Here is a 144,179-nt window from a genome sequence, read left to right on the forward strand (position 1 = left end):
TCTGTTCAAGGTCCATAGACTTCAAGCTGGAAGTAGGGCTAACAAGCTCATTTGAAAATTATAGAGCTCCTAGGATATGGACTTCTATAGGTCAACCCAACTCTTCACAGAAATTAGACAAGAAAGTCCCTAAGGATGAAGCTAAAATATTTACTTAAAAATGAATTCTGAATGCAATCTACTCACAGGCAGCTAGTGATTACAATAACAAAGTTTTATTCTATAGAAAAATTTAACCTAGAAAATTTGTCAGTGGATTGTAACAAATGTCAAGCAAGTCCTCAAAGATACCACTGTAAGTATCCTTAGGACACACAGTCTTGAAAAACATAAATTCCAAAGAAACTTTTGAGATAGTTATTTGTCAAAAATACAACTGTATAACTCAATGGGTTAAAATACTGCTTTAATAATAATACTTCTTATTTGGGAAGGTTCATTTTGTGTCAAGTATAGAGTCACACACTTAAGTGGATTAACTGTCTTAACCCTCATAGAAACCCCACATTTTTTTCATTTAAAAAAAAATATTTTGTTTCTTATATCTGAAACTCAGCTTTTTCTTAATTCCTTTTTATGTCAGACAGGGTCTCACTCTGTTTCCCAGGCTGTAGTGCAATCTCAGTTCATTGCAACCTCCACTCCCTGAGCTCAAGTGATCCTCTTCCCTCAGCCTCCTGAGTAGCTGGGACTGACTACAGGCAGGAACCAACACACCTAGCTAATTTTTTTTTTTTTTTTTTTTTTTTTGGTAGAGACAAAGTTTTGCTATGTTGTTCAGGCTAGTCTTGAACTCCTGACCTCATGCCTAGGCCTCCCAAAGTGATGGGATTCTAGGCATGAGCTACCATGTCCAGCTGCAACCCACATTTTATAGAAGGGTTCAGAACCTTAGGCTAAAAGACCTTAACTAATTTGCTCAAATTCAAAAGGTGAGTAGGTAATTAGACCAGAATTAACCACTCTATTCAATAGTCCAGTATAGGATTTTTATATATATATGGGTTTTATAAGGTGACAAACTTGTTTGGATGCAGCAACAAAGGTCAATACAACAGTCACCTAAATAAGAAGTTTATTGCTCTCTTAATTCGTATAAGTAGTCTAGGACCAGATCCAGCTCTTTCTATCTGTTTGGGACTGAATGTGTTCCCCGCAATTCAAAGTTGGAGTTCTTATCCCCAATGTTATGATATTAGGTATAGGGAGATGATTAGGCCATGAGAGTAGAGCCCTCATGAATGAGATTAGTGCCCCTATAAAAGAGACCCCAGAGAACTCTTAGGCCCTCTTTCTTCCATATGAGGACATAAGGTGAAATCAGCAGTCTACAGCCAGGAAGACACCCCTCACCAATACCGAACCATGCTGGCATCCTGATTCTAGACTTCCAGCCTCCAGAACTGTGAGACATAAATTTCTGTTGTTTAAGCTACCCAGTCTATGGTACTTTGTTTTAGCAGGCTGACAACATAGCCACCCAGCCAGCCTCTCAACCAGCCTAACATCCATGCTCTCAGCCAGCCTCCTAGTTAGCCTTTCACTCTGCCAGCCATCCAGGAAGACTCTCAGCCAGCCAGCCATCCTTTCGGACTGCCTCCAGGCCAACGTCTCGGCCTACCTGCCAGACAGCCTCTAAGCCAGCTAACTTGGTGGCTACTACCAAGCCAGCCTCTTTGCTGGCCTCGCATCCAGTCCCTCGGCCAGCCTCCCAGACAGCCTCTCAGCCAGCTTGCCACCCTTCTTCTCTGCCTGCCTCCCAGCCAAATGTTTGGCCTGCCAGCAATCCAGACAGACTCTCAGCCAGCCATGCAGCCTCTCAACCTACCTTCTTGCCAGCCTCTCATCCTACCTGCCTGACAGACTCTTAAGTTAGCCCACTTGCCAGCCGGCCACCAAGCCTAACAACGTGCAGCATACATCCCATGGCCAAATATGTCAACTCGAATTCTTACCATTACACCCACTTTTCAGTAGGTGGGAAGGAAATAAGAAAGGACATGGTATACACTTATATAGATCAGAACTAGAAGTTGTCCATAACTTTTACCCATGTTCTAAAGACTGCAAGTTAATCAAATGGCTACATCTAACTTCAAAGGAGTCAGAAAAGTGAAATCCTTATTTTGGGCATTCATGTGCTCTGTTAAATTCCAGGGTTCTATTGCTAACAGAATAAAAGGAGGATATCAATTTTGGAATTTTATTTTTTTTTATACAGAATCCCAACTAGTAGTTTTTGTCATAGACTCATCCATTTCTATGCTAAACATGAATATTCTATCAAATATTTTGATTTACCTTTAAAGAAGTTAATACTAGGCCATCCTTGCTGCTAAAAATTGAATAGTAAGGTCTTTTGCCTGGGATGGCTTGAAGCTTGAGCCAATAAAAAAAAAAATATTTTTTAACAAGAATAGGATAGTGTTTATTTTTCTGTAATCATGATGGAAAGAGCATCCAACTTCTTCAAAAGTATTATAAAGTCATTGGAAACTAGTGTCCATTCCATCTAGAGCTAATCAGTACCCACCATATCTCTCTGGTGCTATCACGATTTAGATTGTGGTTACTAGGGCCTGCAGGGGACCGGTGGAGGGATAGCATCAGGATAAATAGCTAATGCATATAGGGCTTAATACTTAGGTGATGGGTTGAAAGGGGCAGCAAACCACCATGGTCCATGTTTACCTATGTAACAAACCTGCACATCCTGCACATATATCCCATAACTTAAATTAAATTAAAAAGAAAAAAAAAACACATGTGTTGTGTTGGAAAGAGAAAAAATAAAATGTAGAAAACAAAAAAATAAAAATTACAATAATTTTTTAAAATGTAGATTGTGTTAAAGCCTAAAAGATCTACACTGAACCCATGCAGATGAGTTCAGGAATATGTCTGCAAGGGTCAAAGAGTAGTCATGATCGCTGTTGACAATCAATGAATTAATGAATTAAATGAATCATAAATAAGAAAACAATATAAATAATATGTTATTCACTAGTTAATTTAAAACAGTTACATTGTAGGCAATAAAGAATAGTTATTCTAACTGAATATATAAATGCACATGTGAAAACCATCAAACTATGATATTATCTATGAGATTAACGTGGATGACATGTGAGAGAAAAATCAACATGAGAACAACCCATTCCAAAATCCGTGAAGATAGAATACATCAAAAACATTCTATAGTAATTTCTATTAAAAGTCATTTTCTTTTGAAGATATACATGCAAAATTGTAATACTAAAAGCAAATGGCCCAGTGTTGGAAGTATGTCTTGAGGCCAGCATTGATCTTTAGGGCCAGTAGGCTGGAGGAAGACAGAGTAGCAGAGCAGAGAATGAAGACACACTGGACCCTACTGAGCAACACTAATCTGTTACCTCCTCAGACTGCAAAACAGCTTTCACAGACTAGTGTCTGCTGCATCACTTCCAGTTTTCAAATCTTTGGCAAGTTTTTCTGTTCACTAACTCTATATTGGTAAGGGATTGTATAGGTGAGGGGATTCTGAGAAACATAGTTCTTAGTTTTACCAAGTTAACGTAATAGTGTATCATAGCCTGTTCGTGTAAGAAAATGAACTAAGTAATCTGTAAAATGGGAATTAGAACAGGGTATTTGAGAAGATGAAATCACATAATGCAGAAAAAGCTTTTAACATTGTCTGTCACCTGGTGAATATTCAAAAAATGCTTTTAATTACTATATATTAAACCAATAGACAAAAGTGGGAAGTAATATGATTAACTTGCTCAAGGTGAATTAAAGCCATAATATGTGATTGCTGTGGTTGCCATGAGAATACGCATCTTGGACCCCTAACTGCTAAGAGTGTAACTAACAAATGGCTCTAACTGCTAAGCTCTAGAATTCATTTCCTCAGTTGCTTTAGGACCACACTTTCTCCTTGGCTGTCACCCAACGTCTGGGTGTGGCAGTGACGCTAACGGAGGTGTGTTGCTGGGGAAACCTAGAAGTCCTTTGAGAGCAGAGATTTTGGCTTGAGACCTCCCAGATGGCTGTGTTGATCTTTCCTTAAAACTGCAAGGCCCATATAAAATGATTCCACCCAAATTAACTTCCTTCCTCCTTTCCTTTATTCCTTTCTCTCTTCTTTTTCTTCTTCAACGAAGGTCAGACCAAGCCTTTCCTAGATCCTTCTCCTTTTCTCTCCCTGGCAGTTCCCTTAATAAATTTCTCACATGTTTAATATGAACAGCTATTTGCTTCTTGGATGACATGGGTGAACACAACTGTGAAAGAAAAATGTTAGCATACAAAGAAAATAAGGTCTAGCACCAAAGAGGAGAAAAAACGGAAAGTTAATAAACAAATAGTTAATTTAGAAAAATTGACCTCTATAATTTGATTAGACCATGACCAACAAAAATTGCCTGGGTGTTAATTCTAGACTTTTTTTCACTACCTAGAGTTTCAAGATAAGAGTTTCTTTATATAGAGTTTACACTCATAGTTCACATACCCTGCCTTCCCTAACAGAAGCCAGGCGATGTCTGTAAAGTTCTGTACTCAGAATGGAAGAATGCAGTTGTCCTGAGACCACACGGATGAACATCCATGGAAATTTTCCTGTTCCATGTCTACCTTCTTGCTCACTTCCACTAGTCTTTTGTTTAGAGTGAAGTTATCTCTGAAAGAGTAGCGGAGGAAAAATAGCAACCTCTCCCAAGTACCAGGAAATCCAAGTAGGTGAGTTACACTTCACCTCACTGTATATAATGCAACATTGATTGAACTGACACTTATTCTGGCCTAAAGCATAGTTGATCTAATATTTGAATAAGACTATAAAAAATAAGCCAATCTTCATTTCTTCCATTACTTTATCTTCTATTTCAGCTTCCATTGAGATAATCAAATATATGCTAAATTAGTACTCTATTGCCTAAAAGAAACTTATCTCCCAGGAAGACAGTTTAATGTTTAAATGCATTCACTGGATTCAACACAAGAATCATTAATAAATTTTGATATTTTTTAAAGTTTCTTTTGGACACCTTGTGTGTTGTATTAATTTCCTTTACATAAAGATCTAGATGCTAAAATCATCTATAATTCAGTACCTAAGACCTCCTGGGTGGCTATGTTGATCGTTCTTTAAAACAACAGGGCCTGTCTAAAATATTTTCATTCAAATTTCCTTCCTTCCTTCCTTCCTTCCTTCCTTCTTTCCCTTTCCTTCATTTCTTCCTTCCCTCTTTTTCTTCTTCAACCAAGGTCAGACCAAGCCTTTCTCAGCTACTTCCGCTTTTCTCTCCCTGGCAGAAATGTTTTATACCTCCTTTCATCTAAAATTGGGACTAAGACTTTATTCTGCCATTGCCCTGATGGCCAGGAAACTCAGTATGCAGTTCAGTGCTTAAGAATGATGTTTCCGGCCGGGCGCGGTGGCTCAAGCCTGTAATCCCAGCACTTTGGGAGGCCGAGGCGGGTGGATCACGAGGTCGAGAGATCGAGACCATCCTGGTCAACATGGTGAAACCCCGTCTCTACTAAAAATACAAAAAAATTAGCTGGGCATGGTGGCACGTGCCTGTAATCTCAGCTACTCAGGAGGCTGAGGCAGGAGAATTGCCTGAACCCAGGAGACGGAGGTTGCGGTGAGCTGAGATCGCGCCATTGCACTCCAGCCTGGGTAACAAGAGCGAAACTCCGTCTCAAAAAAAAAAAAAAAAAAAAAAATGATATTTCCTCTTTCCTAGTCATTCTTTTCCTCTTTTACCTGTATAATATCTGATTTTTAAAATTTTATTTGTAGTACTCATATTATTGCTGAGTTTATTTTAGGTAAGCTTAAATAGTTGGATTTTTAGAGGGGATGGAAATAAGTAGGCTCTAAAATTTTAAATATATTACACATGTACATATATATTTCAGTGTTTACTACGCATAAACCATGATTACAAATCACTGACAAAGTTTTAGAAATAAACGGGCCTGGTACATTGGCTCAAGAATGTAATCCCAGAATTTTAAAAGACAGAGGTGGATAGATCACTTAAGCCTAGGAATTTGAGGCAGCAGTGAGCTATGATTATGTCACTGCACTCCAGCCTGGGCAAGAAAGCAAGACCCTCATTTCTAAAAAAATAAAAAAGAAAAGAAAGAATACTGAAGGGAGCTGTGAAAAATTTAATAGTTTCATTTCAAGCAAGCATGTAAATTTACATCTCATAACTTTTTATTTAAAGGAATGAATCTTTTCATTTAACCTGTGTCAGGTATTAGAACTGGAACATAAAGCTGATTGGATACAGACCCAGCTTTGTAGTAAGATCGCATGAGAACCAGCTAGCTCTTCCCCTGGTATCTCCATTCATAAAATATGAGGGTTGAACTAGGAAGACCTAAGGGATCATTTTCAGCTCTGGAATTGTATGATTTCTTCTAAGTTTAAACTTACTCTAGTTCAACATTTAAACATTTAATTATCATAGGAGAACACATTCAAGAATGACACTAAGAGGTGACTGTGCGAGAGGAAGTTTCCTAACACTTTTCTCTGTACAAAGACATGCTCAGGGCATAGACTGCAGGGAAGCATTTCCTTTCAAATTCGATTTGAATGTTACATCAGATAGTGAAGCTTTTGAAGTTTTAAGAACTCAGATTCCATTCCGTGGTCTGACATTATGAAAATGGATCTTTAGTCAAAAGAGCTAATTCATTTGGGGGAAAAAAATGAAACAAAAGCATCCACAATTTCCTAGTCATTATGGTAGCTCTGTAAAACTATTATATAACCAGCTTAAAAACATACTGTTTTGGTGTCTATTGTGCAGACGAATTCTAAGCTTGACAACAACGAAGAATAGACTCGGAACTATTTAGAAATTCAGCACTTCGCTTTGTTTTAAGCATAACTGTTACCGATTACCTTATACTAGCAGTCATGACAAAACAATACTATCTGAAAGACCTTGGCATTAACTTTGTTGTGAAATGTCAGATAGTCTTTGCATGCTGCAACAGGTTGAGAACTTATTTACCTGTAGCATTAATTTGATCTCCAAACAAAATTATATGATATGAGCAGATAACATAGCATTAGAAATGTGTTTATTTAAGTCCAACTTACATAGTTAGCTACTTAGCTGCCCCACATAAGCTAACCTACGCAAACAGGATATAAGATGCACACTTTAATTTCAGCTACCCGAGAAATGAAACTTTTCTTCTCATTGTCTACAAAGTGAGGCACATAGAGGTAAAAGCACATAGCAGATGCTTAGTAAACATTTGTTAAATAAACATATTTTTATGTTATCTTGATGAGTTTAGTCTCTAAAGTAGGAGTTACTAGCATTCACCAGAATGGATGAATTTTATTTCTCCATAACACATGGGATTTATGATAGAATGTGTGTGTAACTCTATGTGTATATATAGATGCCCTGACATTAGTAATATTTCTGGTGTTTTTTTAGCCGTTTATGGTGGTTGGTGTTGTTTTCTTCAGAAATACTGAAATAGAACTTTCTACTTGTAAAAAGTCCTTTGAGTCTGACCTTATGAAGTACTATAAGCTATAATTTATCTTGTTATTGAGGCTCTCCAAAAGATGTATCCCTCAAAACCTCAAAGGAAACTGTATTTTGTGTAGATAATGCAATCAGTCACAGCAAAAAACACTTTTCTGAAGACTTGTAAGGAATCCAAACTTCAAATCTCAAGATTTGGCTGAAAGGGGCTAGAAGTAATTATCTGATAAAATATACTTCCATTGTTTTCTCCTTTTGTATCCCAGAAAATAATTTGAGAGTAAACACAGGGAAAAATTTGCATTAGCAAGTAACATACAGCAGAGGTAGAAATCCCAGGAACCCCTAGAGAAGGAGCAGGCATGAGTAAAACTGTTTCTTTTATGTCTTACACATTGTAGGCCAGAAAAAAAATACTTACATTTTCATTCAAACTCCATCCACAACGTCTTCTCTGGGTTAACCAAATTTAACTAAATCCACCAACATGAGAAATTCAAGGACTGAGCAGAAGAATGTCATTGTTAATAATAAGTTGGTATATAATTCAGAAGACTTCTTTCTTTCTTTTATGGCTTCTTCCCAGTTCTTGTCCCCATGGAAACAGGATGTGCTTGGTATAACCAGATGACAGAGGGAAACAGCTTGGTGGCTGTGGCTACCTTCCTGGGGTTGCTTTCGCTGTGAAGTTCTCCTGACTGCTGCACTCTTAGTTCATCTGTGATTCCCTTGTTCCTTCTGCAAAGTGAGGACTATGCAACAGTTTGAATTTGCATTTGAAGATGTCTCAAGTTTTTAATATTTGACATCTATTTGTTGTGTTTCTTTCCATTGCTTTCTAGTCTATTTTATGCATTCTTCAAAAAACTTGCAAATTTGCTATTTTGAATGTACATTTTTAGTTTTCTTTGATCTTTGTGAAATGCAAGTGTAGTTACTCCAGCTAGATTTTTTAAATCCACAGAGAAAAGATATAATTATTTAAGCCGGACCCACAAGATTAGAACAATGCTTAGTACACAATAAACACAATATATATTAGCTGATGGACAAATGACACACTTCAGGGCTCTTATTATCTGTAATATGTAGTTATACAGGTCAGTAGTCCTCATTTTTAGCCAGCAGAGATTTGGTAATACATTTGGTTTCCCTGTTGCAGATGACTGTTTATCTCGACTTAGTGTTTGCCCTATTCATGGCTCACAAGTGATAATTAAAGTCTCATCCCTAGATAGGCTGAAACATCAATTACTGGCCTAAATCTCACAACTAAACTGTGGTTGGGCATCACCACTATCACTTGGAAAGAGTTAACATTGTAAGGAGGCTGAAGCTCTGCACACATTAGCTACATGGCAATGTGCAAACTTTCTTAAGAATCCACTTTTCTATTCTATTTTGCGTCTTTGTTTGTGTATCTTAGAAAAGGGTATTGCCACAGCTGCTGGATTAGGTAATGGCTCAAAATAACAATCTTCAAGGTCATTCAAACACACGGCTATCTCTTTGGACCAGAACAAGAATTCCAACTTTCACTTAAAAAAATCATCATAACACCCTTATTTACTCATAAATAGTCCTCATATGAATGACCTCTTCTCAAAAAGCATACTGAAAATACTTTCATTTGTGGTTGGTTTACTTCTTTAATTTAAGGCATGTACCCTGCTATCTTTGAATTACTCTACTTTCTGGGTCCTTAAGAATGTTGAGATTATTCTCCAGGTATTAACTTTAGATCTTATTGTTGAAATGAGACCAAGTGAAGTAGAGTAAAATATTTGAAATCTGTTTTTTTTTAAATGTCTAGATTTTAAAAATAAGATTATGTTGAATGTGTTAACATTGCATATCTTAAGCTCTTACAGCTTATTTCATCCAATATAATCTGAGGGCTTCTTGTACTTCCAGATATTGAATTAGTAATCATAAATTCTTTAGAAACTACTCCTTTTTACTGTTCTAAGCTATCTTTAACATTTTGAAAATTTAATGAATGGAACTGTGTTTTTTAAAAGAACCCAAACAGGCACCAATTTCTCCCATGAGTGAATACATTATTACTCTTATATATTTGAAATAAGAGAAGTCCTCTAGTACTGAACATTCTGGCATATATTTCCTAGTACCATGGGTCCCTCTTAGGACATAAATGAGATGCTGAGAAATTAACTCCTTCAAGACACAAGGAACCCATTTTGTATACAGAGGTTCTGACTTTATTGTAGTATCCTGTATAATCACATGAATTCATATGACATCATTACTGAAGTACAATGAAATAATTAACTCCTATGCACCTAGTTTATTTTACTTTCAAAAAATACAGACTCATTTAAGATTTAGAAACGATTGCAGTGATGTATTTGTAGCAAAAGTAGTTATGAGAGGAAAGGTAGGTAAAACAAATTGTCCTATACTATTTAAGCTAGAATTTCCTTATTCTCACCCACACCTGGACAAATTGTCTCTTATAACTTCCACTATCTATTAGAGTTTTTGCTTTTAAAAACAAAATTTATATTCCTAAAAAATGCAAATATAAAAGTCGATAAGTTTTTTTTTTTCCATTTCAATATGGATCTGATTTTAAGACCTTATTTTCAAATGGCTCTCTCAGTGCTTTTGTAGGTAAAAGCCAAGAATTAAGAACAACCCTCATCTTGTGTGTTAGATAATACCACAGAGAGTTTCTCTATCCTCAGCTTTAACTCCCATCTACTGACTAGACCTATTTAAATTGCCTAACCTGTTTAATGAGCTCCAAAAATAAATGTATATTATAAAGAAAATCAAAGGACACCCACTATTTACAGAGAAATGACACAGAGAGGGCATTTCTTCAATATGTGACCTAAATAACCCAAATCAGATTTAATTCAATATGGGAATCTGGGATTACATCGGCGCTGTTATCTGGGTCTATCAGCAATTGCAATAACATCTTTAAACAATGGCACAATCTTGGATAGTCCCTGTCCTAACAAAAATGACTTCTCCACCAGGAAAGAAATTAATTGATCCTTGTTCTCATTTTTATGACAAGGAATTAAAAACAAATTTTTAAATATCAAATGCAGCTTCCATGGAACGTTGCAGCTATTTCTGAATTAAGAAATGAACCAGTTAGTAGTTATATATTTCTGACAGTGCTGAAAGCAACAACATGCTCCTAATGATATCATTTCACATACAGACCTAACACATAGGCTGAGATGCATCTGGAAAGGCATCCCAAAGAAACTTCGATTTTATCATTACAGATTCATTCTTTAAAAATTCAGATAGGGCCTGGCACGGTGGTTCTCATCTGTTATCCCAGCATTTTGGGATGCCGAGTCGGTCGGATAATTTGAGGCCAGGAGTTCAAGATCGGCCTGGCCAGCATGATGAACCCCCCCTTTTAACTAAAGATACAAAAATTAGCCACATGTGGTGGTACATGCCTGTAGTCCCAGCTACTGTGGTGGCTGAGGCATGAGAATTGCTTGAACCCAGGAGACGGAAGTTGCAGTGAGCTGAAAATTGTGCCACTGCACTTCAACCCAGGCAACTGAGTGAGACTGTGTCACACACACACACAAACACACACACACACACATACATCAAATAATTCTGGTGAGGTGACTCAACCTGCCAAGACTCTAGTGCAGGTGGGTTTGTTCAGGTGATTTTTGACAGATGATGCAAGGTAGCAAGAGATAACGAGTAACTTGGAAGGTATGTTGAAAGGGGTAGATAGATGGGAAACATGGCCAGAAAGGAGATGCCAGTGATAATTTCATAATGAACATGCTAGCTAAGGCCAGACATGGCTATTCCTCCCACCTGTTGCCACTCACTGAGGTCATAGAATGTCCCTGAACCTGGTGATAAGAACAATGATGAGGGAAAGTAAAGCCAAAAAGATTGTTCACATTTTCTCTTCTGATATTGGACATGGTTAATATCTATAGTGGATATAAATAATGTAAGATAGTTGATAGCATAAGATCAAGTGTGTCAAGATAGCAACACTCTAAGAGGGGAAAGAGTTATACTTCTAAAGAGCTTAATATTGTCCATGTATTTTATATATATATATATATATATGTTTATATATATTTATTTTTCTGATAAACAAAAACTCTTGAAACTCATGATGTACAATGTCATCCTCCTAGTAATGAACACTGTGGGGTCCTGAGGTATTCTCAGCTCACAAAAATTTAGTTGGGATAGCTAAAATATTTCTAAAAAGCAACATATTAGGCATTCCTTTGCATCATTTCCCTACTTGAAGATAGAGTTTTCTTAATGCTGAGGGTTGAGTTTATGCTGAAGAATTTGATTCTTGCAAACTTATTTTTACAGTGAGAGGACAATTGTCTGCTGACAATTCAACATTCAAAGGATGAGTGTATGACATCTCCAAGAGATATCATAAAGTACAGGTAGAAGGGACTTTTTATGGAGGTAGGATCTAGAATAGGACAGTCGTATTTAATTGGTGAATCTTGTTGTGATAGTCTAGAAGTAAAACAGAAAACCTGGAAATGATTTGGGAGGAATACGTTGATGTCAAAACATATGAGACCTTTTCTTTGTCTCCTTTAAAAAAAAAAAAAAAAACTCTTTTTCATTCATGTGTTTCTTTTTTTCTTTTTCAGAACTACTTCTCAAATCGCTAGTCACATTCTGGTAGAAGTCAAGCAATGAAGATGGTGTAGAAACACATTCCAAATACTATGATTCCATAAAGTATACTGTAGCAGTGCATCTGGCACACCCTCGTTTGAACATCTGTCTCAGAAGATTTTGACAAAAAGGAAAGCGGTCTCATTTTTATTTCACATGAAAATTTATTTCACTGGTTTCATGTCACAGGCCCATGACTGTACAAAGAGCCATAATCTTTACAAACACAACAATGACTCACAGAGACATGTTGCAAAGCTATAATCCAAAACACTGGCATTAATTTTGGAGGCCATTAATGGTGTTAAGAAGCTGTTTTTAACCAAATAATTGAACACTCATAGTTACTTTTCAGTTCTTTTTTTTTTTTTTTTTTTTTTGAGACGGAGTTTCACTCTCGTTACCCAGGCTGGAGTGCAATGGCGCGATCTCGGCTCACCACAACCTCCGCCTCCTGGGTTCAGGCAATTCTCCTGCCTCAGCCTCCTGAGTAGCTGGGATTACAGGCACACGCCACCATGCCCAGCTAATTTTTTGTATTTTTTAGTAGAGATGGGGTTTCACCATGTTGACCAGGATGGTCTCGATCTCTTGACCTTGTGATCCACCCGCCTCGGCCTCCGAAAGTGCTGGGATTACAGGCTTGAGCCACAGCACCTGGCCACTTTTCAGTTCTAATTCAGTTCTTGACACCAAAACGGACCATTTTCTTCACGTAGTGAATGCATAACTTGCCAATAAGAACTTCCAATACTAAACTTCTATGTAAAACAAAACGTCTCAAAATCAGTAACTACTTTAATGGAATGGTAAAGAATTTACTTAAACACAGAGGAAGGTAAGTATCTCTGCAAACGTGTCTATTAACTTTTCAAATTTGGTGACTTCTTTCTAATTAATTCCTTTACCTCTGTTCCTCATCCACATAAAAATGACAAAAATGAAAGAAAAGTTTCAAGCCTGTAATTAAATTGCTCCATTGTTGGTACATAATCTGTTTTTTTTAATTCATTTTTCAGTTGTCATAATTCATATGAAAATTATTAAAAGAGAGTTGGTTGCCTTTGAGGACCTTATTTAGAGCCCACTTTTTAAAAATTATCTAAAAATAATTGTGGTTTTTAAGAGACAATTGGAAATTTGAACCTGACTACATACTTTATGATATTATGGAATTTTATTAAGTATTTTCTAGATGGAGAATGGCATGATGATTTTCTTAAAAGAATGTGTGGATTGCTTAATACGTTTCAACACTGTCTTAATCACCAAATATCTGCTGGATCTAGTGCTTTGTGATCCAGGTTAAGTATTCAATATTAGGCCATTACCAGGTGGTATTTACACTACCTCTGTTTGAAGTTTACATCCGGCCCCTTTGATTGCTTTAAATTTGAGGTCATTCTTGGGCACGTGCCACCAAATCCCAAGCATTTGCAAATGATGAATTACTCCTTACAAACTCAGTGGAGTATATGTTAGCTGATCTGAAGTAACCCACTTGAAGTGATGCGTTGGGTCAACTCTAATACCATTATCAAAGTATCCCTAGGGAGTACAACATTGGCTTATTTCATTTTAACATGCATATTTAGTTTATATCAAAGCAATATAATACACATAGTTTAAAAAAATCATATAGTACAACAAAACTTGGAAGAAAAGCAATAGATCCTGGCACCTTGCCCTTCTTCCACCTCCAGTACCAGATCATCTGTCTTGGCCTTCCAGCATTAGGCCATCAGGAGCACACCTGTCATTGAATAAGCAGGACTCATTACCCATTTCAGTGAGGGAAAACACACCACAGAGAAAGCTGGGGTGTCTCACGTAAAGGATGTTAAAAGGGACTTATAAAAGGATTTGGGCTTTGGGTTGACTCAGGGGAAGTCTCCTGCTCTGAATTGGATGCAGTCTAAAAGATATGATCTGTGATTGGGTATCTCAATAAGTCTTATCTATAGCGAGGGCAGACTAGAGCAATGCTAAAGATGAAATTGTTAGGAAGCAGTCCTCATATTAGCTGAGAGAGGTGAATGTTTAGTATTTTGTGGCTTGAACAATGCTCATGTGTTTAGATAAGATTCTAGTGTGATCTTCAGTTTGTTTTGATCCATCATAGTGATGATGTCCTGTGATTTTTTTAAAAATGTTTAACAGAATGCCAATACCTAGGTATGAGTGTCAGGACAGCTGGTAGCAATCCCAAGGCTTTGCTGGTAGTGCCAGGCTAGCTCCTGCAAGTCAGAGGTTGCTTTGTTCTTACCCATGTCTTTCCCCAGAGGCAATCACATTAAACTTTTTAGCAGTTTCTTCTAGCACTTACTTCTAGACTCCTAATAGTTTTTTGTTGTTGTTGTTTTTAAATATTTGATTTATTTTTAAATATTTGACTTCCTGCATAGAAATAACACGTTTTTCTCTCTTGTATCCACCCTACTATAAACATTCTCTATAAACATGCCTCCTGTACCCATCTTAATAATACACTTATATCACAAATTTTATTTTAAAGTAATTATAGGCATATTTATTATTGTAGCTATGTAAACACAGGTATTGATCGACTTATGACCTATGCAACTTACGACCATTCGACTTTACGACCACAATCGCTAGCCACGACTGCTCCGTGTCTGGCAGCGCAAACGTTGCCCAGCTGAGCATACGACAGTGCGAACCAGCTTCCGGCAGCACTGCCATCTCCGCGTGCACCATTTCAACTGTTATCCCGGACTTGGTACAGCAAACTCAACTTACGACCAAATCGTGTTACGACTGGTCTGACGGAACCAATCGTGGTCGTAAGTCGAGCACTAGCTGTATTATTCATAACAGAACTATATAATACACTATAATTATATATTATTTTCTTTCAAATTTAGTTTTTCCAGGTTTTAATATTTCTTTTTTATTTCTGTTGCTAAATGATCGACAATTTTTTTCCTCCCATTCAGATGATGGCTGCAGTCTGGAATGGGAGCTTTCTAGGGCCACAGCACTGCTGTTGCCCTGGGACTTCACTTAAAGCACTTGATTTAGCGCTCTCTCTTTTGCTGGATTTTCCATTTCCTGACTCCAGAATCTTCTTTTTTCTTGTGTCATTCTGTTGCTTGTGATCGAATTCATCTGTGAGTAGCTTCCCAAAAATGGGTACACAGGAGATAAATAGTTTGTTATTTGCCTACCTGAACATGCCCTTTCTTTCTTTGCACACTTGAATGATACTTGGCAGAAACAGAATCCTGAATTGGAAAGAGGTTTCCCCTCAGAATAATGAAATCACAGCTTATTAAAATGCTAGGTCTTAGTGTTTCTGTTGAGAAGTTCAATGCCTTTTGATATAAATGTGACAGTTTTTCCCCTCTTTGGAGGCAACTGGAATGTTTGTCCTTGGTGTGAATTTGATATGACTGGTTATGATTATTTTTTGCATATATTGTTCTGGGATCTTTCTGTCTAGAATATCACATGCTTTAATTCTGAGAAATATTTCCATTTTTTTTGATAATTTCATTCATTCTGTACTCTCTTTCTGAAACTCATATTAGTGGGACCACCTGGATTTAACCTTTAATTTTCTTAACCTCCATTTTCTCCCTATTGCCCATCTCTTTGTCTTTTGTTTGATGTTTTAGGGAATTTATTCGACTGCTTTTTCTTTCCCATATTAAGAAAATTCTATTATCATAATTTAATTTCAGTGAGTCCTTTCTCATTGCTGCCCTTTGAAAGAAAATATTTTCTTGTCTTATGAGTGCATTATTTTTTCTTATCCTGAACTCTGAACATGCTAATTATAGATTCATCTGATATTTTCTCTTCCCTGTATTTGTTCTGTTTTGTTGTTTTTTGTTTTTTTTTTCCCAAGTTCTTTATTTGTGTTTGTTTACTTTATTCCCTGGCTTTATATTAGAGGCTTTTTAAAATCCCAACTTGCTTGGTTCTTATTCCACTTAAAGTGAGGCCTGAAGAGCTAGTTTGGAAGCTTTATATGATGCAAAGCTTCACTGTGGATGATCTGGCGGGGGCAGAGCAGGCTTTGAGGGTAGGAAATAGGGAGAGGGGCACTGAAAGTTTCATTATCAGTAGGTTTTCTGATGGAGTGTTCAGTTACTCCACAGAGGAAACTTCTCATTTTCTGCCTGGGAGGTTATGCTTCCCAACCCATGTTCTTGGAGTTGAGCAGAAGAATAGAGTAGCACCTCATAATTTAACCTTGTAGAAATTCACTTAATCCTCATGGTCAGCATGGCACCCCTCCAGTTCTCTGTTCTGCTCAGCTTTGCTGCCACCATTTATTCAGAGAAAGTATCTAGCTTCTGATGGGTGGGAGTGAGATTGTTGCCTGGCTCTTTGGCTATGTGGGGCAGAAGAGAGGAATCTAGGAATCTACCTGCGCTCCAAATAGAGTTTCAACAAAAACATTTGTTTACAACCCTATGTTTACTTTTACTTTAAGAGGTCCCAAGTGTCTCTAATTCTGGGAATTTCTGAGATTCTGTGGAAAGAACTCACCTATTTTCCACTGTCTGAGTGCTTAGGTTTCAGCTCTATTCGATTATTTACCACTTGTCCATCTGCTTTTAGCCTTCCAGAAGTTTGTTGACATCTTTTGCCTATCATTCTATCATGCATTCTCTTTGTTTTTTGGGATTTATATATTGTTTTACCCTTTTATCCTTTTTTTCTTTTTTTCAGACAAAGTCTCACTTTGTTGTCCAGGCTGGAGCACTGTGATGCCATCTTAGCTCACTGCAACCTCTGCCTCCCATGGTTTCACCATGTTAGCCAGGATGGTCTTGATCTCCTGATTTCATGATCTGCCCACCTCGGGCTCCCTATTTTATCCTTTTCAGTAGAAATCACAGATGGAATATATATCTAATCTACTTTGTTTAATCAGAAGTGCTAACTTTGATTTTGACCACTTGCTCTTTGAAACATTTTTAAATTGATAAGCACATTAGAATGTATAATTTATAGTTTTCTAGTGCAATAAGTTACCAAAGAAAACAATTCCTTTTCCTTCTCCTTCCACTCATCATCTAAATGTATGAGGTTATCTTAAACAGGCAAAAATGACTAGACCTTCAATATGAATTTTCAAAAGGGGAAAATTATTCTGGACTATATGTGCCAAAGTCTCTGACTTAGGCAACTACAGAAATTCAATGAAAATAAAATCACGACAGAACTAATAACATTGACTCATAATACTTCAGGCATACATAACTCTTTTGCTGACATCTGGCCTACCCACCACTACCCAGTATAAATGCCATGAAAAATAGCACTCTTTGTTACACTTCAAAACTTTATGGTCATGGTCTTCACATCCTGTTTGGCATTATAGCCTGTCCAATCTATTGCATGTTTTTATTTCTTTATGTAGTAAACCAGGAACTATCCTACTATTTGAATTTTATCTCCAATCCACTTAGATACTTTTAATGCCAAGAAAAACGGTTGCCTTCTTGACCACATAATGGTATGAATTCAAGACTGCTTAGTAACATCAGTGGAAGCACTGAATTCTCAGTAAGAAAGTAAAAGGGGTCATCATAACTTGTGGCAACAATGAAGATGTGAATCAAATGTTAAAACCATATAGATGAGTTTCTGCAGTTAACTTTTGTGGGTGTCTTGACTGCGATTGTCTGTTCTTTCTGTGGTTAGTGACATCAGTTAATGGAAAACAAGGTGCAGGAACATGCAGATGCGTGTTTTAACAAGTAAATGCGGCGTGGCCTGTGGTAGGTCTCACTTTGCAAATATTGCATGTTCTTAAGAAGCCAAACAGAGAACAAGTTTAAACCTGAGGAGAGCAAATGTGAATGGAATGGAGGAGAAGGTTTGGGTTTGTTTTTTCTCCCTGAGAAATAATTTTCCCACGTATCTAGAAATAAATGTAGACTAGTCAAGTGATCCAGTATTATTTCATTATCAGTTTTATTCAGTACTTAAAATGTGTTTGGTAAATTCTCCATTGGTCTCTTCTACTTCCAGGGATTCATTTACCACTTATTTACTGATGACACTCAAATATGCCAATATTATTCTAAATTTTTAACTTCAAACACATTCTAAGGAATTTCTCTGAGTTACCTCAAACTCAGCAAACCTAAAATTAAACAAATTATCTACCCATCAAGCCTAATGCCCCCCCTTAAATCCATCCTTCAATAGTCTTACTGTCTATGTAATCATCTAAGTTTAAAATTTTAGTCATATTCTAATACTAAGCATTGTTCTTATACCAGTGGTCAACAAATACTTCTCAATTAAATAAATGGATGCATTTTCAATGCTTTCTATTCCTTTCCCTATAATCTGATGGTTTGGTAAGTTTAGTGAGTTCTATCCACTATACTTCAAATCCCATCTCATGGCACCCCCTTCTCTCATCTGTTCTGTAGCTGTTTTAGTACAGACCTTCAAGCCTTCTAACTCTTATGTCTCTGCCATCTAAAGGATCTGCATCCCTGCAGCACAGATTTTATCACATTGCAACCTGATTCAAAAATATGCAATTTCTTCTCCTCACTCTCCACAATTACTGAACTCTTCATTTGCCACTTCTCCTGACTCATGAACTGAACCTTCCTCCAAAACTATACCTTTTCATTTTTGATCCTACCGTGTAATTTCATGCCTCCATGACTTTGATCATCTTATTTCCTATGCTGGAATGTCTTTTTTCTTTTACGCTCTAGCCTGCTTATCCTTTAGTTTCTAATTCAAACATCTGCCAGGCCTCTAAGCAGAATTACTTTTTTTACTCCTTAAAGCTATTATGAAACTTTTTCTTTATACTTCTGCTCTAGCTCTCAACACGGTCTAAGCTTTATGTTCATAATCTGTTCACGCATCTGTCTCTTGAAGTCCTAAAAAGGCCTGACCTCCAGCGCTTAGTCCCTGTCCCACAGTAAATGCTATAGGAAGTTTTCCAAACTGGCATGGAATTAAAGCCATGTGTACGTTATTATTGGGAATGATACATCTATTTAAGGCATAAGAGAAACAAAATAGAATTGAATGAGAAAGTCTTTAGCTTGAGAAGATTTAAATGATGCAATCCATGAAGTGATATGAAGTCATGTTGCAAAAAAGGTCCTTTTTTCAGCCAACAGAAGTTAACTGAAAAATAAGACACTTAGGAGAGAAGGAGCTCCTCTCCACTGCAGCCAGCAGTACTCAATACTGCTCTTTTCCTTTCCCTTCAAAGTCTTTGGAAGTCTTTAGGGCAGTGGCAGTCATTCTTCATTATTTATTCTCTGGGCTTGTTTTTCCCATCTTGTCTTCCAGGTGCCCTGAGTGTAGCTTTTAGAACTCCAGTGCTAAAGATGAGATAAAGTGCTGCCAGTGGCAGGGAAGCAGCCGGCTTCCCTTTGAAACACTTTCATTTCTTTCCAGTGCCCCTGAGGGAACGTGAGCCTCTCTGGAATGTCCTCACTGCCTTCTCCCCTTTGGTGTGGGTGTGTGTTCTCCCTTCCTTGAGTGGCGGGATTGGAGAAAGGGAAGCAGACTGTTCTGGTTTCCTCCAAATACCCCCAAGTGCTGTATGGCATAGCCCGTATACAGTGTGCTGGCTGGCAGATGGGCAGCCATGGGGAGAGCTTGTTGTATCTGAATTTTAATTACACATGGTAAAGACTCATTGCTAGTTTAGAGAGAGCTACTCTTCAGGTTTGCTTTCTTTCAGTGAAGGGCATTTTATCCAATTACGTAGAGGGAAATTATCACAGGCCAAGTTCCTATCTCAGTCTCTGCAGATTTGCCATATAAGATGCTAATTATACTTACCTAATGGCAATAGGCTCTGCTCCAGTAGAGGAATCTTTTTAAACTCTCGGTCATAAAACTATTCTACATATACATATTAATTAGAGTGAATTGTCAGGACCTCATATGTAACCATATATCCAGCTTCAACATTTATTAATTCTTACAGCAAATTTTATACCTCTACCCCAAACCTATGCTCCCAGATTATTTAGAAGCAAATCAGATATCACATTATTTCATCCATAAATATTTTTAAGTATACAGGACTGCTATGGGCAATATTTTTTAAACAGTTTACCTTTGATTAATAAACTTCTTATCCTACCTGGGATCCATATTTTGTTGCCTCAAAACTTGAAAAGTGTTTGGGACTTACACAGTATATGGAATTTGTAAAACTTACATGGAGAATTGGATCGTGTGAGTTAGCTCTACCCCAGTGATTAATCTATTCTGTACACAATAGCATCCACGGTACAGGAACGCCCTTCCTTGGTCACATAGTAACTTCTCACTAGTCAACACTAAACTGAATAAACTATTATGTTGTGAGAAAGTACTTGGCTAGCTGACTTGGATCATCTCCTAGAGTTTAGGAGAAATAACCATCGCCAAGTTTGAATTTGCAAAACGTTTAGGCTTTGCTGTCAGGAGAGAACGTACCACTTTTGGATCATAAAATGGATATGGAATACATGGGCTCAGGTAAACTGGGCCAAATATTGAAGCAGATTTGGAGACAAAACCAGATGCTAAAGCAGGCACTCCTGGGTGATGACCTTTGTGAGGGGGCTGGTGGGGCCACTTGGATGGCCACTGTGGTCTTTCTGGGTCAGGAGCTCAGCGGGGCCCTCCACCAGCTGCTGGAGCACACGGCAGGCACCCTGCGTTCCACCTGCCAGCAGCTGTGTGTGCTGCTTGACAAGGAGAATCAATCTGTCTGGAGACAAGGCAAGTATTTTTTTTTTTTTTGGTCTATTCTTTCTTTAAGAAATATTGATTAGGGCAAGACCTGAGAGGGGTTATGAGCATACCAACAGGCTCTGATAGAGTTTCTGTCCACAAAAGACTAACAGTGTCATAGGGGAAATAAGTCGAGACAAATGCACAATAATGCCAGGGACATTGGGGCCAGTCCCATTAGAAACACATGAATGAAGTGCTTTGGGACTTCAGAAGCAGTCCAAATCCCATCTGTAGGGTGGGGAATTGAGAAGTTTGCTAGAACAAACGTGGCATTTAAGCTGAAGCTTAAAGAATGAATTGGATTTGTGCAGCAGGAAATAAGGAGCCTAGATATTTTTAGTAGGACCCAAGATTAAGAGACAGGAAAATGCAGGCCTAGTTTGAGGCAGAGCTAGTAGTGTGTGTGTGTGTGTGTGTGTGTGTGTGTGTGAGTGAATATAATATTCTATCTCTAAGGTCATTTCAGCTTAGACCTATTAATTGTGTAATTACTGGGAAGACTGGAGGGGGCTGGGACAGGGAATTGGATCCCCACATACTGGGGCTGGAGAGGGATTCTTGGGAATAGGTCCAGTTATGGTTGCAGAAAAATACAGTAAGGCAGGAAGAATGAGGAATCTGATGAATATAATCCTATATAACAACCATTACTCCATATAAGCATATAGGTGGTATCATGAAATCCAACTCTAAATAATGCAGTATCAAGATAAGTGGGCAGGTTCCATCTATAAGGAAATCCCAGGGTAGATGATATTAAGAAATTCAGTCCTAAAGGGCAAATAGTGGACATCAGGGAAATCTGTCCAAAGGCAGCATGACTGAGAATCCATCAGCTGGAGTCCATAATCAGATCTTTAGTCTCTGGAGGGAGTGGAACATGGTCCTTGGCAACATAACAGGACGAAGATGTATTCAGGAAAAACAAGGATTTGGCTACCAGAACAGGAGTTAAAGACAAGTTCTCAGGTATAAGACAGAAAACAAGTTGTCAGAACTGGATTCCAAAGAAAAGCCCAAACTAGTAAAGGGATGATTTGTTTTAAAAACACTAAGCTATGGGACCTTAAATTACATATTCTTTAGTTCAGAACAGAATTCTAAAGACTAGAGAGGTACTAAGCCTTCGAGAAGTCACCAGGTGACCTCAGTAGTGAGGAGAAGCAGGATGAACACATAGGAGGGTGAGAAGAATGAAGATGGAGTGAGAGATTATATCAGATTATACTGTGCTGAGAGTTTACTCCACAGGTTGACTTGATTTAGTAGGCTTTGAGTGTCCACTGTAGGTTCCAATTAGAGAATTGGTATGGTCAGAACTATTCTTTGAAGGACAAATTTGAAAACTATCATGATCACAAATTCATTAGGAGGAATAGTATAAACATAATCCAATTCTCATAGCAGTAAACTAGGCTCCAAAACATAGCTCTACATTGGCCAAAATAACAGAGGTATGGTATTTCTGCTACCCAAGCCTCCTCTGGAGTGTTCACCTAATTTTTGGCCCAGCATTTTAAATGGATCATTGATAAACTGTTGTACATTCATTAGCAAAAGAACAGTTCTCAAAATCATACCAAATGAAAAACAATCGAGGGAGATGTTGACTTCAGTTTTTATTGGGGGTGTGAGAGGTTATGACATCTGTCTTTAAATATTCAAAGTATCTTCATAAGAGGGATTAGATTTCCTCTTTGCTACCATATTCAAAGTGTTTTGTTGTCAATCAGACAATGTTAAAGGAGTGACAGTTGTACAATGACTTCTCCTTCAGGAAGTTGGCTTAAATGCCTAGTAAAGGTCTTTGTTGGTTTCTCTAATTATCTTGCCATGTCTCATTAGATGGCAGTGCAGAAACATAATTTGGCTTAGTTTTGTATTTATTCTTTGTGTGTCTATGTATATGTGTGCAGAAATCATTGCTTTCGTAGACTGCCTCATAAAAATAACTGAACATTTGGGGAGCACTGCTGCACTTCTAAAGAAAGAAGAAAAGGAGATGTGTAATTTATGCGGCATGCATGATGACTGTACTCCACAGCAGACAATGTCCTCCATTCAAGACACGAAAGCAGCCTACATTGCTGCAAGAGGGGAACCAAATGCCATAGAAACAGCTACTGTTTCTCCCAAAAATGAAGAGGAAAGTCATTACACAAACCAGGTCCAGTTAAAAGAAAATAAAACACACATGAGTTCAGCATTAGGGGAAAAAGAAAACAATACGTCATTGAATGGACTTGTAACGGGGCAAGAAGAGTCACAGAACAAAATGTTCCCAGATAAGGCAGACAATGAAGATGAAAAAGAAATAGAACACATAACTGTTGAGAACATAAATGGCAACAGGGAAGAGATTCGTGGCATAATCCAGACAACAGAGAGAGAAATTCAAGAGACCTCAGAAAGCCAAAGAGAAGAGATGACCACATCCTCAATAATATGTGATATCTCCAAGAAATATATAAATAGTACTCTTCCCAATGATTCAGAGAATATAAAACACAAGCATAATATAATGGAAAAGGAGTAAGTAAATGCAATGTGAGAAGTGCGTATATGTGTGTTTCTATAGTTAGTACATGTCTTAGTTCATTCAGGCTCTTATAACAAAACATCACATAGTGGATAGCTTTGAAGCAGCAGATATTTATCTCTCACAGTTCTGGGGGCTTGGAAATCCAAAATCAAGGTGCTGGCAGATTTGGTGTCTGGAGAGGGCTTTCTGGTTCATAGAAGGTGCCTTCTTGCTGTGTTCTCACTTTGCGGAGAAAGTGAACGAGGTCACTTGGGCCTATTTTATAAAGGCATTAATCTCATTCATGAGGGCTCCATCTTCATGACCTAATCATGTCCCAAAAGGTCTCACCTTCTCATACCATCACCTTGGGGGCCAGGGTTTCAAAGCTGAATTTTGGGAGACATAAACATATAGACTATAGCAATATGCATACTATTTATACATGAATAAAATTTCCATTTCATACTTCCCAAAGATATTGTAAATCAGTAATTCAGCTTAAATCACTCCTATAAAAATTGATATGGCCACTATTATTAATATTGTTTATTTCTTACAGCTTTAAGAAACAAACACATTTCATTTTTTCTTTAAAGAGAAAGAAATTGAGTAGTTAGGAAAGTAGTTAAAATGAACAATTGTCCAGATCACGAACACTTTGCAAATTGCTACTATTTCAATTATAATAAGAAAGACTAGAAGACTACAGAGTGTTAGAAAATTTGGAGAGAATTTTTTAGCTTCAGATTTACTTTATTTATATTCTCAAGAAAATCATTATGAGTTTTAAACTTGTGTCTATAGAACTCTAGGGAGTTCCTGGATGAGCTTTGGGAAGTTCTTAAAATTAAACATGTGTGTTCAGAACGATTCCATTTCCTCAGATATGGTCATCAGATTCTCTAAGAGAGTCTGTGACTTCAAAAAAGTGAGAAAGACCAATCTATTTTATAAATCTTTTCTCCTGTGCAAAGAGATAATAAGGCCCTATTGACCATATAAAATAAGATATTCACAGACCATATTTTCCCAGACAAACATAACACCCAAATTGTTTTGGGAATCAGACAAACTTAAATGTCACCTTCTGTTTTATTATACACTAATTCCTTGACCCTAGGCAACTTGCTTCATTTTTTAGCCTCATTTTCTTGTTTGTAGAAATAATATATACATCCTGGGATCATCTGGTAAGATCAAATGAGAAAATCATTTAAAGGACTTAGCACTAGGCCACGTTTTTAGATATTCACACCCAGGTAAATGCTAGTCTATTGATTTATTTTAGCCCCAAAACCCCCCACTTTCTTCACCTGCCACTCACTATTATCCTTCAATTCCCCCACCTCTGCCGTGACGTGCTGATGCTCTTTCCGGTTTACGATACCATTTTGAGGACTATGATCTTAAGCAAGTCATTTTGCTCATCTTGACCTTAGTTATCTCGCCTATAAAATGAAGAGGTGGTTCTAATTTAGCTGTAAGGTTTGTACAGGTCAGAGTCTGATGAATTCTATGGATGAGGATATTCAGTGCATGATATACCTACAGGATTTGTAAGAATTACCGCTCCGAACAAACAACTGCTAAAGTAGTCAGTATGTGGTTACCTAGTCTCCCTTGAGAAAAGCATTGAGGCTGCATATTCGCACATTCAGAAATGACTCAAAGCATCTGTTAATGAGTCATTGCCTGAACCACTCCCTCTAACACCTCCTTTAGGTGTTTCCTGGTTAGCGATTTCCTCTTTGCAGCACCCAAACCAATTGTGCTTGGTTTGTGTATTTGAGAAGTTGAGTACTCATTGCAATCCCTCAGCCTAGGAAGCCATCAGACCACATAAAGGATGTGTGTGATAAATAGAGCCTCACTCAGAATCTGTTGTCAATTCCCCCAGATAGCTTTCTGAAAGAAACCTATCTCTTCTTAGGTGTCCTGGTGTATACACAAAGGGAAAACAAGGCTAGAATAAACCAGTGTGATTACAGTCATCTGTTACTTAATGATGGGGATATGTTCACAGCAATGTGTGGTTGAGTGATCTTGTCATTGTGCAAACAATGCAGAGTGTGCATACACAAATCTCGATGGTATAGCCTACTGCACACCTAGTCTATATGGTAGAGCATATTGTTCCTAGACCACAGACCTGTACAGTATGTTACTATACTGAATACTACAGGCAACTATAACACAATGATAAGTATTTGTGTATTTAAACATACCTAAACAAAGAAAAGGTACAGCAAAAATACAGTATTATAATTTTATCGGACTACTATTGTATGTGCAGTCCATTGTTGACTGATACGTCTTTATTTAATTTAAAAAATTCTTAGTTTTTAAAATTTCAATAGGTTTTTGGGGAACAGGTGGTATTTGTTTACACGAATAAGTTCTTTAGCAGTGATTTCTGAGATTTTGGTGACTCCATCACCTGAGCAGTGTACATTGTACTCAGTGTGTAGTCTTTTATCTCTCACCTCCCTCCCACCCTTTCTCGGGTCCCCAAAGTCTGTTGTATCATTTTTATGCCTTTGCATCCTCATAGCTCAGCTCCCACTTATAAGTGAAAACACACAATGTTTGTTTTTCCATTCCTGAGTAACTTCATTTACAGTAATGATCTCTAGTTTCATCCAACTTGCTGTGAATGCCATTATTTCATTCTTCTTTATGGCTGAATAGTTGAATAGTATTCCATGGTGCATATATATATATATATATATATATATATATATATGCGCCATGAAATACTGTTGTTTTATATATATGTTATATATAGTTTTATATATATATGTTATATATAAAACATATATATATAATACATATATATATATAACAATTTATTAACTTGATTGATGGGCATTTGGGCTTGTTCCATATTTTTGCAATTGTGAATTTTGCTGTTATAAACATGAGTATCCGTATATCTTTTTCATATAATGACTTATTTCCCTCTGAGTAGATACCCAGTAGAGGAATTGCTGGATCAAATGGTACTTCTCCTTTTAGTTCTTTAAGGGATCTCCACACTGCTTTCCGTAATGGTTGTACTAGTTTGCATTCCAACCAGCAGCGTAAAAGTGTTCCCTTTTCACCACATCCACACTGACATGCATTTTTTTTTTTTAAGTTTTTGATTATGGCCATTCTTGCGGGAGTAAGGTGGAATTGCATGGTGGTTTTGATTTGCATTTCCTTGATAATTAGCGATGTTGAGTATTTTTTCATATGCGTGTTAGCAATTTGTATATCTCCTTTTGATAATTGTTTATACATGTTCTTAGTTCACTTTTTTATGAGATTGTTTTTTTCTTGTGGATTTGTTTGAGCTCCTTGTAGATTCTGGTTATTAGTCTTTTGTCAGATATGTAGATTGAGAAGATTTTCTCCAGCTCTGGGGGTTGTCTCTTTATTCTGCTGGTTGTATCTTTTGCTGTATACAAGGTTTTTAGTTTAGTTAAGTCCAATCTATTTTTGTTTTTGTTGCATATGCTTTTGGGTTTTTGGTCTTGAAGTCTTTGCTTAAGCCAAGGTCTAGAAAGGGTTTTCTGATATTATCCTCCAGAATTTTTTTATGGTTTCAGGTCTGATGTAAGTCCTTGATACATCTTGAGTTGATTTTTGTATCAGGTGAGAGATGAGGATTCAGGCTTATTCTTCTAACTGTGGCTTGCCAATTACTCCACCATCATTTGTTGAATGGGGTGTCCTTTCCCCACTTTATGTTTTTGTTTACTTTGTTGAAGATCAGTTGACTGTAAGAATTTGGCTTTATTTCTGGATTCTCTATTCTTTTCCATTGGTCTATGTAGCTATTTGTATATCAGTGCCATGCTGTTTTGGTAACTACTGCATAACCGTATTTTAGTGTCTAGCCTAGATCTATTTGTCTAGGGCTAGAGAAAATGGAAGCATTTAAAAGTCTCCTTGCCTTCCTTCATCTGTCAGTTGGGAAACATACCTCCTGGAAGAAAAGTGTATTAAGGTGATTTCCGAAGCACAGAGGAGAGTCATTCCTAAAGTTATGCAATGCTAGGTCACTGTATCCTCTATTAAACGATGTTTCTCATTTTCTGAATTACTTTTATCACCATCACCAAATAATACTCAAGCAGAACAATGTGCTGGGTCATTTTCTATTCCTTCTAACTATGATTGGAAAACCTCTAAAATCTCATTATTCTAGAGGTAGACATTAATGCTATGTTATATATAGATCCTCTTATTTCTCTTTAACATTGCCTGTATCTCAGTCATTTCTCTAGTATACAGGAGAAGTAATAAAAAACAGGAGGAACTCAGGCAGGGGAGCATCACACACTGGGGTCTATTGGTGGGGGGCTGGGGAGGGACAGCGAGGGGTAGGGAGGGTAGGGAGGGATAACATGGGGAGAAATGCCAGATACAGGTGATGAGGGGATGGAGGTAGCAAACCACCTTGCCCTGTAAGTACCTATGCAACAACCACGCATGATCTGTACATTTGCACATGTACCCCAGAACCTAAAGTACAAAAAATAGGAGGAAGTCAAGCTGGTAATTTTAATGTAGAAATCCAGCATTTATTGAGTGCACATCTTAGTTCAACACATTATTATAAGTCTAAATGTTTTATCTCATTCAGTCTTCACACTATTGTGAATTAGATATTAGTTTCAATTTGCAATGAATAAAGTAACCAGCACTTTTAAATGATTTGCAGAATTAAGATATTATATTTAAGAGTCTGGACTTTCATATTAAAGATAGATGGAGCCTATTATCTGTTCCAAAACTTACCATCTGTGGGATCTTTAAAAAAGTTAAATTTTCTAAGCCTCCATTTTTTAATCTGTAAAATACTTATGTTAGTAGTACATGACTAACACAATAGTTGCAAGAATAATGCATAGCCTAAAAACTACTTAACAGAAAGGTTCAAAATATTAGCTATTTTAATAATAATTGTTAATGAGTAAGGTCAAGTTAATAGTGATTGATCTCAAATTTGAATTCAAATCTATGACTCTAAAAACCTTGGCAAAATTGATGGTTAAAAAAAGAGCAGAATGAATGATCAAAATAAGATTTTGGATTGATTTTTGGGGATTGTATGTAATCTTTTCCTAATTGCTATGACTAATGATAAATTCACAGTTCTTTTGTATCTTCCTCAGCTTTTCTAAAAGTATATAATCATCATCATCATTTGACCTAGTTTGTTTAGACAATTCCAATACTTCATATATGTTTACTCCCTCTCCTCACAATTGAAGAAACTATTCAGGTGTTAGCAGTTGTTTTGCCAAAAAACTTTAGCTATCTTCAGCTTCTTATTGTGGAATGAATCAATGGCTTAAATAACAATAGTAACAAAAGTAATTACAGCTAACATACAGAACACCTATAGTGTACCAGACACAGCTCTAATTACTTAACATGTAATGATTCATTTAATCCTACTCCCATGGGATAGGTATTATGTTATCACCATTTTACCATTGAGGAAACTGAGACATAGAGAGGCTGAGTATCTTGCCCAGGGTCACAGAGTTGATCAGTGGGAGAACTGGAATTCACACAAAGACAGTGTAGATTTAGTCTGTGCATTTCTGCATTTAGCTGTAGAGTACATAAATCAAATTGGAAAAATGACTTTCTTTTTCCCCTCCAGGTATCTTGATGTGCCAAGTGATGATGCTGACCCCCAAGTGTCTTGTTATATTACAGCACCATCATACGTTCTACAGCAACTAGAATGCCGGATAATAAATAACATGAGTTCTTTAATAGTAGGTGATAATGAAGAGTTGGTTAGTAATGTCATAACTGTTGAATGCTCAGATAAGGAAAAGAGAATTCCATTTCCAATAGGCATTGCAATTCCATTCACTGCACGGTACAGAGGAAATTACAGAGATATCATGGTGAAGGTATGTGACTTAAACCTTCAATCAAGTTACCTAAACCCAAATTCACTGGAAGGAATAAAGGGAGGTTATAAGGTTAGTGAATTCTTGGCTATATCTACATTTGCTGTTTGGCTCGTCTTCTAAATATTACTCAGACTAATAGATTGTTGTGTAGATATAATTGCTCCACTAGTAATAAATGGAAGGAGGTATGGATTTGTGCCAGGGCATTCACAATTTATTGCCATCCATAAAGATCAAAGGACAGAAATGATTGGCCAAAGTTAGGAATGGAGAGATTGAGTCTAGCACCTACCAAATGTTATTTCTTTTTCACCTGGGAAACAAAACCAACATCATGGCTTAATTACTTTTGTGCTGTAGACTAACTTCAGACCAACATTTCTAGTATGATGGAATCCCCAGATGATAATAGCTCTATTTTTTATCATTCTCGGGTTGAGAAAACATATAAAAAATTTAAAAATTCGTGTATTTGTGTGTATGCCTTGAGATTGTTAGTAAGTCCATAAATGAAATTTTGTCTATACATGGAAGAAAGTATATGTGGTAATAGCTAAGAAGTGGGCTGTAGGAGAATATTGGTCAGGATTGAAATATTGTTCTACACTTTCATGCTGTGTGAACTTGGGAAAATTATGTAACCTTGCTGTGACTCAATTACTTCATCTCAAAAATGAACATGATAATAGTGTCTACCTGGTATGGTTGTAAGGATTAAATAGATAATACACTTATGAAGATAGAAGGAAGCCTATAAACACAGGTTTGTTGTTAATACATTATCATTTTCATGTCAGATTTTAATTTTAACAACTCAGAGGCTCTGTATGATCACAAACTCATATGCTGTGAAGAGATAATATAACAACTATTAAATTTAGTATGGAGTTCATAGAGACTAATATTTTAAGTTTTTCTTTGAGCCACTGAAATTGTTTTTAAGCAATTAAAATGTTTATCTTTTTCAGCTTTATGTAAGTTGTCATTTGATGAGGAGGGCAGATAATAAATGTAAAAAAATCCATATATACATATAATTATTTATTACATATTTATTTTCTGATTTTTATGTTTTCTGGGTTTCAAGCAAGGTTATATATAGTTGAAAATGAAAGCTAAGCCTATTCCATTGACTTATTCCAATTCCTGCAACTAATACATTTTATATTTAGTCTCAGAAGTTTATAGGTATGATAGTCTAATCAGCATTGCCCTTGATTGGGGCTCTTATATTTGTAACTATCATAATAAAAGCAAAAACTATATACAGCCCATTTGTCACAAAATGAGTTTGGGGGATGTTTAGTAAATGGATAATTGAAGCAGAGAGAGAGAGAGAGAGAGAGAGAGAGAGAGAGAGAGGAATAGAAAGAGAGAGAGGGAATCATTATCATAACAAATATAGGCATAGACTTTTCACTTTATAGTAAGAAAAAAATTTACATTCTGGATTACTTCCAAATTTTTATGTGGATTGTATGACATTTTAAAATTCTAATTATTTAAAAACCCTTTTGGGTTTTCAGTATCTATAAAATGCGATCTAAGGGCACAGCAACCACCGTTGGTTTCTAGAAGATCTTTCTTTTTCACCTCTCACAATTTTCCCTCTGGCCAGTTAACAATGTTCAACATGCCCTGAATTTTCCCAGAGACAGATTCATTCAGTGATATTGTGAAATCTCTGCCTTAGTGAGCTTTCAAATGGTAGACTATTTTCCACTGTGATTGTCCCAAAATGTTTTTTTGTGTGTGAGCATGATTATCCATTCATGCTGGGGCAGAGCCTGGCTGTTGTTTGGGGAAGTATGAATAGACCAAATCACTTCTAAGTCTGCCTCCTCATTTTAAGCTTTGGTGATTATAGGAAAAGATCATTTTGTTTTCATTTATGTATGCAGTTCCCCTTTGTGCAATATAAAAACTTGAGTATGTGTCTGTATATATGCATTACAAATTTGAATGTCACTATATAAAGAAGAAACACAAATGCCTTCGTCATTTGCTCCCACTGCACAGAAGACAGACATAGAGAAGATGACTTTAATTGGGGAACCTAAGATATGCTACTAGAAGAAAGAATTTGCTGACAGTACAGGTGTTGTAGCATTTGAGCAAACTACCCAAATAATGAAATTCCAGTCCTTGGAATTCCCTAAAACAGTATGGAATGTTTTGGATAAAGGTCAGTATTTAAAATCCATTCTCACTAATGGAGGTTAGAATTCCAGAAATAATAATATTTGTGAAAACACTGAAAATAATTACCCATTATACACACAATGTTGAAGAAAGATTTAAAGAAATACGTTGATTTCTGTTTTTTATTGTGTAGTCTAAATTCAAGAAACTCTTACCTATTTCTATGTAATCTCATAAAATGACCTTCCATTTTAAGTTAGTGGAATCATTTCAAATTGTAGGTGATTACATCAAGAGTGTATAGATTTTTGTGACAATTCAGAGAGTCTAAACAGCAAGTATTTTTCAAATCAGTGCTATAGCTTGTTTTAATGTTCTTTATTCTATACAGGGGACCTGTGCTGCAGTTAAAGTTTACAAATTGGGTATCTTTTCCGTTGTGTCTTGTTTAAAGAAAGAGTCATTCACAGTAACAAAGAAAGGCCTCACACTTAAGGCAAGCATGGATTCCCGAATATCCTTAAATTACCCTCCAGGAGTTTTTAGCTCTCCAGTACTTGTGCAGTTAAAGGTAAACATATTAAACATTGGTGAGTTCTCGCTCATAGATTTTGTGGGTCACCAAGCATGGTTCTAAAGAACAAAGAAGGTACCAATATTTGATATAACAATACATAGGTTATTTTCTTGTAGTTGTAATGGCCTAATATATAGTGATATCAGCGATAATGTAATGATGTTGAGCATGTTAAATCTCATTTAAAAAAAGAATCTTCTTTTTATGAGGAAGTTTTTCCCAGTTAGTCTTTTGTGTTGTTTTGTTTACTATTGGAAAAATTTATGTTGCATAGCTATGAAAGAATTGATTATAGACTTTGGAAAATTCATATATAACTCAAAGATTTTGATCACAGAGGATGACAAAAAAGTGGATAATCAATTAAAGTTTTATTATTATAAATATTTGGTTGTATTTAATTATGAACAGCCCTTTTTGGGGAATAAGGATTTAATATATGCAAACACTATTTGCAAATGGCATGTCAATGCATATTTTATAAGACTTATTTCCTCAAATAATATTCCTTGTCCATCTAGCCTCTTTCCCCTCCCACACTCTCCTTTCTGGTTCCCGCAGTTGTTAATATAAGTGGTAACTAAAGAAGAATGATTAGGAAGAAAATACATAATAAATATCTTATTTGTAGATATTTTCCATGAACTTTGAAATTTTGGAATCATCTTAGCTATTTTTTATTTTTAATCATTCTTATGTGAAAGGAAACAAGTAAATATAGTCATGTTTTTCTAGTTTCTAAAGATCAGTTGATCTAACAAAAGTTCTAATTAGAAATTATAAAACATCTATTTTGTTTTCTAGGTCATTTTGTTGCCTGCAATTAAGTGTGTTTCTTAGCTATTTATAACATTAGACAGGGAACCCAGATTTCAGAAAGACTGTAAAAAGGGCCCAAATACTGTGTTCTTTTATACATTATGAATATTTTATAAAATGCAGTGTTGATTACTGCTAACAATGTATAGAGAAATGCATAAAACTGTGCTCTGTAGAATTTTTTAAAAACTGGTTTAGAAATGTACCAATAGTTTGCCTCTTTTCTATTACAATATAAGAAAAATATGTATTTTTTGTTTAGATCCAACCAGTTGACCCAGCTCTGGTGGCACATTTAAAAGCACAGCAAGACACTTCCTACTCAGTACTATCCACAAGCCCTCTGATTCACATTCAGCACCCATCAACTTATGCTTTTCAGAAGCCAGTCACTGTATTTTTACCTTGTTCTCCATATCTTGGTAAAAACAGTCTTGGGTCTGAGATAGATCATAAAAGAACAGTGAGTGCCACAACAAATAGGATTACACCTTCATATTTCAACAGGTGAGTAAGTTTCTAATATTGTGAACTGGCTTCATGTCAAACAAAGAAGCTTAGATGATTAAAACTTTCAAGTGTTGTGTATTCAAATTATGTATTAAAATATTGTGAAATATCTTTAAACTAGAAATAAAATATTGTGGGTCCACAAAAGATAATAATTATAGCTGTTATGGACCCAAAAATTCCCACAAGCATAAAGATAAAGATGGAGACTATAAAAACACTAACAGAAATGCATGCTGGGCATGGCGCATTTTCAAACCTTCAATCTATTCTAAGCACTGGAAATTCCGTCAGCACAGGTAGGAGAAGGGCATTCCTTAGTCCAGAGGAATTATTCTCAGTAAAAATGGCTAGATGCTGACAATTGAATCAGTTATTATACAAAAGGATATTGTCTCTAGATTCAAGAAAGAAATTTGAATAGCTATCAAACTAAAAATGGTAGACGAGCATTCATTCAAGGGTAAGAAAAAAAGCAGAGTGCTACACGGTGTTTTAGGAAAAGCATATCAATATCAAGATTTCTAAAGAATATCAAAAACAACAATAAAACACAAACATGTAGAAATACAAAGGAAGAGAGCATCGTTTTGATGTTTCACAGACATTTGAATAATGAGAATTAAAGTTTGCCTGGAGAATATTAAAGAAACCTATTTTATAAGTTTAGTTGTGGCCAATAAGCATAATTGCCAAGAAACACTAGCAGAAAGTCATCAGAATAGAAGAAGAAAGAATGAAAAGACAGAAGGATGTGATATAAATATAATAAGCTGAGATGAAAAGGGACCAAAATATGATAAGGAGTCATTTCAAAGTGCTACAACCTAATAATGATAGGTACCATTGAAAAAGAGGCCAAGCAATCACAGAAAAAGCAATAATGAAAGGTGTCAGTGAATTTGATGTTTTGATGTTCTTTAAAGCCTCAAGTTAAACGTGCTGATTCTTTATTAGGAAATATTTGTGAAAAACACCCATGACATAGCATGACAAACTGAAATGTAGGTTTAAATAAAACATAATTCCATAAGCATCTATTCACCAGAAACAGATTATGTAAAAAAGGAATGAAATCAGTCTGCTGTCAGTCATATTCTTTGCAGCACTAACATTAGGAAAAAAAAAATGAACCAAAAACTTCTAAGTTCTCAAGTTCTCAAAGATCAAGATTGAGAAATTAGGGTTTTCATCCTACAAACACGTCATTTTGTTTTTGTTTTGTTTTTAAATAGAAGGGCTCTCAGAATGAACTACTCACATATTTTTAACAAAATAAGTAGATAAAATTAATAGGCTGACTTAATAAGATTCAAGATATTGAGAACAAGCAAGTATTATTCTTATTTTTAAAAAATTGATATTAAGCATAAATAATATAAAAGCAAAAAAATTTCAAAAGTAAAAACTTACATGACAGAGAGAGAAAAGAAAGAAAATAAACAAAACCCTAGCAGGGTAGTATGTGTCTACTTTTAAGAGCAAGTTTAAGCAAGATAATATAAATAAAATAAAGAGGACAATAAATAGAGTTAAACATAATTTATACTATTGTTCATATTTCTTAGTCATCCTTTGATATTCTTAAATATTTTATATGATGTGCTTGGGAGATTTCCTTAGATTTATTATATACATTATTAATTCTTTATCATTTGTTTAAATTGTTCATTTTATTCACTGTAATTAACATTTCTAAAAGGTTAGTGCATTTTCCAATCTGCTTCATTGTTTATACTATGCTTTATATAGCTGATCCTTGAACAATGAAGGGGGATTAGGGATGCCAACCGCCAAGCAGTTGAAAATGTGTGTATAGCTTTTGACTCCTCAGAAACCGAACTATGTAAAGCCTACTGTTGACCAGGAGAAAAGCCTTATCAATGATACAGTCTATTAACACGTATTTTGTAAGGTATTTGTATTATATACTGCTTCCTATAATAAAATACACTAGAGAAAAGCAAATGTTGTTAAGAAAATCATAAGAAAGAGAAAATATGCTTACGATTCATTAAGTGGAAGTGGATCATCATAAAGGTTTTCATCCTCGTCATCTTCATGTTGAGTAGGCTGAGGAGGAGAAAAGAGAGCTTGGTCTTGCTGTCTCAGGAGTGGCAGAAGAGCAAGAAAATCTGCATACAAGTAGACCCACAGAATTCAAACCTGTGTTGTTCAAGGGTCCACTGTATTTCTTCCTTTATTCCTTTAATTATTTAAGTATACTTATTTTACGGTCTTTTTTTAGATTGCTCTATCATCTATCTATGAACATGATAACACTAAATCATCTATCTAGGAGCATAGAGTAATCTCGCAGACTTTCATACCAATTCTGTTCAATGGCTCTTACCCTTAGACATTCATTTCCAAGTATTAATTTTAATTTTTGATCAGATGTAAAGTCAGCTCTTCTCCCCACTTTCCCGTCAAGCTGAAGCAGTTAATTTTTTGTGTGTGCTTCTTGAATACTTTCTTGAGTCAACAAGCCAAAGGGTTTTGGTTATTGCTACCAATAACCAAATAGCCAGAGAGGATCATGCCCTTCTGAGATCCCAGCTTCGTGATAAAGCTGAGATCCCGGCTTGCTGTTCAAGCTCCCTTACTGCCCAGCTGGAGGCTGTATCCTATGCCCAGGAATACATTTTAAAAAGTACCTCCAACCCCTGGCACACGGGCATGGTTGGGGTTGCGAAGAAGAGGCTGATGGGGAAAGAAGCAACCACAGAATTAATTCCTTGAGTTCCCTAGTGAAGAAAGAGAATTCTTGCTTTTTAGATCCTTGAGTCCAAATCTAGGGGGGATTTCTTTTTCAACTTTTGAGTTCACATAATCGTGTGTATGCTTGTGTGTGTGTGTGTGTGTGTGTGTGTGTGTGTGTGTGTGTGTATGTGACATTTTGTCCAGAATTCCTGTGGAGTTGGAAAATGGCTATTTGTCATCAAATTGGCCAAGTTGCTAGAAACTGCCACTCTTTTTGCCTTTGCACATAATCTCTTTCCTAGGAAATCTTTCTTCTGCCATATTTAGCTGATAAACTCTTGTCCATTCTGTAAGTTACAGTTCAATTCTTTCTTTTTCTGTCAGATATCCTAAACTATCTAGGAGGAATCAAGTGCTCTTTTTTGTGCCAACCCCATCCTTTGTATACATCCTACATTCCACTGTAGTAATAATATATATTCTCTTTTACATGCCATCACTTAGCACAATTGAAACACAGTAGGTGCTAAAAACATTAGGTAAATTACATTAATGAGTACACTCATGAAAATGTAAATTGTATTGCAAATTCATCTGCATCTGCACTTTTTGACTATGTTAAATTGATACATGACAACGTGCTATGTTGTTATTAATCTCATAGTAGGTACATTTTTTTCCATCTAGTGGAGCATAAAACAAGCAAATGTGAGTTCATCTCAACTGTTTATTTAACATTCTTTCATCAAAGAATGAAAGGCAGTTGGACATTTTGTATGAAAACAGAAACACCAAAAGCAATCCATACCCCATGTAATGAAAAAGATAAAAGCTATTTGAGGCCAAAACATAGTCTGAATATTAAGAATAAAAGGTCTGTATTGTGTTATATGCCTTTATGTCTGAGTGGTTTTTAGGGAAAATATAGAGTCATTTAATGATAAGCCAGAAAAGATTCCTCATAGCAATAAAGGGGAAAAATACTTGATTAAATAGGACCTTATTCCATACTATACAATCAATATTTTAGAGAATTAGACAGGAAAATGGTTTTGCCTATGAAAAATGAGTTTTTCTGCATAATGCAATTGTTTTTAAGATTCACTTGTTCAAATTCAATATGCGATTTACACGCAAGAATATTTATAAAATATACATAAGTCATACCACATAATGAAATGGACAACTGGTAAAGCTACTGTCAAACAATAAATTGATCATTATGGATAAAATTATCAGTCTTCTTATTTGCCCCACCTCAGTCCATCCCCTTTGTCCTCACTGCAGTAACTCATCCCCACCAAATGTAACCACTGTTCTGAAATCTTCAATCACTCCTTTGCTTTTATTTATTTCTTTGTTTGATCACATATACTCAAATTCATCCTAACACATCTTCTCTTGCAGCACTCTGTAGGTTAAAGTTGACTCACTATGGTTTGCTGTGGGAGACGGCATAGTTCACTGGGGGTCATCTTTGGAGACCATCTACTGCATTTGCTACTAGTTGCTAGGGTGAAAACGATTTTTTTCCCATTTCTTTGGAGATATTATGTCACCCTTTATTGCTGTTCTGAATACCGCAGTGGATGTAATTATCATAACTTTATGGATGATCTGCTTTATTTCGTCTGCTGCTTTCAAGATCTTTGCACTCAGTGTTTTGCGGTTATCTATGATGTATCTAGATACAAGTTTTAAAATTTTTCTGAATGCAATATATTATGCTTCCTGAGTAGGTAGATGTATGCCTTTTCACATTTCTGAAAAGTTCTTATGTGCTTTCTAATCAAATGCTGGCACTTCTCCATTGTATGTACTCTGTCCTTCTGAGTTTCCAAATAGATGTATATATGACCACCTCTTTTTAAATTCCATATGGCTTTACTTCCCTTATGTTTTCCATCTCACTATCTCTATGTGCCATATTCTGTGCAATTTATTCACATTTCAGTTTCAAATGACAAAAATAATGCATACCTTAAAAATATACTTTTAATCTGTTATTTGTGTTATTGTTTTAGATAATTATATTTTTTATTTCTTAAAGTTCTATTTTCCCAGCTACTCAGGAGGCTGAGGTGGGAGCCCAGGGGATCAAGGCTGTAGTGAACCAAGATCATGCCACTGCACCCCAGCCTGGGTGACAGAGTAAGACCTTGTCTCAAAAAAAAAAAAAAAAAAAAGAAAGAAAGAAAGAAAGAAAGTAAAGGAAAAAAAAGTTCTACTTGGCTCTTATTTAAATCTCTCGAATTATCTTTATAGTTTATTTCTGCCTGCTTATTTTTTGGATATTATCCTTTATTAAACTTTTCATCTATAGTTGTTTTCATATTAAATCTGCTAATCCTAACATCTGAAGTCTTCGGTAGTATTTATATCTGTCATCCATGGTATTTGCCTCCTAATTTGTTTGAGAACTTTTGTTTGCAAGCATACAAAGATGGGGTTTCTTCAGGCATAATGGGGTTGCTTTCCTCAAGGTGGCATTTGTTCCCATCTCTGCTGAAAACCCTCTGCTACTTACCTGGGGCTACGTTAGCCTTGTTGAGAGCCTTAGTGAAGGTCTCAAGTTCACCTTTCCCATATGGCCATGACCCTAAGCACTGACAACTTCATGTTCTTCTCACTTGATTATTGCTTACGGTTTCATGCTCTTGAATCTACATTACCGGAAAGGTTTTTTGCCATCTGAGTAATCCCCTCATTCCTGTCTGTTTGCTCCCTTAGCTACAGTCCTGACTTCACACATTTTATTTGGAGAGGAGTTTGGAAAATTTCAAAGGAACTTTTATCAAAAAAATCCTTTTAAAAGAATACAAGCCAAAAAATTATGTATCAAAAAGCACATTTATCAAAATCTAGTTGTTTTACACTACAGATTATTCAAAATTTGTTATTTATTCAAAATTTGTTATTTATAATTCTGGATTTTCTGTATTAAATTTATAGAATTTTAGAGAGTCTACCTAAGAAGGAAATGATAATTTTATAGATAATGAAATAACGCATACTACAGTTTCCTTTGTGATAATCAACTAGTGTTATATTCTCAAACACAGGCAAATCTTATTTAATAGAGTAAAATTGTTTCAGTGAAATATTGAAGTAAATGCTTACTGAGAAAATAAGATTTGTTTCACGTATTAAGCTTGGAGATAGTATACTTAGAAATATTTTTAATTCATATATACTATTTTCCTTAAGAAAATAAAGTTCCCTGTTAATTGGAATGTCAAGTGAGAAATAATTTGTTTTTTAAATAAAAAAGAAACTATCCTTGAAAAATTCCCAATAGTGCCTATTTCTCAGTTACAAAAACAAAATATTAAGGTGCTTTGGAGCAGATTTTTTATCTTTCAAAAAAATCGTTTGAATGTCCTTTGTGTGACATTTAGGCATTTGACTGGGAAAATGTGATTGTGTACTGTTAGGCTTGAGAAAATGCAGCCAGAGGATATATCTATCAGTGCGCCTGCTAGACACCTTATATTTTGGGAATTGTACTACAATTTCTGCAAATTGTCCTTTCTATCCATGTAGATGCAATGAGAGTTTCTATATTCATCAATATCCCCATGTATACTTAAATTCCCTGATGCCTAATAAAAAGGATAAATTTGGGAGTAGCTCATATTTTAGGATATAAAAGTGAGGAGTTGTCAACAGCCATGTTTTCTGCTGCTGGAAAAAGATGGTCATTAATAGTAATAGAAACAAAAAGAAAAGAACAGAGAAGAAAAGTAATTAAAGACTATGCTCGAATTCCAGATAGTTTTTATCTGAGGCCCTTCACATTTGTCTGTTTGCCCCATTAACAAACAAGGATTACTATAATTGATTCACTTATAAGTAAGTAAAATGGATTTGGGCTTCGGTTACCTGTACCCCAAAAAGTCTTAGCCAATACATCTACTTATCTGTATACTCCTTGGTATATGAATCTTATTCTCCCTAGGGATATACAGGCAAATCTACAGAGTAAACAGAGCCTCCTGAGATTAAACAGAGTGAAGTCATCACTTCTTTTTTTTTTTTTTTTTTTTTTTTTCCTGAGGTGCAACATTATTGAAACATTTCTGTTGGGTTGAAGTGGATATTCTGATGTCAGTTAGCAAGAAAAGATAGCATAATAGAGAAGGAAATTTGAATGGATGACCAAATTTCAGCCTAGGATGACCTTGGATCTTTTTTTTTTTTTTTTTGTCTAGGAACTGGATAAAATATAAGACAATTATAGCACTGTGAAAATTTCTTTGAAAAAATTACTGTGAGGGCCTGTTGTTGCCAGGGTGAGTGGGTCCATCTTGGCACAGCGTCATTGGGAGCTCAAGCTCAGGGTGAAATAACTGAATCACATATAGCACAACGGTGGAGAGAGATTTCTTGTTATTCCTTACCTTAAAAACTATTACCAGAATAGTGGCACATGCTGGTAAATACAACAAATGAGGGCCTAGTATCAGATTGTGGAGGAGCTTATGTTTTCAACAGCAGTGAGGCAGCAACATCAGCAAAGCAAAAGAGAATGGGAAGCACACATGAAGACTGAGTACTACTTAGCTTATGTAGTTTTCTTCTCTGTACAATGCTTGTAACTGTGACACTCTGAACTGGGGAAAGCTCCAAGGGTAGATGGACCTACAGTCAGAATGTACAGTTATATTAGGAGAGAACATTTCTCTCAGTTGTGTGGTAGGCACTCAGGTCATTTGAATTGATATCCAACAATGATTACACTGATTACAAATGGTGAAATTCAGATGCACAATTTGTCATAAAATATGTCAAATATTGACATAAATATGACAATATTTATGACATAATATTAACAGAGATATGACATTTTAAAATATGTCAAATATGTTGCCACTTTATGGATCAAATAACAATCCATGTAGAAATAAAGACTACCATAAATTCATCAATGTATTATAGTACTGACTTCAGGCAATGTGGCTATGTGGACTTTCTTCTACCATTTACTTTTCCACTTTAAAATAATTTTATAATCAACATGAATAACTTAAAATGGGAAAACATTTAAAACTTTTTAAATACAGCATAACGTTTAAAATTAATACTTTAATAAACAGGGTTTTCTCAGAAAAAGTTAACCTCAAAGCTTTAGTGACACTCACCTTTAAATATCTATGCATGATGAATATCACAAAGAAAATATCCTGAAAGTAAAATATACTATAAAATGAGAATTTTGATGATGTCAATGCTTGTCAAATTCTGTGTCGTATTATTTTCTTCCACAAATAAACTAACATGACATTTTAACCAGTAGCCTCAGAGAGATTAGTGCTGTCTGGGTGAGTCCCAAGCAAAATATGATCATTTAAAAATAAACATATTTAAAAAATAAATGTTTACTATTTTTGAAACCATCACTATGTCAGCATGTTGTCTTTTATGGAATCTGATCAAGTACTATTCACTGTCAAACAATACTAGTTGTCAAACTTTGCTAATAGCATATATTATGGAAATAGTTTAGCTGTAGAGCTGTTAACAGCTGTCAGACACAAATATATCATCAGATTATTTAACTTGAATGTGGACTATGCCTATTAAAGTTTAAGTTTAATCTTTATAACATTAAGGACTCTTTTGATCTAAGTGACAGAAAAGCAAATCCAAAGTGTTTAAGCAAAAAATAATTTTTGATATATGTAAATTAAAAATCTGAGGATGTATCTATCTGTATGTTTTTTTCTTAAACCAGGAAGAACCTAGTCTCTCTTCTTCATATCTATCTACTTTCCTCTGTGCCAATTTCATTCTCTGACATCCTTGCTCCTCATTCTGGCAACATAGCTACATCTTTATAACTCCAAGTTCAGTGGGAAAGAGGAAGCTTTTTCCCTATGAATATGCATAAAAGCCCAGGGCCTGATTCGCACTCCAAATCTGTCACAAACCCATCACTGAGTGGATCACTGAAATCAGAAGATAGATATAGTGCAGATTCGCCTAGGTTTTGACATGATAGCAAAACTCTCAAATCCAAAGGGCTTAAACAACAATCTTTGCATCTGTCGTGACCCTCAAAGGTAGGCTGCTTCTTGGTCATTCTTATTCTAGGACTGATAGGGCAGCCACTACTTGGTTGCTATCACAGTGCCAGAAGAAAGACCTTTGGATAGACCCATATTAGCAATTAAATGCTTGGCCTCAAAGTGACACATTTTTTTTTTTTTTTCATTCACATCCATTTACTGGCACTAATCACTTGGCCCGACTCAACCACAGGGGCCAGAAAGTGTAATCCTATCATGTATTCATATCAGGGCAAAACTGGATATTCTGGTGAACAGCATTAATAAATAACAAATGCATTCTTTGGCTTAGGTTATGTGACCACTGGTCCTGGGGGTAGGGACAGCTCCACCACGCTTGGGAACCTGTGAGTCTCCACAGAAAGTTTAGGTTTCTGACAGAAAAAAAGTGCATGTTTGCTATCAGAAAAAAAAAATACATTTAAGTCATTTCTAGTAAATGATCAACATTCTGGATTCAGTAAGAGTGTAACTTCCTGTGTGAATAAATTATTAACTTCCCAGTGTTACAGAATTTACTGTATCTGTATTTATAACCCAACAGCCTAAAACTAAATGTTGTTTTGTCCCCTAAGCTCCTAAGTTTAATCTAGCTGATCCCCTGAAGTAACCAATGCAGAGTAAGAAGTTTTCAGGTAGCATAATTAGACTAGGTATGTTTTCCTCCAAGATGTTCAGTTATTAGGGACTTTTCTTCCTTTATTTGTAAGGAACAAATTTTCACTTAAACAAATTCAAGAAAAGTTTATTGTGAGGCTACAATAGTTAACCTCTGCTTTCTCCATCTCTAGGACTATGTGGACTCTCTCCTCTTGACTTTTCTCCTTTTCTCTGTTAACATCTATTTTTCCTTCCTGAATAATCTTTCTTCTTAATTTTCATTGACCAAGGTACTACAGAAATGGGATTATGACAAGTTCCAGTCCCTGGGCCATTTAGTCAAATTCCAAAGATAATCAAACTAACTGGCTGTTGGAAATTGGTATACTGTTAGTCACATAAGCTACGATTGGGAAAAAATATCACACGGCACATACAGCGAATTTTTTCAGGACCTTTGGGTAGGGCAGGCTACACAAGAAGGAAATTTGTTCAAGTAAGCAAATCGGCTTTGCCTGCAGTTGGAAGTAGGGTTAGAATATGAGTACTACTTGTGCTCACTGCAAGTGCTTTACAAATATTAACTCATTTAATCCTATGATGTTGGTACTTGTATTAGTCCATTTTCATGCTACTGATAAAGGCATACCCAAGACCTCTTTTTTGTAAAGAAAAAGAGGTTTAATGGACTCACAGTTCCACTTGGCTGGGATGGCCTCAAAATCATGGTAGAAGGTGAAAGCCACGTCTTACATGGCAACAGGCAAGAGAGAATGAGAGCCAAGAGAAATGGGAGACCCCTTTTAAAACCATCAGATCTTACGAGACATATTCAATACCATGAGAACAGTACTAGGGGAAACTGCCTCCTTGATTAAGTTATCTCCTACCAGGTCCCTCCCACATGGGAATTATGGAAGCTACAATTCAAAACGAGATTTGGATGGCGATACAGCCAAACCATATCAGTACTATTATTATTTTCATATGATAGGTAAGACAACAGATACAGAATCAAATAACTTGCCCATGATCATACAGTTCATAAGAGGCAGAGCCAACCAGGGCTTGAAACTGAGCAGCTTTGCTCCTGGATTTCTGCTCTAATCTTTTTTTGCTATACAACCACTCTTTGCTATCCTTGAGCATCCGGGTTTACATCAGTGAGTTTATTAATGTTTTTGGATACTCTCTTAAACCTATTTTGCTGGTTGCAAAAAGCTTATCGTTCTCCAAAGCTCATCTCAAATATTAGCATTTTCACTTGGCAAGCTTCCTGAGCCTCTTCCTTCTGCTTCTAAACCACCCTATACATTTCTTTAATTATCACACAGATTTCCTTGTGCTGTAATCAGATAATACTGTGTTACTGTGTGCTTCTGTAGGACAAGGGTTATATGGTTTGATCTCTGTATTCCTGATGCAAAGCATAATTACTGGCACATAATTGTTATATTATTCACAATGAAAGAATGAATGCATTAAATAAGATTCACACCATGTAAATTATATGTAAATTGTACCAATATCACTTTTGTTACCATTTTATAGGACAAAAGGTGCCTCCATAAGAAAATCTGGAAAAAATACCTCTGAATATTTGAAATTACTGGGATTCAGAAGCCAAGACAGTGGTTGGTTTGGGCTTGAGAATGTCGTTGTGAAAACCATACAGAGCGGCTTGGTATCAGTTGAATTGTATGAACATTTAGAGAGGTAACAGAATTGAAAACCATCAAAGGTGATGATACAGTTGTGACCTTATGGTCATAACTGGTGTTCATAGAAATGGAATAGTAAGATTACATTTTTATTCTTCAAATAGAAATATTAATTGTTCTTTAGAGGGTTCATAAAATGTAAAACAGAATTGACATGGCTATGCTATCTGTAATTTCATTCGTGATAGTTAAACAAGTGATTTTGGAAAACGCTCATAACTAAAGTTTATTTTAACAGGTTTCTGCTAACTCCAAAATAGTTTTAAAATGTTCATTTTGAAATTCCATGGAGATAGTAATTAACTGTTCGTATTACGCATATCTCATAACTATGTATAGATCAACGGAATTTGCTACTTCAGTGCCCTCATTTTGCTTTCTCATTTCCATGTTCTCTAGACAGCCCATTATGAGAAGAGTTTTGGACAGATTTAAGGTTCAAGAAGAGTAGCCACTCATAAAGAGAGGTGATGATATATCTCAAAATAGCCTTTATTTCATAATGGGAGGTTTTACATTTATGATTGTCTTGAATCCAGTTTCCTAGGAATAGAGCCTGATATGAAAGGCAAGCGATTTATTGAGAGAGAGAGCTCTTGAGTGAATCCCGCAGGGCAAAGGTGGAAGACGGAAAAAACAGTGGTTTCAGGTGAAGTATGTCTGTAGCCTGACACCTCCGGGGAGCTCTGCAGTGCCAGTACCAAGGCAGCTGGCTTTATATCCCCACATCGTTCAGTGCTTGTCTATGGGTATGGGACTGCTCTGGGTGAAGGTCACTTCTAGGCCAAATCATTGGAGAAGAATTTGAGAATGGGCAGCCGAGTCCAGGGAAAGTGTTCTTATTAGTTTGTTTAGGCTGCCGTAACAAAGTACCACACACTGGGTGGCTCAAACAACAGAAACTTATTGTTTCACAGTTCTGGATGCCAGAAGGACAAAATCAGGGTACTAGCAGGGTTTGTTCTTTCTGAGAGTTGTGAGGTAAGGATCTGCCCAGGCCTTTCTTCTTGTAGATCACCGTTTTCCTGGTCTCAAGGTGTTTTCTCCCTTCGCATTCCTATGTGTTGAAATTTCCCTCTTTTATGACAGTAGTCATACTGGATTAGGGATGACCCTAATGACCTCACCTTAACCTGATTACCTCTGTAAAGTCCCTATCTCCAAATAAGGTCAAATTTTGAGGTACTAGGGGATAGTACTTCAACATATGAATGTATCTGTGAGTGGGGAGGATGAAAAATAATGCAACCCCTACCAAGGTCCATCCTAACGATTCTGATCCTTACCACGTACAGACACAGATGCATATTTCAATCCCCATTTAATTATGGTATATCTTCTGCATCCTATGGAGAGTCAGTGAATTACTGTACTCATCTTTCTCTTCTATATTTTAAAGATGCTCTTTTGTAATTCTAATTAAAATATAACTTAAAATATGCTGCCATGTTTAGAGCTGAGCTGAGACTATATGATTTCTTTGTTTAAGAATACGTTTTAGAATTTAGTTTGATTTGAGCTGTTTTCTTTTTTGTTTATTTCTTGTTTTAATAGAGATTGAGTTTTGCCATGTTGCCCAGGCTGGTGCTGAAATTTTAGGCTCCAGCGATCCACCTTCCACAGCCTCCTACAGTGCTAGGATAGCATGAGCCATTGTGCCCAGCCAGAGCTGGTTTTTTGATGGCTAAGAGTTTCTTTACAATCATTAATGAATCTAACCTGTTGGCTTTGAGAATACTTGATTTTAAAAGACATTTATTTGAAAATGACTCTTTTCTTGGTTGTTATTGTATATCAGTGATGTTCTTGAAATTGCATTTTTCCCTTGGGTCTCACCTCTTTCTTCCATGCAGGTTTATTGTACTTCACCTCTCTTCCACCATGGACAATAGTCATTTGGTTACTTTTGTGAAATCTTTAGAGGAAGCCATGCTAAGCACCACTGCCTGCATAGTACTGTCTCACCAGAAGGACAATCCACATAGAATAGCTGTTTTAGTGGTACCTTCTAAAGATTTAAGCCAGGTGCTTAAGAATCTGCGCTTGGAAGGGTTTGGGGGACCTCCAGAGCCATCTCACCATTTCCAAGTTCGAGAGGGAGAACAACTTCTTTTAAGATTTACTGGAAACATATTTGCTTCAAGTAAGTATAAAGACATTTTTAAATATATTTTATGGGCTATAAACCACAAGTTCTTCAGAAGAGTTTGCTAAACTTGTGTTACTAAGGAACCTTCAGAGGATTGACAAGGGACTTCCTGAAGTAGGAAAAAAAATAGACTTATTTATTATACTTCTTCCATTCCCATTTCTTTATTCTCTACTTAGGGAATGCATGTTCCTTTATGGGAAGATTCTAAGTGACACTTTTTAGAAATAGCCTTCTCCATAGTTACTATATGAGTCCAAGCTAAAAACATCTCTTTCTTACAACAATAAAATTGTCTTCTAAGTGCTGCCATTATTGGCCACATGAAATTAATTACCATGTGTTAATAAGAATGATCATTTAAAAACATAAATCATACTATATATTACCAGTGATTACAGTCTTATTTTTACCTCCTATTCTTTCTAAAATAATACATCCAAACTCTTTAAGGTGTTCTACAAAGAATCTAACCTGGGGTCAGTGGACTCCCAAAGGATGGGTGAGTAGATCTGCATTTCAGTGTAATTGCCATATTTGTAATCCCATGTATTTTATTTTATATTTTTAAAAGACTATTCTGAGAATCAATGGACAGTTTTCACCAAATTTGAAAGGAGTCTATGGCAAATAAAATAAAATAAATTAAGAATAATTTGTCAAGGCCAGGCGCAGTGCTCACACCTGTAATCCTAGCACTTTGGGAGGTCAAGGTCAGGAGTTCGAGACCAGCCACCAACATGGTGAAACCCTGTCTCTACTAAATTTTTTTTTAAAAAATTAGCTGGGTGTGGTGGTGGGTGCCTGTAATCCCAGCTACTGGGAGGCTGAGGCAGGAGAATCACTTGAGCTCAAGAGGCAGAGGTTGCAGTGAGCTGAGATTGCACCACTGCATTCCAGCCTGGGTGACAGGGCGAGACTCCATCTCAAAAAAAAAAAAAAAAATTGATCTAAATATCTAAATGGCATACTTTGCTTACTTCTTTTCCCATATTTATCTACTGCTATTTTTGTTTTCACTCTAAATCTTATCACAATTAGGAAGTATTTAATTACTTTGTTTTTTGTTCATACAGTTATGCTGTGTCCTTTACCCATCACTGGAATGAAAACTCCATGAGGGCAAGGACCATGTCTTTCTTGTTAATATATCCTCCAAGCCTAACATAGAACCTGGTATATCCAAAGCTTTTTTTTTTTCTTTACAAAATGTTTCATTTTTTATATCAACCCACATAAACATTGATACGAGTAATGTATTGGCAGTTAATGTACACTTTAATCAAATACACTGAAGCAATATCATTGACTGATAAATAAACTATCATCTTCATTTTCTTTTTTACAATGTTTGACAGACTTATGTCTAGAGGATGAGTTCAACAATGAGTTTTTCAGCCCTTGCAGTCTCTAGTGTCTCTTGCTGCCATCTTTATGTCTATGTGCATCTAATCTTTAGCTCCCACTTATAAGAATGTGCAGTATGAGGTTTTCTGTTTCTCCATTAATTTGCTTAGAATAATGGCTTCCGCTTGCACAATGTTGTTGCAAAGGACATGATTCTGCTCTTTTTTTGGGTTGCATGGTATTCCATGGTATATATGTACCACATTTTCTTTATCCCCAGTCTACCCTTGATGGGCACCTAGGTTGATTCCATGACTGTACTATTGTAAATATTGCTGCAATGAACATGCAAATGCATTTGATAAATGTATAGTGAATGAATGCATATATGGCAGTGATGAAGAAAGCAAGCAGGATGATGAATACAAGAGGTGGCAGGAGACATTAGAGAAGTGAAGGAATCGATGAGACTAAAGAGATCAAAGGAACGAAGTGAAGAGAAGAGGAAGAAAAAGAACATGAAGAGAAAACCGCTGTGTGGGAATAGAGAGCAAAAGTTCTTTGAAAGGGTTGTCATCACAGCAATTTTTTTTTTCACTAAGTCAACACCTTACTCTTTCTAACTTCTTGCCCTGTGGTGGAATAGAATCTAACAGGTGTGTTTGTGAAAGTGAGGTGAGAAGGAAAATTAAGGACAGTTTTTTTGAAGATTTCTGGCCCAGGAGGTTTTCTTCACACTTGACTTGAGGGGATGTGCTCTGTTTATTTATAAATTAATATGGATTCCATTTAATTTTCTTATGTCGATTTTCTCTCTGAATCAGGAAATAGCTCCAAGCCTCATTGGTTCTTTTTTTGCTTCAAAAAAGGGACAAGGTGTGAAGCTGATGCTGCCCTCCTCACTTTTTTGAAATCTCAGGAATAAGTGAGACCTAAAGTATCCCGATTTTAAGTGCCTCACATACAGGATCTCTGTATCAGAGCCAGCTTAGTGAGAAAATGACAAGGATGGCAGAGAAGCGGGCAGGGAAGAGAGAGGAGGGAGAGGAAGGAAGGATGAAAGAGGCCCCTTCCTACTTGGCTTCCGGAGTAGAAACCACACTGTCCACCCTGGAGAAATCTCTCTAATGAGGCATAGTCAACAACCAGAAGTGTCCCACCCAAACCAATGATGCAACTGATTTTCCTGTAATACTGTGGACAGCAGCTGTATTTACCAACAACCCTAAACAGGAGTGCATTACTGTTCTACTCACAAGCAATGGTACTGAATATCCCATTGCCTGCAGCGGAGACTGGGGAGCACATGCTAAACCAAGAGCAGCCAAGGCAGCCGGCCCCTGTGCGATTCCTCCCTGTAAGGGATGGGGAAGTGTTCATCTTCATTTAAGGAAAATGAGTCAGGCAGGATGCCCAGATCTTTCTGCTTTGCTTTTCCTAAGGAGACAGGCTGAGATCTGGAGCCTGACTGGGTTTTTCTCTGTCTACAAGGAACAAGATCCTCAGTAAAAAATTGGTATCTCATCCTGATAAAAGAATTGATCCATCCTTTCATCAGAGCCTAGGGTTGTCTCTGTGAATACCAAAAAGATAAAGCTAGAGACTCTCTGACTAGAGAGTTCTCCTTGCCCTTCTGACCCCCACCCTCATGCCCACTTCTCTCCTGCTGTATCTTCAGATCTCACCTGTGATCACGTTCCAAGAAGCTATCCTTCCTGATTATGAGATCTGATTTTATTTTTTAATAGCTCTATTATACTTTTGCAGATCTTCCTTTTTCTATTTGGGGACTTTGTCACGTGCAGTTTTCTATTCATTCATCTAATTGTTTGACCAATGCCAGTTTCTCCTACCACAGTCCCATCCATGGACGCACTGTCCTGTTGGCAGGCAGCATTCAGTTAGAAGAAACTCAGCCCTTTGAAAAATGCCAAAATTTCTCTATTCACTTACATACTATATATATATATATATATATATATATATAGATATATAATATATATAATATTTATATATATAATATAATATACATACATAATATATATAATATATATTATATACATATATAATATATATAGTTATACAGAATATATAGTCATATATATATATGACTATATATTCACCTTTTCAGTGAAGGTCACGGGACATGTACTGTATTTCTATTTCTAACAGGAAGAAAGCTGGATAGGTGTGTCCTTTGGTTTTTATAATGGTTTTGGCAATCTTCTGGAAACAAGCTACAGCAAGCTTTTATTCTCTAGGTTAGAGTATTGTTGTCAGTTTAGCACTTAGATTTTTACATGATATCCAAGCCCCCACTGCACACAATTTCCAGAAAATGTTTTAATATGATTTTATATAATGACACCTTAGCATCGTCCATAACACCTAGTAATGCCCTGTGAGGTCTGTTTTTTAAAGTTGCCCTGAATACCCTTTGGCCTAGGGAAGTGATTTTTCTAGATATTCTATAGGATGTATCTCTACACCTATGTAATAACCATTCTTTAATTTGCTCAACAAAAATTTGTTGACCTTATGTATATTAAAGTCTAATGAAGAAAGACAGAGAATAAGCAAATAAGTAAATAAAATGCATAGCTTCATTTGGGCTGAAAAGTGAATTATAGAAAAATAAAGCAGGGAAAATATAGGGGGATCTTTGGGGTATAGCAGGCTTGTGGTTTTATTTCAGGGAAAATCTTTCTGGAAAGCTGACACTTAGAAGTCTCTAAGCAGGTGAGGAAGTAAGCCATAATCCTATCTGAGGGGAGTTTGTCCCAGGCAGAGGGATTGCCAGTGCCAATGAACTCAGATAAAATCTTACCTTGTGTGTGTGAGGAACAGCAGGAGCCTGAGATGGCTGGATCAGAGGGAGAGAGGAAAGGTTGTGGGAGAGGAGGTGAGAAGTGGTCGTGCCTTGCAGGCACTGGAAACACTGCCTTTTATGCTGAGTGACTTGGGGAAACATGAAGGGTTCTCAACAGAGAAGTGATCTGAGTTAGATTATAACTGTGTTGAGAATAGACTTTAGAGCAAGAGGAAAAGCAGGGAGACCCATTATTGTTTAATTGCAGTAAAGCAGGCAAAAAATGGCATGGCTTAGAGGTAGAGCTGGTGGGGAGTGGGTTAGAATATAGAAATACACTGAGTCAGTGGTTCTCATAGGGTTTTTCTGGTTTCCTGGACTGTAGCTCTTTCAATTTTTTTATCTGACTTTTCTTTTTTCTTTCTTTCTTTTTTTTTTTTTTTTGAGACAGAGTCTTATTCTGTCATCCAGGCTGGAGTGCAGTGGCACATTCTCAGCTTACTACAACCTCCACCTCCCAAGTTCAAGTGAGTCTCCTTCCTCAGGTTCCTGAGTAGCTGAGATTACAGGTGCCCACCACCATGCCTGGCTAATTTTTGTATTTTTTTTTTTTTAGTAGAGATGGGATTTCACCATGTTGGCCAGCTGGTCTTGAACTACTGATCTCAAGTGATCCACCTGCCTTGGCCTCCCAACGTGCTGGTATTACAGGTGTGAGCCACTACGCCTGGCCTATCTGATTTTTCTAAGCAAAAATATTTATTCTTACATTTGTTTTTCTATGTAATCAATGTAAAATATTAAATGTCCATTACTGAGAAGAAATATATTGCTGAAAGGGACATCTAATAATCCATATAAGTAAATTCTGAAATTTTTTTATATGACAAGTATTTACTAGGTAGCTACTATCTCAAGACAATTCTAGGGGCCTATATATGTAATATGTTTTCAAAAAGTCAACTAATGGTTGATTTTATACTTTGGGTATGGAATGAAGGAGTTTTGCTTTTTATTTCTCCTTTAAATATGCCAGTGAGGGAGAAAAAAAACATAGAGTAGTGAGATTTCTTCAGGTTGCTTCTTTTTTATGGATTTATTTTTTGTCCATAATAATATATTTTAAAATATATTATTATGCCTTAACAACAATGAAGCTCCAACTTTAAAAAATTATATAATGTTTTTTGTTTATAACATGAAGATTATGCTATTTATTACTAGTAAATTGTCAATAACTTCATCCCTAGTTCATATGTGATCTTTGGAGAGTTGCCCTAGAGATCTTTATTTTTAAAAATTGCTATACATTTTACGTCTGAATTGAACCACTGTGGCCATATGTCACCCTCAATCCTTATATCCTGTGTATAAATCACTTTTTATGAATAATTGTCCACGTGGCAGGAAGTATAAGATCCTTCAAGGGATAGAAGGAGAAATTTACTAATTGGTATTCCACAGGAACTGAAGTAGTAAAATTTTTCTTGATAGCTCTCTAGTAGTATGCAAACAGAAGTCAGCTGGGTGCTACTCCAGTGAGCTGGAAACTCCAATTTACCTAATTTACTATTTAGAGAACATTTAAATGACCCCAAATAATCTACTTTTTTTTTTTTTTAAACTAAAGTGAGATTCTCTTAAGAAGGGAAACTCTGGCAAATTCCTCTCCTAGGGATCTGTTCTTTTTGTTGTTGTTATTACTGTTTTTCAAGTAGCCAGGTTGCCTCTCAAATAAAAACTTTGCAAAGGGATCTACTCCTACACCTTCTGTAATCTGGAGCTATTCTATTTCTAGATTTAACTGAGCTTTAGAAAAATCACCGAAGTTACCTCAAGCAGTCAAGACAGGCAGAAGGGTGGTGGTGTCATCTATATCTCTCAATGAAGCCTTTGTTCACCAGGCAAAATGAAAAGTTTTCCATGAGGGAGAACTCTGGGCAGTCAACTGTATGCTGTCCTACAGTAGGAGAAGGAAGTTTCCATGTCGACATAAAAGCTTCATCTTGGCCATGCACATTGGCTCATGCCTGTAATCCCAGCACTTCAGGAGGCCAAGGAGACAGGATTGCTTGTCCTCTGGAGTTTGAGACCAGCCTGGGCAACATGATGAAACCCCATCTCTATTAAAAAAAAACAAAAAAACAAAAAAACAAAATTAGCTAGGCATGGTGTCACACATGTGTAGTCCCAGCTGCTTGGAAGGCGGAGGTGGGAGGATGGCTTAAGCTTGGGAGGTGGAGGTTTTACTGACTTGAGTTCATGCCACTTGTACTCACTCCAACCCAGGTGACAGAATGAGATTCAGTCTCAAAAAAAAAAAAAAAAAAAAAAAAAAAAAGCTTTATCTTGACATTTCTTTAAAAAGTTTGAGGGGTTTTTTTTTTTTTTGCATGCTAATTCAAAACAGTAGAAGAATCCTACCTCTTATCATTTGCTATTATTGCTGTCATTTATTGAGCACTTACTGTGTGCCAGGTCCTATGACAACCATTTTATCCATATTTTCCCATTTCCAAAACAATCCTAAGAGGTAAGTTTTATTTCTGCCTTTTTAAGGATAAAGAAGCTAAGGCTCCAAGAAGCTCAGAGATATGAAATTATAGACAAATATTAACAGACAAATATTACAGACTACACAAATGATAGAGACTGGACTTGAACTTAGATCTATACCTCCAAGACATATCAAGTGCTACATTATAGGTTTCTACAAATTTTACAAATGCTTATACAGACATTTATTTCCTTAGGAAACATGGTAGTGTTTATTCTACTGTTGAAATAACAAGGTAAAATATCCTAATTGTCATGGTAAAACCCCAATGAGTGAAAGGTTATGTTCACAAAAGCTCTAGAATTTTTAGTAACTAGTTGATAAAACTTTTATATATTATCATTTTAGAAGAACTTGTCAGGTTTTGATAGAAATTTGGATAACTATTCAATAACAATTCATGAACAAAATTAGTAACTATTACACCTGAACGTTCTAGAACAACATTGTCCATTTCCACAATTGTGGAATTGTTTTATATCTGTATTGTTCATTATGGTACCCATTATACCTACTCAGAAATTGAGACTTTTAAATGTGTTTAGACTGACTGAGGAGTTAGATTTAATTTTATTTACTGTTTATTAATTTTCATTTAAACCTAAGTAGCCACATGTTTTAGGAGAGTACAACTCTAGAATGTCTATTGTGAGGTCACAATATGAATAGTTAGGGGAAAGGAGAAAGATAATTTTCAAATGATGAAATGTTGCAAAAGCTGAATATTTCTAGTAGTTTCTGGTCATACAAAAAATGGAATAGAGAAAGAAAAGCTAAAGATACTTGATTTAGAAGCAGCCAGAGAGCACCTGGACCAACAACCTTTGAGAAATCTTTTGAGTAATCTACATGATCTCTGCCTATTGCTCCTTTGTCAGGTTATATTATGACAAAAGACAAGACAATGATACAAAAAAACTTCAAATGCATTTTTAAAATAAAATAATTATTTTGATGTTTAAAAATTAAGTAAGACAAAATGACACATCTTAATGATAACAAATGCATTTTACTCCTATCTAGGCAATGGGAAGGATTATGGAAAAGACTACACACTTATTTTTCACTTGCAAAGAAAACCTAGGCTGGAACTGCAAATCAAAGAAGTGGATGAATTTGGAAACTACAGCTGCCCTCATTATAAAGGCACCATTGTCGTTTATAAAGTACCTAAAGGAAAGATAGTCCCCAACTTGAATCAATCTCTCATAATTAATGAAAACCATTCTCAGTTGCCAATTTGCAAATTACCATTGAGATTGCCAAAGGTGAGTTATTTTACTTTTCTAATTACTATATTTTGTTAATTATTTATAATGCTGTAACACAATCAGTTTTGCAGGCATAGAGAAACATACAGTTGAAAGAAAAGGTAAGAGTAGGGTTAATAAAGAAGGAGTAGGCAGGTCTGATTTTAGATTTTTAGGCCCAATTCTAGAGTATTAGAATACATGTTAGGATTTCTTCTTTTCTCATATCAGCCTGTCTATCAAGAATACTTCAGATTGTTCTGGTCCTCACAGCATGTTGTTGCTAACTATGAAAATAGTGTCATTCATTTTCTGTAACAGCATCTGAGTCACTGGGAAATTATTTATGAAAAGAATACATTCCAGAGCACATCGTTTCAAGGCAAAGTCATGGTGAGGAAAAAAAGTGACCTCAGAATATTTACAATGAAACTTAAGAGATTCTGCATGTTTGCCTCATCAGTTATGCGTGCCTGAAATTCTTACTCATGTCAGAAAGTAGTAGTATTTCTTTGAACATGTCAAACATAAATAAATATATTTTATTGCTGTATATTACAATTTCAATGACATAGTGCTTCTCTAAATGAATTTATAATCCAGTGGATAAGTACACAAAACATATACACAAAATTACGTTGCAAGATAGTAACAGATTGGAGTTACATTTAGATTATATGAACAGTGGTACTAATAGTTGATACTAGATGATAGTAACAGTTGTTCAGAGAAGAGAAATGGCTTTTCTACAAAATGTTTGTGGCATTTTATCTGCACTTTGTAAGTTGCTGGATTCCGTTGGTGGAAAAGCAGAAAAAAGGCAAGTTAGAGGGAGAAAATAGAATGCATTTGACTGGGGTGGTCGGCATAGCTTAGCAGGAATTCACAGTTTGTGTAATAACCATTGTAATAATGACTAACGTGCCAAAGGCCTTTCAAATACTTTACATGCATTGTATCATTAAATCCTCAAAAAATCCTACGATACATAGTTGTTCTTATTTTTATGATAAACTGAGGCACAGAAATTTTAGGCCACCTGCCCAGGTTCTCATAGCTAAGTGAATGGCAGAGCTAAAATTGAGACCCAGGAAACCTGCTTCCTGCGTGTTGAACAGCTATTATGCCGTCACTTGGTTAGCACATGATGCTAGAATTGTTAGTCAAAGATACGAGGTGGATTTTAGGGCATCTAGGTTCACCTTTGACAGTGTGTGACAGCTATACTATGCTTTTGTATAAAGATAATATTAGAAATATTTAACAAATGATGTGACCTGACACCAACCGGTCAAATTGAAAGCAGCCCACAGTGGAGAGGAACACGTTCTAGATGACACTGACTTTATTTGCTGGTTTTGGGGGAGATCCCATGGTCCCTGGGTGGCATGCGTAAGTAGAGGAATTTATTAAGCCACTGATACTAAAAATTACACTTAGATGACAGTATAGCCAAACTGGTATACATCTGCTGTCAGTTTTACTTCTGGGCATTTTCATTTCTACCACAAGACTCTGCACCACACGGCTGTTACCTATGCATGGGGCGCTTTTCCCTGATATAGTCTCATAGCTGCTGCTTCCTCATTCAAGCCTCAGCTCAGATGTCACTTGTTATTCTTATTCCCTTATCTCCTAGTCTGAAGTCACTTTTTAACTTGTTACCCTTTTTCTATGTACTTCCTAACACTCATCACTGATATGTTTAGATTCATTTAATTGTTCATGTATTTTCTATTTTCCTTTGCTTCTTTAAAAAGCAAACTCCATGAATGAAGGATTCTGTCTGTTCTGTCCAGGTTCCTACTTCTGTGATAGAATAGTGCCTGGCACATAGAAAGCACCCTCATTATCTGTGACTTGGTGAATAAGGGGGGGGGGGGTCTATAGCTTTCTTTAAAAGTTTAAGAACTATTGACTTGAAGGAATACTCAAATTCTCTCTGTTTTGTAGTTTAGAGCCTGATCCTGCAAACTCTTAACTGGCAGGCTGAGGCATTGATGCGGATGGAGTGGAGAGGTGTAAGGGCCGCTCTCCAGGAAGCTCAGTTGACACGTTACTTCCAAAAAGCCCCATGTTGCTCTGCTGCTATAAGAGGCTGAAAGGGAGACAAGCCAGGGATGGTGGAATTCTCTGGCAAGAGATAGTAAGTGCCTTACTGGGATGATGACAGACCATGGAAAGAAAGATCCTTATGTAAGAGAGGACAGATGTGAAGTCCAAAACTGTGATAGGAATTCATCTTTCGTTTATTAGTGTTTTCTCTGTTGACCTGACTTTATAAAATTAGCCAAATTAGTCAAGCCAAATTAGCCAATTAGCTAAGGTAGATAATTTAGGGTTTTCCATAGATTTTCCTCAATAAAAGCCTGTGTTTACAATTGTCCAGTACGTTTGCATCAGCTTCTTCTCTGCTTTGATTCTGGCACACCACTCCCTACCTACCAGCCTGAGCAATTGTTCCTGAACCTTTCATATCGGTGCTTAAGTGCAAGCTCTCCAAGGAAGCCTTCCCTCACTTTTCCTTTGTACCGGGTTAAGTGTCCCTGCTATATGCAGCTAAAGCACTTTGTACTTTCCTTTTCACTGTAGTTACCATATTTCATGACAATCACTTGCTGGTTTCCTTCCCTTGCTGTTGTAATGGCTTCTTGGGAAGTCTATTTTTAAAAATATTTTTTTCTAATCACCCCTCCCTGTGAAATTTTATTATCATAGATATACTGTGTGTCTGTTTATGTACTATATATTGATCTGTGTGTTATACATCTAAAGGAGTAAGTCTTTTTGTGTCTCACCCAAGGACGAATTTTCTCTCCCCGGGGTGACATTATCAAAACTGAGAATGCAGGCAATGAACTGCACAGGCACGGACACTGTCCTGCTCAGCTCTGTATGGCCAGGGCAGACAGACCGTACATGCTTGATAAATATTTGTGACTAATGAGATGAGCAAGATAATTTCTGCACACCTTACACTTACTCAACCTTGAAATCGATAATCCTGAAATGATATTGGCATATTTTAAAATAGTACATTTAAACGTCTGCTGCCTTTCATAGACGAATCTACTGCCAATATACCATCTGTGCTTTCTTCTTATCCCAGACGGGTTTGTACAGGGCTTTCCAGATTCACTCTCTGAACCCTTTCTTGTGCCTAAAGTCTTCAGAAATAAGTTTGTCAGGTTGAAACAGAATCTGTGGCTGTGGGAACTTTTTGCTTTTCAAACTAGTATAACAAAATGGGAATTGAAACCATGACCTTTATTTTGCAAGATGAGACTTATTTCATAACGTTCAGAATTTAAAAAATTCACCTCAACTAAGCAGTATTAGAATGTGCTATTTTTCAGAAATGGAAGTAGCCCAATATAGCAGTAGCTTGGCATTAATGAACATGACACTATATGGATATTTATACATATAGCATAAAATAGGTGAAGGTATTTGTGAAAATTAAAAGTGCTTTACACACAGAGAACAAGCAGCAAATATTTACATTTGTGTGTATAGGCACAGAACCACACACATAATTAAAAAGTGTCATGTTAATATACTGTGTCTGATTCATAAAGATGAGAAGACATATTACTTTTTAGTTCATACTTGGGAGGATCTCTCTTCTCTTATTCTTCAGAGTCTATAGTTCATTCATTCATATATTAATTAATTCATCAAACAGTGTATCCCAAAGGCTCAGTATATAGTGGTATTCCGGTATGTAGGGTCTTATTATTCCCTTTCCTTTTTATAGCATGTTTTCAACCCAGAGGCAGAGTTCTCTCTTAAAGCAGGAGTCCCCAGTCCCTGGGCCATGAAATGGTAGCAGTTTGTGGCCTGTTAGGAACGAGGCTGCACAGCAGGAAGTGAATAGTGGGCAAGTGAGCAATGCTTCATCTGTATTTACAGCCACTCAGCATTGCTTGCATAACTGCCTGAGCTCTGCTCCCTATCAGATCAGTAGTGGCATTTGATTCTTGTAGGAGAGCAAACCCTATTGTGAACTGCACCTGCAAGCGATCTAGGTTGCATGCTTCTTATGAGAATCGAATGCCTGTTCTTCACTGTCTCCCATCACCTCCAGATGGGACCATCTAGTTGCAGGAAAGCAATCTCAGGGCTCCCATTAATTCCACATTACAGCATGTAATTACTTGATTATATATTATAATATAATAATTATATAAATAAACTGCACAATAAATGTAACTTGCTTGAATCATCCCCAAACCATTCCTCCAACACAGAAAAATGTTCTTCTATGAAATTGTTTCCAGGTGCCAAAATAGTTGGGGACTACTGCCTTAAAGTATCAGTCAAATTGTCTCATGCTTCTGCTCCTTCAGTGGCTCCCAGCTTCTGTGTCAACTTGGCCCTCACTGACTCCAGGGCCTTCTCTACTTTACTGTCCTCCTCACTTAGTCAACCACAATGGTCTTGAGTTTTTGGAATATGCCACACCTGCTTCCACTTTTGGTCTTTGTTAGTGATTCCTCTTGCCTGGAGTATTCTTCCGTCAGATACCTGCATGTCTATTACCCTTGCCCCTTTCACTTCTTCACTGAAACTTCACCCTCTCTCTGTGGTTTACCCTGATTCTATTTAATGTTGCAATCTACTCTTACCCCTACAACCTGACACTCCTAATCCTCTTTAATCTGCCCTATTTTTTTTTCCTCTAAACCATTTCTCCATTTTTACATGTACTTCTTCATTTGTAGATTTCTTGTTGCAAAACCCTCTATTCCATAACTAGAATGTAAACTCCGTGAAGACAGGGAACATTTTTTTTGTTCACTGCCAAATCACAAGTACCTAGAATGGTGTCAGGCATGTTAGATGCTCAATAAACATGAGTAATGGGTATTTATAAATAGAACTTGCATTTTATGGACCAAAAATGTGAGAAGGGACATGAAAAGTACCAAGGAAGAAAATAAATTAGCATTAGAGGATGGACAGAATTGGTGGTGTGAGCTGGTAGGTGGGATGGCCAGGGAAGACCTCACTGCGGAGGGAACTACTGAGCAGAGGAGTAACCAGTGGCCAGAACCTTTCTGTATGGCCAGGAGAGGATCCAAGTGGGAGATGCAGAAGACTCTGAGATGGGGATATGCTTCAAGTCAAGGACTTGAAGGAAGGCTGTGATGGTCAGCGCACATGTGAGGGCTACAGAAAGATTATGAGGTTTATAAGATCGGAAGGGTCCGGGTGATATTTCATATTTCATGCAATCTTCAGAAAATGATCCCACAAACATTTCACTGGGAAATGTTTTAGGTGGAAGGAAGTGGAGAGAATATTGCGTGTGTGTGTGCGTCTGAAGTCACACCAGATAGGTGTCTATAGGACATTTGCTTATTTGTGCTAGCTTGGGTTGTGACTGCCTTTGGCTCCTTCTGCTGACTTAGAAGTTTTGCTTTGAAGAAAAGAAGGACTCCAGATAGAGGCTGGAGTTTCCCAGTGAAAATACGTGCTTGACAAGAATATTGATTCACCACTAAATCTCCCTCAAGTTATGCCTCAGCCTTTCTCCTTTCACAGAATGTTTAAGTAAATGCAGTTCACACTGTACATAATTGTACTTTGGCAGAAACAAGGCCAGTTTCAAAAAAATTCTCAAAGGATTTTTAGGTGGAAGGAAGTGGAGAGAATATTGCGTGTGTGTGTGCGTCTGAAGTCACAGCAGATAGGTGACTATAGGCCATTTGCTTATTTGTGCTAGCTTGGGTTGTGACTGCCTTTGGCTCCTTCTGTCGACTTGGAGGTTTTGCTTTGAAGAAAAGAAGGACTCCAGATAGAGGCGGGAGTTTCCCAGTGAAACCTAACCCACATATTTACGTAAGCCATCTGTTGACCCGAGTTTTGCTTAGCCTGAACTTCCTGATTCTTTTTTTTTTTTTTTTTTTTTTTTAACTGAACTCCTGACATGTGATTTCTAGTAAATAATGATAAGGCTTCAACACTTTCTTTCTCACTGCATTAAATGACTTGGTGTGTCAAAGGGAGGAAGCAGGCAGATGGTAGTGCAGGAATCAGGTCGTTGGAATCGCCACTTTCACCAATTTGGATTTCGTTACCATCTCACTGCTCTGATAGAGATTATTTTTTTCCTATATCATTTTTTCTAATATGAACTACCAAAGCAATTTTGACTAGATGAATGAGACGATCCTGAACCATTCAAAATAGTTACTTCCACAGCATGTTAATTCTACTCAGACTTCCCAGTTGCAGTAATTTTACAAAATTATATTAGGGTTCAAGGATAAAATGGAACTTATTATGTTATTGCTAGGTATTTTAAAAAGCAGATTGAAAGAGCACATTAGAAAAAAGTCCTATAAGAAAAATCAGGATTTTGTTTTGTTGTGTTGTGTTATTGCTGTGGTTTTTGAGGGAATAGTGGACACATTGTGATTAAGTTTTCTGTAACTTAGTGTCATGCTTTCTGTACTAGAGTTAATTCCAGGAACACATTTGGTGCTTCATGTCCCTTCCCCTATCAATTATAGAAGACAGCCACTAGGGTTTTAGTAAGTAAAAATATTATGTTAGGTCAGGGGCAGTGGCTCACGCCTGTAATCTCAGCACTTTGGGAGGCAGGGGCCAGCAGATCAGAAGGTCAAGAGATTGAGACCATCCTGGCCAACATGGTGAAACTCTGTCTTTACTAAAAACACAAAAATTAGCTGGGAGTGGTGGTACAGGCCTGTAGTCCCAGCTACTCTGGAGGCTGAGGCAGGAGGCAGAGGTTGCAGTGAGCCGAGATGGCGCCACTGCACTCCAGACTGGTGACTGATCGAGACTCCCTATCAAAAAAAAAAAAAAAAAAAAGAAAAAAGAAAGAAAGAAAGAAAGAAAAAAGAAATATTATGTTAATTTTTGTAACCTCTGAAAGTTTCCAAAATCTTCTCTCTCTTTCCAGTGAGAAGGATGGCTGGAGAGGAGAGAACTCTGGGTCTCCATGAGTCTCCCTTACACATTATCCTTGTGTCTGCAGTCCAACCTTCCTCTAGGCAATCAGAATGACCTTCAAAGCCACAGTTTTGACCATGTCACTAAGAGAAACATGAGGGGAAAATGAGCAAAGCTGGTTCAGTCAGAAACAAGATCCTGTGTTCTTTTTTTGGAAAGTACTTTGACCACCAGTTTAATGAAAAGAGATTCCTTCCCTTCTCCTCCCCCATCCTTTCTCCTGCTCCCTTCCCTTTTCTTTTTCCTCCCCCCTCCCCCTTCTCCCCTTATCTCTTCCTCTGCACCTTCTTTTTTTCCTCCCTTCTCCCCTTTCTCCTTCTCTAGCCCCTTCCTCCTTCTTCCTCCTTTAACCCTTGGCTTTAAAAGATAAGGTTTTCTCTGCTTAGAGAGCAGTATAACTGAACAGGAATTGGGCACTGTATTGTCACAGACCTTTCAGTATTTCTTTTACAAAGGAAGCACACACATATTCTTGCCTATCTAAACATATTTACTAATTAAAAAGTCAATGATGTGTATGCATTTGTTCTCCTAAAATTATAACATTTACTAAGTAAAAAAGTATGCTCATTAGCTCAAACAGATTTTGGTTCATGAGCTTCAACTGTTTTGTTTTTATTTTTCTTTCTGTAGATGTATTATATCATTCAACATGTTAATTAGCAAAGACAAAATACCTAATATATACAAGATATTGTGTAAGGCCTTAAAAAAAAGAATAATAAGGAGGCTGAGACAGGAGAATTGCCTGAGCCCAGGACGTGGAGGTTGCGGTGAGCCGAGATCCCGCCATTGCACTCCAGCCTGGGTAACAAGAGTGAAACTCCGTCTCAAAAAAAAAAAAAAAAAGAATAATAATAGAAGCCAAAGTTCTATTATTATTATAATAGATAATAATATAAGCCAAAGTTCTAGCTTTCAAGGAAATTACAGTCCAGTTTAGGAAATAATGTATAAACACTTTCAAAGTTAAAAAACAAAGCAAGAGATAAATAATAACTGAATACAACAATAGCAAAAGACAGGAACTGATTGCAAATGAATAGTAAGATATTAAGTGCTAGGGTATTTCAGAGAAAGGGGTAATCCCTGTGGACTGAGGTGACCTGCGGGTTCTTCATAGAGCAAAATAATTGCAGAGAATGTTTAGGATCTGGAGAGGAAGAGAGAAGGAGACAATGAGTTTTACACAAGAGAGATGGCATGAGTAGAAATTTGGAAGTGGCCAAACGCAAGATGTGTTCTCAGAAAAGATGACGAATACACCTGCGTTTCTTCAGGGGATGATTTGGAAAAGTCGTGTTGGAAATAAGTTGGGGAAAGATTATGGAGGGCTTTCAATTCCTTATTTAGGTTAACCGAAGGTCTCTGCAATTGTCATAAGCAAGCTGTCTGTCAAAATTCATCAAAAAAAAAATGTGATTGATTTCATGACGTAGAGAGCACATGCAAACCAGAGACCCTTAGTGTTTAAGTAAACAAATTAGTCTGTCATCTACTGGCATTCTTGAAACTGGTATGGCCATAATTGAGGATGGAGAAATAGGTATCTGGTTTGTTTATAATTAAGTTTATCTTTTATTTTTTGAGTGATGTGATGGTCCAAGCCATTGGAAAGCCACTGGAAAATTTAACCAAGAGAATGATATGAACAAGTTTTGTTGGCAGCATTACCATGACAGCCTGTAAGGATAAATTAGAAAGGGATGAGCTTAGCAAGCAATAGTAATAAAAGAGCTAATAAAATAGTCCACAGAAGAGAGGGTGGTAGCCTATGTAAGATCATGACAGGAAGGATAGCAAGAAGATAACAGAGTTGGAGAGAGATTCAGGATTTGAGATCAACAGGTCTTGGTGATAGAGTGAATGTGTGTGGGACTGGGAGGTAGCAGAATATTGTCAGATAGAGGAAGTTGTGAAGGGGCTTTCCAAGGTGGCTCTCAGGACACTGGTTTGAGCTACTGTCCTGTGATGTAATACAGTGTTTGTTGACTTGACTTTGGAAGTGTTGTTTAAACTTGCATTTTATCTTCAGTCCCCCTAATACTGCCCTAACAAATAGATGATAGCAACTTTTTCCTCAGAGGCCTATCACCAGTTCCCTTATCTGCTTTAGGCTGCCTTCCTCACAATTGACACGTTGATTTTTCTCAAAAACAAACATGATTTTATCACTCTTCCAAAACTTCTCACTGGATGTCTATTGGTCAAAAGTCCAAGGCAGTTACCGTGGCATATAGGGCCTGTTATGAACTCCCACAACTCATTGTCACAACATTTTTATATTACATTTCCCCTACTAACATATTTTGCTTCAGTTCTACTGAAAGTCTCACTTCTCTCCAAGATTCTTCCCACAGGCTGCTATTGTGACAGCCATGACTCTACACTTAAACCTATTTAGAAGAAGTCTTTAAATTTCCAGGCAGGATTAGACACTGCACTGTATCTGTAACTAAAGTGCTTTGAATATATATGTCTATATATTTAAATATATATGTAAACATGTGTTCTATTATAATTTTTATTTATATAAAAATCATGGTAATGATAATAATAACTAATACCTACTAAATTATTTCCTGCTAGTAACTTGATAATGCATTTACACACATTAACTTATTCATTGGTAAAAAAATCCTTAAAGGTTTCTTCATTTAAGAAACTGAAGCATAGAGAGGTTTTTCCCAAGGGGAAATGGCTAAGCTACTGTTTGTAACCAAGTTTGTCTGATTTCAATGGCAACACTCCTAACATTACACTCTACTGTCTTCTTTTGAGACAGAGTTCCTCAGGGCTGAGAGCACTGCTTATTCAATTTTGTAATCCCTTCCCAAGAAGGCATTCAGTAATGTTTTGCTGAACTCTTTAATGAATAAATGAAAGCATGCTGGGGAAATTGATAAAGCAATTGAAGGTGGAGTTTTAATAGCTGACAGAAGCTTTACCTGTTTTCTTCCCAGCTAGCAGTTCCATTTAGCAGAAGCCTTTAATGACTTTAAAGGAATGACTAATAGGATTTCACACACTGTTGCAAGACCTGGGAGAGAGGCAGTTGGTGTGTGGCTGTCCAGGCCTTTCCCAGAAACATTCGATTACTCTTTCTGTTGGAAAAACTATTTCTAGCTATGATCCAAAAAACCAAACCAAAACAAAACATCAGGAATTTTTTTAACCTGCTAGAATAACCTAGAAAGAGTTATGCTAAGAGTTAAATAGGCACTTTAACAGGATTAATGTGGATTGACAAAACCTGTTGGGATTATAATCTAAAAATGGAGAAATAAAGAGAGGAGGCTAATATTAATGCTGTGTATCTTTCTTTGATTTGTTGAGCTGCTTTATGAAGTAATAATGTCTTCCCCATAGCCACATTTATGGGTCAAGGACAGCCTCTTTTGCCAAAATTACTTGGAATACAGAGCAAAATCTGAAGCATTTTTAGCAGTCATTGAGATTTATGGAGCGCATGCATGTTTGAAGTACTTCATGTACATTACGTCATTTAATCCTCACGGCAGCCTCACGTGGTGCACCTACTTTGCCCATTTAGTAGGTAAAAAATGAAAATAGAGACATGCATTTAAAAATCAGATCTATCTATTCCAGACTACCTTTGATAACTTTTCTTGACTGCTTCCACATATATTCCATTTATATTTTCTGAATTATCCAGATCTTTATATCTGTATATCTCACTTTACATTTGTAGCCATTTCTGGATGCCCTTTCTTCTGTCTGTCCCCACTCCTTAGATTCTTTGGAGTTTTTTCAATTGATCTATCTGGTTACCAGGGGCCTAAAGCTGTCTTCTTTTGTCCAGTCAAGGACTGAGAAATTTATTAATCCCCCTCCCCTTGAAAAAACTACAATAAGATTGATGTTATAAGATAGTGATTTTCCAAGAAGCAAGCAATTGAAAAAACAATGAAGAAACAAAAAAAATGTGCATGAGTTTGAAGCAAAGGTCTGAGTACTGCTTCTATGAATGATCAGTAGGAAACTGATTTTGTTTCCAAATCTAATTTCTTTATTTACCTTCCAGTGAGACTACTATTGGTCAGCACTTCTTGCTCTAAACTCTGTTCTTATTTTGTTTCACGGCAATTTTACTTCTCTGTGGATTTATGCTGATTTCCTGACCTCTCTATGTGGAGGTACTTCCTTTTCTTTTGAGGGCCAAACATTTTTGCCTAGGTTTTCAGGAAGTTTTACACTGACTGTGCAATTATAAGAAAGTTCACGAAGACAACAACAGATTATTGGCAGATGCTGGTTCTGGGGTCTTTTAATTTATTTAATTCAAAAAACCTTGTGTGTATGTGTGTGTGCATGTGTGCATACATACTTGTGCATGGGTGTGCAGGTGTGCACATAAGCATGCACAAATACTTAAATACACACAAAAATAGAGAAAATATACAACAAACTTACAAGGACTTACCTCCCATCACTTTCTGCCATACTTATTTTATCTAGCACCCTGGTTTGTTTGTTTTGTTAGAGTATTTTAAAGCAAATCACAGTTACAATATCATTTTATGTGTAAATACCTCAGAATGCTTCTCTAAGAGGTAAAAACTTCAAAAAAAGATACATGACTGGGCTGAGCACCCAGGTGGCTCAAGCCTGTAATCCCAGCAACTTGGGAGGCTGAGGCGCGTGAATCACCTGAGATCAGGAGTTCAAGACCAGCCTGGCCAACACGGTGAAACCCCATCTCTACTAAAAGTATAAAAAATTATCTTGGCACGGTGGTGGGCACCCGTAATCCTAGCTACTCAGGAGGCTGAGGCAGGAGAATGACTTGAATCAGGGAGGCAGAGGTTACGGTGAGCCAAGATCATGCCACTGCACAGCAGCCTGATCAACAAGAGCAAAACTCAGTCTGAAAAAAAAAAAAAAAGACACATGACCACAATATTATTGCTACACCCCCAAAAATTAGTAATTGCTACTCAATATCAGCTACCACCCAGCCCCGTTATCTATTCACCTACTGACTCAATACTTTTTCTTTTTGCAGTTGATTTGTTCAAAAACAGGATCCTAACAGGGCCTACACATTGCATGTGGGTTCATTTGTTGAATTACTGATGTAGGCCCTGTCATTTGTAGCCCTTATCTCAGTCAGTTAAGACTTCAGTAAGAGAGTTTAGTTTATTGGATCAGTTTGCAGGACTTCACAGGAGCAGAGACCATATGAGGACCCAGACTACAAGGTCATTCCTCTTTTATGCTTTACCACCATCCTTCTGCTACTTGAGCAAGCCAGACCTTTGCCTTCCCTATGTGTCCCCTTTTCTCACTATGTCACATCACTTGTCATTTCCTTTGTACCTTTAGAGTGTTTGTCTAATCTAGAGCTTTCAAAGAGCCAGTTAGGAGGGAAGGTGGAACCTTTTGCCGAAACTAAGCTTTGGAATAGAATTTCTATAGCCTTGGATAGTGGTTTATCTCTTTACCTAAAATTTTTCAGCTCCTGAGTCAGAAGCAGGCTTCCTCAGCTGTCTTGATTTTGAATGCTTTGCCACTTCTGAGCAGTTCAGTGTTGTTCTGTTCTGTTCACATGGTGACATCAACTCTTAGCTCCTTTTCAGAGCAGAGATGACAGCCATTCCTTGAGCAGGACAGCTCCAGTTTTTTCTGGCTTAAGTTGTGATTTCATGCTCTTTGCATTTGGTTTATGACTTGTCACTCATATCCCTTAAAATGTTATCTGTAGACATTTTGAAAGACAAAAATACTTCTAAGTTTACACCAAATGATATGACTTACAGCAAATAAAAGGGGTGCTTGGTTATCCTGGTGTTTCCCAAATTTTGGAATTGCAGGTGCTTTTTAAAGACAATATACACACCAGGTTTAAATAAAGGAATCAAAACAGTGAAATAATGCTCTTCTTTTAAACTTTTCTCTAATCTGAGTAGATTTCAGGTTGTTGTTAACACGTTTTCACATCTCTTGCAAAGCTTTCTTTCTAACAGAATAGCTCTTGGTTCAGAGATCTTGGCTGGCAAGAGAATTTAATAATATTGTTATGTTTTAATTGCATTTTTTCAGGTTTTCTTGTGTTTAGACAAAAGAAATTATTTTCCCATTTATAGTTTAAATAGAAGTGTTTCTTTTGAAACATATTTATGTAGGCAACCAATGGTTTTAAAAAATATATTAGATAATAACTGGGACTATTTTGAGCTCTTATTGCATATGACACCCTGCTTTCAGATACATGATATAACTCAGCGCCTCCTTCTAACGGCATTGTATATCCTCACTTTTAAAAGCAAGACACTGAGGCACAAAGGGACTACTTTGCTAAGGTTACAAATTTAATGAATAATATGTTAGGAGTTGAGCTCTTTACCTCCATCTAATACTACTGCCAAGACAGTAAGATTAATACAAATAAATAGTAAGCATAGTGCCAGAGGTACTGAAGTGACTGAGTGGAAAGTTTCACATTACAGCCTTCATGTCACATACAAACTTTAACTTACAGTTACAAAGACAGGATCTAGACTCTTACAGATGTCAGTTTAAATGTTGTATTTGTCATATAGCATGTATATTTTGGTCAAATAATTTTCTCTCTCCAAACTTGTTCTCTCATTTGTAAAATAGACATAATAAAATCACAAGACTCGTGTGTGTGTGTGCGTGTGTGTGTGTGTGTGTCTGTGTGTGTGTGTGTGCTGCTTATGCTGGACTACATATCATATTACACTGTGAAGGGTATATACTTTAAATTTTTAGAGTAATTCATAGTGCATGGCAATTAATTACAAATAGCAGCTGGTATTATTAACTAGAGGCAGTATTATTTATTGTTAGGACTTCATAAAGACTGAGTTTCATGACTAGTTTTGCAATATCCTAGTCTTATTACCTTGGAGAAGTTACATCTGTGAAATGGGATAATAACACTTCAAACTACTGTTATGGGTTTGCAATTATATAATTACAAGTACATCCTCCCTCAATACTTATATGAGCTTTTATTTGATTTGTGATTATGTTGAACACATAACCACAGCACAAAGTTTTTATGCTAACATTAATTTTTGTACCAGATTACTTTCTTGATCAATATAATGTCTAGCTTGTTTAAAATGTAAAATCATTAAGAATTGTATGACTCGTATCTCATAAAATTCAGCATACCCTTTACTATTATGCAATAAATGAGCTCAAGTTAAGCAAATGGAAATGCCTACTTACTTTAAGAGGACTGTATGCAAAATAAATACAAAGTACAGAAAGCAGGAAAAGTCAGGATTTATACTACCCTACATGCTTCTGGTAAAAATCCATGCTAAAGATACACAGAAAAAGCGGGCACAGTGGCTCACACATGTAATCCCAGCTCTTTGGGAGGCTGAGGCAGGAGGATCACCAGAGGTTGGGGGTTTGAGACCAGTCGGACCAACATGGAGAAACTGTGTTTCTACTGAAAATACAAAATTAGCCAGTCGTGGTGGCGCATGCCTGTAATCCCAGCTATTCTGGAGGCGGAGGCAGGAGAACTGCTTGAACCCAGGAGGTAGAGGTTGCGGTGAGCCAAGATCATGCCATTGCACTCCAGCCTGGGCACAAGAGCAAAACTCCATCTCAATTAAAAAAAAAAAAAGATACACAGAAAAATGCTAATCACATATACTTAGTCTGTTGTTAATCCTATTATTTTACCTATATGTCGTCTTTTGTTAACAAAATAAAAGACTTATTTACCAGAAACATCCTACAGTAAGTATGTGGGAATGGGAGGAGTGTGGGGTTAGGCGGCTGGATGAAGGAGTTGTTGCCACAGATACTACAATAACCGCCTCTTAGAATGTCTTCATGCATAAGTGCTCTAGGGTAAATAATAAAAATTAGCAACAACAGTATGTCATTTTCTTTGACTGATTGTATAAAATTGATGCTCAGCTGTAAGGCTATGTGTCATTCATGCTAAATAGTACTAAAAGTATCAGAAAATTCTTAGTGTGTTACTTTACACGAAAATTTGCTCTGCACTAGAGTCCCCAAGAACTGGGAAGCAGTAGAAATTAGAGAGGACAAACTCAATGACTTCTTATTTCTGCATCTGCCAAATGGCAATAGTATTGTTTTGGTTGCCCTTGAAATTAGTGACCATACAAGGTAGAATTAAAAATAGGACATTCTGGCTGGGTACGGTGGCTCATGTTTGTAACCTCAGCACTTTGGGTGGCTGAGACAGGCAGATCACCTAAGGTCAAGAGTTCAAGGCTGAGGCAGGAGAATCACTTGAACCCAGGAGGCAGAAGTTGCAGTGAGCAGAGATCACATCATTGCACTCCAGCCTGGGTGACAAGAGTGAGACTCCCTCTAAATAATAATAATAATAATAATAATAATAATAATAATAATAATATTGCTCTAGTATTCTAAGGTAGCATTTTGTTTTTCTGCTTAGCTCTTCAAAATATGTGTAAAATGGTGGGAAGGATTTATGATTTTCCTGACATTCCCCTTTTCTAACTGTCCCCTTAGGTTTGACTGGGTATCATGAGGATCCTCATTATCTTTGCTGTGCTCCGTGTGATAACCCATGTTCATTCTTCGTGACTGGGGAGGCACAGTGATGATGTGGTATCACCAAACAAATCAGCCCTAAAGCCAGCCCACAATGGCAATTGTCTTTCAGCTGCATTGTGTTTTGCTCTTGTTTTCATGCACGTGTTTCTACAGTGACATCAGCGTAGTCAGTGCCAGTACCACTCCCTGAAAGCACATTACAATGAGGGAGAGTCCCAGCCAAGGCTGAAGTATTGAGCGTCTTTCCAGACCCAAGCAATGTCAGATACTAGCATGCTTAGCTCTCAACCAGGAGGCCTGATTACTCCTGATTCTTGATATTGCATCTATCACAGAGGAAAACAGTAAAAGCTGTCCATCTTCCACTGTTTTTTTTTTGTTTGTTTGTTTGTTTTGTTTTGTTTTGTTTTGTTTTTGAGGCAATTTTGCTCTTGTTGCCCAGGCTGGAGTGCAGTGGCACAATTTTGGCTCACCGCAAACTCTGCCTCCTGAATGCAAGCGATGTTCCTGTCTCAGCCTCCCTAGTAGCCGGAATTACAGGCATGTGCCACCATGCCCGGTTAGTTAGTGTTTTTAGTAGAGATGGGGTTTCTCCATGTTGGTCAGGCTGGTCTCAAACTCCTGACCTCAGGTGATCTGCCCACCTCGACCTCCCAAAATGCTGGGATTACAGGCATTTAATGCACCCGACCCCCAATTTACTGTTTAATTTTCATTTTTTTAATGAAAGGTAGATGAGATAACCAAGGAGAAATAATTTTTATATAACTCAGATTTGAGCTCAGGCTCAATTCTGAGAGTTCCAGACATGCCTCATAAATGTGCAGAGAAATAACGAGCCTAGAAAGTTATTTGCATGAAAGCTGAGGTATTCCTCTGGTAAGAAATTAACTTGAGTTTCAGAAATAACTGGGTATATGAGACATGACTTGACAGAATTCATTATGCAGGAGAGTCAAGATGGTTTTACCTAAAAATGCATGCACATATTTTATAAACTTAGTATATAAATTTATAAAATGTGAAAACTCTAGCAACAGAAGCCAGCAGGTGTTTAGAGTTGAGCACTGCAGCTACTGGTAAAATCTATCTCCCTGTTCCACTCCATGGATGCATGATTATGTTCAAAGAAAAAAAAGTTTTAATTAAAAAAACACAAGGCTTATTTTACTGAGTTCTGTGGCATATCAGGGCACAGCCAATATTACTTTAATGTCATGTGACATGAGGGGCACAGTCAATATTACTTTAATGTCATGTGACATGTGGGGTAGGAAGCCACTTCCTTCATTCTATCATGTTTTACCACACAGCTCATACAGGGAGAGCTTAGGGTGGCCACTAACGGAGACTTGCTTTGCTTGGGAGAGAAGCAGGAGAGACCAAATACTCCATATAGAGCAGGTGTAGTTGTATCAATGCTGGTGGGACCCAGCAGAGCAGCAGTGGGGCAGCAGCTGTGCAAATCTGTGGAAGCCACATATGTCAGCTGATGGTTTCTACCTGCCCTTCAGTTTTGCTATGTGGCACCATGACAGCAAAACTGAAGGACAGGTAGAAACCATCATGGCACACTACATGGTGATGAATGCATGGGGAGAAACTGTTGTGCCCACAGAAGGAGTGTGGAGGGTTTCATGGTCCAATTGAGCATTGAGGGGCACCTAGTGGAATGCTGTGGATACCAAGAGAGTAAACCTCATGGAACTGCTGGAAATACTTGAGAAGACTTTGCCAGAACTGGGATTTCTGCATGAAGAAGTGGGCCCCAGAGTTAAGTCATCTGTGTGATACCTGTGAGGTAATTTATGAAGCTACTTAAGAGCAATTAATATGTTTATTACCATATCCCTGTAGATTTTGGTAAGTTGAAGCAATCCGAAATTTACTTTTGTCCTGATGTGATATTAGAAATCTTCATAACTTTTTGGATAAAGATATTTCTTTCATTCTTTCATGCATTCATTGGGATACATTTGTAGGGGTGTTAGTTGATAATTCATGTAGAGTTTGAAACTTGGTTAAATTTTCCTATGTGCAGTCACCCAGCCTCAGCATCAGAATCACTCAATTCCTTATTCCAAATGTGGCCTTATCTGAGACCAGTTGAATCAAAGTGTGAGCTTCCCTTTTTTGCCTTTTTCTCAAAATTTATTGTCAGGAAGACTTTGAGAACCACTGCATTCCCTTCCTTCCTTCCTTCCTTCCTTCCTTCCTTCCTTCCTTCCTTCATTCCTTCCTTCCTTCCTTCCTTCCTTCCTTCCCTCCTTCCTTTCCTTTCCTCCCTTCCCTCCCTCCCTTCCTTCCTTCTTTCTTTCTTGACAGAGTCTCACTCTGTCAAGTGCAGTGGCATGATCTTGGCTCACTGCAGCCTTGGCCTCCTGGGATCAACCAATTCTCTGGCCTCAGCCTCCTGAATAGTTGGGACTACAGGCATATACCACCACACCTTGCTAATGTTTGCATTTTTAATAGAGACGGGGTTTTATCCACATGGGTCAGGCTGATCTCGAACTCCTGACCTCAAGCGATCCACCTTCCTCAGCCTCTCAAAGTGCTGGGATAACAGGCATGAGCCACCATGCCTGGCCCAACTGCTTAATTTTATCAGAAAATAGAAGACTAAACCCCTTGTGTAAGAACGGTAGGCAGGGTGTAAGGTGTGTGTTTTTAAAAAAGTGGCAAAGATCTGAAATGTTTTCTATAGGAAATGGTGGAAGAAATCTTTGTGTATACACAAAAACCTTACTGTGCAGATTTTGTGCACAGCTGAAACTGCTGACCTTAAATGTATGATGACAACAATCCTTGTGACTTTCTATGGAGGGCCCCTCTGGCTATTAAGTATTAATTAAAGGTGTGATGTGCTTAACATGTGGCAAAGGTAAGTACTGATATAAAAGAAGATGCAGACGAGGACACAGTAAATTACTGAAGGCCTAATTGGGGAGAGAAACAGCACATATGACTGGCATTAACAACAACATAATGTTAAGTTATTAGATCAACTGTGTGATAGTATAGTGCATAAATTCCCAAATAAGAAACTAATTGGTAAAAGAGGTAGAATTTGACCAGTTCCTTGAAAATATGGTGTTGGGGTCCAACAGGCAGACCCATATCCAATGATGGATGAATAAATTCACTCAGACACAAATTCTCAGTGAAAGAGTGGCTTGGGGTGTCTGCGCCATTCACCAGAAGGAGTTAATGGCCACTGGCCAGCTGGTACTCTAGGCATTTATTTAATATAGGTTTAATAACAGAGGCTCTGAGCCAACACACTTAATGATAATGATTAAAGGCCAGGTTCCGAGGCCTAAAGCCAACACCATTTGCAGTAATAAATCTGGTAGCCCTTTCCCTGAGAGAACCATCTGGTCTACAAAAGATTAAAGGTTAGTTTTAGGACGCATGACCAAACAAGTTATTCAGATAAACTCCCCCACATTCCCTAGTTATTTGCTTTTCTTTATCAACTAAAGATAAAGTGGATTAGGCTGCCTTCAGCTGAAACTTCCACTGAAACTAGGCAAACTTCTTGGCCTGTCAAAGTTTGTGACTATATTCTATAATTTTACAATCTCTCCTACCATCCTGAGTGAACCCCCACATCATGGAAGGATTCGAAGGGATGTATCATTTAAATCAAGAGAAGATATCATAATGTGAATACAATTTTTTAAAATCTTTTTTTGAAAGGGAGTGTCTCACTCTGTCATGAAGGCTGGAATGCAGTGATGCAATTTCACTTCTGCCTCCTAGGCTCAGGTGATTCTCCTACTTCAGCCTCCTGAGTAGCTAAGACCAGAAGAGTAAGCCAGTAAGCCACTATGCTTGGCTTTTTTTTTTTTTTTTTTTTTTTTGTATTTTTTGTAGAGGTGAGTTCTTGCTATGTTACCCAGGCTGGTCTCAAACTCCTGAGCTAAAGCTATCCTCCTGCCTCTGCTTCTGCCTCCCAAAGTGCTAAGATTATAAGCATGAGCCACTGCACCCAGACAATAAAATATTTTTTACTGCTTTGTGTATACAACACCTTATCTACTATAGTGACAAACATACAGGAATGAGATATACTTTCTTGGCCCTCAAAAATGTTAAGTCTCTTGAGTAAAGGCAAGACTGGTAATGGCTGGATCTTGGAGCACTGAAAAGCCCCAAGGAGAGTAAACTTTTTGTGATTCCTTGGGAAATAACCCTGGGTAATTGAGTAGATGTAACAAAGTCCAATTTGTTGGGTTCCATACAAAAAAATCAAACTTTTACACATACAAGTTCAAGTTAAAAAAATGGCTTAATTAGCTTTAAGAATTCAATAACAGGGCTATAATTTGGGAGCAGTAACTAAAGGAATCCTAATATCATGTTTATAAAACTCAAGACACTTATACCTCTTTCTGGTGTAGGTGCCTGTATTTGGTTTCAATTTTTTAAATGACTTCTAAAGAGTTAAGGCTTGCATTGTGCTTAGCAGCATAAATATGACACATCTGTACATATCTGAATTGTTTAGATTTTTATACTGATGTCCTCAGGAGGCTTATAGTTTGGGGAAAACTACCACATAAGCCCCACTATACCCATTTAAATGTTAATTGTGTAGCAAGGAATCAGTGTATAGAGAGCCGAAGAATCACATTTAAATTTGTCCAACATTTATCCTGAGCTCACATGTTGCAAGTGGCATTTAAGATATTGTAGGTGGCAAATTAAAGTATGCAGTATCAACATAAAAACCGATTACTTGAGAGGAATAAGAAACATTACTTTAACAAATAGAACCTGAGAAAATGGCACCTTTTGTTGTTGTTGTTTTGAAGGGAAAGCAGTTTTGCTCAGTAAATGCTAGCACTTGGGGTAATGGCCAAGCTAATGCCTTCAATAGACCACTGCAGCATTTTAGGCTGAATGAAGGCGTTTAAGAAGGAAAAGTGTGGAATACATGTGGGAATTGTGCAGGAGGATGCAGGCCTGTGTGTCTTGTTCTAATAGCTGTCTTGAGTAATCACCCATCTGGAGGTCCAGTTTGTGTTATCCTGACTTCAGCCTGGTAGTGATAGGCTGTTTGTAACTCCGCCTAAGTGGGAGGATTTTAGAGTGAGGTCTCTCTGCCTGGTTTGTTTGAAAATTGGCCCCTGGACTTTCTAAGCAAGTGCATAATTAGATAAGCAAGCATGGTTCACAGAAGCGCCTAGTGGCAAAAGGAGAAACAAACAGTTTCAAAGTATATTTCAAGGCTAAAAGCAACAAAGGAAAAAAAAGTTTTAAAATGCATATTGAGAATGAGATACTCAGTTACGGAGTTAGACTTGGAAAACTGTGGAATAGAACCTTCAAATAAAAACCAAGTAAGAGCCAGAGAAGTGCCTTTAAAAGCATCTTTTTATTGGAAAGAGGCAAGAGAGGAAAGTGGGGGGAAATTAGAGCTGTTTCTGCTAAGGAAGGCATCCAGCAAGCCACACAGAGATGCTGGGAACCTGAGAGGGAAGACTGTACGAGGCCAAATGTTGGCTGACTTCTGCTTGTAGCTGACCCTGAGCACCGAGGAGGTACAAAAGACAGTGTGCAAAGCGAAAAGAGTGCACAAACCAATATCAAGCAAAAAAGGCTGGAGGCATGGAGAGGAGAAAAATGGAAAGAAAAAAAAGGTGACATTGAAAATCCTTTATGAAGGGGCCACATAGGAGACCAACACAGTGCCTGGAAGTCTAAAAAGAGCCTGAGCTACACCAGTTCACTGCTTCTATGGTTGTTTATCAGATGAAATACTTGAATTGCATCTTCATGTACGTGAAAAATAATTTTAAACACTGAAACCACTCTCTGTGCATCAAAATGCTATGAGACATCCGTGAACACAAAGAGTCAGGGAGGGGGAAGAAGTACTGACATAAAAGTCTCAGTATGTATCTCTTGTCCAAGACCATGTGCCCTTTGATGGGAAGGATACAATCTGCTGCACTATTTAAACTGGTATTTCTCTCTCAATGTTTTGAGGAGTTCAAACACATACGCCTTGAAAATTATATGCACTTATTTTTCAGTGCTATAGTATAATAATATACTTCAACTTATGCTGTTTTTAAATTTTTTCCCATTTAAACTTCTTAACGAAAATTTTATATGCTTCCATGTTTATGTAATATTTTTGATAAGAATGCCTATGAAATATGATATTCAGATTCAACTAACTTGCACTAGCATGCTCAGTGGGAACCAGTGTGCTACTCATTAACATGTAACACTTACGTCATCCTTATATCGTTGCTATGAAATAAGCTTTAAAAAACGTTTTGACATATAGTAATTATAGATTCACAAGAAGTTGCAAAATATAGTACAGAGAAGTTCAATATATTCTTTACCCAGATTTCCTCAGTGATTGCATTTTAGATAACTACAGCAAGATATCAAAACCAGGAAGTTGACACTGATACAATGTGTATGTCTAGTTCAACGGCGTTTTCTCAGGTGTAGATTTATGTAACCACCACATTCAAGATACAGAACTATTCCATTACCACAAAGATCTCTTCTGTGCTACCTTACCCCCTTCCCCCTCCATCAGTAACCCTTGGCAATCACTAATATGTCCTCCATCTTTATAATCTTGTAATTTAAATAATATGATATAATATAATCAGAATACATAAGGTTTTGAGACTAGAATATTTTTCTCGACATCATGCCCTGAGGCCCTTGCAAATTGTCCCAAGTATCAGTGTTTTGTTTTGTTTTATTACTGAGTAGTATTCTGTGATGTGGATACTCTATAGTTGTTCAACTGTTTATCTACTGAAGAACATTTTAGTTGTTTCCAGGTTTTGACTAATTCAAATAAAGAGGCTATGAACATTTGTGTACAATGCTTTGTGATGTAGGCATTCATAAAGACATTTCTGGGCTGAGGCTGAACATTTAAATAAATTCTCCAAAATGCAATGTTACTCAGCCACTGGCTAGGCATCAGAACCCAGATAATTTTATTTTATCTTATGTGCTATCTCCACAATGTCATATTACCTGAGAAGAAACAGTGATGCAGACACGGTAGAAAGGTAGTGAACTATATATATTTACTTCTTGATAAAATGTTGATTTTCGAATAAGATTTACTCACTGGTTTGATTGTTTTTAACCTATTAGATGCCAAGTTCTGTGCTTAGTGTTGAAGCAAAGTGTCTGCCCCACAAAAGATTTTACAAAATACAAAATACCATCTTTATAGCATGTTGGTAGCTTACTCTGTGCTAGTTGGTTTAACAGTTTTAAATTTTAGTTGGAAAAATGTTCATTTACAGTTAATCTGAATGCTACAATAATATTTAAATGTGTAGTCTGAAATTTAAATGTGCTGATATATTTGGGTTAATAGACTTTGCTTTATCTTAGAAAAACAATTGCTGAGCATGTATGCACAAATACAGTATTTAATTTTGCAAGGTATGCAATTCAGTACTTCTTCCAAACAGAGATGAGGTTCAGATGAATTTTTGTTGTAGCTTATTCACAAATTAATTACTTCTTTGTTTATTTTGTGTTCCTTTCCCCCAATAGCATAAGAAATTAATCAACCATCCACAGAGTACCAAAAGAATTTCTAAGGATCCTCTAGGTGAGGAATATTTACTTTGTCATTATTATAGTGCTTCCCCTCCTCACTTATATGGTATATATGTGTGAATCATTTTATAGAAAAGAATGGAGAAAGTGACTTTCCAATTAAATAATCATTGACTTTATTGGCCTAATAAATAGTTATTTCCTGGGAAATTATACACAAATTAACTAAACTAGCATTTTTTAATCTACATGTAATTAAAGTTGAGTTGAAATCTAAAGGAAATGTGAATGTTACTGAGTTTTATTTTATTTATGTGACTAGCAATTGCTTAGTTTATTAAATAGATGACTATACTTTGAGCTGAAATGTTGACTCTTAAGCTGTAAATCTTAAAGTGTAGTCAACTCAAATCAACATGTGAAGTCAATCAATTTGAAATTGAGGTATATATTGGCATGAAACCACAAGACACATTTAATATTTGATTGTCAGGACACATAATTGAATAACATAATGCTACAGGTTTCAGGGTATAATTGGAAACTTTTATACTATTTTCGCCTTTGAAAAATTTTATGTTGTGATGTTAGCAGCTGCTAATGTGATAATTTACTGGTCTTCAAAAGACATCAACAAGGATGTTCTCACTACTGCATCAGACCCACTATGGATGATACAGAATTCCAATCAGGGGTTGCCCTTACAGATTAATACAGAAAATGTTCTGGTCTTACTAAACTCCATTAGGCATAGCATAGAATAAACTCCACATTATAAATAATCAGGGATAAATAAACTGTATTTTAAAAAAAGAGCAGATGATACAGAATACAACAACAGCAATAGATGAAAGCTTTGCAAGTTTAATAATGCTTTTAACCTTTGAAGAATTTGATGTCCGAATAGAAGCATAATCACTGCTATCATCAATAGTCACTGGAGAAAACAAAGGGTAGAAAAATCCTTCTTGTGGGTACTAGGAAGTTCTCATTTATTACACAGGTTGGGAGATATTTGCTCTCATACGAATCCTCCCACATGACCAATACCACGAATCCTCCCACGTGACCAATACCATGAATCCTCCCACGTGACCAATCAGAACTGCTGTAGAAGGAATGCTGGTAGATAAGGTTAGACATTTTGAGTGGGAGAAAACTCTGAAAAGTTTGAAATGCCAAGTAAAGAAGTTTAGACAATAGGAAGACCCTACAATAAATTTGTTAACAGTTGATTGACAAGATCAGATTAGACTTTTAAGTGATCCAAAACTGACAGCAGGGATACAAGTTAGAACCCTGGTTCCTGCAATAGTCAAGGAAGAAGCTAGGTAGGGCATGGTTAAGACTGAGTCAGTGGGCAGGTGGGGTGACTCACACCAGTAATCCCAGCACTTTGGGAGGCTGAAGTGGGAGGATCATGAGGTCAAGAGACCATCCTGGCCAACATGGTGAATCCCCATCTCTACTAAAAATACAAAAAAATTATCTGGGCTTGGTGGCACCTGCCTATAGTCCCAGCTACTCAGGAGCCTGAGGCAGGAGAATCGCTTGAACCTGGGAGGCAGAGGTTGCCGTGAGACGAGATGGCACCACTGCCTAAAGTTAGGAAGATCAGGACTTGAGTGCAGGGGATAAGAAATAGGCTTTGAAGATGTGAACAACATCACATGTCTCGGCTTGCTCAGCTGAGTGGTCTCATTAACTAAGAAAGTGAATAGAGTGAAGGAAGATTGAGTTGTGAGAAGGAAAGGCTATCACTGGTTATTTTGATTTTAGAAATATGACATTTGTATTGTCTGTAGTGTATATTGATAGAGATAATTAGAAGATGAATATTGTGAGTGCTATTCCAGGATTTAAGAGAGCAATGCCAAAAGATAAAGATTGGGTAGATCTGGAATATTTCACATAGTTAATGGTGACGGTAATGTCAGTAAGAGCTGATGCATTCATTGAAGGGAGAGGACAGAAACAGAAGAGGCCTGAGATAGGATGTGGTAATGTGGCAGTATTCGGAGGAAGAGAGTTAGCAGAGGGAAATGAATATGAGAAGGAAGACAGCTGGCAAAGGGCAAGAGAGGAAGGAGAAGAGCCAGGGCAGGCCAAGAGAGGAGTAAAATGCTCCATGAAAGTCAAAGACACTGGCCAGGACCCAGTACAGTGAGTAATAATTAGGAAGCCTCTCAGAAATTTGGAAAGAAAGTCTTCAATAGAATTTTGAAGAAGGGCACAGAATCCTAAAGCAAAGGTTTAAGTAGTGAGTCCATAGTGAGGAACTTAAGAACTCAAGTTTACATTAGACATTAAAAGAATATGTGGTAAAAAGAAGGAAAGAAATAGCACAATAGCTTGACAGCAGTAGCAAGGGAAGAGGAGGCCTGAGAGTGTTTGTAAAAAAGCAAGGAAAGAGCCTTGGTGAGGAGGAGATTAAGGGACAGGTGTGAAGGGAAAATACTTGATGAAAAACGGTGGGAGGGATGGAATCCAGCAAACACAGAGGAGTGAGATTTTGTAAGAAAGTCATTTTGAAATGAAAACAAATGAGAACGCAGGTCAAATGGCTTTGGGTAAGGTAGGAGAAGCAGACATTGGCTGAGTGAAACAGAATGAGAGTGAGATTGGGGCTAAAGAATGGGAGAAAAGATTTATGTCATTGTTACGAAAAAATTTATATTGAGTTTAGAAAATTTATTTTTAACAGATTTTCAAGCGACTAAGGGCTCAAATGGTATAAACTAGCTTACAGTTTGTTGCTCACATTCAACATATTTCATAACCTGAGGCAGCCCAGGTAATTGAATGCAATCTGAATAAAGCAAGATTCAGACTGACAAATTGAGAACAATGAAAACTGAAAAAGACAATAGGATTTTAAGGTGGACAAAAGACCATCGTTGATGTGCATAGCTGATCACTGGGAGCAGTGCAGGTACACAGATATGGGAGACCCTGCAGAGGTGATTGAATGACTGGAGGGGCACCAAGGAATCATTATCTTCATGATGGTGGCAAAGAGCATACTGAGCAGACGCAAAGGAATAGAGACCACGGAATAAGTTTAGGAGGTTGAGGTCAGCAGTAATATCAAGGGGCTGAAGCCCTGGAGGTAGAATAACTCTGACTGAGTATGAAACATGAAGATTGACCATGAAAGTCAGTTTCTAGTTTAGAGTCATGAGACATGTCATTGGAGTTGACAAGATTAAAAGAGCCATATGATCTGGGATAGAGGTGTGAATGATTATCAGCAGTGCTGCTGAGGAAGTTGCCTACAGAGGGTTGCTGATGATGTGGATGTGAAAAGAAAAACCTGCCCAGATGGCGTGGACTTCAAAATGAACGCATTGCATGGAGGTAGTAGAACACTGGGTTGAAAGTGACAATGGAGAAAAGGAAGTGCTGGCCTCATTTCCTCGTTTTCACAGAAAGGTGACTTTATATTGTAAAATCAGGGTGCAATTTACAGGAATGAGTAGGAGGAAGAAATAGATGAGTAACGGAAGGCGGATAGAATGCTTGGTTAACAGCAGACCAGGGAAAGTGGTGCAGAGGGGAGCATGAGAGTGGGAGAAAGTGATGCAGGAGAGGGCTAGAAGGTGAAAGGAGGGAGAGTAGGGCACAGAGGTTTTATTCAGTGTTACAGATCGAAATTATGTATCAGTAACAACTATAACAACAGGTCAACAGGAGTCAACAGAGAATGGCCCAGTGGAAAGTACTGGTGTAAAAGATCTTCCACAGAATTGTTTTTGGGCGGCGGATTGTGGTGTGTGTGTGTTTGTGTCAGTGTGTGTATAGTTAGGGATGTATGTGAGGATTAACCAGCTACTGGTATTATTTATGCATCAGATTAGTACTAAGAAGGAGAAATAGATTTTTGAACCTAATAAGACCCTTTAAAATCAGTGCTACTCTGCTGGGCATGGTGACTCACGCCTGTAATCCCAGCACTTTGAGAGGCCAAAGCAGGTGGATCATGGGATCAAGAAATCAAGACCATCCTGGTTAACATGGTGACATCCCATCTCTACTAAAAATACAAAAATAATTAGCTGTGCATGGTGGTACACACCTGTAATCCCAGCTACTCAGGAGGCTGAGGCACGAGAATCACTTTAACTCAGGAGGCAGAGGTTGCAGTGAGCTGAGATTGCGCCATTGCACTCCAGCCTGGGCAACAGAGCAAGACTCGGTCTCAAAACACACACACACACACACACCAGTGTTGATTGGGGACCTCAGCACCAGTATCTTCTGGGAGTTTGTTTAAAATGCCAAGTTTGGGGCCGGGTGTGGTGGCTCAAGCCTGTAATCCTAGCACTTTGGGAGGCCGAGGCGGGTGGAACACAAGGTCAAGAGATCAAGACCATCCTGGTCAACATGGTGAAACCTCGTCTCTACTAAAAATACAAAAAAATTAGCTGGGCATGGTGGCACGTGCCTGTAATCCCAGCTACTCAGGAGGCTAAGGCAAGAGAATTGCCCAAACCCAGGAGGTGGAGGTTGCGGTGAACCGAGATTGTGCCATTGCACTCCAGCCTGGGTAACAAGAGCAAAACTCCATCTCGAAAAAAAAAAAAAAAGCCAAGTTTGTTCTGCCCACCCCACCCTTCCCAGTTTTGCTCAATTAGATTATGTAGAGCAGAACATGAAAACCATTTTAATATGCCCTCTTGGTTCTCAAGTATATTAAAATTTCAGAAGCATTTTAAACTCTCTGCAATAGCTAGTACACTCAGAAGATGATCCTAGAATGCCAGGGATTCAGAGACTTTTGACTAGGCTTTTGCTCTAGGTAGCCCCATATCTCTGCACTGCTCCAAGGCCAAACCAAAGAGCAGGAAGACTTCCTTCCTATAAACAGGTGTGGAGGGTTAGATCCATGCATCTCCGAAGAAAGAGTCTTAACCCTGCGTCCTCCTCATGTGCCTAGCAGAAGCCCTCTGGGATAACTTGCTCCATTGGCTGGCTGAGGAGCTCTCAGAGGAAAACGCTGAATCGCTATCCTCAACTCTCCCTCTGCGCCGTAGCACCATTCAGCTCATCAAACTCAAGAACCCTGATGATATCACAGAACAAATCCACGAATTTCTTTACTTCTGGAAAAAATCGCTTCCAACTTTCACTGACAAACTTCGCCTCCTGACTCGACATCTCTGCAAGATTGGCAGGAGTGATCTTGCAGAAGAGCTCAAATTCAAGTGGGAAAATAAAGTGTTCACTGCACCACAGGAGTGCTTTGATGTAGCAGCTGAGTAAAAGTCTGATTACTCTTCCTTCATCCCTAGGAGAAGGCACATGGTAGGTTTTTAAGATTGTTTGTGTTAACATTTTCCTAGAAGTTTCCAAATGATATTATTTGAAGTCAGTCTATTTAATGATGTGCTATTGAGAAATCAGATGAGACAAATGGAGAAGCACTGATTGGACAACAGAAGGCATTCCTGGGTGTGAGCACTCCTCTGTGGTTGAGTGATTATGTTTTGCAACCATGACTGTCTTGAGTATGGCTTCACTTGAGTATGGCATTTGCAATTGAGTTTGACTTTTTTATACTTTAAAAGCTGAGTATGAAGATCTGATATATGTAATTACTTATTAATCACTACCTGCATAAAATTAAATGAGTTTTCTATTGAAATGTGAACCCAAAAATATCTGGGATAGTTCTCCATCAATTTAGGAAGATTATTTTGCTAAGGGTAAGGACAGGCCCATAACACAGCCTCAGAAGATCCTGATGACATGTGCCAAAAGTGGTTGAGGTACAGTTTGCTTTTATGCATTTTAGGGAGGCATAATACATCAATCAATACATGTAAGATGTACATTGGTTCAATCTGGAAAGGTAGAACAACTCAAAGATGGGGCTTCCAGATCATAGGTAGATTAAAAGATTCCTGATTGGCAATTGATTGAAATAGTTATTATCTAAAGACCTGGAATCCATAGAAGGGAAATGTCAGGGTTATGATAAGGAGTTATGGAAACCAAAGTTTTATCATGCAACTGAAGCCTCCAGGTAGCAGGCTTCAGAGAGAATAGACTGTAAATATTTCTTATTAGACTTAAGGTCTGTTGATGTTTATGCTGGTCAGCTTCTCCTGAATTCCAAAAAGAGGAGTTTTTCAGGATAACTTTGGACTGCCCTTAGCTGAGAGAGGAGGGGCTTGTTCAGATAGTTGGGGGGCTTAGAATTTTGTTATTGGTCTACTCAGACAACCAATTCAAGTTACATAGATACGATGGAGCCTACAGTAAAGAATACAAAATAAATTGGGCTGAGAAACTTGATGTCAGTGATAATAAGACACATAAAAAAACTTTTCTAAGCCCAAAATAAATTAAAAATAGAATAACACTTCAGCCATTTACTGGCACAAACTTTTCCTTTATAAAAATGTAACTTGGAAGAGGGAAAATTCCGTATTTTGTTATTAGTGAAATGAGGCAATACAGAGAAAATAAGTTATCAGTGAAAGAATTCAAGGCCTATTTCTCCCACTTAGGAAGAAAACCTGGTTTAAAATTAATTAACAGAAGCCGTATTACATAAGCTCTACATACACACCATTAAAAACAAACAAACATCTGCAAATAGAACCCTAAACTGAAAGAAAAAATAAAACTTATCTAACCCTCTCTTTCTATTGATAATCCCTATTAATGTTTAGTATAAGCTTTGAGGTTTTCGAAAATCTAAAGCACTTTAGCTCTCTGAAGCAGTTTGATATAAATGGGACATTGAACTAGTTTTACTGACTCAATGCAAAACCATTAGGTCCTTGGCTTGAAAACATCAGCAGCAACTAGTTTCAGTTATTGAATACCTAGGAATTAATTAAGTTATACTAAAAAATTAAATATTTTGATGGTTCTCAAATTTAAACACAAGATTTTTTTCTACAAACTAACCAGGGATTTAGGTATCTATTTGGTTATGTATTGAAAAAGGCGATCCCAATTTTCAAACATATTCCCATAAAGGAACATTTTATTAATCAAGATTTTTTTTTACATGTTGTTAAAAAGGTACAATATATATTTTCATGTATTCTTGGAGCAAAGAAAACAGACTAAAATATTCATTGTTGTCCTGATTACAATCAAATAAAAAATAAAGAGAATGAAATTTGCCTCTTATCCTGTCACTAGAGATTACTCTAAACATTTCGGCATACTTTCTCCAGTTTTTCTGTTTTCTGGAAGAAAATATTTCTATTGCAATTTCTATGTGTATAGATGTATCTAAGCACATTCACATAAGTGTTCACCTGCACACACACATGCAAATATGCATATCTCCTCACACACATTCCGGACACACACCTCTCACAAATGCACCCTCAAACACACAGGCCTACCCTTTATCAACAGTTTCATGTTCACCTGTGCACTTCATATACGCTGTCACAAACACACTCCTGCTGCACACCCCATTCCAACTTCCCATAGAAATACACCTATTCACATATGTAAATACATGTGCACACACACACACCCCTCACACACATATACAGTTTCAGATCCACTCATACACTCTCACAAATGTCTTCGTTCACATATACACCACCTTCACATTTCATGTACACATACACTCATTAATATGCCTCCCCCACAGACACAGGCACACACAGACCCAACATCTCACTTTACCTATACAACCTCACCTACACACATACAATCTCATTAAAGCACTCCCTCTCACACCTCTCTCACCTTTCTTTCTCTCTCACACACATACACTCACATACATTCACTCACAGGTACATATACATATCTCTTCACACACATAGATACATTGTTCCCCAGAATTAAAAAACATGCTGTATATATTATTGTTATAGTCAAGCAATATAAAGGTATATAAAGAAAACAATTGATCATCCCTTCAGCATCTCCTTCTCTTAAGATAATCCAGGAAATCAATCCCATGTGTAATCTGTGCCACTTGGATTAAGACCTGCTTCTGAATACCTTATCAATATGGGTATTATAGCCACACCCACACCCTTGTGTACCCATTTCTCTGTCTGGTGGTCTGACCTGTATGGATCACATCAGAGATGCCTTGCTGGCTTTTGATAATGGGAAGCCCCTGCAGAAGATAGGGAGGAGGAAGGAGAGTGAATTATACTATTTCCTCCCTGCGCTCATCTTTCTCTCTCCCGAAACCACTGCTCCTCTCTAGAAGGCCACCTCTAGGCAACTCTCTTCTTGTCTCTTCAAGTCTAGGGGTAGTAACAGCTCTCTTGCTGTTTGGAGTAACTGTGCTATCCCTTGTAGTTCCCTTATATCTTGCTCTCCCTTTTTAAAATAAAGTCTCCTTTTATTATCCTAATGTGAGTGTATCACTATATTTCTTATTGAGACCCTGATCGATACCTCTCTGCACACCTTTCTTAAGCTCCTAGTAACTTACACATATATTTTTTTTCTCAGAATGGAAGTCATATATGTACCGTTTTAAAATTACTGTCTTACTAAATTATGAGTTTTTAATGTCTTTGAATGTTATAATAACTGTATCATATCCTATTTCATAACCAAAGCAGAATTAATTTTAGTATGATAAAATTTCTGAAAATGTTTAAAATGAAATTATGTAGTATATATTATTTTATATTTGACTTTGTATTCAACTTTATGTCACTGAACTTCATCCATGTTACTGTGTGTGGCAACAGTTCATTCTCATTAATGCATAATGTTCTATTATGTGCATATATTAAAAATTTCATATCTATTAGACTGTAGTTCCAGTATATTCCTAAGAGCAAAATGATAGTTTACATTAGTTCATTTAACCTTGCTCTGTATTCAGGACCATTTAGCAATTAAGCTTTGAACATGATTATTTATGTGTTTATTTTATATCATGGAGGCACTAGAAAGCTCTGCCATTTAGAATCTATACATTTTTAAAAACACCAATTTTACTATTGAAAAAAACATTATAGTCATCATTTTCCTAATTATTAAACATCCAGTTTTATAAATAAAATCTTCTAACATTTATCATTTGAATTACCAAAACCTATATCCTTAGTAATGTTAATTAGATACTTGCTGTATCTGGAGTATAAATTACAGCAATTGGCTATCCCTAAAATGTAGCTTAAATTAACACATACATATTGCCTAGTATATCTTGAAATATTTTATTTATTTATTTATTTTCAAATGGGGTTTCACTCTGTTGCCCAGGCTGGAGCTCAATGACATGATGTCACAGCTCACTACAGCCCTGACTTCCCAGGCTCAGTTGATCCTCCAACCTCAGCCCTTCTGAGTAGCTGGGACTACAGGTGCAGACCATCACACCTGGCTGATTTCTGTATTTTTTGTAGAAATGGAGTTTCACCATGTTGCCCAGGCTAATCTCGAACTCGTTGGCTCAAGCAATCCACCTGCCTTGGCCTCCCAGAATGCTGAGATTATAGGCATTACCACACCTCACCCTTCTGAAGTATTTTAGACTAAAATAGAAATACCTTAATAAATACGGTAGGTAGGCTTTGAGCACATTATAATCTAATTTTCAAAATAGCTAAATCTTTGGGGCAAAGTTTTATTTTTCTAACCAAGTGTTTCTTAATGAGTTGTTATTGACATTCTGATGAAATCCACTTTCAAAAAAATTAACGTGCACTGGGTCACAAATTGCAGACCATTCAGGATCCCTGACCTTGTCCACCAAATGAACAAAGCACCTCTTCACACTAGTGAATGTCACCAGCCAAATTTCTTACACATGGTTCTGGTTATGAAGGCAGAGGTGAAAGGGTGAGTGTTGAGAACCATGTGATTAATCAGCTTTTGGTTGAAGTAGGGCATGAAAGAAAGGGGAAGAACATCTAGGGAAATTTAGAACATCATAAGCAAACCAGGGCTCTGCCTTAAACTCTTCAACTGCTACCAGTGTTTGAAAGCAATGTCAATTGCTGTCTAATGGCTTTTTCCGATATGTTCTCAATAAGAAGTCCAGAACTGTGCTGTAGAATCAGAGTTTATCTAAGGTACAAAGTCAGGCTCTCTGAAGTCAGAAGAAGAAGGAAATACTGAGTGAGGTCAAAATTGTGGCTGACACAGGCCAGGGGATTCCCCCTTAGCTCAGCTAAGCATGACTTCTGTGAACGAACCTCACCAGAATGCCCCGTGCTGCCTACACATTTTGACAGACGTCACAACAAATCTTCAGTTCCTCCCACCTCTCCCAGGACTCCTCCATCGGCAATTCTCTTCCTACCACCTCTCGGCATTGGTAACCTAACATAGCAAATAATTTACTTTATTAGTTATGGTTTTTATTTACTGTCCGCAAATAAACACCTGCTTTAGTTTATGTTACACGAGGGCCAGGTGCTTGTCTCTTCTTTTCACTGATGTATTCTTATTACTTAGAACTCTGTCTGGTACTCATTTTTGTTTTCCTTACTTTACAAGTGAGAAAACTCTGAGTTACAGCCCTAGAGCCTGGGTTAGAAGCCAGACGATTCTATTTTCAAAGTCCTCTTTCTTTTACTTCCACCTTCCTGCCCTTTCCTATGCTCAACCTCCACCACTCCTCTCTCTTCCATAACATCTGGTAATATTTCTTCCAGTTTCTGAATACCCCAGACTGGATTAATTGTCCATGGAACCTTATTGTAAATCTAGCTATAACACTTCTATACACTGTTGTAATTGCCTATTTATTTGTGCTTTTCTCCAACCAGTTTGTAAGTTTCTTGAGACCTGAGGCTTGAGTAGGGTTCTTCAGTGAATTTTCAGTTTCCTGCACAGAGTCCAGCACATAGTAGGTACTCAAAAAGTCTTTGCTGAATTAATTCATGAATAACATCTACACAATGACATGTTTACCAGGATCCTCTTTTTATGCCCTGTGTTTCTTTTGGAAACAACTTTGTGGGGGCAGATGCCACGTCTAAGAAAGTAAAAAGCTTAGACTGTAAAAATCTACCCCATCATTTATCAAGCTGGAATAACAGACACCGGTGAAGCTACCTACAAAGTTAACAGGAGTCAATATTTCCTCCAAGACACATTGCTGCTGTCATATGTCCCCTTCTTTGCGCGATTGGTGCTTTCTCATACACTGAGAAATTTTTGTTCTCCCAAATCATGGATTATCAGAAACCTTGCTGCCTGAAATCATATCAGTGAGAAAGACATATTCCTTTCTTGCCTGGAAGATCTAAGTCATTTTGGCACAGAAAAGCATTCTTGATTTCTACCCAGGTGCTGAGCTTCAGATAAAGCGTTTCTGGATACAGCACTGCCTATCTATCTCAACATTCCTGCTGGCAAGGAAGAAAAACTCTGGGTCCACTTTGCAGTGCAGGCCTGATGTTGACCCCTTTATACACGGCTCTGCTTTGCTTTCAGCTTATCAAAACACGAGCTTCTACCGTCCTGCCGAGAACTGAAATAACTCCATCTTTGCTTTTGTGTATGAGACACCCACAGTTCCTCTGTGTGCAAGTCCCTCATTGCAGTGAATCAAGAAATCCAACTTTGTGGAATTTTACTTGTGTCCCTGGTGGTCTTAGCCTGACAGGGACACTTCTGTGAACTTTCTATTTTCCAGTCCAATGTTTCTCAAATCAACAGCATATTAGAATTAGTAGGAAATTCTTGGATCCTTTCTGAGAAATTCTGATTGAATTAGTCTGAGGTGTGTTCTGGGAATCAGAATTATAAAGTTCCATAGTTGATTCTAATTTGTAGCCACGGTTAAATACACACACACACACACACACACACACACACACACACACACACACCTATGCATGCCATTCGGATACCCTGGAGTGGATGTTCAAATTCAGTTTCAAGGTTAATGTAGAGCTCAGGTCACACTTACACCATGGAAACTTAAAGACATTGCCTATCATATTCCACTTCCTGTCCAAAACACTTTCTCAATTTTTATTTTTACTTTTTATGATTAGCACTGAACCAAGGGTAATGCAGGAGAGAAAAAAGGAAATGGAGCAAGCTCTGTGCTATGCTGAATACCCGTTTTTTCCTCATAGTTTAGAGTCATCATTTGAGATGACTTGTCTGTTCACAGGAATAAGCAGGGTGAGGGGTGGAGTGGAGGAGCCGAGGCAGGAAATTGGACTGTTTGGGAAGGAGGAACACTTGGCTTAATCCTCCCATAAGCAGAGGAACTCAAATTTAAAGTTGTAGTTAATGAGAAGAGCCCACCACTCTCAGGAAGATTAACTGACTTCCCTGGAAGGGGCTCGCTGGGCACTTTTAAACCTGGCTCAATGAAGACATGTCCCACTCATCTATAAACTTTGATTTAATATTTTTTATCTTTTCTCTCTATTAAAAAGATAAAATTATATTTCATTGCATTTGTGTATGCTAAACAATTTAAAATATACCACTATATATTCTATCTTTATTAGACTAGTTTTTGGTAATTTTTACATATGCCAAGAGCCCCCAAAATTTCAATTGATCTAAGCCTCACTCCACCTGAAGGAGCCTGTTTATGCCAGACAACCTGAAACTCTACTTTAGAAATAGTCACTGCAAATGCCTAGATACCACCACGAGGGGGCCTCTGTGTCACAGATAAAATTAAGGAAACGTTCAAGACCTTACAAATTCCTTCATGTAGTGAAAGATCTGTTTGGCAGAATACTTTTTAAAAATTTTAATTATGAAGTTATTGTAGAATTAGAATATTTTGACCTATGGTCAATATGCTGTTAATGTAACAGTACATTATTTTGTGGCTAATGTAGTGTTATCATATTCTGAAATGTCTAATTTCCATCATGAACAAACAAAGTATTAACTGTAAGAACTGCTGCATTATAGAGGTCTTTGTATTACAGTATATCTTCTGTTTCCTTAATCAAAGCAACTGTAGTAATACAATATATTATTGATCATTGGAACTGATGAATGTAATTTCTCTGAATTACCTGGAAATGGAAACTGAAAATATAAACTATGGACAGTACTTTGAAAAAAAATGTACCTTTGATTCAATTCACTCTCCAATAAATGCTGCTGGCTGACATGATTTCTGAAGAATTGCTTTCTTGATTTTGAAATGTTCTGAACAAGGGTGTTTCCGTGGTTTGTTAGTTTACAAAAAGTGGCAAACATACATTAAAAATGAATATCTAAATTAGGATGATTTTTAAACAAATAATTAGGTGATATCGTCCAGAATATTTTTAGTTATAATTTTAAAATAATGGATTTTGTGAGATAAATTCTCAACAAAGCTGAATATGATGACTCATTTCAAAATACATCTCAAAGCACATAAATCAACAATGTGGTGGCAATAAAACAGCCTCTGAACATAAAGCAGAAATGAGAAGCACAATTGAAAACAATTAAATATATAAGGATGACCACTAAAATGAGACTGATTGTATTAAAATATTTGCTGCTCCTCTGTGGGGGAATTATTCATTCTGCCCCATGGTGTTATGCTTGGTCATATGATCTAGTGTACCCAATGAAATATGAGTGCCATATTAAATCAGAAGCATTAAGAGCCATTGAGTGGCTCCACCATGTTCCTTTCCTGTCTGCTGTGAGACTAGCCATGGTTAGGGAGGGGTCTGGGTCCTGTAGCTTGGGAGAGATCCATAGCCTACTTGTGATAAGTAGTATGAAAATACGTAAAAACATTTGTCGTTGTTGTAAACCCCTACTATCCTGACTGTTACAACTAATTTACCAAGCATAAGGAAGAAAACACTATATGGCTATTAAAAGTATCTGATTGTATTGCTGATCAAAGAAGCAGGAGAACCAGGGTCTCTATAAGCAAGGGAAAAAGAAGAAAAATGCAAAGATTGGAATTATTACTGGTGTTAGCAGCAGACTGCTGCAGCAAACCAGAGACATAAGAAGTCCTTATAAAAGTGGTAAGCCCAGATATTATGTAGAAAGATTAATACGAGGTACCAATGTATTGAATATTAACAATGTGCCAAGATCTTTTCGTGTATAATTTCACTTCATTCTAGTAAGCATCCTTCAATTCAATGCTATTATTTTTCTTTCTCAATGATGAAACAGTTTTTGTAATGTTAATTTCATTCATTTACATATTCTCTTGTTCATTTGTTCACTTTTTCACTCATAATTCAATCAACAAGTAATTATTAAGCACTTATTATAAATAAATCAGGTGGCAAAGTTATGTTTTTAACACCTCCCTTTCTGATTTCAAAGTCCGTATCTTCTACATTCCATGAGATTCTATAGTAGACAGAATTGTAAGGTGACCCCACCCCAGATTTCCCATCCTCTTGCTTTGTACACCCAATAATTCCCCAAATTATGAATATAAATGGATTTAGTTCACGGGATTAGGTAATGTTAAATGGAATTAGGAAAGTATTCAAGTAGGCCTCACCTAGTCACCAGAACGCTTTCTTTGGCTCATCTCAGCAGGGGAAGTCAGAAGGAGCATAAATAAAATTCCAGTTGAAGAAGTTTCTCCAGTCCTGAAGTAGAAGGGGCCACCTGGTAAAGCTCCAAATGTAGCCCCTATTCTTTTCTTAATTAAAAAAATATATATATTTGTGATAAAGGACTCATGCTATGTTGCTCAGTCTGGTCTTGAACTCCTGGCCTCAAGTAACTCTCCCACCTCAGCCTCCCAAAGTGCTGGGATTACAGATGTCAGGAATTGCACCCAACCCAAGTATAGCCTCTAGAAGAAGAGAGAAATTCTCACCGACAGCTAGCAATATAATAGGGACATCAGTTCTGTAATTATAGGGAAATGAATTTTGACAACAACCAGATGGAGCTTGGATGTGTATCTTTCCTGAGCCTCAGCTCCAGATGGGGACATAGCCAGTTGCACCTTGAGTTCAGCCCTCTGAGTTGGACCCTGATCAAAGGACTAGCTAGAATGTACTAGACTCCAACCATAGAAACAATGAGCATATAAATATGTGTTTGAAGTCACCAAGTGTGTGATAAGTAGTTCTAAAACAATAGAAAATGAATGCCCTCTTAGACTGATAACTTTAAGTCATCAATATAAATATTAATTATATTTAGAACTATCTGCTTAGAAGGTAGGAAAGTAGAGTTCAGAAATATACTTGATCAATAAAGAGTAAGGCAAAAAGTGATGAGAAATAATTATAAGACTGCTAAGTTTCCTTCTAAATTGTGGAGCTTGTGATTTTATTTTCTGTGACTTTATGACGTCTCAAGTCCCCTTTTAAAGGAATCCTATGAATTTCATTAATTTTACCATACACACTAGTTGAAATTTTCATTGAATCTGGGTGAAGTTTTCTGAATTGTTGTGATACACCCATAATATACAAGTTTGAACAAGAAATACTTTCTAGAGCCATGAGTCATTTAATTTAAGTATTTCCCTATTTGAAACTTTGGCATGACTGCACAATTCCCTGCAGCAGTTAGACTAGCCTTCTTTTTTTTTTCTTTTTTCTTTTTTTTTTATTGCATTTCAGGTTTTGGGGTACATGTGAAGAACATGCAAGATTGTTGCATAGGTACACAAGTGGCAGTGTGATTTGCTGCCTTCCTTCCCCTCACCTATATCTGTCATTTCTCCCCGTGCTATCTCTCCCCAACTCCCCACCCCCCGTCCCTCCCACATTTCCCCCCAACGGACCCCAGTGTGTAGTGTTCCCCTCCCTGTGTCCATGTGTTCTCATTGTTCAACACCTGCCTATGAGTGAGAACATGCAGTGTTTGGTTTTCTGCTCTTGTGTCAGTTTGCTAAGAATGATGGTTTCCAGGTTCATCCATGTCCCTACAAAGGACACAAACTCATCGTTTTTGATGGCTGCATAATATTCCATGGTGTATATGTACCACATTTTCCCTATCCAGTCTATCATCGATGGGCATTTGGGTTGGTTCCAGGTCTTTGCTATTGTAAACAGTGCTGCAGTGAACATTTGTGTGCATGTGTCCTTATAGTAGAATGATTTATAATCCTTTGGATATATACCCAGTAATGGAATTGCTGGGTCAAATGGGATTTCTATTTTTAGGTCCTTGAGGAATCGCCACACTGTCTTCCACAATGGTTGAACTAATTTACACTCCCACCAACAGTGTAAAAGTGTTCCTATTTCTCCACATCCTCTCCAGCATCTGTTGTCTCCAGATTTTTTAATGCTCACCATTCTAACTGGTGTGAGATGGTTATTCTTTATTTTTATGTGGACTCAGACGCCTATTCAAAAGTTTCCTCCATGGAGACAGCATGAACAAGTATAAGAGCACTTTCATTACTATAGTCTTTTATTTATATGCACATGTTTCCTACAATAACCTTGAACTCTCCCCAGTTATTTTTTCTCTGTTGTTATTTATGTAACAGAGGTTAAATATTCATTGACCATTGAATTTTGGGGATCAAGTTCCATCATTTTTGTGTAAGATTCTTTTTTATTTAACCTTGGTATTGTTCTGTAGCAAAAACTTCACGAACAGTTTTAATTTTTCCTATGCTTAAAATGTATCTACAATAAAATGTCACTTAGCTAAAATACATGGAAAACCAATGACTTTGGTTTTTAGGGAATTCCTTTCCAATTTCAAGGTCTATAGTAAATATTACTGGGTATTAATAGAAAGATTTGGACAACATTCTATAAGACAGCTTAAACAACATGGTCTTGAAAGTTTACTGAATCTACTGTTATACCCGACCGAGCATAGGAAGTCAACACCAAGACAAAAGTATGCCGAATTGCAGGGTTTTTTTGTTGCCAGCGGCCACAGAGGACTCGTGTCTCTCCAACCCGTGGCCCCGAAAGGAGGGTGACAAGACCTTTTTATGCCCACCTTTGGGGGTGAGAGTGTGGGGCGGGGGTGAAGGTGAAGGGATTCAGACATTCTGAGGGTCAGGGGATTCCGTAAGTCACTTCCCGGGCAGGGAGGAGGGTGTGTGTCTTCGGACATCCCGAGGGCTAGAGGACTTGTCACTTCAATTGTTACCTAAGTGGCTTACAGAAGTCAAGATAAGTGTTAGATTGCACATTGTCTAAGTTAAAGTAGAAATAACAGATCTTAGTCACTTATTACAAGCTGCAGGAGCCAGGATGGAATTAGATGGGGATGCTTATTCTGGTTATTACTGGTAAGCAAAGGCTAGCAACCCTGGCAGTTACTGATAAGCGGCTTTACCTTTTTGCATTTTGCCAAGAAAACTAGCAGTTGTATTTACAGAGGCTAAGGCCCACAGTTATTTGTGAGGAGAATGGGGCAGCCTTTACAACTTATTTTTTGAAAATCAGCTTTTTCTTTTATACAATGGTGTTGTTTAGGCTCTAATTCTAGGCCAGCACACTACAAATAGAAAAATAAGGCAAAATAGAAGCAAATTGTTCAGCATGACTACGAGAAGGGATCACAGAAAAAAAAACCCATGACCAAGAACCTCCACCTCACAGTATTTATCATTCTGAATATATCCTGATGACCAGGAGATTGCCAGGTGCTGACTGGCTTAGGCCTGGGTTACTTGGTACGCTGATAGTAACAAGGAACAAAGCAATCAACATATCCATCCATGCTAATGCCAAGGAGTCTCATCTTCTTTAAAGCTCTGGTAACATCATGGTTCACCTCCCTTCTGTATCAATGCATTAGTTAAATTATAACCCTCCATAAAATTACTGTTATCTTACAAAAAAAAAAAAAAATAGGTTAAAGAAACTGTTCTTCACTATGTTAAACTCAATAGAGGTGGCTGCCAAACCTGGATGGTTATCAGAATCACTCTTGAGTTTTCTAAATTTTCAAATCTTAGGCCCAAAGCTGGGGATTCTAATTCAGTAGGTTCCTCAGATAATCCTGACAATCAGATTTCACAATCATTGCTATAAAGCACTGCACAAATGTATGGCACCATGTTTGAAACTATAGAGATTGTTGGTTAATTATCAGAGTTGATCCTCCTCCTCACGATGTTGGATATTTGCTTATCTACGTTTTTCCTAAAAACTGTAAGCATATTGAAAACAGAACTTGCCTCACTTATATTTGTATATGCCTTACTACACCATCTCACATGACATGTGTACACAATGTGCAGTGGACAGATTTAGTCATAATAAGTAAATTCAAGGACAAAAGGATGAATTACTTGAGAAATTTCTTGAGTTTGACCCAGCACTGCAGAGGAGAAGAGTAGAGATTTGAGCACAATGTATCTGAAAGGTCACCTGGAGTCCAATACTGGTTTTGGGAACCAAAGGCTCTGAACACCGCATTTCACCTAGAATAACCCTGTTGATCAATCAGAAGCCCTGCTCTTGCACAATAATCAGGGGATGGCTAGTAAGATAGGGCAATGTTATAGCCAGTGTAAATATTTTAACAACACAAATGCAATATTTCTAACATAATATTTGACATTTGCACAAATTCTATGTAAAATATTTCAAATAAAATTAGAGAACAAGAATAAAGAAATATGTTTAAAAAATCAATATCTCACCCCAGTGTGGTAGCTCCCACCCATAATCCAAGCACTTTGAAAGGCCAAGGCAGGTGGATCACCTGAGGTCAGAATATTATTACATATAATATTTTATATTATATATAATATATTATATGTTTATTTTAAAATCTCCCAAAGTCTGATATGTATAATATGGTAGTAAACTAGATAATTCCAGGTAGATGAGGACAAACGTTAAAAAGTCATTATATGTTTATTTAAAAATGTACCAGAGACATAGAGGGAGAGATCCAAGATGGCTGATCACTAGCAGCTCGGGATTGTAGCTCCCACTGAAAACACAAAGAACGAGAGGACGCCACACCTTCATATGAATTCTTGTTGCTCACGCACCAGGAGATTCCCAGCGGAGGAGCCCCACGGGTCACCAGCACGACTCTTATGACCGGCGAGGCGGTTTTGCCGGTGCCTCAGAGCGTCGGTTCTTGGTGCAGAGTCAGAAAAGCACCATCAATCTTAACGCCGCTGATTTGGTCGGCGCAGTGGGTTGCTCAGATTTCAGTGCTGATAATCAATAAGTTGGATGTCCACTCAGAAACCCAATTACCAAGACGGTAATTATAAAGACTACAGATGGATAAATTTATAACGAAGGGAAGAAAACAGTCAAAAAAGGCTGAGAATACGCAACATCAAAACACCTCTTCCTCAGCAGGGGATCCCAGTTCCTCATCAGCAACGGAACAAGGCTTGATGGAGAACGAGTGTGTTCCAATTACAGAAGCAGGCTTCAAAACGTGGATAATAAGAAACTTCTGTGAATTAAAAGAACTTGTTCTAACACAATCTAAAGAAACTAAGAACTTTGAAAAAAGGTTTGACGAAATGTCAACAAGAATACAAAATTTAGAGAGGAAAATAAGTGAATTGATGGAGCTGAGAAACACAATACGAGAACTTCGTGAAGTATGCACAAGTTTTAAAAGCCGAATTGATCAAGCAGAAGAAAGGATATCAGAGGTCGAAGACCAACTCAATGAAATAAAACAAGAAGACAAGATTAAAGAAAAAAGGATAAAAAGGAACGAGCAACGTCTCCAAGAAATATGGGACTATGTGAAAAGACCTAATCTACGCTTGATAGGTGTACCTGAATGTGACGAAGAGAATGAATCCAAGCTGGAAAATATGCTTCAGGATATTATTCAGGAAAATTTTCCCAACTTAGTAAGGCAGGATAATATTCAACTCCAGGTACTACAGAGAACACCACAAAGATATTCCTCAAGAAGAGCAACTCCAAGGCACATAATCATCAGATTCACCAGGGTTGAAATGAAGGAGAAAATACTAAGGGCAGCCAGAGAGAAAGGTCAGGTTACCCACAAAGGGAAGCCTATCAGACTTACAGCAGATCTCTCAGCAGAAACCCTACAAGCCAGAAGAGAGTGGGGACCAATATTCAACATCCTTAAAGAAAAGAACTTTCAACCAAGAATTTCACATCCAGCCAAACTAAGCTTCATAAGTGAAGGAAAAATAAAGTTTTTTGTGAACAAGCAAGCACTCAGAGAATTCATCACCTTCAGGCCTGCTTTACAAGAGCTTCTGAAAGAACCACTACACATAGAAAGGAACAAACAGTATCAGCCTTTCTAAAAAATACCAAAAAGTGAAGAATATCAATATAATGAAGAATTTACATCAACTAATGGGCAAAATAGCCAGCTAATATTAAGTGACAGTATTAAACTCACATGTATCATTATTAATTCTAAATTTAAATTGACTAAATTCCTCAATTCAAAGACAGGCAATTTGGACAAAAAACTAAAACTCTATGCTGCATCCAGACCCATCTCACATTCAAGGATACACAAAGACTCAAAACAAGGGATGGAGAGAGACTTACCAACCAACCAGAGAGCAAAAATAAATAAATAAAAAGCAGAAGTTACAATTTTTGCCTCTGATAAAATAGTATTTAAAGCAACAAAGATCAAAAGAAGCAAAGAAGGACATTATATAATGATAAAAGAATCAATGCAACAACAAGAAGAGTTAAAGGTCCTAAATATACACGCACCCAATACAGGAATACGCAGACATACAAGACTTATAAAGAGACTCAGACTCCCACACAATAATAGTGGGAGACTTCAACATTAATATTAGACAGATCAATGAGACAGAAAATTAACAACGATATCCAGGACTTGAACTCAGATCTGGAACAAGTAAACATAATTAACATTTATAGAACTCTCCACTTTACACAAAATATACACTCTTATCAGTACCACATCATATCAACTTAGAAGTTTAAACGAAATGTTGGTTGGCTCCTTGTTTGTTACTCTCTTCCCTCATTTTCTTTCATGTCTCCATTATTAAGGACAATTATAGGCATACCCATATTTAGACTGCATTCTAGCCCGGGCAACAAAGCAATACCCCCATTCTCTCTCCCTCTTCCTCTTTCTCTTTCTTCCTCTTCTTTATTCTTTTTCTTATTATTCTTTTTCTAAAAAAAAAAAAAAAAAAAAGACCTCATAGAGCCCCTCAGGTCTGTCATCTGCACTTGGACAGAGCTGATGACAGGTGGGTCTGCCCATGGAGCTGAAGAGTCAGGTGGGAGCTGGGTTGCTGGGAGATGGGTGAAGGCAAGCCCTCAGTCAAGATAGGGGAAAGACAAGACAGTGTCCAGCCCCTTCATCCAGTGAAGTGGAATGGGTGGAAAATCCTGCAAGGAGGGAGGAAAAATCACTGCAGAACTTGAGTCCTTCTCCTGCAGGAACAAAGTGAGGGGTGAGATTTAAAGGAACCCCTTTCTCTGCCTACTGTGAGCAGAAGCATCTTCTTCACACTTTGAGAACCACCCGTTGTCTTCTGGGTACTTGTTCCAGGTCCATCTCTAGACACATAATACCATTGTCTGAAATGCCTGACAGCCCTCTTCCCTGCATCCATATGTCTGTTTCCTGCTGGTTTTTCAAGGCCCGACTCACATAGTTGAGTTCCATGAGGCCTTTCCTCATTTCCCATACCCCAATCTTAATAAAGACCTGCACCTCTTTGTGAAAAAAAAAAATGTACCAGAGACTTCTGGCTGTTGCATAGGATGTAAAAAAAACTGAGAGAAGCATTGCTTACACTCTAACAGCCAGAAATAGCAAGGTATTCTACAAGATGATACAGTTTCCTGAATCCAGTAGAGAGCTGAGGTCACAGGTCTACCAACTAGCCCAAAGTTGAAGGAAAATAGGTACTTTTAAGGAGGGAAATATAAGCCACATACTCTGAGTCACCTGAACGATCACTGATGAAAGATGGGGCATCCAACCGAGTTGTAGGAAGAGTTCAGCTAGATGTAAAGAAAAGTTGCTAAACACGGAGTGTGGAAAAATGTGAGTATATAGAAGCCCTGGGAACTGATAACAGAAGGGGAATTTGTATCTGCATGCAAGCTGTTTGCAGCCCTCCACTGGGTGTTCACAAGAAAGACTGGGGGCAGATGGGAGAAGAGAGCAAGTTTCCTTTGTGGTTCAGGCCTGGAGAAAGAGAGACATCACAACCTGGGAGAAAAACAGAACATTCCACATGGATGCTTCTCCCTCTGGGAGAAAATGTCTATGTCACTGTAGGGAAGGACAGCAAGCCCTACCATACCCAGGTCACAGGTCAGGACCCACTGTAGCTCAAGAAAGGAAAAAGCTCTACATCTTGGTAGGAGCACAAAACCTACTGGGCCAGACCACAAGAGATTTTCTACCACTGAGTGAGAAGGATCATTGCAAGAGCCCTGAGATGCAGTGATACCAGGCGGAATCAGGGCAACAGAAAACCCTGCTGCCCACCATCAGCAGGCTTGCAAGCTCCACCTAACAAGCAATGGCTGTCTTTGACTGGGGAGGAGCAAAACCTTGCAGACAAAGCCTCTCTGAAGGGCAAGAGCATGGGGAAAACTAGAGCTGAGAGTAGAGCAGGAACATGGTGAGAAGCCTTCCAGAAAAAAGCCCCTAAGCACAAGGTGACAGTAGAGGAAAGGGAAGCCAGTAAGGCACCGAAGGTATCACAGCAACAGCTAAACTTACTTCCAGCTCAACTCTTAACTATATGGATTCCACTCTTTTCATGCATTCCCATACACTAAAAGCCTAGCTGAAGAGATATACTCATTTCCGGGTAGAAGTGCTATTTAGTTCAATCTCTGCTGTCTCACACACAATGTTAAACTTCCAGTACAATTATTAAACATACACAGAAGTAAGCAAAATACGTTACACTGTCAATGGACAAAGCAACACATAAAGGTATATTCAGATATGACCCAGCTATTGGAGCTATCTGACCACAATTTCACATGAGCACGATTGATATGTTAAAAGCTCTAGTGGAAAAGTCAAACAATAGGGATGAACAGATGGATAATTCAGTGGAGAGTTGAAAACTATAGGAAGACATCAAGAGAAAATACTGGAAATAAAAGTAGAGAATAGAGATGATGCCTTCTCTGAGCTCGTCAGTGGACTTGACATAGCTGAGAAAAGAATCAATGAACTTGAAGATAGGTTGACAGAATTGCCTAAACTGAAACACAAAGATAAAAAAACAGTGAAAAATGTATTAGAAAATACAAACAGCACATCAAAACTGTGATCTGAACTTGACTACTGAAGTGAGGCTGAAATGAAAAATAAATAAGCTAACATCAACAGAGAGAACTCATCTGGACAGTGTGCAATTCTGATAGGATGTGATGAGAAGATAACTTTAGCTTGGTGGTATTCTTCACAAAACCTATAACCCTGTCTAATCATGAGAAGAAACATTAGACAAACTCCAGTAAAGAAATACTCTAAAAAATGCCTGACCCATACACTCCCAAACTGTCAGGGTCGTCAAAAACAAAGAAAGTCTTAGTCACAGCTAAGAGGAGCCTAGGGAGGCATGATGACTAAATGTAACGTGCATTCTGGATGGGATCCTAGAAAATAAAAAGAATATAAAATACTAGGCTGGTGCAAAAGTAATTGTGGTTTTTGCCATTAAAAGTAATGGCAAAAGTAATGTTTTTTATTAGTTTAATAAAAACTAAGGAATTATAAATAAACTATGGCCTTTAGTTAATAATAATGTATCAGTCCTGAGTCACTAATTATGATAAAGGCACTCTACTGACACCAGATGTTAATAACAGGAAAAACTGAGCATGAGGTATGTGGGACCTCTCTGTAATCGCCTCACAATTTTTCTTTAAGACTAAAACTACTCTAAAATAAAAAGATTATTTAAAAGTCAACAATTTAACTAATTATACCAGTAATATGTGGAAATGGCTAAAAAATTATAAAGATGGTTTGAGAATAAGTGAGATTTGGGAAACACTGAATTAAAACAGTTAAGTGACTACACTATAGCATGCTATTTGCCAGCTTATCTGACAGACAAAATTGTGATCTCTCTGTTCTGGGTCTATTCTCTCACTCAATTCCTTAATGATTCTCTATGCTTCCTTAGCTCAACAGTGTAACTCTCCCTCAGATTGAACACTTCCTGAGGGCAGACCAAATGCCTTTCTTTATTTCTCTTGGGGTCCTGCATGACAATATTAAGAAAGGATATGGAGTGATTTATACACAAATTCAATTAGGATTGAATGGAGATGGAATCTCCCTTGTACATTAAAGAAATAAAACAAACTTACGTCACTTATTTCCTTCAAGTGTTGAGTCATTCCAATTATTATCTTTTCCTTTAGAGTTATTCTAACATGTTGATTACTGATAATTACAAAATTGTCACAGGGATTTTTTCCATGATCACTTCCATCAACTTATATTGAGATCAAGATAAATGAATTCTTGATATCTGCCAACTGTCGGTAAGTCTCCTTAGAGCTGGGAGAGCAAACAGGTGTCATTTTGCTTGCCAGTTTCAATTCCTTGGTAACAACTGCCTGGAAATCTGTCCTGAGGAATCTGAGGCTCTGAGTGCCATGTCCAACCTGTAGGAGAAGGAGGGAGAATGATGAGGGCATGACAGACCATGTGCTACATATCTGGCAAACTCAATTTGAAGACTACTTGACACTGGTATTATCATTCCCACAAAGAACCTCCACGAGCTTGAAAAATGTAATATGGAAATGTATATATACTTCCATATGCAAATTTAAACATTTTCACATGTGGTAGGTGGGGAGGTGGGCAAGGGACCTTCCTGGCCTCTGTCAGTTCCAACCATAAAGAAGGTTAGTCAATTTTCCTATTTGTGAGGTTGCTCTGTTGGGTAGTTTTTCATATATTTTCAGAAAAAGCCTTTTTGAGACTATGTGAATCTCAGTTTTTAGATAAAAATGATGATAAAAAATCATTATTATCATTTAACAGGGAAAAAGAAAATAAATTCAGATGAACATGGGGAAGTAAAAGGTTTCATTTTATAGCTTAGAATTTTATTTATTGGAAGCAGAGAGGCCAAAAGGCAATCTCTCAAATTTTAAAAAAGGCTTCCTAGTTATCCCGATTTCTGGGAAATCTCTGAATCACTTTTGACTTACCATATCTGCCAGTATAAGTCTCCCCAACTGAGTTTATTCCAACTCAGACTGAGTGGGAAGGAATCAATCAATTACCTCCCCATCTCCCCTTATCTGCCATCCTGATTATTCCTGGCTGAGAAAGATGGTACTGTGATTATCAACCAGTTACAACTACTCAAAAGGTTTTCAGAAATTCTACTCATAAGGAGTGTTTCTAGAAGACTAGTAGACAATGCCTTCACTGCATCACTAATCAGCCACATTGAGAAGTAGATAAATATTTCATTAATCTTTGTATCTCAGGGCCTGGGGCAAATAAATTGGATTTCTCCTCCTCCATCTTCATGTTGAGAGCAATTTGACTCTGATATATGCCGTTTTCTTCCTTCATCACATTTGTCTGTTTATCCATTCATCACACTAATCAACAAACATTTTTATTGAACATCTACTATTATCAGGCATACAGAGACAAATAAGTCAGCTTTCGTTCTCAAGAAGATCATACTCTTCTTGAGAATGGGAAAATTCTACGGGAGAGTTGGAGAATTATATGCTCCAAGTGTGAAGGGCTAGAATAGAGATAGGTACAAGTTGGGTTGTGGGTAAAAATGAAGGTAGTGTTGTTTTTTGCATCAAGTAGATCTTGTATATAGAATGAATGTGCATCAATCGCCATAAATCTACCAGGAAGAAAAGGTAGAGAAGGGCCTGCTACAAAGCATGGGCATCAAAGAAGAAAACAGCTCTCTCTCTACTTCAGTTTTCTGAAAATAGATCAGAAGTGCAATTAGTGTCTGCCAAGGTTTCAAGAAAAAAAAAATTGAAGAGCAGAAAAACTAAATGTCAATGCTTTTATGAGAAATGTCATCTCTGGATAAGCTTTTCATACAAATTGGGAGTTAAAGTACAGGGAACTTAAGGCTGACTCCAAAGGGCATTACGATGGAATGATTTCTATCCAATAGAAAGCACCTGGATCGATTCTGAGGCCAAGTAAATAAGAACAGGAGGAAGCCTCTCCCTGAGCCCTGGCAGAAGCATTACTGATGGATTGTGATCCTTGCTTTAGAGAAGGACACCCACTCTATCTTTTGTTAGTTGAAATATCTGTTTTGTTCATTAATCTGACAATTGAACAGACTTGCTTCAAAATGCATCCATCCCTCCCTGGACTCTGCAAGGATACTTTCCTTGGCAGGTTAAAAGTCAGAAGCCTACCTGCAGTGCTATTTGCATCATAAGTGACAGTAACAGATGAAAATGTAAACCTTCCATGCGCCATTTGCAAGCATCAATGGGAAAGCTTCCTTCCATTCATTAGTTTGAAGTCTGGGGCTTCCACAGTGCTCTGTTTGTCAGCCAAACTGGGAAGGTATTTATTTTGCTACATTAGGGCTGTCAATCCAAATAACAGAGTGAGGATTTCTAAGAGAAAAGATGTTCATTTGGGAATACAGTATTCGAATAGGAATATGGATCTCATATTATACTATGTGCATATCCAAGGAGGTAAAGGAAGACAAAAGTTTTTAAAAGAAAATAAAGAGGAAGATTAGATAATTGTTTTTAAATAATTATCTTTGACTAAAAAAATCAGTAACAAGAGTGACTGATGCCAGTTCAAGGTCAAACACACAGTTACTGAACAGATGTACTTGCAGAAGTATTTTCTTTGTGTAAGGTTGAGATGGCCTTTGTGCAAGGTTGTGGGTTTCGTAGAGTTTTTTTCATTACCAGTCACACGTATGTGAGAACCCTCTCTCCATGGCCTCCCTTGACTCTATTTTTCAGGGTTTTCTTAATATTAGTGATGTCATCTTGATTTCACCGACTTTCACATTTCCTCCTTTTGATCAAGATCTTTCTCCAAAAGCATCACTGATCAGTAATCCTGTAGATAGAGTTTGATGTGTCCCCATGCTAGGCTGGATCTATCTTAGTTGCTGGTCTTGTCCCATATCACAGGGAGTGATTGATGATAAGGAATTAGTGTTAAGATTCTTTCAGTCACATTTGAGCAACAAGGGAAGCTTGAAGAAAATGACTAGAGTCCATAATTAAGTTCAATTTTTGTTGTTCCAGTTTCTTTAGCTATCATTTTAACATGCTGGGCCAGCATTATTTTTTTTTAGGACCCTTGCAGCTGCAAAAACTTAACGAGTGATAGACACAAAGTTTCAAAAGCAAAAATAGGAAGTAAAATTAATAGTAATATGACAATTGTAGTTTACATAATGGTATTGAGCCATGAACCTAGGCTTAAAGACAAACAACTCATTCAAATGACCAAAAGGAATTAGGTAACCATGTGGTCTGTTGACTTATTTTGTGTTTCTGGGTCTCCACTTTCCCAGAGGAAATTATTCAAGTATAGCTTGTAGTATTGCAATAGCATGACCATTTTCTTATTTAACGAATGGATATTAAAGGACTTTTTTTAAGATTACATTACCAGAAGAAGCTATTGACTATGAAATTTCAGTTACACCATTATTCTGCAAGTGAAAAGGTAGCATTAAGGGAGGTAAAATCTCATTATAATATGAATTCTTGTTCCATCATCTTGGGAAAGCTGTCTACAGCATGAAAACATTAATTATTGGTTTGTAATTTCAATGTATGGGATTATGACATCAGGCAGTTTTATAAATTTTTATGTGGTCCATATATCAGGCATGAGGTTTGTTCTTTACATTCTATTAGTTTCAGCTCATGGGGCTTTAGAAACAGGACAGATTTTGAATATTGAAGGAAATAAGGAGAATTTAAGATCTAGTTCAATAGTCAAGTTCTGGGACCTGCTAGGAAGTGACAATTTTTATTCATTCATTGTATGGCTGGGATCTTTTGAAGCCAGGGATTTTATGCACATTCTTACATATGACTTTTAGTCAAAGCCTTGGTCATATAAACAATATTTCCAGTTGTATCCTGCTTATAAAGCAGATTTTTACTGAGTTTTATAAATAAAATTAAGAAAACTCATAAGTAATTTCTGAATTTTTAAGAAATCAGGTAGAGATAAAAAAATGCCTCTCCTTTTGTTCATAAAAGTATACTTTTATGTGTGTACCTATGCAACAATCTTGCATGTTCTTCACATGTACCCCAAAACCTAAAATGCAATTTTTAGAAAAAGTATACTTTAAAAACTTGTCTTTTTAATGAATCTTTTGACCTCCTATGCTGTTTTCTGAATGGGGGTGTAAAGCACAGTCATGTCATATTAAAGCTTACTTCAAACTCAGTAGTCTCTGGGTTATTGGTCTTTGATCTACCAAAGATAATCCTCGCAGGAAAGTTTCTGCCAGAGGAAACCTCTCCATGAATCAAAATCTGGTGGTTTTAACTCGTATCTGTGTTGTTAACATCACACCACATATGCTCTCTCATTCTTGCTCTTCTTAAAAGGTACAGAGATCACTGGCACAAACACCTATGCGGCAGATAATATACACGAGGAAAGCAGATCCAGGTCAGGATGGGCCCTAGCACTTCAGAAATCTACTCCCCATCTACAGTAGGCAGTCACTCCTTGGCTTCAGCCAATTGCTGCCACAAGAAGCGTGAACAGTGTTTATAGGTAAGGCAGAGATACAGATTTCTGTTCACATAGAGATCTCTCAATTTAAAAAAAAAATGTTGGCAAGTAAGTCAAACTGTTTGTATTGGAGATGGCATATTGGGAGGATAAGGAGTCATCCAACTGAATTAGGGTGTTTATGATGGGGGAGAAATAACAGGTAATGGCTGAAGGATCAGGGCAGCTTCCGGAGAACCTTAATTGTTACACTTCAGGAGCTTACTATAGAGTCTTTTAGGTCTGAGTGAGCAGCAAACGATTTAAGCAAGAACAGTCCACAGTTAGAATGGTATTTTAAAAAGATCAGTCGGCAGCTGAAGGGGCAGAGCTGAGAATTGAGCGGTGAATTAAAAGTCTGTCATTAAGCTATAGGGTAAAGGCAAAATGACCAAGGCCTATTTACTTTGTTCTTTCTCCTACCAGATTGTGAACCCCAAGACAGCAAGGCCCTGTCTTGTTCATTGCTGTATTTCCAGGAGTAAGCAGAAAGCCTCCTCAATGTTTGCTGAGAGAATAAATGAAGCAGAGGAGGTGAAGGAGGGAGGCATTTGCAGGACTGCATCTGAGAATCAACTACCTTGAGAGGAGCAGAATGTCGGTAATGGTAAGAACAGCCATAGGAGTGGCGAGACTATTTCTTTCCCTGAAGCTTCCCCTATAAGCCTTGGAAGGAGCCTTGAATAAGGTCCATTATTCAATGTTGAAATAATAGACACAGGTTTTTAAAAAGGCCTTTGCACATTTGATTCCTGGTCCTTCATGTGGCTTCTTCAGTCCACCAAATGAGAAAATAGTAAGTACCTTAAAGAACTAAAAGGAGGATTAAGCAAAAATTTAGGGATGATCAACTTCTGTTCTTCCCTAGGTACAGTATTCCCAAAGCACACAGAAAAGGGGGATTTACTTGGGTTTCTGATCCACCCTTTAGGGACAGGGTGAGAACTGATGACCCTTGGAGTCTCTGAGCTTGGCCCTGGAGAGTTCCCATCCTAAGAAGACAGGGTAACAAATCTCCATCTCACTCATAAAAGTATATTTTACCAAATTGCAAAACTACATAGCTTATGAGAGAAAATTTTCTTAAATCCAGAAAACAAAACATTTAAGTAAAGAACCAACAACATTTTAAATAAAAGTCATAAAAATTATTTGTATTAATTATTTAATTGTATGTAATTAATATTTGTTTGATTTATCTTAATTAGCAGTTTTATGAACCTACCAGTTTCTTTATTATAGTCTTGGAAATTTATATTTAGCCTCTTCATCTTAATCTTATACAAAATATGTATTCAAGAGTGTTAGAGTTTTCCCATGAAAAGCAGTTTTGGACTATAGCTGATTACAAATGCTTTTAAAGAAGAATTTAATAACTGGATAACAAAAACTTAAAATGGCCATGGTTAAAATCTGATGAACATTCCCAATTGACAAAGAAGCTTGACTGTTTCTAGTACATGCAGCATGTAACAACCAGAATCATTACTGACAGTGTCATGTTAGTACCATCTAACTTTATAAATTTCATATAATTTTTAGAATAGTCACATTAGTAACATAAAAATATAACTATAGAAAAGATTTAATATAATCAAAATTATGATTGATAAGATTAAATTTTTATAATTTTTTTATTTTAGATAGTTTATATTAATAACCTACCTATAGATGTAACTGAACACAATATCTAGTATCACATATATTTTGCAAATGCCTTTTATGCAATTTGCTGAATAAATCTAATTGTTTAATATCTATACAAGATGAAGTACACATTTCTTGATTCTCTTCAGGAGTCCAACTGCAAAACTCCAAAGTTAATGTTAGGTCAAAAAGTTCAAAACACTTGATCAAAACAGAATTACAAATCATTGCTAAATAATTATTATGTATTTAACCAGAGTAATAATGAAAATAATTCAAAAGTGATATAGAAATACCTATGGATGTAAAAACTTTAACCCTTTGAAAACTCAGTTTTCCAAAGTAATAAAAAATCTAATAAAGACAAACCAGAAATTATTTTGAGAAAACAAAATATTTTTGTATGGCTAGTTACCTAAAAGATAAAGGAAAACCTCCTGTAGCATGATTGCTTCTCTTCAGGGAAGCCCAGTTTGATAAACTGGAAATCAAACCTGATAAAAAGGTGCTTGAATTTGATCAGATATAGGAAGAATGTATCTGGGATTATAAGTGTACATGACATTATAGAGAAACATAAACAAGAAAACTCGTACCTTCAGCAGGGGAAAACATGGATCCTATTAACAGTATAAGAAGTTACCTGGTTATGTGAAACAACTCAGACACATAAACAAAAGCCAAGAGTATGGAATCATGTTACATTGAAGGAAAATATTATTTTTCCATATATTCAAGATATCAATTGAATGTCAGGTCACTACGACATATAGAATTAAGAAAAATACACTTAGAGAACTTGATGGCAAGGTTGAAGTATAGAGTTAATCACCCTACCCAAGCAAAAAGATATGCTTTTTCAAGGGAGAAAACCCAGAAGGCAACGATGAATGACCCGCAAATCACATGCAATGAGGTAATCAAAACTTGAGCTCCTGAGATATAAATCTGAGTGTTTCAAAGACTAACAGGTTCCAGAATCAAAAATCAAAACCTCTAGCAAGTATACTGAGTAAATCCATGTTTTAAGAAAAATCTTCTTCTAAAATAGGAGACCACAATTTTTGTTTTTTTATTCATGTATTTTTAATATCAAAGTTCAATCTTTAGAAAGACTATCACAAATAATACCCTTTTAATTATAGTCAATCACACACAAAATCCCTTTGATAAATTCTCTTTTCATGAATCTTATCACAGCTTTACTCAGATAATTCATGACAAACTTGTAGTTTCTGCTGTGTCTTGTATTTCTTAAATAATCAGTCATTTTACTTTAGGATAAAAATTCACCATATGAGATTCTTTCTCATACAAAATTACTCTTTTCAACTTTTCTTAACCTAAAATACATCTTCATATTCATAACTTTCTTCTCATCTCTGTTTACTTACTGGATTCTATCTTGTTTCTATTTTTTTATTCATATTTTGAAGCAATCTTGAAATAACCTCCAAATTAATCAAAATTATTTTTCTTAATAATATATTAATAATTTTAATAATAATTTTTTTTTTTTGAGACGGAGTTTCGCTCTTGTTACCCAGGCTGGAGTGCAATGGCGCGATCTCGGCTCACCGCAACCTCCTCTTCCTGGGTTCAGGCAATTCTCCTGCCTCAGCCTCCTGAGTAGCTGGGATTACAGGCACACGCCACCATGCCCAGCTGATTTTTTGTATTTTTAGTAGAGACGGGGTTTCACCATGTTGACCAGGATGGTCTCGATCTCTCGACCTCGTGATCCACCCACCTTGGCCTCCCAAAGTGCTGGGATTACAGGCTTGAGCCACCGCGCCCGACTTAATAATATTTTTAATTAAAATCACATCTTACATATTTTGGGACACACTTTTTAGGCAGAATTATACATTAATTTAAAATTTTAACTCTTAGTAGCCTTAAATTTTAGTGAAAACTAAACTAGAAGGCAAAATTGTGAATTAACTGTAACATATCAGTGTTTTATTAACAACTATCTTATCACTTTTAGAAACATGTTTTCCTATAACATAATTTTTAATCCTAATTGGAAATGACTCTGTCAACAGATTTTAAAAAGGCAGATAAAAGAGAGAGAGAAATCAGAAGACTCTGCATGTTAATTCTATAGTTTCAGGTTTCTCTAGTAATGACCATTTGAGTTCTGAATTTTCCTAGATGTAATTTTTCTATGAGTTTAACATGTACACAAAAACAGACCTTAATATGCAGTTGGCTAGACTCCCAGAAAACCTGGCATGTCAATATTTGAGAATCCCATTCTACTTCTTAATAATCTCCCAGGAGCAAAGAAAAATCCTATAAATGCAATCAGGAAATGTCAGGAGTTTAAACTTGTGTTTTAGATGGCTGCAACCACCCTGGTGGCTTTTGTTAGCTATCTTACACCCACCACCTTGAATGCTTATTTTTGCTCTCAAGTTTTCATAAATAAGAAAGAAGAGTCAAACCAAATCAAAAGAAACCAAGATAAAACTGTTCACAAAATATTAACATAGGTGTGCAGATCAGATGAATTATTAAACTTGGTGATCAAATCGGATAAGATGCACTTCGCAGACAGAATGTATATTCTGTAGAAATCATAAATACTCAATCCAAAAAGATAAAGTGTGTTTATAGCAGAAAGGACTTAAGAGAAAAGACAATAAATCTTTTACTATCCCAAGAGGAATGTACGGTCCTTTATTAAGGTGGCCTTATCCAAACCAGGTCCCATATAAAGCCACTGCCAAAGGGAGGGAGGCTCAACCTGAGAGAAGATTCACCAGGGCAGAAAAGCCTGGCCATTCAAGTGGAGAGCTCAAAGGGCCCGAGTGGGTACTGCACACAGGTTCCAAGCAGCACAGATTCTTTCCAAGTGATACTTTTCAGATCCCAGTTCTGTCACCAAAGGTATAAATCTAAATAAACAGAGAGAAGCTCTCTAATGGAAAAAATGCATATTTGGGAACTGAGCTTTGCAATGGGAATACACATACAGTTTATACATGCTTATTCCCATTTCAATGCTCTATTTCCAAATAAATATCTTTTTGATTAAGAGCCTCTCTCTGCTTGTTAAGTTGACAAGATGGTAGAGCCAGCAGATAAGTTAAAATTTTGGGTATCTTCATAATTAAAGAAAATGTCAGAAGAAAATATGAATGAGGTAGAGGCCTCTTTTGAAGAGATGTGCATTTTTTTCAGTGGAGATGATTTTGTTTATTTATTTAATTATTTATAAGTATTTTTTTCATCAGATAAATTATTGAATACCATTAAACTTAGGGTCAGATACAATGCTAAAATTTTGACTTCAAGGACTTATGGAAGCTTATTTCCTCCAGAATCTTTCATTCAGCATACACTATCTGAACATTATGTGCCATATACTCTGCTAGTTTCTGAGGACATATCAGTAAACAAAACCAGACATGGCCAAGTCTCGGCTCTCATGTTTTTTGAGTTTTCATTTTAATTATTCACAGAATACTTATAAAATATATTAGGTTCTCTGTGGCCTGAGGCTGGGGAAGCAGACTACGTAGCTCCAGGAGAGTACATTGTTCTAGCTGTAGAATCAGGGAAAGAAAGGGAACGGAGATTCCTTTCACGGGGAAGGAGTCACAGTTAATACTTGTCTTGGAAATAAAGATTGTGAAATAAACTCTTTAATCTGATATATATTTGCCACATCAGTGTATTGTGCTGAAACATGGATTAGGATCAATGAAAAATAAATTTTGAAAAGTATCATTATAGATATAAAACTGATGAAAAATCTTAAAGAAACAGTAATAATTATTCTTTCTTGTTTTTATTTAGTACTCTTTTTATCAGTACATGGTTTTCAGGATACTTTGATTTTCACATGGAAATGACATGAAACAGAACAAGAGTCAGAAAGAGAACAGAAGAGTGTCACGGCTGTGGTTTGTGATATGAAACCTTCTCTCCATCAGGCTATCTTGGCCTCTGACATATGACATCCCTAAAAATCTGACCAGAGTGGTTTCTTTGATCTTACACCTGCTAATCGAGGCTAGAGATTAAAAAAATAATAAATATTTTTTTCCCATTCTGTTGGTTGCCGATTCACCCATCTGACAAAGGGCTGATATCCAGAATTTACAAAGAAGTAAAACAGGTTTAAAAGGAAAAAAAAAAAAAAAAAAAAAAAACAAGCCCATTCAAAAGTGGGCAAAGAATATGAACAGATACTTTACAAAAGAAGACATACACGAGGCCAAAAAAATAAGAAAAAATGCTCATCATCACTGGTAATCAGAGAAATGCAAATCAAAACTACATTGAGATACCATCTCATGCCAGTTAGAATGGCGATCATTAAAAAATCTGGAGACAACAGATGCTGGAGAGGATGTGGAGAAATAGGAACACTTTTACACTGTTGGTGGGAGTGTAAATTAGTTCAACCATTGTGGAAGACAGTGTGGCGATTCCTCAAGGACCTAGAAGTAGAATTTCCATTTGACCCAGCAAACCCATTACTGGGTATATATCCAAAGGATTATAAATCGTTCTACCATAAGGACACGTGCACACTAATGTTCTTTGCAGCACTGTTTATACAAAAGCAAAGACCTGGAACCAACCCAATTGCCCATCAATGATAGACTGGACAGGGAAAATGTGGCACATATACACCATGGAATACTATGCAGCCATCAAAAACGATGAGTTCGTATCCTTTGTAGGGACATGGATGAACCTGGAAACCATCATTCTCAGCAAACTGACACAAGAACAGAAAATCAAACACCGCATGTTCTCACTCATAGGCGGGTGTTGAACAATGAGAACACATGGACACAGGGAGGGGAGCATCACACACTGGGGTCTGTTGCGGGGAAATAGGGGAGGGACAGTGGGGGGTGGGGAGTTGGGGAGAGATAGCATGGGGAGAAATGCCAGACAGAGGTGATGGGGAAGAAGGCAGCAAATCACACTGCCATGTGTGTACCTATGCAACAATCTTGCATGTTTTTCACATGTACCTCAAAACTGAAAATGCAATAAAATAAAATAAAATAAAATAAAAGTAAAAATAATAATAAACAAATGAATACCTTTAAGTAGAGGCAATACCAAAAAACTTGAATGAGAAAAATGAAGAAAAAAATTATACAAAACTGAGGCTGGATTTTATAGCTTTTCCTGTTTTATTTGTTTGTTTGTTTGTTTGTTTTGTTTTGTTTTAATATAAGAAATGGCAGTTTGGTGTGAGATGGCTGAAATAGAAATTTATTATTTGGGTTATAAAGGAGAAAATTCTAAGTAAGAAGAGAAGTCAGTCCAATCACTCTCCTAACTGACCCACAAACATTTCACATACAGAACTGGCCTGTTGCACATGGTAATGAGTTCTGCCTGGAATATACTGTTCTCTTCACGCTTCTAAACAAATGATGTGGTTCTCAAGTCACTTCTTGGGCTTTTTCAACTCACAGTGATCTCTGAACTGACTGTAGAACTCGCCTCTATTACCCTTTTCTGTTTAGCTGTATGCTTCTTGTGCGTGTGTGTGTGTGTGTGTGTGTGTGTGTGTGTGTGTGTGTTTTGACTATTCATTTGTTATTACTTAGCTCTTGCTGGCACACATTATCTCATTTTTTCCTTACTTCAATAATAAACTTTTTGAAATCAGGGATATCCCTCTCTCATATTTCTATATTATTTAAATGAACTAGACAGAGAATCAATGCTTGAAACACTTCACAACCTTCGGTAACTCCAACTACTCTCTATATTTGGAACAAGTGGCTTTAGAAGCCAGCTGGAGCCATCAGCAACCTTGCAGATCACATCTGAACCTCATATATCTTTTGTCCAATTTTGTTTACGAATAATTTCTGAATCTTCACAATAAATATTTAACCATTAAATAAATGAACAAGTAAATCGTGTCCCATCTGGCGGTCTTCTTGTGGCTCCAATGATATAGAATATCTTAGATACTTGAGATGAGAAAAATCTTTGAAGAACTTTTATTTAGTCAGAAGTTTCAACAAGGATGTAAGGTAATATCTCCAACCTCATGTATCAAATACATGAGATGCTGTAACATAGACTTTACTCAAGATAATGTCTTGTCAGTCTTCCTGCCTTCTTCAGCTTCTCACTCTTGTTTTATCCATATCTTTAACTGAGAGGAGTATATCCACAACAACGTTTTTTATTACTTCCAAGACTATACTGCAAGACCATCGTACTCCAGCTTTACTCCTACCTAGCTTAGAGTACTTTGTTCTTAAGCCTTGATATTGTAGTTATCAGAAAATTTTAATAACAGCAATTAAGAATTTGGCTAGTTCAAAACAGAAGTAACATGAACACTGGCTTTCTTTGAAGTTTCAGAAGGTCCATGAGCTTGATATGTTTTAGAATAATCATTATGTATATAAATGACATGTGCCTTGGGAAGAAAAATGCTCTGAGCTTTCTAATTATTTAATCACTATGTACACTGGTATTTAATATTTTAGCTTACTGGGATAAAAAATATTTGTACTTTTACTATCAAACATAAAAGTGTTGGAAAAAATAATAAAACATAATAATTATTAACATATGTTGAATATTCACATTTTCTAATTACATGTACTATCTCTGTTGTCAATTCTCTTTAAAAACCCAATGAAATTGTACTATTTTTATCATCATTAAACAGATAAGGATTGAGATATAGGAAAGAAGCAACTTGATCAAAATCACATTGACAAAGTCAAAATTCATACCCAGACTTTCTAATTCTGAAACTTACGCTCCAAGTTCTGATAGCAGGAGTGATTTCATCTGGCCCACATAACTGATAAATTATCAGGAATTTTGTGAGCCATTTGATGTTAAATTTGTTGCTTGAAATTGGCCATGGTGGGTGTGGTAGCCAAAATCATGGTCCTCATGAACAAAGTTATGCATGTTTGAATCCCTGGAACTTGTAAAGACATTGCTTTACATGGTGGAAGTGACTTTGTAGATGTGATTAAGGTTAAGGATCCTAATGGAAACAGGGGAGAGTCCCCAGCTCCCAGTTTCGAAGAAGAATGGGGAAAGGGGTCCTGAAGGCACGGTGTACTTACCGTTCGAATAAGTATGGTAGACCCAAAGAGTTTTGCAGGAGAGCGATATATTAGCCAGAGAGAGAAAAAGAGAGAGAGAGAGAGACAGCTCCCACGCTGCTGTGGGAGGGGATCCCAGACCAGGCCATCGGTTCAGGTAAGCAGCAGCTGACTTTTAACTCTGGAGTTATTCCCTCCCCATTCATGTTCTCGTGCAGTGAGAGGAGTTCTTTCAAACTTCCTCTGGAGTGATTGATCTTTGACTCTGATACTGGATTGGCTACTTGGTACATAGCCCTGAGTTATAGAGCCCCCCTCTAACAGAGCTTTAGGGATTTGGAGAACAAAGGATCCCCACCTGGCTTTCCCTACCTCGCTCATGGTAGGGGAAACCCACACAAATAACTTTACATTTGAAACCCTTCTGGTTTCTGGATGGAGGCGTGGAGCCAGGAAACTCCTGCCTTTGAAACCAGCCCCGTGCGGACCCAGGAAGAGAAGTTTAAAACGGTCCCTCGTTAAGATGGGGAGAGTAGCCTGGATTACCCAGCTGGACTCAATAAAATCACATGATACTTAGAAGTGAAGATCTTGTCCCACCTGTGATCAGACAAAAGGATGTGAAAACAGAAGTAAGGTTAGAGAGACGCAGCATGAGAAGGAAATTGTTACGGCAGCAATAGAAAACTAAAGAGCTTAGTGGGAGTATTTACTCCAAAAAAAAATGAGCAAATGTTGTAAATTCGATGTTTTTTCCTGGAGTTACAGTTTATAAACACGTACCAGGACATCACTGTTTTTAACCATTATATTATGTTGTATCCTCTTAAATAAATGAGAAAGTACATGCATGAAAAGGTTAAAGAAGTTCTCCAAAGGACAGAATAGAGATTTAATTGTCTTTATAAAAATATTTGTTATAATTAATATATAAACATGCTTTAAATCTTTTCAATAACAAGGACGTTTAATCAGTTCTAGATATTTGGTCATCAGTAGAGGTAGGCAGAAATCAACAACAAAACTCCAAAACTACCATTCTCTCACAGATCTGAAGCTCTAATGGAACAAAACACAAAATTACCCCTAGGCACAGAATGTTAATCTGGGGATGGGGAGGTAGAGATTTTCATAGAAATGTGTGTGCCATTTTGGAAAAGTCCTTAGCCAAAGAAGACAGTTTGAGGTCCCTCTTTTTAGCCTCCTAGTCTTTCATTGCTCGCCTTTTTTTTCTCATGCTACCCCTCCTCTTCTTTTGTTTCTTCCCTTTCATGTACCCTTTTATGTAACTAAGTCTTATCTAGAAAGGTATGTTTAAAGTTCCTGGCAAATAAGGAGAAGGTTCAAATAGAGTCACTATTGAAGTCGGTACATAAAGATTCATCAGCAGAACCACAAAACAAACACAGGATATGGGGGGAGGGGGGGCACTTAGAAACTGACAGTACTAAGTTCCTGTACTCCGAAGGAAGGGCCATGTACAGAACTATGCTCGTGGAGAGTCACAGCTCTGTCACAAGAGACAGAGCACCAAAGCACCAAAGCACCAAAGCAATGAGGAAGTGAGAAAAAACACCACAACACAGTATCTCACTCCTTCTGCCTTTTGATCTCCCGCTAGTGCTTTTCACTAGCCATCTCAGCTAGAAGCCAGCCAGGAAGGGAACCCGGGTGATTCAGTCTGCTGTGGTCAACACCTGGGGCATAGAGGTCAGAAGAAAGGAGGCAAATACAATAGAGAGTTGTCGGCACAAAAGTAGTTTAAGTTGCAAATGGACTCACTGCATTATCTGCACGTTAATAAAGGGATATACCTGTTTGTGGTTTAAATATATAACCTCCTAATAGTGAAATTTAAGGTAATGTTAAAAAGCATTTTTGGCTGCTGAAGACTTCCGCTTGACCCTCAGATCACTACTTTCTGTGTTACTAGAATTTGCTGCTGCATTCAGTCATTCACAAACTTCTAAGCCAGTTCCATTTGCTAATTTACCAAGTTAACGTATTTCAGGGAAAAACACTAGAGTTTAAGAAAATAATCAAATATAGGAGATGAGGAAGCCCAGATGTTCCAACTAGACTATCTTTTATTCTCTCATTTATTAGTGTTTATTCATGTAAAATAAAATCTCATGGGTTACAGAATGGATCTATGGAACCCTCTGGGTGAAAGGAAGCCTTTCAGCCCGTGGGCATTGTCCTTCCATGGGGAGGCTTAGGGAGGTTAGCCACTGATATATTTGGAACAAAGAAAAATGAGCTTTTGTATCATGTACACACTTAACCAGTAGATGTCATGCAAAGTCCTATGCATGTGTTTCTCTGCTTATTGTTGTCAGTGGAAGAACAGTGTTTGAAATTCAGGGGGAAAAAATTCTCCTAGGATTCTAACACCAAGATCTCTCTCCTTTGTCTTTGAGAAGTAGCAAGTTTAATAAAAATAATTTTATATTTTTATACAATTGGGAGAAGAGAAGCCAAGTAATCAGATATTGCCAGGTTTGTATTTTATTCTTAAACATAAAATCCTATCATTATTCTCCACTGGATCTTTGCACTGTACTGTATAATATTAGCACTGTTTTAAAATGCGTGGAGGACAGGATACATTTAGAGTGACTTCCACTGACATTGATTTTGTTCCTTTGATAAATGATCTGGATTTTTTTAAAAAAACTAAGTCATAAAGGTTTATGATTCAGTGCCCTAGACTGAAGAAATGCTATTATTCACCACCAAATCTGCATATTGAAGACAAAAAGATTTGTTTTCCCACTTACACAAAAAAGGAGAGCCACACACTAGTCTCACACTGCTCACACCTTACTAGAATATTTTGTCATTTCATACTACATTGCTATGAGTATTTTGTCATATGAACGTCCACTGTGTTCATTCTATATAAACAAAACCCCTGCAGATCTATTAACTCCATTTTCCTCTTTATTGTCAGCTGTATCACTTACACCCTTCTCTACCATCCTATACATTTTACTGATTTGCTACTATATTTCTTCTCTAAATGTCTAACAATTTGTTAGACATCACTGGGCTAAGTGCTGGGTTTTATGGTGCTCTATTGGCCATCTCCTATTTAGAAAAAATACAATATATTACTATAATCTAATATATGGGATTCTCTTTTTTTCAAGCTAATGCAAGACACACTATTTATATCCAGCAGACGAATAAACCAATTAGGAGAAAACAAATGACCCAAGCTAAGCAGGCAGTGGTTGTTAATGGCAAATGTTTAGGATGTTACATGTTAGTATTTTTCTTATATGTAGCCAGAACTTCAGAGTTACAGACCATAAGACACTTCCCTGCCCTTTGTTCAGTTTCTTCACCACACAATGAGATGTTTCTTTTAGGTCAGGGATTTTCAAATGAAGCTGAACTTCAGAATCAACTGGACACCTTAGAAACACAGATTTTCAGTGCTCACTTGAGACTTACGGGACCATATTTTCTCTCTATGAACAGAGCTAAGGATCACGTGATTCTGCCGCTGTTTTCTGCTTGCTGGTGGTTGGGACTCTGCAAACTATATTTTTCTATTGCAGATGATTTTATAAGTTCTTCCAATAGAATTGACTAAAGGGAGACTGGAGTGCAGAAGGAAGAATAGATTTCTTCCTATTCTGTTCCCGACAGCATCACTCTAAAAGGATCCTTTCACCCTGGAAAAAATAGATGATCCTTGTTTTCAGGCACTTTCTGAACCAGTCACATTCTAACTCTTCAGAGTCCAGGACTCAGAATCCTCATATCCCATTCAATTCCCTGAGCACCAGTACACACAGGAAGGGGTCTGTGTCAGTCTGCTCTGACTGCCATAATAAAATGTTGCAGGCTGGGTCTGTGATATTCTTTTCACCCCACAGTTCTTGAGGCAGAAGTTTCAAGATCAAAGTTTCTCCTGAGGAGTCTCTCCTTGGTTTGCAGACAGCCACCTTCTGGCTGTGTCTTTACATGGCTTTTCTCTGTGTGCACACATCCCTGGTGTCTCTTCCTCTTCTTGTAAGGACATCAGCCATACTGCATTAGGGCCCTCAACTCTTACCATTCTTTTTTTTTTTTTTTTTTTTTTTGTGAAATGGAGTCTTGCTCTGTCACCCAGGCTGGAGTACAGTAGCATGATCTCAGCTCACTGCAACCTCTACCTCCTGGGTTCTTGCAACTCTCCTGCCTCAGCCTGCCAAGGAGCTGGGACCACAGCTGCACACCACCACGCCTGGCTAATTTTTTTTAATTTTAGTAGAGATGGGGTTTCACTGTGTTGCCCAGGCTGGTCCCTAGCTCAGGCAACCCACCTGCCTTGGCCTCCCAAAATTCTGGGATTACAGGTGTGAGCCACTGCACCCGGCCAACTCTTACAATCTTATTTAGCTTTAACTGCCTCTTTAAAGGTCCTACCTCCACATACAATCACATTGAGGATTAAGGCTGCAATATATAGATTTGGGGTGGGGCGGCATACGATTCCGTTTTTTTCCTCTGAAGTATGAGACCAAACCTCATGGAAGTCTTCCTTTGAGTTCTCAAACTCCCAATGCCAGATGGCCAGCCCACTTTCAGATGTCTGAGTCACAGCTTTGTGGACACTCCTCTGAGTGAAGGCTCTGATAACCTAAAACCTTCCCTGTTGTTTGTCCCAGTTGGAGCAGTGGTAGCTGCTGCCTGAATTTACTATGTCTTACTAGCCTTCGCGTTGCCTCTGGCTGTTTCTGTCCTTCCGTACCTGCTTAACCAATTCCACATCCAGTCTTCTCCACTGGAAAACCTAATGCAGTTTCTGTGTCCTGGCTGATCGCCTGTTTGGCGTTAGTGAATTAGCCTTGTGAATGTCTAGATGAAGAATTATCCTGGAAATGGGAAGAACAAGTACAGAGCACTATCTGAGAAACAGCAAGGGGGGCAGTGTGGTTGATGGAAAGTGAATGAGAAGCAAGTATTTGAAAATATCAAAAAGGTAGCAGGGCCCGATAACTTACAGAGAAAACTTTAGCTTTTGTTTCAACTGCAAAGAGAAGCCATTGAACAGTTTAAAGAGAAGTGTGATGATAAGTTTTCTCACAGTTCTGGAACCTGGAAGATGATAGGGTTTTTTTTTTTGGTTTTGGTTTTGGTTTTGGTTTTGGTTTTGGTTTTGGTTTTTTTTTTTTTTTTTTTTTTTTTTTTTTTTTTTTTTTTTAAGTAGCACTGGTAGCTGTTATATATGTAGAATATATTTAGGGAAATAAAAGTAAAAATGGAGATATCAATTGGGAGCCAATTGCACTCATCTAAGACAGATATGATGGTTTTCCTGGGGTGTTAGCGGTGGAGATAATACTAAGTAGTTCTATCATATTTTGATGTTAGAATCAACCAGCCTTGCCAATAAAGTAGATCTAGGATGAAAGAAGAGGAAATAAATCAAAATGATCTCAAGGCTTTGTTGTAAAATTGGACTCATGAAGCTGCTACTAAAAGAGTGAGGCTGCTTCTTTGGAGGGATGAGGTGGTGAGAGGTGGACACCAGGAGCTATGTTTTCAACATGTTAACTCTCAGATGGCTCTTAGGCATCTGTGGTGTCACCAGGTAGCTTTGTATGTGGATCGGAAGTTTAGTGTAGATTGTCCAAGATGAAGATATAAATTTGAGAGACTTTATAATATAGATGAAAAAACATTTTTTTGGACATGGAATCTTGCTTTATTGCCAGGCTGGAGTGCACAGGTGCAATCTCAGCTCACTGCCATCTCTGCCTCCCGGGTTCAAGAGATTCTTCTGCCTCAGACTCCTGAGTAGCTGGGATTACAGGCATGTGCCACAGCACCAGCTGATTTTTATATTTTTAATAGAGACAGGGTTTCACTATGTTGGCCAGGCTGGTCTCGATCTCCTGACCTCCTGATCTGCCCGTCTCAGCCTCCCAAAGTGCTGGGATTACAGGCATAAGCCACCGTGCCTGGCCTATAGATGATATTTAAAGCCCTGAGACCAGAGAAAATCATCTAGGAAGTATAGGCAGAATAGAGATGAAGGCCAGTATATGCCAACAAGCAGCAACTGAGGAGATGAGGAGCCATCAAGGGACTGAAACCCATCCAGAAGAATAGGAGCCAAACCCAGAGAATGTAGGATCCTAGAAGCCAATGAGGAAAGAACTTTCAGGAAGGGATTATAATAAGCAGTGACAATTGCTGATGGCTTAACGTATACAAACTTTGTTTCATGCCCAAAATTATTTAAAATGTTGTATAAAATTACCTCCAGTCTATGTGTAAAGGCTCATCTATATAGAACATAAATGAATTTTTGTGTTTAGACTTAGGTTTCTTTCCAAGATATATACAAATATTTTTAAATCTACAAAAATCAAAACTCCATTGCGGTCCCAAGCATTTCACATAAGGGATACTCAATCTGTACTTTTAATGTACACGCAACAATAATCTAAGGCCCCGTATTGGAACATTGCAGGAAATCTAGTTCTCTTCCCAAGGATTTCTGAGATTACTCCCGACAAGTCCTAGAAATCCATCCTGTTTTCCACGTTACATTTTTTTCTCCCTTACAGGTTATCTCCAGCTGTCTCATGAACACATCTTATTCCTGAGCATCCCAAAGCATGGACATAAGTTCCTAAACACAGCATCCCAAAGCATGGACATAAGTTCCTAAACAAATTCAATGTTCTCATGATTTTATCTACCCTTGGGACAATAATATGGTTGGTAAAATAACAGTCACCTATTCAGTACTTGCTATGAACTATACACTGTTTAAACAATATCATTTGTAATATAGATACTTACATGTTCACTTAATTATCCTACCAATCCTAGGATATATGTATTATTTTCTCCATTTTATAGATAAGATTCTAAAGCCCTGAGAGGGTATATAAATTTCCCAAGGACATGTTTCTAATACATGATTAACTCAGGATTTAAGCCCACTTGTTCTGGCTGTACAATGTATTCTCTTAAAAGGGAGGGGATTACAATGTAAAAATGAAAGGTTAAAACTGGCTATCTCATAACTTTCTCTACTTTGGGGATATTCTCTTTGATTCCAGTTCTCTGGACATTGGACATGTCTTTCAGCTGCTGGGTTATAGCCATATTATTGAAAATAATTATAATTCAATAGTATAATAAAAATTATATATATATATATTACTGGAATATAATCAAATTCTCTTTTTTGGGACAAATTCATCCTTTCTCAGCTCTTTATTCACTCTGCCTACCTGACCTCAGCCAGAGGAAACTAATATATCCTAACACCATAATTATATCTGCAAAGACTAAATCAACTCAAAGTAAATAGAGCCTTTTACAAAATGATTAAACAGAATTCTCAGCAGCTTAGTCTGAGGCACCTTCATTTTCATTTCTACACTGCCTTATATCCGCATAGCTAATAGGGTCACCCAAACATCCCCAGTAGGAACAAAAGGAGAATGATGGCATTTACCCTGAAGTTTAGAAATGGCTGTAGCCTTAAAAATGGTACATTTTGGTCCTCACTTTATATGCAAGACACTGCAAAGATTACAGGAAACAACAGTGGCATTTGCTGCTCTTAAGAGCTGAGAAGAAAAAGAGAGAGACAGCATGACATATGACTTCAAATGTTAGAAAGTAGTTCTGGGAAATAACAGCATTTTGTTCAGCAAAGATACACTACAGTGCCTGAGGCAAGAAGTAAAAAACAAAAGTGATCACCACTAGCCTTTAAAAAAGTATTCATGTGAAGAAGTTTATGTGGAAAAATGCTGTTGAGCAATGATGATGCTAGAAAAGACTGATTATCATGGCTACACTCAGAATGTTGAGACTCCTGGTATATTGGAAACCCAATGGCAAATCTGTCTTCTTTAAATATTTTGAAAGTGGCACATGCTTATGTGGGTTGGAGATACACAAACAAATCAATCATGATATATCACCTTATGAATACTGTACACCTGGGTATATTACACCACCAAATGCAAGAATAGCAATACAAACAGCTGCCATTAGTTACTCAATTAATTGATTTATCTGAGAGGCTAGTACGCAGTGCCAAGAGCTGACCATCTAGCAATAATAAAATAGATAAAAATCCCTGCCTTCCTGAAGTTAATGTTTATGGAGTACTTACTGTGTTAGGGACTATGTACGGCTGAGTTTTCATAGGCAGTTATTATTGTTATTCTTGATGATAAACTTTTGAAGCAGTTTCTCTTTTGGCAAAGATTGTACAAGTGTAGAATGAGAGGAGTGAGGCTTAGAAGGAGTGAATCACTGCTGAGGGTCCAATGACTAGTACGTGAGGGAGCTGGGCCTTAGACCCAGGCTTATCTGATGTCTGACTCAGAAGTGTAATGGTCGAATGCTTGCTTTTAAATATTATTTGTGCTGCCTCCTACTATTCCTACACCTTTTGTTCTGTGAATTCTTTGACCCTCCACCACTAACCCCAGGCTACCAATCTGGCTTTGTTTCCCCTTTCTCTTCCAGCAGTATTTCACTCGATCATAGATTTGGTCTCTAGTTTTAATGTGTTCAGTGACTACATCCAGACATAGATGTAAGCACAGCTGTACCATGAGTATCTCTTATTTTCTTTCTTACATTTCTGAAGAAAGCATTTACCAGCAGCATCATTGTGAAGCCCCAACTTATGGGATCCTCACTAAAATATCATTATCTAAGTCCATTAAGTTGTCTAATAAAGGGTATACTCTGGTAATCAAATGGCCAAAGCAGTGTTCTATGTCTTGCATACGTGTAGACTAAAAGATTTCAAACACAGACACATTTCATAGCTTTATTTAATTTTTAGAAGGACAGAGTATACATATGACACCCACTGTGATCAGATTGATGATACTGAGAGCTACATTCTCCTGTATAGTTTCAAATTAGAGTTGGTAAAAAGTGCTTCTGTGAACTTTGAAGGCAGAAATAAGACGGTGGTCATTATTCCCTAAAGGTCTTTTCCCAGCTCTAGGCAGTGACAGACGTTCACAGAGATGCCTCTTCTGTGTTCAGACATGCTTTCTACTCCCGGTCCCACTGACCAGTTGAGGCAGTAGCTACTCAGAAGCCATAGCTTCTCATAGGTTTCTCCACAAACTCCCCATCTCTAGCTGAAAGGACATGGCTGCTCTAATTGACTGCTTGGTGATTCAATCTCTGATTCAATCCCTCTTCTGGAACTGTTTCCTATAATTGTGTAAGGCCTACTTTCTATAGTAATTCCTGATTCAAAGACTCTCAAACTGACAGTTCTCCACCAGCTAAAACTGGGTTGATTCATGAAGAAATGATAAATGCTAATCATTGGTCAAATAAAAAGCAAGACACGAATTAATGATTCCCAGATACAGAATTCTCAGTAAAACCATTTCTGTCTTCTTAAGAAATGTTATCCTATTGGGAAAGTTGATATACCATACATGAGTTGGTATCTTAGTGCCTTAGATGTTTTTGTACATGGTCTACCTTGTCTTGTGTTGATGTGGAGAAGCAGTGGCCTGAAATGGACAAGGCAATGAATGACAGAACAATTTCTACACCAAATCCCTAGGCACGTTTGATTTTGCACATAACACAGAAGATAAAATCTAATGATAAATCTTTCAATCTTTTGCTTTATTTTCTTCTAAGTCGTTATTGTAGGACCAAATATTATTGTTTAACTGAACATAAACAGGTTGTTTATGTAACTGTCTAAGGATAATAAGTCAAGAACTATTATGATTCCCGGCAACCTGATGGGGCAAAATAATTTATTAATTATACTTTTAAAAGGATAAAAAAGTGTTGTAGCTCATGTTTGAAATTTATATTCTGCCTCACTGAAATACATTATTTATATAAAAAAGATCATACCATTTTTTATTTAATGTGTACATTAACTTTTATGAGCACATGGGGGTACTATAAATGGCATTTCATGTTAAATGTATCTGTATTTCACAGTTCTTTGTCTTTTTTTTTTTTTTTTAAAGGAGTTTCACTTGTTACCCAGACTGGAGTGCAATGGCACAATCTTGGCTCAGTGCAGCCTCTGCCTCCCGGGTTCAAGTGATTCTCCTGCCTCAGCCTCCTGAGTAGCTACGATTACAGGCATGCACCACCATGCCTGGCTAATTTTGTATTTTTAGTAGAGATGGGGTTTCTCCATGTTGGCCAGGCTGGTCTCAAACTCCTAACCTCAGATGATCTGCCTGCCTTGGCCTCCCACAGTGCTGGGATTACAGGCAGGAGCCACCATGCCAAGCCTAGTTCTTTGTCTTATGTACTCTAAACACATCACTAAACATACAGCTGATCTAATTTGCATTTGTTTTTTAAATAAACTTTTCATTTTAGAACTAAGTTTTAGATTTACATAAAAGTTGAAAAGATAGTATAGAGAATTGCCATGAATTTCCTACTCTTTTTCCATTTTCAATCTTACATTAATATGATCTATCTGTTATGATTAACTTACTAATATTGACACATTATTATTAACTGAAGTTTATAATGTTTTTCCGATTTTACGACTTTTAGCCAATGTTCTATTCCTTAATCCCATTCAAAATTCCACAATCTATTTGATCACGTCTCCTTTGTCTCCTCTTGGTTGCAGTAGCGCCTCAGATTTTTCTTGATTTAAATGACCTTGACAGTTTGGAGGAGTATTTGTCAGCATTTTGTAGAATGTTGCTTCGTTGGGATTTGTCTGATACTTTCTCTCATAACCAGACTGAGACTACGGGTTTTGCAAGAAAGACCACAAAGGCAAAGTACCTTTGTCATCACATCAGGCCAAGTTGTTCTATTATCATTATGACTCATCAGTGTTGATGTTACCTTGATCATCCGGCTGAGAAAATTGTCAGTTTTCTCTACTTTAAAGTTATTTTTTTCTCTCTCTCTTTCCATTCTGCACTCTTTGGAACCATATTGCTGTATTATTTTGCTAGAGCTGACATAATACAGTATCACAAGCTGAGTAGCTTAAACAGCAGAAATGTATTGTCTCATAGTTCTGGAGGCTAGAAGGCCAAGATCAAGTGTTGGGAGGGTTTGTTTCTTCTTAGGTCAGTGAGGAGAATCTGTTTCATGTCTTTCTCCTAGCTTTTGGTAGTTTTCTGGCAATGTTTGAAGTTCTTTGGTTTGTCAATGTGTCATCCCAATTTCTACCTTCAGGTTCACGTGGTGTTCTCACTGTGTTTGTGTTTGTGTTCAAATTTCCCTTTTTTATAGATGCCAGTCATACCTGGCACCTGCCACCTGCCATCTATTTACTTGATTCCACTACACATTTATAGCAGTTTTCATTTACTTTTAATATACAGAATTATTAAAGTATAAATATGTATAAACCAATCATGAATATTTAAATATGCAAAAAGTCCAGAGTAATGGTTTATATTTCCCAAGAATAGCTGCAGATTAAATTGAAGTATAATTGCTTCTTTGGATCATTGTTAATGAGGACAGTGTCATTAGTGAAGTGCAATTGGCTTTCCGTTTCATAGAATGTGTTAAGATATGCATTAGGCCAATTACAATAAATGATACAAACATTAACTTCATGTTTTCCTCAGAGTAGCAAATTATAAAATTTGCATATTATTTTTCTTTTTTTCCCCCTTCTTTCTCTGTGTATATATATATATATATTCGAATATATATATAAATATATGTATATATTTGTATATATAAATATATATCTGTATATATCTATAACTTAGGCATATAAATAACACATATGTGCATATACATAATATATGTCTATAATTTATGTATATAGAAAACATACATAAACATCACATACATATGCATATATATCTGCATATATGTTATCTAGATACATAAATTATAGATATGTACATATATTCTCTACAAACAGTTATAAATACACAATAAAAACTTCATTATGAACTTTTTTTTTTTGAGACAGAGTCTCACTCTGTCACCAGGCGCCAGGCTGGAGTGCAGTGGCATGACCTCGGCTCACTGCAACCTCTGCCTCCCAGGTTCAAGCAATTCTCCTGCCTCAGCCTCCTGGGTAGCTGGGACTACAGGCATGTGCCACCACGCCCAGCTAATTTTTTTGTATTTTTAGTATAGACGGGGTTTCACCATGTTGGCCAGGATGGTCTCGATCTCTCGACCTCATGATCCGCCCACCTCGTCCTACCAGAGTGCTGGGATTACAGGCGTGAGCCACCACGCCCAGCCCCATTATGAATATTTTAAAAATTGTGAAGTAATTACTGAGTTAAGATTATATAAAATAGGTATAAAAATAAAGCTGAAAGATATTTTCAATATACTAAATGTCTTTGATCATGAGAGGGAAAAGAAGCCCCTGATGCCAGATTTGTATTGGTAGGATTCCAACTATCTCAAACATATCGAAATGTAAAATTTTATTTATCCTATGTGACATTGAATCTTGCCTTCCCCTTACATATTTTATATACAGTGCAGTATTATCATAGTGCTTTTTCTTTTTCTTTTTTTTGTTATACATTTGGTTAAAAGTGCAGAGTTTTGTTTGTTTCAGGACAAAGAAATAAATTGAACAAGTTTTGGAAATGTCCAAAAGAGTAAAGTAGAAACAAATGAAGTTAATACACAAAATGCCTGTGTAAATTCTCTGCCTTGGTCAGTGGTTGTATGCAAATTTGGAACTTCCTACCGATCCCTGTGTATTAGGCACATCTTATGTACCATGTCAGAGCCTCTCAGCCTCACCTGTCTTTTATCCCAGCTGCCACTGTGATGACCAGCTCAGCATGGGCTTGAACTGACTTTATGCCAGCATCACAAGACAGTCCCAGGCCCCGAGATAAAGCCACCTGCTCTCACCTCTTATCCTATAACTTCCTCTGTTGATACTGCTTTGGGTCCTGAAGTCATACAAGAACATGACCGTTTATTGACTTTGAAAATGTAATTTCTAAGGTCATTTTTTTTCTTCTACTGCTCTTTTCTTTGCAAGCCCTTATGTATCTCTATGTTTATTATGTTATGAGGAAAGCATTGAACATCAAACAGCAGTCTATCATGTGTGAGTCTCTGAATCTATTAGGGAGAGAATAGAGTAATTCATTACAGCGCTAATAGAGTTAGTAATAACATTTTTAACCTTCTTTATTTATCTGTTCAGGCTGCTATAACAAAATAGACTAGATATCTTATAAACAACAGAAATTTATTTCTCACAGTTCTAGAGCCTGAAAAGTCCAAGATCTAGGTGCCAGCAGATTCAGTGTCTAAAGAGAGCCCACTTTCTAGTTAATACATGGCCAGATTCTCGCTGTAACCTCACATATTGAAAGAGGCAAAGGAACTCTCAAGCTCTTTTCTATATGAGCCATAATCTCATTCATGTGGAAGCCACCCTCATGACTTAATCACCTCGCAAATGCTCTACCTCAGGAGAAAGGCTGGTTATCTTTGATTGGTCAAAGAAAAAGGGACTTAATATTTTGTTTAGGCTCACTGATAGATCCTAAAGCAAAAAACTGCAGATTGTGTTGAAATGCAAACTCAAGTTTATTGTTAGCTGGGCAGGTAGACCTGGAGGGAAGAGCCTTTCCAGGGCATTCACTGCTGATCCTAGGTCACATGCAGCCCATTGACATGGTCTCATTTGTAACTAACTAACTCCTTTTAAAATAAAGAACCTAAAGTATAATAAAAATAAATAAGTAATAAAGCTTGTCTCCTAGTAGTTCTGACAACATCCTAAGACACCAGGGTATGGGTAGATTCTTAACACAAAATGGAGAAGAAAATAAGAAAAAGTGAGAATAGCATTAAGACTTCCTCCCAAACCATCCAAAGTGAAATTTAGACTGTGAAACAAAGCTGCCTCCCTTCCAGTGGGAAACTTTATAACATTTTATTCATGGGAAATGCAATTAAAATGTTCATCTCTCCTGTTTCCTGAAACATTTAATTTGCATCTTAAGTTGTTACTGTCGTGCCCAAGGTTTTCAAATCAAATATTAAAAATGAACTTGTCAACTGCAGCAGCTTTATGCTTGGAGCTAAACACTTCAAAAATTCTCCTTAATTTTGTAGTTTGTTAAAATGCACTTATAACTGCATGTGTAGTGTCCTACATTGTTAGTAGGTAAATTTTATAATGAGTTTTAAATTAGACTCTTTCTCTGCACTCACTCAATAATCCACCTCATTTTCAACATGTTATTTTTATCTGCATGAGAAATTCATGACCTCAGAATCCTACATAAGCCATTACGTTGTTCGTATAATCCTAGAAGTCTAGTTATCTAATAGCTCAAAAACTTGCTTTGCTTTTTTATATTTTTGAACTACTTTAGATCTGCTTAATGAAGAATGCAAAATATCAGGATTTGATTGCCTATAAATGCAGAAACTATGACTTTATTATCTTTAAAAACATTTTCAAGATGGAAATTCAAGACGGTTTGTTTTTTCTCTTTTTTTTTTTTTTTTTTTTTGAGATGGAGTTTTGCTGTTGTTACCCAGGCTGGAGTGCAATGGCGTGATTTCCACTCACTGCAACCTCCGCCTCCTGGGTTCAAGCAATTCTCCTGCCTCAGCCTCCTGAGTAGCTGGGATTACAGGCGCAAACCACCATGCCCAGCTAATTTTTGTATTTTTAGTAGAGACAGGGTTTCACCATGTTGACCAGGATGGTCTCGATCTCTTGACCTTGTGATTCACCCGCCTCGGCCTCCCAAAGTGCTGGGATTACAGGTGTGAGCCACCGCGCCCGGCCTTTTCTTTTAAAAATGTATGTAACAAGAATAGATTGTAATATCCTCTGTATAAGTAAGAAATGTTTTCATTTGCTAGTGGGGTAAAAATTCTTTTTACTAAATTCTTCGGAGGTCATGGAGTATGACAGATTTCAGTCTCGGCTAGACACTGCAGTTCCTTTGCATTCTGGCCCTCTCATCATCAAGGCCTATACTAATATCTTTCAAACTTAAAATCTCAGTGGCAGAATCATCTTGATAATCGAAGGTAAGTTCACAAAAAAGCAAATTAGTGTAGCTTGGATCACATAGTCGTCATTGAAACTAATTACTGTCACAAGAGCTCTTCAAAGCCCTGTTTGTCTCATTGGCTCCACTGAACTGCATGAAATGTTTCTCCAAAGATAAGATGAGTTTGGTCGCCAGAGAAAGAAGGGGAAAGCTATGCTAAATAGACACAAGCAACAGTGGTATATCTCTTCATTTCTGTCTCTCCCTACAGCTGCCTTACAATATACTTTACTGGATTACAGGATTCATCCTGTTGCATTGTAATTATTATTTTTCTTGCCCTTATGAAATCTGGAACATGCTGGAGACAAGATGACAACATTATTACTTTTAAAAATTATTGTAATTATTTCTTTTTCATGTTTTAATCCAGTATTTGGGACCCATTAGCTCTTCAATAGATGATTAATAATTCTACTAATTAGTTACACATACAATGGTTGTATTCTCTGTTTTGACATTATTATTTTCTTATCTACCTTTCTTATTTCTTCTAATATTTCCTTTTAATTTTTCTTCTCATTTCATCTAGTTCTCAATTCACTTTCCAAGGAAGTCAATGAGAAAAAAAACATGCAAGTTTAATAATATTATTATTAATGTAATATTACAATTATTATTAATTTAATATTTATTATTAATGTAATAATTATTATTAATGCAAGTTTAATAATTTTATTTATAACAGAAATTTCCCTGTTTAGAAGAGGGTGATCTCTTGGGTCTGTTTTTTTTTTAAAAAGCAAAAACATAACAATTTCTTTTTTTTTCATTCATGAAGCTAACTAAATATACCTAAAATATTATGTCTCATTCTTCATATACATGAGAGCACTTTGGTTTCTTGTGGGCCTTATCCATAATTTCCAGTGCCTTTGAAATGATTAATTATCATTCTTAAAGTGGAACTAATTTGAATTATCTGGTGTTATAATGCATCTTTTGTTGTAAACTTTGTGTATTTCTTATTTTATTGGCTGTTTATTCCATAACTTGTTACTCTAGAAGTTAGTCTTCTATTTAAACTCAGTGAGATTTACTGTATTTAATTCAGTGACACTCTAGGTCTTGTCCCAAACTCTTACGGCTCTAGATTTGTCTTGAGGCTATCGTACGGCTGTGATTACATTAGGTAAAGTGCCAGGTTAGCAGACATATCACAGATCTTCACAGAGGAAAGTTAGTACAGCTTCCTATGCAGCTGCTATTTATACCAAACTCTCTTTGTGACTAGACAGTTCTTCCCTCCTTCTGGTATCATGCCATGTTCTATTGGAATCTTTCTAGTTACTTCCCTATAGAACATCCTCATAAAAACTATTCCCCAACTTATTTCTACTCATCCTTCGTCTTGGTGGTGGTAGAGTTAAGTTCTCTTTCCTCAAAATATCTTTCCATAAACCCTAAAAAATAATCAGCTTATCCTCTTGTATATTGAGAAATCACCTGTAATTTATTTACCTTTTTATCACTGGCCACTATTGAACATTTTTAAATTAATTTTTGTGTTCTCTACTATATTGTAAATTCCATGAAAGCTAAGATCGCCTAGCACATAGTAGGCTTTTAACAAGCATTTGTTGACTAAGTGACTGAAGGAGAACTCAAAACTAACCCAATTTCTCACACTGGAAACATTATCTAGGCAGGTTTAGATTCTTAAGGCTAATAGAATTTAGGTTGCCTTAAACTATCAGTTTTGAATGAAATCTAAACAAAAAGAGACAAATCTTGTCACTTTTACTTATTGCTGTATTTCCCAAGACTTAGTACATTGCTTGGCACAAAGTATGTATTCAATAAATACTTTTTTGATTTAATTAAGGAAACTTAAATACACAAGTTTTAAAATGTCTTAGCATTAGAGAAGCAGCTGCTGAGCCAGTGATGCCCTCTGGTGACAAAAGTCATCATTGCAGTATTTTTCTTATTCGAGCTTCTCTTTTGTGTCTAACATTTCATAGGAAAATATAAGTGGGGGCCGTCCCAAAGAGATCCACTTAAAAAACTCTAGTGCAAGCTTAGCAGTATATGAATAATAAAACTTCTATATATATATGTGACTTTACAGTATTCTAACGTCTTGGGGTAGAAAGATTAGTAATATGTAGACCTTATTCCCAACGGATAAATACAATGCAGAGAAATATGCACTATTGTAGACAACTACATACAATGTAAATAAATCAATGGAAAGAAGGAAATCAAAGTATTTCCACATGACTGATGGCTATGAAGGAAGACCAGGAAAGATTTTATAGAAGAGATCATGTTTCTTAGGGTTTTGGGGAAAGAGGAGATGTTTTCCATTTAGACCAGAGGCTGGGAGGACATTCTGAGCAGAGGGAAGAGGTTGGACAAGAGTGGTACGAGTAATTCATTATTATTTTCAAATAACGTTATGTTACCTTGTGCGTGGTGCAAGAATTTTATAATAACAAAATATTCCTAATTCCTCCCTCCCATCCCTTGTATCATTGATGTCATTTATCTCACTAATACATAAGCTATAATCATTAAATACAACGTTATTAGTATGAACAAATTGTTATCTGTTACATCAAGTGAGACTAAGAAAAATAAAAGTTTTTCTTATCTTCAATTATTCCTTCTTTAATGTTCTTCTGTTTTTTATGGAGATCTGAGTTTCTGACCTATATCACTTTTCTTCTCTCTAAAGAATTTTAAAGCTAATCTACTGTTAACAAATTCCTTCAATTTTGTTTATTTGATAAAGACTTCATTTCTCCTTGACTTTCAAGGATAACTTGGCAGGACAGTGAATTCTAGGTTGATGAGTTTTTTTTATTTTTATTTTTTCCTTTCAACAGTAAGTATTTCCCTCCACTCGCTTCTTACTTGCCTGATTTCTGAGATGTCAGATGTAATTTTTATCTTGCTCCTCTATAGGTAAGTTGTTTTTTCCCTGTGACTAATTTCAAGATTTTTCTTGACTTTTTATTTTCAGACTACGTGCATTTTATTGGGTATTTATTCTCTTTGGTTTTCTCTGAGCTTCCTGGATCTGTGGTTTGGTGTCTGACATTAATTTGGGGTAAATTCTCAGTTGCTATTATTTCAAATGTTTTTCTATTAATGATTCCTTTCTTTCTAGCATTCTCATGACACATGTGTTACATCTTTTCTCATTGCATCATAGTTATTAGACATTCTGTTCCATTTATTCAATCTTTTTTCTCTTCACATTTTGGTTTTATAATTTTCTATCGATATATCCTCATGTTCAGAGATTCTTTCCTCAGCCATGTCCAGCTTCCTAAAAAATGGAAGAGTATTAAAGAAGGAATAAGTGAAGATAACAAAAATGTTTATTTTTCTTATTTTCAATTGATCTGACAGATAGCAATTTGTTCAAAGTAATAATAACAATGATATATTTAATGATTATAGCTTATGTGCTAGTGAAATAAATGACATCAATGATGCAAGGGATGGGAGGGAGGAATTAGGAAATTTTTTTATTATAAAATACTTGCACCACACACAAAGTAGAGTCTCCTGCAGAACAATATTAGGAATATTTTGTTATTATAAAATGCCTGCACCACACACAAAGTAAAGGAGAGTCTCCTACAGAACCTATCAAAGAATTCTTCATGCTATTAAAATATTCTTGAGCTCTAGAATTTTCTTTCGATTCTTTCTTAGGATTTCCATCTCTCTCTTTACTTGACCTATTTTTGCTGACATGTTGTGTACTTTGTCCATCAGGCACCTTAGCACATTAATCCTTATCATTTTAAATTCCCAGTGTGATAATTCCAAGATCCCTGCCATGTTTGAAAGTGGTTCTGATGCCTTCCTTGTTTACGCTGTGTTTTTTACCTTTTAGTATGCCTTGCAATTATTATCATTATTTTTTTTTTAGTATCAGGGCATTTTTTACTTTCCTTTTCTTCATCTTTTAATTTTAGGTTCACGGGGTACATACGCAAGCTTGTTACATGGGTAAGCTGCATGTCACTGAGGGTTAGTGTACTAATTATTTCATCACTCGTGTTGTAAGTATAGCACTTGGTAGGTAGCTTTTTGACCCTCATTATTCTCCCACTCTCCACACTCAATAGTTCCTGATGTCTTTTGTTCTCTTCTTTATGTCAATATGTACTCAATGTTTAGCTACCACTTATAAGTCACAACATGTGATACTTGGCTTTCTGTTCCTGCTTTAATCTGCTTAGGATAATGGTCTCTAGCTGCATCCATGTTGCTACAAAGAACATGATTTCATGCTGTTTTATGAGTATGCCTTGTAATTTCTTGTTGAAAGCTGGACATGATGTAGTGGGTAAAAGGAACTCTAGTAAATAGGCCTTTAGTGGTGGTAAAGTGTGGGGGTTTAGCGAATATTCTATAGTCCCGTGATTATGTCTCAGTCTTTTAGTGAGCTTCTGTCTCCATACTGTGAACTTCACAGGTGTCTCTCAGTTTTCTCTACCAAGACAGCATGGCTACAGGGTGATAGAGTCAAGTATTTTTTATCCCCCATATGAAAAGCTAGAGAGGGTTGGGGTTTGGTATTTTTCTTTCCCAGGTATGATAGCCTCCAATAAAATCCCTTCGGATCAGGATCTGATAAAGCAGTTTCTCTTGGGGGCAGAGAAGGTTTGGTTTGGCTGTGTCCCCACCCAAATCTCATCTTAAATTCTCACATGTTGTGGGAGGGACCCAGTGGGAGGTAACTGAATCATGGGGGCAGTTCTTTCCCATGCTGTTCTCATGATAGTGAATGAGTCTTATGAAATCTGATGGTTTTAAAAAAGGGGAGTTTCTCTACACAAGCTCTCTTCCCTTGTCTGCTGCCATGTGAGATGTGCCTTTCACCTTCTGTCATGATTGTGAGGCCTCCTCAGACACGTGGATCTGTGAGTCCAATAAACCTCTTTTTTTTTTCTTTTTTTCTTTTTGTAAATTTCCCAGTCTTGGGCATATCTGTATCTGCAGTGTGAAAATGGACTAACGCTCTCCCCTATGATGGGACCCTGCTGGAGCTTTACTCCAGTCTTGCCCATTCTAAGCTTCCAATTGGCCAATTATAGCTCAAGTTTTCCTACTCTAGTACTGGTTCCCACTCAGGTTTCTGCTCCAGTAGCTTGTGAGTCTCTGTATTTGCCTTTCTGTCTCTCTTATTTGGAGGACAGTGATTTTCCCCGTGACCTCACTTTCTCATGAATTTAAGAAGAGTGGATGATTTTTCGGATTTTTCAGCTGCTTTACTTGTTTTGACAGAGTGGTGACCTGTAAGGTTCCTTACATACCAGACTAAAGACTAAAAGTCGTGATTCCTTATTATTTTGTAAAACATACGACATCTTAGTTCATCAGCAACTTAAAATCCACAAACTCATTATTTTTTTCCAGAAATAGAACAACCCATCACAGCTAGTCATTTCTAATATCTGTTATGTTAATCAACCAAAATTCTGGTGTTTATAAAAGCTAAAAACAGACAAAGTTTATGAGTTGATGTCATCTCTGGAGCATGCACTTTTGATTTGAGTTTCCAAATGAAAAACTTAACAAAATGGCTCTAGAATAGGGAAAAAATTACATCTTTCAGTACAAGTTAGCTTGGGTCACAAATGACAGGGACACAGACAACAGGCAGACTCAGTGATGACACAGTATCAGCTTAGAAACAGAAGGGATTCTGATACTTGTTTACCCCCTGTTGTACATGGATTTTGCTGATTATTTTTGAAAAAGAATGAACTTATTTAAGGATTATAACTATATACACTTTAATTGTAACCATTGAATATTTCAAATATGTGAAACATTACCAAAAATAAAATGAAAAATACCATCTCCTATTTATCAAATGCTCATGTTTTATTGCATTTGTTTGGTTCTCTCCCTCTCTGTCTCTTTCTTTTAAAGAAAATGAATAGAGATAGAATGCAGTCACTCTTCTATATCTTCTCTCTCTAACTAGAAATATTTATGATTCTGCCACCAATATGTGTTTTTTCTACTTTTTAATTTTTTTATTACTTATGCCTGTATCTACAAACAATACAAATGTTACATATTTTTTAAAAAGTAAAATATTGCTTTTTTGGGTTCTAAGATTTGCATAAATGCTATCATTATGTACTTATTTACAGGTAGTTCTTTTCTCTGATGATTCTGCTTCTGAGACTACTATGTTGCTATACATAGCTCTAATTACTTCATATTATGAATTAGCTCATTGATTGTGTGCTTGTGATTCATGAACTCATATTTCATAAAATCAAATCCCCATGGGCAGCACTGAACATAGGCTTGGGAAGGACCAGAAATGCTAGGAATATGCCATGAATATGCCATTCTCAGTAGACATTGCTGCTCAGACATAGCTGTGGTTGCCATTTGAGAAAGTGGACCTGGTGGAATCAGGTCAAGCTATGTTCAAAGGAAAATGGAGGTACATATTTTGTGTGTTACCCTGAAATGTTTGCAACGATTTTAACTTAAAAACTAAGATAAAACACCCCATAGTTCAAATAAAACACTCATCTGTTCAGAATATAGCCAGTTAGGACCTCTTCCTAAAGAAACTCTTTGGTTAAATCTATGTAATTCATTTTACATGGTGCATTTATTTATTGTCAATCGTTTCTTTCTGTCAGGATAAAAATGTTTCTTTTCCGAAATAAAACATAATCAGGAGGCTCTGTAAGTATTATCAGCATGTATTGAGCAGTTTTTTTTTTTTTTTATACTTGTCTTTAAGACACTGGCATCTAGGGAAAATGATACAAGAAGCAGAAATATTTTTAGTAGTAGTCTCCATACATGGGCTATACACTGAAATCAGCTTCTTAAATATATGAATTAATGGCCCTCATCTTAAGAACTCTGATTATAAGTAGCTCTAGGATCCAACCTGCCTCCCAGGTTTCCAGCTGCTGATTTTACACTGTGTCTGTGATGTTAAAAATAACCTAGCTTCATCAGTACTGCCTTCTTTAGAAAGTCTAATGATAATGGTGAATAAAGTGATAACTATTTAACACAAGCAGTCTTTTTATAACAATGATATATTGCCACATGGGTTGCCATCATAGTTTAGACTCCCACATAAGTTTTTATTAGAATGATAATAAATGAATGCTGTATGACTAAATAAATTTTTAAAAATAATTTTAAACACATTTTGAACAGATTTTTGCATGCCTGAAAATTTAGACTGTAGAATTTTCTGAGAATCATTTTTAAGAGGGAGAGAAAAAGCAATACAGAAAGTCCCAGAATGGGGCGGGGGCAACATTTTGGATTTCACAAATCAGAGTATGTATGTTTCCACCTAGAATAATGTTTGATCCCTTTGCTATATGTAGTTTACTTTAAAACACTTCATTAGAGACATTGTGATGTATGCTTTAATTCTCTCTTGGGGGATACGGTTAATTACCATAACAAGTAACATACTCTACAGGGGATCTAGATACCATTTGAAAGACCCTGCTAGTACTTCAGAAATGACTACTACAGGACTTCAGTCTTATCTAACTCTAATCAACATCAGCGGATATTTAACTAGCATAACTGATGTTGCAAAAAGAGCTCGACTGATAAAATGAGTAGTGAAAAAGATTTGTGACTTGACTAGAAATACTGCAGAGACACTGGTCATTACAGGCATACTAAGCCCTACAGTCTATGTTTCTGGATGTTCCTGGGTTTTTACTCCCAAGGAGCCTGATTCTCAGTCACTGATTTGAATGAATCTGGTTGTCTGTCACTTAGAAGCAGAAAGACAGACTTCCATCTTTAGCACATTGTCACATTTGTGTCTAGGAAAGATTTCGTGAAAAGCATGATCAAATCATTTCAAATGACAGACAGCTGGGATGTCACTGAGTTTAGGGAACAGGTTGCATGACTCGCTTTAACTCCCGTTTGTTATAAACATTTGTATGTGTATGGAATTCACTCTAATGATTGCTTTGATACCTGATAGTAGGTGTCTAGAAGAGAGTCCTTAGTGCTCACTTGCCTGTGAAGATTGGCTACTGCAATACTAAAATGAAGCCAGCAATTTTGAGGGGCCATATGGACTAAGATTATTTTACAACTTGGATCAATTTCATTGGTTTCCTTGGAAGTCCCTTCCAAATTGGTAACGTTGACTCTACCTTCTGCCTTGTAGGTATCATAGCAGGGCTATCTATGAATGATAAAATCATAAGACGTAAAGTTGTTTTGTTTAGTGGTAAGAGCACGACTGTGAAAATCAGAAGATGAAGTTCTGGCCCTAATTCTACCATTATTTGGTAGTTTTTATTAATATGTTAATTTATCCCTCTGGACCTCTCTTTATTTTTCTATAAAATAAATTTCCTTCAGACTGCTAAAATCTTTGAGCCTATATGAAACATACAGATTCTTATTCTCAGGAAGGAAGCACAGCTTAAGATACATTCTTTGAGATCCATGGGATTCAGAGCCAGCTAAAATGCTCCGTGAAGTGGGCAAGGAACTCAATTTCTCAAAGATTCAAATTCTTCTTTTTAAAAACAGAGCAATAGTACCTAGTTTATGAGATAATTATGAGTATTAAATGATTAAGAAAATTTAAGGAAAATATTTCTAAACTGTAAAGAATTATATAAACCTCCTGGTTCACCCCACCCTGCCTGGAAATCTTCTGTTTCAGACAGATAAATACAATATCTCTTTAGAGATGTCAGCTGAGCTATTTCCTGTCTATTTCTCAGACAGGTAGAGCCACACAAATCTTTCAAACTGAAAAGACAAATACTTCAATTGAACATAAACAATTTTATTCCACAACTGCTTAGGTCACACGTATGAAACTTTCCTTATAAACCAGTATCAGTTGGAACCAATTGTATTTAGGGACAACTTTCTCATTTGGATTTCCCCTTTTTTTTTTTTTTTTTTTTTTTTTTGTTCTATCTCATTCTGTTGTTGATGCTGAAGATAAAGGAAAAAGTAGAGGAATACTCTGAAAAGTTGAGACAAGGAGAGAAATGTTACTCATTTAATTGTTCATGAATAACAAATAAGTGGGTCTTCTATGTTACATTCCATGTAATGTGTTTCTTCTATTTTTAAATCAATTATTTGTTTAAATGTGATTTTGTTCTCATCATATTTTAACAAGTTTCTGTCTAGTGCGATCTAATTAGGAGATGACATTATTTCTTTAAAAAAATTAATTGAGATAAATGTTTTCAGAACACAGATGACTTTTCCATGGGACTTTATTAAAAAGAAGTCACCCTGTTTTGTTGCCAAGGACACTAAAAATTGCTGGTTGAATGGCTAGTCATTTCTTTTCTAATGAAAAGAGACAGGATGGAGATTTCCCAGAAAATGAATCAGTATAAATGGGGATAGTGGTTTGTAACATCTTTCTGCCGAACTGTTTAGAACATGACAGAGACCAAACAAGATTACAGAGCAAAATGAATTGATATAAAATGTGTTAAAAGAATGTCATATTTTGTCTCTAATGTAATTGAATCTGCTGAGAAAATAGCCCATGCTAACCAAGAGACTGAACACCAAACTCTATAGGATTGGATTCTCCTTGGGCTGTTATAGACACTATGGCAAAGTCTCCCCTTTATTTTTTTCAAATTAATGTGACTTTTAAAATTGATTAATACTCACTGTGCATTTTTATTCATTTGAAGTTCAGAATTTAGTCTGTTATAAAGAATAACTAGCAGCTTTGATATAATAAGAGATGATAGAGCTCCTGGGACTTAAAAGTAAAATTCTCTTTGGATGTAATTTATCATTTCAGGGAAAGAACACTGTCTTTGGAAGCTGTACTCATTGGGACTACTATCCAAGAACTATCATGGGTGCTATGTCACCAGTCTTTGATAGTTCAGATACAGGGAGCATGAGCCAAGTCTGAAGGGAGGTCAGTGAGGGAGTAAAATGGATCTCAAGGATGTGGTAGCCTAAGTGAAGTACAAAGAAGAAAACAGCCTTCAAATAGATCCCCTGCCATTTCAGTGAAAAAGCTTTCAATCATGTATTTTATTATTTTTTAATTTCAAAAATAGTTCCTGTTCAATATTAAACAACATATAGCAGCATCTTTTTTTTTTTTTTCTTTTGTTTTTAGAGACAGAGTGTCTCTCTGTCACCAGGCTGGAGTGCAGTGGCAAGATCTCAGTTCACTGTAATCTCTGCCTCCCGGGTTCAAGAGATTCTTCTGCCTCAGCCTGCCAAGAAGCTGGAATTACAGGCGCCTGCCACGACGCCTGGCTAATTTTTTTTTTTTTTTTTTTTTTTTTTTTTTTTTTTTTTTTTACTTTTTGTAGAGATGAGTTTTCACCATGTTGGCCAGGATGGTCTTGATCGCCTGATCTCGTGATCTGCCCACCTTGGCCTCGCAAAGTGCTGGGATTACAGGCATGAACCACCACGCCCAGCGGTGATCATTTAATATGTCAGCTTGGCTTTCCATTACTCATCAAATAGGAATCTAGATATTGTTCTGAGCTATTTTATACAAACAATTAAAGTTATAATCGATTGATTTTAAGTAAAATAGAGTTTCCTAGATAATATGAGTGGACCCAATTCAATCTGTTGAAAGGTCTTTAAAAGCAGAACTGAGGCTTCTCGGAAAGAGAAATTCCACCTACGGACACCAGCTTCAGGATACGCCCAAGAATTCCAGCTGGCCCTTTCTCACCAACTGTACAATGGTTTTTGGACTTGCCTAGCCAGCCCCCAAAATCTCAAAAGCCAATTCTGTGCAATAAGTCTTTTCTTACATAATTTCCACTGGTTCTGCTTCTTTGGTTGAACTCTGACTGATACAAATTTGGGTAGAATTAGAGGAGCAGAAGCTGAAGGCTAGGTGTTATGAACTGACTCCAGGTTTTTTGGAATTGGGTAGACCAAATCGGATTAGATTTAAAAGCTAAACTTATGGCTCTATTTCCAGTAGTAAAGAGAACACTAATAGTTCATGGCATGATGTGACAATAGAGATAAGCAAAGTATTGATTGCTATTGGATACTCCTAGTCAATATCTACAGCAGGCAAGGTTCTGGGTGACTAGGTATTTGCTACCTTACAACATTTTAGTGGAACTAAGTAATATGATGGAATTGGCTGACTGCTGCTAACTGTGCTGGAAAAAATGAAGAAATAAACTGATGAACCCAGGACTTTAAATCCCCATGTCAAGTTCTGCATAAACTACTTGAAATTGTCTATATAGTCCCTGAAACAAAATCATTGTTTACTATAGCTATGGGCCAAGATTTCTGAAAACTAAATCCAGAGTTCCATCTTGTGAGTGTCTTAATTACAACACAAATTGAATTGACCTCTCTGGGTGCCTTCTGTTAAAGTCAGGGCATTGATTGGGAAGAAATGGGATTCTAAAAACTGAAATATAATGTTTAGAACGTTTCTGGTATAGCTGAGGATACTGAACTCCCTAAGTTCTACCAAGTCTTCTGTGCCAGAAAAGCAATACCTACATCCCTGAGGAGGTTAGCCCTACTTTACCTAAGGAAACCGCAGTGGATTCCGCTCAGTTAGCTGTCTCACAAAACACAGCTGAGTATCCCTAGGATCTACCTATCTACGTGAGATATTTCCAGAGTGCACACATCATGACAGACTTATACCGATTCAAAAGGCTGGCCATTGTAAAATAGAGCATTGTTTCCTTTTTTTTCTAGAGCTCTGAAGAGCCATAAAACTTAGAATCCAAACTTCCCTAACATGGCCACTGCGATGCGAAACCATCTTTAGTGAGGGACTTAACAAGTTAGACACAGGCACTGCATGTATCATGTGAGAAAAATGGAAAGTGGGAGTCTTTTCTGGAGGTGGTTGAGGCTCAGATGAGGATGAACAAATACAGACAAGGGAAGAAAGTTAGGGACTACGTTAACTTCTCTTCCAGGTCCACAAGGACGTGGTTTCAAAGGCAAGAACTTCCCATTGCCATGCCTCCATCCACCACCCCATCTGGAAACCTAGAGTTCTTTGTCTAACTTTCCCATGCTTGGGCTAGGTAAAATTTCAGGTGTGCTCCTTTGTTTAAAAAGACGGCCAAAAGCCCTGGAAGGAGGGGTCTGTTGTGGGCCGGGCAGCCAATCCAACATCAGAGTCAAAGATCGGTCACTTCAGAGGAAGTTTGAAAGAACTCCTCTCACTGGACGAGAACTTGAATGGGGCGTGAGTAACTCTGGCGTTAAAATGCCCCCTACTCCCTTTCCTATAAGGACTCCATCTCTGAATCCCTTCCCATGGCAACGTGGGAGCTGTCTCTCCCTCTCTCCCTGTAGGGATTTCCCTCTCTGGGAATCCCCTTGCACAACAGTGGGAGCTCTCTCTATTTTCTTCTCTCTCTCTCTCTCTCTCTGTCTCTGCCTAATAAGTTTCTTTCTGCAAAACTCTCAGGATCTCATACTAATTTGAACGAGCTCACCAAGCCACCAGGACCCCCTCCCCCTTCTTGGGTGAGTGAGGCCCAAGGACCTCGGAAAAGACATCCCATCAGGGAACAATGAATACCTTTAGGACAACCCTGCAGCCCTGCTCCTGTCGCCCAGTTACAAAAGTACCATAGCCAGACAAAACTTTATGCTTTAACATGAGCAGAACTATTCCATTTCTCTAGGGGCAGAGGTTTCAGATTATTAAAGTCTGCAGTTTTACTAGCCTCCCTCTTTTTCAATTTTATTTTCTTTTTAGACATGCAAACATTTTGAAACCTCTGACTGATTCCTAAGAATTACAGAACAAGTACCTGTAGGAAAAAAAGATGACTCTGAAGTGTGAAAATCAACCCTCTGTTTTCCTATATTCTCCCAGATCTTGCTTTTAAATTCTTATTAAATTCTGAAGAAAGTCTTCCTTGCCTTGGTATTATCTCCAGTGCATTAAAACCAACTTTTAAAAATATCTTGTTTTGGCCGGGCGCAGTGGCTCAAGCCTGTAATCCCAGCACTTTGGGAAGCCGAGGCGGGTGGGTCACGAGGTCAAGAGATCGAGACCATCCTGGTCAACATAGTGAAACCACGTCTCTAATAAAAATACAAAAAATTAGCTGGGCATGGTGGCGCGGGCCTGTAATCCCAGCTACTCAGGAGGCTAAGGCAGGAGAATTGCCTGAACCCAGGAGGTGGAGGTTGCGGTGAGCCAAGATCGCGCCATTGCACTCCAGCCTGGGTAACAAGAGTGAAACTCCGTCTCAAAAAAAAAAAAAAAATATATATATATATATATACACACACACATATATATAATATAAATATATATATTTATATTATATATTATATATATAATATATATAATATAAATAAATTATATATATAATATATATAATATAAATAAATTATATATAATATATATAATATAAATAAATTATATATATAATATATATAATATAAATAAATTATATATATAATATATATAATATAAATAAATTATATATATAATATATATAATATAAATAAATTATATATTATATATATTATATGAATAAATTATATATATAATATATAATATAAATAAATTATATATATTATATATATAATATAAATATATAATAAATATGTATATAAATATATATAATAAATATATATAAATATATATATAAATATATATAAATATATATAAATATATATATAAATATATATAAATATATATATAAATATATATAAATATATATATAAATATATATAAAATATATATAAATATATATAAATATATATATAAATATATAAATATATATAAATATATAAAAATATATATAAATATATATAAAAATATATAAATATATATAAATATATATAAATATATATATAAATATACATATATATATTGTTTAGTTTTTGGTTGTTCTTAGTGGGAAGATTCGTCCTAATTAACTACTGTGCCATTAGCCAAAGCCAAATTCCTGTTACATTTATTTTTAAGTGAATTTGTGAATTTGGAGAATGACACTGAATCTTCTCTTTATACTAATGATACAAAATTTTCATTAAAATAAAATTAGTGAGTAAAATCTGAGTCAATTTAAATAAAAATATTAAGTAAATATCTATACAAGTTAGGCAAAAACAGCAAAAGGCG

The 144,179-nt window shown here is 36.9% G+C and overlaps 1 protein-coding gene across 1 annotated transcript; it reads left to right on the top strand.

Moving 5' to 3' along the window:
- The first annotated feature begins 19,617 nt into the window (after positions 1-19,617).
- On the top strand, positions 19,618-84,765 carry DTHD1 (death domain containing 1). Its single transcript, XM_003927502.4, has 10 exons — positions 19,618-20,936; positions 22,868-23,483; positions 29,135-29,465; positions 31,930-32,109; positions 33,197-33,441; positions 44,367-44,531; positions 46,390-46,679; positions 54,422-54,666; positions 77,749-77,806; positions 82,694-84,765. The coding sequence occupies exons 1-10, from the start codon at positions 20,666-20,668 to the stop codon at positions 83,014-83,016; spliced, it is 2,724 nt and encodes a 907-aa protein (XP_003927551.3). The 5' UTR covers positions 19,618-20,665; the 3' UTR covers positions 83,017-84,765.
- The last annotated feature ends 59,414 nt before the right edge of the window (positions 84,766-144,179 follow it).

The sequence above is a fragment of the Saimiri boliviensis genome, chromosome 3 (assembly GCF_048565385.1).
Source record: "Saimiri boliviensis isolate mSaiBol1 chromosome 3, mSaiBol1.pri, whole genome shotgun sequence".
In the NCBI taxonomy this organism is placed as follows: domain Eukaryota; kingdom Metazoa; phylum Chordata; class Mammalia; order Primates; family Cebidae; genus Saimiri; species Saimiri boliviensis.

Coding starts and splice junctions, on each gene's coding strand:
- DTHD1 (XM_003927502.4), top strand. CDS start 20,666: ATGGATATGGAATACATGGGCTCAGGTAAACTGGGCCAAATATTGAAG. Junction 23,484..29,134: donor CATAATATAATGGAAAAGGA/GTAAGTAAATGC, acceptor TTTCCCCTCCAG/GTATCTTGATGTGCCAAGTG. Junction 32,110..33,196: donor CAGTACTTGTGCAGTTAAAG/GTAAACATATTA, acceptor TTTTTTGTTTAG/ATCCAACCAGTTGACCCAGC.